Source organism: Cheilinus undulatus, linkage group 16 (assembly GCF_018320785.1).
Source record: "Cheilinus undulatus linkage group 16, ASM1832078v1, whole genome shotgun sequence".
NCBI lineage: Eukaryota > Metazoa > Chordata > Actinopteri > Labriformes > Labridae > Cheilinus > Cheilinus undulatus.
Window position 1 is genome coordinate 29040922 of NC_054880.1, and position 144179 is coordinate 29185100.

The 144179-nt window shown below is 39.3% G+C and overlaps 3 protein-coding genes across 3 annotated transcripts; 2 read left to right on the forward strand and 1 right to left on the reverse strand.

Moving 5' to 3' along the window:
* Positions 1-1296: 1296 nt before the first annotated feature.
* On the reverse strand, positions 1297-51198 carry pkib (protein kinase (cAMP-dependent, catalytic) inhibitor beta). The gene is made up of 3 exons (XM_041809681.1): positions 51100-51198; positions 6749-6902; positions 1297-1628 (listed from the first exon to the last, which is right to left on the reverse strand). The coding sequence occupies exons 2-3, from the start codon at positions 6888-6890 to the stop codon at positions 1546-1548; spliced, it is 225 nt and encodes a 74-aa protein (XP_041665615.1). The 5' UTR covers positions 6891-6902; positions 51100-51198; the 3' UTR covers positions 1297-1545.
* A 7830-nt stretch (positions 51199-59028) lies between these two features.
* On the forward strand, positions 59029-72513 carry serinc2 (serine incorporator 2). The gene is made up of 10 exons (XM_041809237.1): positions 59029-59138; positions 63221-63382; positions 66293-66471; positions 66623-66702; positions 67060-67197; positions 68402-68571; positions 68714-68804; positions 69275-69440; positions 70997-71212; positions 71294-72513. The coding sequence occupies exons 1-10, from the start codon at positions 59100-59102 to the stop codon at positions 71430-71432; spliced, it is 1380 nt and encodes a 459-aa protein (XP_041665171.1). The 5' UTR covers positions 59029-59099; the 3' UTR covers positions 71433-72513.
* A 49868-nt stretch (positions 72514-122381) lies between these two features.
* hivep3a (HIVEP zinc finger 3a) lies at positions 122382-143369 on the forward strand. The gene is made up of 5 exons (XM_041808233.1): positions 122382-126249; positions 127558-127733; positions 132713-132858; positions 135088-135695; positions 140679-143369. Exons 1-5 carry the CDS (start codon positions 122413-122415, stop codon positions 141207-141209), a joined length of 5298 nt encoding a protein of 1765 aa, XP_041664167.1. The 5' UTR covers positions 122382-122412; the 3' UTR covers positions 141210-143369.
* Positions 143370-144179: the final 810 nt, after the last annotated feature.

Sequence of the window (144179 nt, forward strand, 5' to 3'; positions counted from 1 at the left end):
TACACTGCCATAGAAAGCCCACAGAATTTCTTTTTAACCCATTGCCGTACTTCAACTTTACTGTCTTTACTGTTTACGGGCCACTGTAACTCCACAGAGGCGTATGAATGCCAGGCAGTGGCACAGAGTGCTGTGAATGTGCAAAAGCCACAAGTGTTAACAAACCAAAGAAAAGAAAGAAGAATAAAGGTGGCTCTGCAAAATGGAAATATACCACAACCATTCTCCCTTTATGACAAGACCTTGACCATGACAGACTGAAAAGAGGTAAATGTTTATGTACATCTGCAACCTGGTGAGTAACTGCAGCTAGCACTGAGCTAGTACTTATCCATCATAACTTGTTGGATAGATGATAAATACAGTACATTTGAAGCTTGGAATACAATGATTGATCAGCTATTGTTACTTATAAACACTGAGTTTTTGATCAGTTTCAACGTCATCAAACTCTACATGGAGTTACATTCTTCTGAAGCTCCACTAGAGTGGATATAAATGGTCTGGAGAATGCATAGATCATGGCTGCTTCCACTTTTGAGCAGAATTAATCTAATAACCGCTGTCAGAGTTACTGGATTTACGGTTACCAGAGTCCCATTTACAGTCTTCTCCCTAAGCACCATCAAGCCTCACCTCTCCTCCTTTCAGGAGGTTGGTTGTGATGACAGGTACCAGTATGCAGTCTTTCATTTCTGATGGTCAAGTCATGGCATTATTTTGGCTCTGCAATGGCCTAATCGAACAAAGTGACCATTGTGAAGTCTGACCTCGGCATGAAGGAATGTCTCAAGATCCTGTCAGCTCTCCCATGTCAGTCGAGGCCTATAAACTGAAATAAATCCCTGGTCATTGCTGTTAGGATCGAACAGCGTTAAAATGAGGGGTAAAAACTATTCATTTACACGGTATTTTAACTGTACATCAGCCTCAGATTTAAAACATACAGCAGATCGTACACAGTTAGTGTAAAAGCATATATGAGTTGATACAAAGACTTCCCAGTATTCGTAAATCTACTGTTTTTTTATGTTACATGAATCCAGCTGGATTAAAAAGCTTCAAACCGCTACAGACTGCTGTTAAACTCCTTTAAACATGTCTAATTTACATCACTAGTTAAAAAAAAACAGCAAAACTAAAGAAATGGTACCATTTGATTGAAAAGTTCATGTTTTCCTCAGTTTTTAAATAAATCATACAAAAATAGTAATGTACAGTTTACAATCTGACATTGTCCTTTAAATTCTCAGTGTCTTGCAGCGAGTGGATATCTCAAAAACACTCGCTGGCTCATAACTAAATGACGTCTGACTCGTTTCAGATAATGCTGAGTGCCAAACAGTCCTAAGCCCCTGGCTCCAGTCCTTGGGGAGTCGCTCTGTCACCCTCCCTCCTTGGCTCAGCTGCTTCGCAAACAGACTGACTCTCCACAGATAATCACTCTCCCTCTCTCTCCCACTGGGTGCCCTCTGTCTCCTCGCTCCTCATCCCGTCTCTCAGGTTATCTTTGCAGTTCTCCGGGGGAGGAAAATAAACGAGTCCCTACGATCCCTCGCTCCCCTCGGAGCTCTCCGCCGGGGCTGGAGGCTCCTCAGACGTGGGGGACTGTGCTCCTCCTGGACCATCTGTACAAAAATACAGAAAAAAGACACAGAAAACTGTAAGTTTAAAAATGTGGATACAATTAAATATTGCTATATTATGTTAATAAGTCTCCAAAACACTGTATTGACTGTTCAAATGATAGTTTAAGTGCAATGAATTATGGCAGGGAGCACAATTTCTGTTGTGTTTGGCTACCAACCACTAGAGGGCAGTGTTGTCGTCTGTCTTCAGACTCCTTCATGATAATGCAACACTGACAATAAAGATCACAATCAGTGACACATGTCCATGAAACAGGCAGTCATAAAGGAGGTCATGCTTTTAATATTTACACATCTTGAGCATTTAAATAATGACAAAAACCATTCCCATGATTTCTGTCATCACAAAGCCTTACATAATGTAATTTCATCCCTTGGTACTGGCATTTTTTTTGATTTGTCACTTTGTTCTCTGTGTTGTGTTACAAAAAAAGGTGAAACCATTCATTCTTTCAGTGTCTTGACTGCTTGTCCCACTAAGGGTCACAGGGGTGTTCTAGCAAATCCCAGCTGTCATTGGGCGAAAGATAAGAAGGAAAATCTGGATCTAATAAGATATGAGCGTCACGTGAAGAAACTACACAAACATGTCTAGAACAACAAATACAAGCAGACAGGCATTTTAAAATTCAAATAAAAAGTCCACACTGTCTACAGGCGATCCATTCCTCATTAACATGCATCAGAAAATACTAATTCAGTCAAGACCACTTTGTCAAGAAACACACATGATGTGGTTTACAAATTTTCTGTTTATTAGCAGTGATTTATTTGCTGTCATTGATATTATTAATAATGCTGTGCTGGGATCCCCCCTGCCCTTCCACAAGCCTGTGTGGAAATCATCAAGTAGGAACAGCACAGGGGGAGAAGTAGCAATAAACCCAGAGCAGAGCAGGTATCAGTGACAACAGAATGACATTGATTGAGTCATATAAAGCATAGAGGAGGAGCTGGGGTGGAGGAGGGTTGCACAAAGCAGCTTGCAGAGGGAGCAGCAAAGCATAGCCAGGCTAGAGCAGTTTAGATATGGCAGCATGAGTGCAATTAGCCAATGGCGTACTTAGAGTGAATCAGCTGGCTGTCATCTGATGGCTTGGTGGGATCACCTGATCTTAAATATATGGCAGTGCTCGACTCTGCAGCCTGCCTGAACAAAGGCTAAATGCTCAATATTAGGGGTGTAACAGTTTTTGTGATCCTTTAAAAGTGAAAAAAAAATACATAAGGGGCATCTCAGATTATAAACCTGGGACTTTTAATTGTTTTATTGATTGATTGAACCCATACACAACCATGACCACAAAACCAAGGTACAAACTGAACCGTGACTTCAGTGAAGTACACCCCCACTCAGTGCTGATATCTTTGAAATGCCACAAATTTCACAAATTATACTATCCTGGGAGCTAATGTCTTATTTAAGGATTCCTAACTCCTCCTGGCTCTGCCATCGTTCACACACTAACTGGCTTCTTTTGACCTGGAGGCTGGACCACACGCACTTGTCACAAAAAAACTTGCAGCCTGCTGCCAAAGTTACTCAATGCTGTAAGCAAGCAGGAAGTGCTCTGTGGTAAAGAGGTAGACAAGTGTATGTACTTTATGTACTACGAGACTGATTTGAAACTCTTATTTTAAGATGGAAAACTAATATATCTTTGCTTTAGCCTAACCTTGCTTTTAAGCTAACCAGAGTCAAATTCCTTGTTACATAGGCATCCTTGGCTAAAAAAGCTGATTCTGATTCTTTAAGCAAGGATAATTAAACACTCTACTTTAAAATCTCAGTTTTAAACCAAGTTCCTGGAATCAAATTCAACATGGGCATAACTTTCCAAGAAAATAAGACTTTTCTTAGATTCAGCATAACACTTTAAGGAGTTGATGTTGTATATATACGCAAAATGTACAAAGACACTATATAGTATAATAGTTTGTTAGAAGGCAAGAAAAAAACAGATGAGATGAGAGTTTCAGAGCAAGTACCGCCAGAATTAGATTTAAATGTCATCGATATGATCTCTTTGATGAAGCATCATGCTCATTATCACGTTTCCATGCAGCCAAAAGCACACATCCTAACTATGGTTTATATTTGGTGAGCCTAATTGGCTTTCTCATGCCAGAGTCGTGACGAATGACTCAGTCTTACTCTGGCATGAATTAGCCAGTTAAACCCAATCCCCAAGTGGCAACCCAGGACTAAATCTGGCTCTGATGCTTCTAACTAGAGCTAACACTAAACCCAAAATCTGCCATATTCAACAGCTGTGGAGTGAATGTCACAGTCCTGTTTGTTCAGCTGCTTTGCATGTAGGGTGGTGTAATAAGCTAAGATTTCAACTTGAATTTTTGGGTCCTGTTTTGTTTCTTTTCTAATTTGAAATCTAAAATAGCAGTAGATCTATGTTTATTTATTGTTAGTCTAATGGTGTGCTTGAGTTTCATGTTGAAAATACCTGAAGTAAAATAAAATAAACCCAATGATTAAGAGAATATTACATTTCCAAAGCCATTGCCAATTATCCATCCATTATCTGCACCACTTGTACTGTTTGGGGTCTGGAGGGGGCTTGAGCAGGTCCCAGGTGTCATTGTGCAAGAGGCAGGAAATACTCTGGACTGGTGGCCAGTCAATCACAGGGCTGACATTCACACCTAGGGACAGTTTAGAGTCACCAATCATCCTAATGAGCATGTCTTTGGTCTGTGGGAGGAAGCCGGAGTAACCGAAGAGAACCCACGCATGCACAGGGAGAGCATAAAAGAAAACCAGGAACTCTCCTTGCTGTGAGGCAACATTTAAACCACTCCACCACTGTGCAGACCCACTGCCAATTATTTGAAGAAAATACTACTTTTTTGCCGATGAACCTGAGCAGACCAGAGTTTGCTAGCTTAATGGTAACACATGAGTGAAACTGCCATTAATCAGCAAACATATTTAGCAAATCATCCTGGTAATGTCAAATAAAGAACTATCAACTTCACTTGATGATATAAAACTCATTGTTTAAAAAATTATTACCTGAGCAGTTAAGGTGAAATTGTTTGTTTTCTACAGCCTGTAATGCTATATCACCTGACTCTGCCTCTTTTTTCTTCTTTTTGTGAGTTAATGGAGGTGGTGGGGAAACAGCTTTCAGAAGCACAGCTTCCACCTTCTGATGGAAGTGCCACATTACAAGTAGGAGCTGGTAAAAAAACAACGATTAAAAAAAAGTTTTTTAAAAGAAGACAATAGTGAGATAAGAACTGTTCCCATAAATTTATGAATACAAAAATCATGAGCCATCCCTGGTAGTGAGGAACCTTTCAAAGCTGATCGATTGTCCAGATTGGATTTCTAGAGGTTGTCATGGCAAGATGTTGATTACCAACTGGCTCCACTGATAGTGAAAGGCACGATCAGCTGCTTGTCAGGCCCAAATTATGTAGTTTACTCCTAAGGGGTGTTAACCAACTTTATAATATATTTTGTCGGCTGACTGGCCTGTAATAAACAGACAAAGTTTATCTAATCACCCCCACCCCAAAGGCTTGCTGCCCAGATGGGTATGAAATATATCACATGCCATGGATATGTGGCACATTTACCATGAAACCCAATTAGTAACATCTTTATGTATTTTAATTTCAAATTTTCATGACACTTGGAGTAGTCTAACTTTTTTGACTGAATGACTGAAAGGTGCACAGAGTCAGGAAGTGCTTTTCCGCTTTGTTCGACAGAAGCTGTACACAGGTGGGACTTCTCTAACTGAGTGGGTAACTTCACTCACGGTGCAAGAGTGTTTCATGCCCAAAGGCATTCTGGATAACTCTGCATGTTAAGAGATGAATGTCAACAAGTGCACTCTGAACCAGGATGAGCTCTTCCATAATCCCTCGCATATGGACATGGAGTACGATAGGCGGAACACATCTAACTGAGTCAGTAGCTTCATTCGTGGTGCAAAAGTTTTCAATGCCTGAAGGCATTCTTGGGAAACTCTGCAGATTAAGGGATACTCAGCTCGAGTATCTAGGCCTTACCTTTAATCTTAAAAACATCAATAGAGTTGCACAAAAGTCAAAATCACAGACATTTTGTGTTGTTCTCACTTTTGTTTACTGCACTAGCAACCTTGGCCCAAGCACATATTCAGACTGTTAAATTTCTTCTTCTTTTTCTACTTGTTTGAGTGTTGTTTTAACCTTCTGGACAAAGGTGTGAATCAGCAATCTGGCAGCTCAGCCCTTAAATCAGGGGTCATCAGCTACATTTGCACCAGCTCTTTCTTGGAAGATGCTGGAGGGGCCAGACTTCACAAAAACTAAAATTTGAAACATACTTTGGTCAAATCAATGTATTATTGTTCAATTCTTTTTTTCCTTTAGAAATGTAAATAATTAATTGCCTTTGGCAGTGATATAAGTCCAAATCACCTAAATTGCAACTGCTACTAGGGGGAAATTGCGTTATTTTGGCTGCATATCTCTGGGGCTAGCATGTTGTTACTGGGTTTGATGCTAAAATGCTGTGCTGTGATTGGTAGGAAAAATGGGCAGTGTGTTTATCATGCATCAAATTTACAACTAATGACTGACCGATGGATTTCTGTAAAATGGATTAAAAATTAAGCCAACGTTTCAAAGCCAATAAGGATTTTTAAAATAACTTACCCTAAATACCACACCATATCTTCCTCTGCACATTTTCTGATTTTGATCATCTTCTGGGGACCTGATGTGGCCCCTGGGTCGTGGTTGATCACTGCCTTAGATACTTGTTTACTTCAAGCTCATTTTACTTGTAAAAAGTTAAATGGCTTCCTTCACTCTGCAATTAAACATTACCAGATAAAACCTAATAATAAATACATTTACTTACTATCAAGTACAGTTAACTTGATTTACGCAAGTGTGGATAGATATCAGAGTGTGAGAGGTGTCGCATTAGAATTAGATGTGACGCTCCTTCACAAACAGTTTAACTGTTCCCTGCTGTGTCCCATCATCTGTTTAAATATTAGCATTTTAAATATCCTAACAACAACAATGACAGTTCAAATTAATCACAGCCTAACAGGAAAAGACAACATGGAATATTTTACCTTTAAGGGACAGCTCAGCCAGCTTCAGAGGCAGGTCCCCTGGGTTTACACCTGCTGGAGAGCCCAGGATGTCAGGGAGGGCGTTTCTCCTCCCCGAGCGTCCCGAGGAGGCAAAGTCCAACACTGGCTCTACTTCCGTCATCTCAAGACACCTCTGGAAAAAAGACAAAAAGAAGTAGGAATACAGTTGAGCAGCAGAGTTAGATCAGTGGTTTGAGGGTGCATCATTATAAAAAAAAGTGCTGCACCTGTCCACCTAAATTTTGTTGATTTTGATTTATACTTTTATTTAGATCCTCATTAGCCACTTCCAAATTAAAACTAGTCGTCCTAGGGTTTTAAACATGTCAAAAGTTCAAGGCAAATATTATATGCTATAAAGTAAATCACCTTCCAGGGCCATATTTCTGGAAACATCCAAAGTTAACCCAGGTTATTTTAATGACATCACTTTGTAAATGATTGATATAAAGCATTCGAGTCAAACAGAGGTCATCAGTGGCCGTTTATCCCGAAAAATCTGACAACGTGCCTAATCTGTGCAGTGATTTGAGCGCCAGCAGAAAAGATTTATCATTGGAGCGGAGGATGTGTCTGTCTGGTTTCATGGCAACCAGCAGCTGGGGAGCCAGCTCTGGGCTACACTGGTGACAGGCAGAATTACATCCCCTGTCACACATACACACACAACCAAATACAGCGGGTTGCTGTTGCTATGGCAACAATACAGAAAAGACACTACTGGCAGGTAAACATATGAGTCAAATCCATTCTCTCACTATCTCACTTTCCCTCCCTGGTCTTCCTCTTTTGTTGTGTTGTGCTTCGCTTTAAATAACTGTACCATTCTGTGCGGTAAAATCCTTCTCCCTATTGCTCGCTGGCTCCTCAAAGGAATGACATGTGAGGTAATGCTGCTAGAAACTCACACATGTACACACAAAGACACGCACAAGCTAGATCTGCAGAGAGCAGGGCCACAGGTTGGCCATCTGTTAGCCTCAAGTGCTGTTGAAGTGGAGCCATTGTACTTGTATAGCCACCACGGTGCATTGTGTGGCCTATTTTTGAGAGGAAATCAATGTGTGTGAACATGACGGTGCACAGAGTGGAGAAATGAGCAGGGAAAAGTCAACTCTATACTGTGGACTTCTGTGTGGCATGCACGTAGCTTGTTTTAAATCTAAATATAGTTTAAAAAATTAGAAAAATTACAAAAGTGATCGATAAAAGCAGAAAAATGCTATATGTTCAAAAATCTATGCCTAGAAAGCCCAGGGAGTTCATGTCCATTCTGCTCTGGAGCACTCTTGGCTTTACATCACATAATGAACATACAGTAGGACAGTAATAATTAATGCACTTATGGTTTATTGATGTCAAAATGCTGATAAACATTTAATGTTGTGAAATGTAAAACAACTCAGCCAGAGTCCCATCACGTGCATGAGCAAGGACTGTTGTACTGAGGTCAGTGTAACCCCACTGGACTCAATGAAACCGTACTATATACACCGTTAAAAGCTCAACACATTTAAACATGAAGACATGCAGTTCCCATAAAAAGTACCTCCTCTGATGTTTTAAACTTTTATTGATTTTATGAATCAATCATGTTCAATAAAATTTGGAATTTTCACCGAAAAAAATCACAAAAAAACTTTGTCAAAGAATAAACTGATTTACACAAAGTATTTTCAATTTAAAAAAAGGGTCAAATAAGTGATCACATAGAAACCCACCCCCTTTAGAGTGACTGACCTTGTTCAACAGAGGTCCACCCAATTGATGCTTGTTTTCTCACAGTGAGTGAAATGGGGAACACCTGAGTCTAGTGAATGTGTCTCAAGTCCCTGTAGTATAAAGACACCTATATCTGGAAGGTCACGTCCCTTGTTAGTCAATATTCCTGGCTACCATTACACCATAAAGATAAAAGGATACTCTGAGCAACTCACAGAAAAGGTTATTGAAAGGTTTAAGTCAGGGAATGGATACAAAAAAATTCCAAGGCACTGAACATCCCACGGAGTTCAGTTAAATCCATCATCAAGAAATGGAAGGTATATGGCACATGTGTAAATCTACCTAGATCAGGATGTTACACAGAAATGGTTCAAAGAAAACAAGGTGAATATTCTGGAGTAGTCGAGTCAAAGCCCAGACCTCAATTCAATGGAGAATTTGTGGCTGGACTTGAAAATGGTTGTGCACGCCTGATCCCTATGCAACCTGACAGAGCTTGAGCAGCTTTGCAAAGAAGAATGGAGTAAAATTGTGTGTCCAGACATGCAAGCCTGATTGAGACCTATCCACACAGACCCAGTGCTGTGATTGTAGCAAAAAGATGTATCTACTAAATACTGCCTTGAAGGGGGTGAATCTGTATTCATCTTGACATTAAAGAGTTTTTACCCCTTTTTTGTGAAAAAGGCCAAATTATATTGACCAGGATTTATTTATAAAATAGAACAAATTGGCAAAACATCCAAGGGGGTAAATACTTTTAAGTGCATATGCCCATAAAAAGATCACAAGAAGCAACTCCACAACATCATGCTGCCACCATCCACTATAATGCCACACATAATGCTAATTCTGAGATCAGAACTCACTTTATAGTAGCATCAGTGATCAACAGTAAGATCAGATTAGCTCAGACTGATGAGCAGTGGTCAGAACACACTGTCAACTTTTCCTCCATGTACAGATGTAATACTCTAGATGTATTGGTTTGATTAGTGACCATGTTAACTGGTGATTTTCAGCCAAGTTAGTTTGTAGATGTTACAGCAGCTGATGAAGACAGAAAGAGATCTTGCGAATGTCTCTTGATTTGAAACACTAATGTCTTTTTTATGTTTTTCTATTTTATAACACATCATACTCATGGGGAGGACTGTGGACTTGATTTAGTTGTCTTTGAAACTTTTTGTAGTGGGAAAAATAATAACTTAATAAAAAGCTTGGATTTAGAAGTCCTCTTCTTAAGCTTCTTATGAGAGAAACAAAAACAACAGATCCATATAGCTTGACCTGAAGACTGCACCATTTCTCAAATCACTGCATTAAAGAGACAAAAAATATGTACTTAAGTTATTTTCTGGCTGTTTTTCAACATTTGAAGCTTGATTGTAGTTTACATCATCTCTTTGCATCGTCTTCTTTGTAACGGCTAAAGAAATCAACTGTAAAATTTTTTTGCGTAACAGCAGTTGCATGATTAGGTCAGACTGATTTTGGGAATCTTCCACCTGTCAGAGTACCTGGCACAGTCTCTACTGCAAACATAAACAGTTTATTGTGGATCAGTTATATGATTTTACTCATATTAAATGTTTGTTTTGAACAGTGGCAATTCTTTAAACCCTTTCAAATGTAGTTTCGTTCGTGCAATAGAAAAATATGAGACCTCAGAGAGCTCTATGTTCTCTCTAATTCCAGGTCTTTGGATTGAAGTGCTCTCTAGTGAACCATTCAGTAGCTGCTGCAGTATTTAACTCTGATATTACTGCAGACATCCCGGGCAGCCAGACCAGTGTACCACATTTCTTTCATGACAAAGCCGCTCTTTGGGGCCCAGAGTTCAAGTTCAAGTCCAACAATAGGAGGGTAATCGGAGCTAAGCCGGGAAGAGTTTCCCCCTCTCCTTCCTGCCTCAGACTCTTTCTAACAGGCTTGTTAAGTTAAACAACTGATTATCAATGGAAACCCCAGATTCCCCTGCTAATCTGGATAATTAAAACTACTACTGGCTTGGGCTGGAATACATCCAGGTCTATTTTTAACTTTTATTGAGTAACAGAAATCCACCGTCTCTTGGCTGGGAACATCTTTAAGTACAATGGATGAGGATTTCAGTTTATGTTTTCAGCCATTAACAGGAAATAAATAGATATTATTTAAATCTAATACTATTGATGATAACTATAATTGTTTTTCTTGCCTACTTTAATGAACACAAATACAATATCAAATTGAAAAAAGTGAAAAGGGCCTGAATACTAAATGAATGCACTGTGTATTAAGGCATTGACACATGTGCCCACATTATTGACAAGCATCAGGACAAGGTGCTGCTGACAGTGGGAATGCTCTCACTTCAGATCTGCCTCCTGTGACTGACTGTCTTCGTCGAGTGTCAGTTGTACTTAAAAAATCAAACTGACAACATATTGTCACATGCTCTTTACCAATATGTGTTTTCATACAGATGCTAACGAATCAATATGGCTGTAAATGTTGTGATGGCCAAGAGGTGGCAGCAGGACAGCTGAACCACTTGATGCAGTGCTTGCTTTACATCACTACAAAATGCTCGTAACATGATGAGAAAGTCTATCAGCTGCTAGCGAGACAGAAAGAAAAGATACTGGATTATTTCAGCCTTCTTATGTTTTATTTTAAAAGACCTGAGTCGTACTATGTAGTAACAAGGAAGGCTTCAGTAAGCTACTTTATGAGTGTGAATAACACTGTTTAGTACCTGCTCATTAGTTCATTACAGGAAATGCAGTGCCTTTGTTTTACACATATGTAAAAACAAAAACACATTCATGCAAGATACAAAAGAGGGGGCTATTTCAAAGCTATTAAAAGTTAAAAAAACATGAATTGCATTTATTAATAGCTCAGTAATTATAAATGGGATAATTTAATTTACTCCTAGGATCTCTTAGGACTTAAATTGTAAGTATTTTAAAGAGTAGGGTCCTAAAAACTTTTCTTTTGCAGTTGTCCTGTACAATTAGGTAACATTTTTATTTTTTCGAACATCAACGTACAGTAATATATCATGAGGCTGTTAGAAATATCCAGCTCTAGAGTGGCAGCAGTGTCACCTGTAGACGGGATATATATGCAGGAGACAGACTCTGCATACAGAGTGCTCTGTTCTCATGATTATCATGACCTAGAATTTCTTGGTTATTAGTATTATCATGGTTTGTTATAATTTGCTGAAGATGTTCAAAACCAATGATACTTCATATAGATAATATTAGGTTTTAAAGAGAAAAAAATGTACAAATAAAATAAGCGGCTTAGCTCAATAAACACCTTTAGTTTGTATAAACATGAAAACCTTGCATTAAAAAATGTATTTTAATATGGTTGTCACAATTGGATACCAAATGCTTTAAATCACACATCTGCCTTTTTTGTTTTTGTTTGAAAGGGCAGTAAACCTATTTTACCTATTTTTCCAGCCCAAAGCTCATTATCAAACTTAGTCCATCCATCCATCCATTTTCCATATCGCCTATCCTGCTGGAGGTCGCAAAGCCTATCATAGCTGTCATTGGGTGAGAGGCGGGGTACGTCCTGGACTGGTTGCCAGTCAATCACAGGGTTGACATTTAGAGATAGACAACCATTTGGCTAATGATTCTTATTGTGGGACTAACTACAAAGTTAGGGAACACTTTCATGGATAATCTGAGCAAATGAGGAGCTGCTAAAGCCAGTGAGTGTATCCTACTTCATAAGTCACAGATTTTTAGAAGTTAGAAGAAGTTAAAGAGGGTGAATGATATTATAATGTGACAAAAAATATTGCTCATATTTGTTATACTTAAATGTGCAGTATCAATGGCAACAACAACAACAGCAAGCGTGTTTATGAGTCCGATCCCAAATAGAACATCTGTTTAGTAACTTTGATTAAGCTGTCCGGATTAAACTCAGAGCAGTCAGTGACCCTTCATCTGAACAGGTTTATTTTAGCTGATAATCCAACCACTGTTTAGATGGGATTAGCTTGTCAAGAAAATTGACCTAGATACTCTGATGTCCACTCGGGCTCGCTGCAGAGAGAGGAGCCGAGCCGCAGGTAGGTTACGCAACAAGGTATGGTTATGAAAGCCTTCTGATTAAAGAAATGTCAGGGGTCCGTTTACAGGCACAATGCTGGGAAAAGAAAGGCACTCTGTCTCAGGTTTTCATTAGAGCTACAACACTGATGGATCTGAGATGTAACAATGGCTCATTCATACTTAAAACTGCAACTAAGGCTGGGAAATAAAAAAGGTTTTTAAGACAGTAAAGGGTAGACACATATAGCTTATTTTCATATAGTTTATGTTGCATAAAAATAACAGTACATGTTTCTTCATCTGGACATCAGTGAGTTTACTGGGGAAACAGAGAATGGAAATGGGGGGAAATATTCAGGCTTACTGCTCTGTAAAATGACTGTTCACAATAAGGACCACTAACAGTATATATGCTGCTTGAGCACATCATTATATCCTTTTACAATTCTATTTAATCTAGAAGAATTTATTTTATAAGAACTACAGCCTGATGGTTTCATACCTCAGCTAGCTTACCAACCATTGTTCATATTCTGCAGTATTTCTATTAACATTAACATCAGTCTAGAGCAGTGGTTTCCAAATGGTTTGGCTTCAGGTGAGTCTAGATGTGCAGTGAGAATTTGTACAAAGCAAGGCAACTTTATTTATATAGTGCTTTTCATGCATCAAAGCAGTTAAATGTGCTTTATATAAGTAAAAGAAATCCCAAACATCCTTTAGAAGACAGTAGGAGATGGAAATATACAAATAAAATAAAAATACAGTGCAGGCTGAATAAAAAATCTAATCAGTTATCCTTGGGGCAGAGTGGACATTTGTACAAAGTTTGATAAAATCTCTCAAAGCATTCTTGGGATACTGTGTTCCCAAAAATTGGCCTGATAGATGAACAAATAAAAACCAAAAACCATAAAAAGCAAATCTAATACTGGGTCATTTAAAGTTTTTGATAATCAAAAAGAGCATGCAACCTCCTGTACATTGTCTAAATTGCACAAGTTCATTGGCAACATCTGGAAAAATGATTGGAACTGGTGATTTAAGATATGACTTGGTCCACATCACCCAGCCGTGACTGCTCACAACACATGGACCTCCGTAATCTGACAGTAAATTGTACTTGGACCCTGGTCTACCTTCAGACTATGTAAACAATCATGCAGCTAAAATTATTCTGTCATATGTTGTCATTTGGACATGAAGGAAAGGAAAAAAAAGGCCCTTTCACTCATGTCTCCTTCAAGTCTGTCATATCTCTGCACCCCAACAGCCCAGCACATTAGCTGTTGAAAGGTAATTTTGTGCACAGCAGCTCAGGGTCATCGTCTCTGATCAAACCTTACAGAGCTCTCAGCACGCTGAGTGCGACTCTATTCACAAGGAGTCTTGTGCCGTTTCAAAAGAGCGCCTGCTTTATAAATGGAAATACAAGTCCAAGGACTCTGAGTGAGAATGCTCGTCTGCACAGACACTTTGACTGAGAATGAATGGAAGCTTTCAGCACCACGGACAGCGACAAACACTCAGAGCTGCTCACAGCTCCATATCCTGGACTTTGTGCTGCTGTTGAACACAACAAAGACACACTGCCCTGTCTGTTGTGTGGAGAAAATGGCAAAAACAAGCTCTATTCATGAACTTGGTGGGTAAATATTTTTCCAGTATCCACAAAAATTACACAACCTGCAGACCTTTGTCCACACAATTTTCTCAGTTTGCCCATGTTAACTGGTGTTCAAATGTGTTTTCTCAATGTTTCATTTTCTAGATATACTTGGGACATATCTGATGCACTTGTTTTTATATCATAATGACAAAATAAAATAAGAGCCTTCATTATTTCTCTTGATCTTAAGTCAACAGCATCCTAAAACAAACCGCTGTCAGCAGAGGAGAGAATGTAGCAGAGGTTGGTCAATTCCTGTGGTTTTCTCTGCTGCAGCTGATAAACTTTAAATCTGCTCACCTATTGTTTTACCAAATAATTAAGAAGCCTCTCTACCTCTTTACACTCAGCATACCTGTCAATATAGCAGACTCACAATGAGAAAACTTTTAATATCAGAAGAGGGAGGCGGTGAAGTCAGCAAGGCCTGAACAACGCTCATTCTTAAACCTCGGGAGTCAAAAATCCTGTCGCATGAGGACTACTTTCATCACATAATTGCAAAAAACAAACTACATTTTGTGCTGCCTTCACTTCAAAGGTGCATTTTTTTGTAACTCTCTACCAGTCTTTGTTTGGTGTCAAGAGGCAGAGTAAAACAGGAAATATGGTCATCTGAATTTGATTTAAAAATAAATTTTACAAAAGGGTGCTGTTGTCCTTATTGTGCAGGACTGCTGCAGATAATTCCCTCATAAATTCTGCATTTTTGAATCTGCTGTTCATTTCTACATGCTGGTGCCAAAAGTGGAGACAAAGAGACAGAGGTTGAGAGAAGTTGTATCTTTTTCTGAATTTTTGGTTAGAGGCTGTGAGTTTTTACAGGATGGTGAACATCGAAGCAGTCATTTTCTCTTGCTGTAATATTTCACCACTCATAACTCAGCTAAATTTCATCATATCAGAACAAGGTTTCATGTGCTTGAGTACCAACCCAAACACACTGGCAGTTGTATTTTTTAAAGTATACACAGCGCCACCTTGTGGTAAGAGAAATTGCTTCTTGTTGATTGTTTCCTGATCCACTCTAGTTGATCAAATCTCACTCAAATTCACTTAGGCACATCCTAGGAGGTGTACCTTGCTTGATTTTGAATAACAAAACCAAACGTCTATGGCAATTTTTTTGTTTGCCATGAATCAGGAGGTAGAGGGCCCTGTGCTGGACAGTTGTGGAAAGGTAAAGCTCTCCATTTACCAGTCAATCTACCTCCCAACCCTCACTTACAGTCATTAACTCTTGGTAATGAGTGAAAGGATGAGATCGCAGATACAAGCAGCTGAAATATGTTTTCTCTGAAGTGTGGCTCGGCTCAGTCTTAGAGATAGGGTGAGGAGGGAACTACAAGTAGAGCCACTGCTCCTTCGAGTAGAGAGGAGCCAGTTGAGGGGGTTCAGGCATCTGATCAAGATGCCTCCTGGATGCCACACTGTGGAGGTCCCCCAGGCATGTCCAGCTGGGAGGAGACCTCAGGGAAGACCCTGAATGTGCTGGAGGAATGCTGTCTGGCCTGGAAACACCTTGGGATTCTCCAGAAGGAGTTGAAAAGTGCTATTGGGGAGAGGGATGTCTGGGTTGACTTGCTAAGCCTGCTACCACAGTGACCCTGGATAGGTGAAAGAAGATGGATGGATGAAACAGGAAGTAGTTTTTCATGAGCTTACTGTACTTGTAAAATAAGCAGAGCTCTTGAGGATAAAAAGTTATCAAAAAAGTTGAACTAAACTCAAAGGGCATGGTCATGGTGGCTCATGTAATTTAGATGTCTGACCATGTCATTAAAGTCACTGGTTGGTAAAATTCTGCTAAAATTAGCCTCCGCACATCCTAATGGGTTGGCTTTACCCAAATTTGGGTAATTTTTGGAGTTTCCAATTTTACAGTCCTTTTCAAGACTTTTAAGTTCAATCTTGAGATTGGCAGACGCTTGTTTGGTTTTGCTAGATTTTCATTGATCAATGAATGTCAGTTTTTTCAAAAATACAATTTACTATTAAATTCAATTGACTGTCCAGGCCTAGTTTCTAGATTTCAAAAAGAGAAATACATGCAGCTCTTTTCTCTCCAAACAGCTAACAGTGATGGATTTCAGTTCACTGAGCCAAGCAGGCTGTCCGGCCTGCTGCCTGAGGCTGACCTCTATTCTGCTCCTCGTTGGTCTAACACTCACAGCGTGACAGAGACACACAGACACAGTCTCACTGCACAGCTTCATTACAGCCCATTCATCACAATTCAGAGCATCAAATACCTAAACTGGCAATGATTAGACGGCACATTTTCAGATTTTCAGGCATCATTCAGAGAGACCTTTATGACGACATTGGCTCCTTTTTTAATTGCTTAATTTTTCAGCTACAAAGCAATCAGTTTTCTTAACCTTTCTTCATAAAATGCAGTCAAGTTTTCTCACTCCACTCAGAAGACTTCAGTGTCCACATTAGGGACCTGCTGATCCAGTCCTGCTGTCAGATATCATTCAGGTAAACACTCAGCTAGACTGCATCATGACAACAGGATAATCCATAGGCTGATCTATAAAGCAGTTCTATGCTTGCCCATACAAGTGCTATCTAACTGCCTTTAGTTCTGCTGTAGTTCTGTGCACAGCATGGAGGAAGCTAACATTCATTGTCTGAATGGAGAAAACCGGTAATCACAGATAACAGTACCAGTCAATTTAGGTGGTAAAAATGCTCACAAATGTTTGCTAACCACTTTTAAACAGCCATCTAAAAAGAGGAATAAGCAGGTATAACAAAACACACCAAGAAAAGTCAACTACGGGTGCAGTAGCAATGGAGTGACAAGACCCACTGACTTCTCACTCTCCTCAACTTCTCTGCTCAGTTTTTGAAAATCCTCCAGATGCAAAAGTAGAGAGGGTCCTGTATTTACCTGAGCTTTTCTGCAGTTCATCACTGACAAACACCAGTTGTGATTTTGCTGAAGTAATATACACTTAAGCCAGTGTTCTCTACCTATACATATCCACATATAGCCTTTAATCTGCTGTTTTACCAACAACTATTGAAGGTGTCACAGCACACTACATACATACATAAAAAGTATGATACCTTAAAAAGGCTCTACATATTTTATTCTCCTTATTACAGTGTATTAATCTTATCATAACCTGGAGATACAACTACTTGATTGTGTTTTGCTCTTTATTTTGCATCGTTTTAAATGTAATTTTCCTTTTTTTCATGTTGTCTTGTTTAAAGAGCTAAAGGGTAATTTCCCAACATCCTGTTCTTTCAGTTCACTCTACCACCATCAGGCCGCTGCTTTATAGTGCCCCCCTAGGATAACAAACTATTTTTCAAAATCTTTCATTCCCTCCCGTTTTAAACCTTGATAGTATTCACATGGAACGAAAAACTTTTAAAAGCTGTTTTACTCCTTGTTCAGTGTTTACCCACATCGTAATTTATACCAGTGATTCTCAACTGGTTGGACCCCAGAACCCACAACCTCCTACAGAGAAAGGGACCCCAATTTTGAAAAGGTTCATCCACTCAAAACCTTTTTGCAAGCTTACTCCATTTTCCCAAGACAGCATGGAAATTTGGTTATTTCCTGAAGATTTTCCTTGTTATCTTGGGAAACTGGCTGGTTTATCTAACAAAAAGGAGATACACAAATGGAAAACTTGAGATAAATACTGAAATCACAGGAAAACTGAAAAAATACAACTCTGGTTTAACTGTATGCCCAATGGGGCTTCTTTACGTAGAAAATTTGTTAACTTTTGTGACCCTCTGGAATTCGCTTCGTGACCCATTTTTGGGTCCTGACACACCAGTTGAGAACCACTGGCTCATTACAGTTTTCCTAGATTAGTGGCCAGTTCATTTAATCCATTCATACTATGAATGTAGATGTATGATACAATCTGCAATGCAGATGTTGTTGCTAAAACGTGAAATTTAATATCTGCCTGCCTCTGTAAGTCAGGGCTACATGAGGGGGTCAGTGTGCCAGTTAGCATATCTGCCAGTGCACTGACTATTTAGTTTTTATTGCACAAAAGGGAAAATATAAAATAAACATACGTAAACATCTTAACTTCAATTATCAAATGATTGTTTCTAAAGCATTCTTGTAAATTCACACAGTGTTTTGGCTGAGGCTCCTCTGCACCAGAGTAAGGATATGATAGCTCATTATAGCCCGTCTACCTTCTTCTTTTTTATTTTACAGCATGTGAGATGAGGGAAAAAAACTATTTAACTATATAGATTACGTGATCTGCTTTTTCTCTACTTAATGCAACAGTCCTGCTAAACTGTGTTGTATTTTGAAATTATGTGATGCTTGTTGAATTAGGGTCATGGAGCAACCTGTTGATTATGTTTCAATCCTTATGTTTATATTGAAGCCTGAGATTTGACTATGAGCTGTGACAATGTGACCCTTAAATGCTAAATACCTTTAACTACTACAGACCAAAAGATTATGTGAGCGGTGCTTATTACCACAAATAGTAATACTATTTCAATGATGACATCCACAACATGTACTTGTGTACCTGAGTGCTGGCATCTTTCCATACTTGTGACCACATTTTATAACACACAGACAATGTGATGGTGAACCACAAAAGCCTCTGCATTCTGAAGCAGACAATTACGTTTGTATTGCACATCTAGTCTTACATCAACATAAACAAGACAACCACAGTGAGCCACAGAAGGTTGGATTCAGGAAGGCTTAATAAAGAAGTAAAGAAGAGTAAAAGACCCCTTACAATAATCCAGGATAAGTCATTCTCTCAACACAGCCTGATCAGAACAAATCCATCCCCTATACATCATCCGGGGTGTGCTGTATTTGTGCAGACATCCCTGTGGTTGGAGTATAAGTCTCTGAGTGAGGCTGAAGGGGTTAAGGTCAGAGAAACGAATAGAAACTGCAGAAGAAGTGATGTTTACACAGCCGGCACAGACACGAGAAGTTTAAGATGAATAAATAATGCCTGGGATTAAGTCTCCTGCTATTTTTAGCGTCTTATAGCCTGTGATTATTCCCTGTCCTTTTCCCCACTTTTTCCACTCTTATCCTAAAGCTTAACACGCTCTAGCTGCCATGGAAACGGCACCATTGTTATAAAGGCAGCTATACAGTGGAGGAGGGGAGCAAAGGAAGAAGAAGCAGACTATCTTCGTAATGCACTGTTTTTCTGCTCAACAAGGTGGCCTTTGTTGTGTTAACTTCATATTTGACATCTATGTTTATTTTGGGGGAACTGCAGGTATAATGATAGTAATGCAGAGAAAATGTATGCTATGAAGAACACAGCATGAAGGCAGATCTTAGACATAATCATGGTGACTGTGGAAGCTGTTTGGGCCGAAAAGTGCAACATTTATGGCGGAAATTTGCTAAGATTAGGTGCATTTCTGGCTTTTCATTGATATTTCAAGATAAATTGATGTAAGTTCAAATGGGATGGACACAAGTTCTCAGTCACATAGATAGATTAAAAGATTCAGGTGTTTCAATGAGGCCTATTGCCACAGGTGTGTAAAATCAAGCAAAATTTGCGATAGAAAATGGGACTTTCTGAAGAGTTCAGGGACTTGGTACTGTGATGATGCCAATGTGCAATGAGATGCTTCATCCCTGCAGAATTTTACACAGTCAACTTAAGTGATATTATTGGAAAATAGAAACATTTTGGAACAACAGCAACTCAGCCACACAGTGAAAGACCGTGTAAAACCACAGAGCGGGGTCAACGACTGCTAAGGCGCCAGTGCTCTCCTGATTCCATAGCTGAAGGGTTCTGAAATTGTTTGATTTTTACTAGAATCATATCAAGGTTGTCATTTCTGGCATTCTGACAAGCATTGATTTCTCTACAGAAAAAATATCAAGATATACCATGCATCACCATTCAGCAAAATAAAGAAAAACATCAAGATGTGATTTGGGTCTTTATCATCCAACTGTAGAGTGAATGATCACGTAAAAAAAAAAAGTGACTGAGAAGAAAACTAAAGAAACAGAACCTGCATAATTCATTATCTTCCCATGTACAGGTGCAATGAGGTCAAATATGCACAGCAGCTGTAAGGTAAAGCAGGGTTCTCTTCAGAACAGTGTGTTTTTTTTCCTAAGCAGCAGCAGCAGCATTAGAGAGAGGAGCAGAGACATGAGACTGATCTAATGAGACAGCGTGATCACAGCCTCCCTTCAGATCTCACAAACATCCCAGGCACATCTTTCCGTCTTTTCTGCTGATCCACACAACCCTTTTTCTCACTATGACTGCCTGCTTTCATGTCTCAGAAGCCAAAAATGGATCAGCAGAGGCTTTTACTTTGTAGATAATATGCTTTAGGGAGGCAGGGTCTTAACACAAATCTCCAAGGCCTTGTGCTACAGGTCTGTGCAGGAATAACACAGGTGATCGTTTGATGGGTGAACTAACTCAAAATCAAAGATCCTCTACTTGAAATCAACCTCTCACTCTTTTCTGAGTTTTTATCCTTAGAAGCAGCACCATACCCTTCTATTTCTTTTCTTTGTTTTCCAGTGGTTGTATCTTCAATCAAAATATTGATATGTGGAAAACATTAAATTGCAGAATAAACACATTTTAGTAATTGCAATATAGGACTGACAGGTGAACCAAGCTTTGCATTTTCAACTAGCAAAATGAAACAGCAACTGTATGGTTTCAGTGATCTCTTCAAATGTGATTGGTGTATGGTCACTGAATTTTCATCTCTTAGCATGCAATGCACATTTTGTAAAACTATCTTAATTCTGGGGGTTTCATGTTATAAAAAGAAACAAAACAGTACAAAGATTTTGATTCCCACTTTCCTGGAGCCCATGTTGCTGCATGAGCTACTTTTACTTCTACTACCTATAAAAGTGCAACAATACAGTGTATCATTTATAGTCCGGTAAGATATGGCAGTGGTTTCAACCATTTTTCCCCAATGCACATTTACAATTAAGCCAAAATGTCAATACATACCATACTCATGCATACCATATCCATATCCATGCACAAATAGCCTCTTTAACACATGATACAGTGTGCACCATGGTAGACAATTAAGGAACCACTGGGGCATAGCATGGTACGGTATGGAACAGTATGGTATGGTGCAATACCATGGTCATATTGTGCTGTGAAGAAGTATTGCATAGTATTGGCATATTTGTCAAACTTAAATTTTCCAAATCATCAAAGAAATCGTAATATTAGATTCAAGAATGATGAGAAATAATGTCATTGACATATATCAGCTTGGAAAGGATTACAAAGCCATTTCCAAGGCTTTGGGACTCCAGAGAACCACAGTAAGAGCCATTACCCACAAAAGGAGAAAACTTCAGTGGCCAACAGTGGTGAACCTTCTCAGGAGTAAGAAAAAATTTCTCCAAGAGCACATCAGCGACTCATTCAGGAGGTCACCAAAGAACCCAGATCAACATCTAAAGACCTGCAGGCCTCACTTGACTCAGTTAATGTCAGTGTTTGTAATTCAACAATGAAGCCCTGTTCACAAGGGATTAGTATTACCTATGGATCCCTTGTAATTTGTGTGAATTGTCCATGTCTGTAATACTTGCAATACTTGCATGCAATTTGACATCTCTGTAATTTAGGGTGGTAACTATGTGTTTTTTATGGTCTGTGCAGGTTTTTCTGGTCGAGAAAAAAACTGCGTTGGAGACACATGTAGGCCATTAGAGTGCTATGTTGACAAAATACTTTATTTTTCTTGATTTAACATACACGTACACACTGCTGCTCTCTTAACACATACAGTGCTTCTTCTTCGCCTTCTACAGCTTCTCTTTTACTGTGCCTGATCTTAAATCAGTATTATGTACTTGTACATTTCATGTATAACGCAATTTACATTTTGAAATGTGTCACTAGACATTCAGTGATTAGGCTGCAACCGCTGATCTGCATGCAAAGGGTTATTTTTAACCCTCAACCCCAAATAAATAAGGTGCAGATTAACAGTGATCAATTCCAAAAATCTTATTACAGGTAACAAAAGGGGGTCATATTTAACATGAGACAGCTCACATTAATGTGCTCGACTTTCTTCTCCCTCTTCTTTTCTGTGTGATCACCCAGAGACACCCATCTGACAGGCACAACCTTTGTCAACAATTGTTTACTAGTTTATAAAATTATAAGATTATAAAAATGTTGTTACATTTTGGCCCATGTTCATTATTCCAACCTCTGGTTAACAGTATGTGTATGATGGCTACGTACATAAACACCACCTGAAAATTGAAATGCGCACAACATTGCATTTTTGTATAGAATTCAGAAATTGAAAAGTGTGTTTTCATCATTACTGTCAAGCAGCGCCACCATGATTTCCTTGAAAAATGTCAGAAAATTTGAATACACTATGGACTTTGTTTACCCTGTGAATGCACCACAGCAAACACCCGTTTCAATCCTGTGCAAATTTGCACTTAAGAAAGAGACTGGGCAAAAGTGGCATCCGGGGTGAAAACCACAAGGGCGCATCTCACACTTGACAAAAAATATCTTGATGATCCCAGAGACTTTTGGCAAAGTTTTCTGTGGACTGTAGAGATAAAAGTTAAACTTTTTCAAAGCCATGTGTGCCACTACATCTGGTGTGAAACTAAAGCATTTCATACAAAGAACATCATACCAGCAGTCACACATGGTGGTGGTAGTGCAATGGTGTGGGGCTGCTTTGCTGCTTCAGGAAGTATCTGCTCAAAAACCCTCCAATGTGATTTAATCAAATAAATTCTGCACAGACGGGTGGACCAAAATTCCTCCACAACAATGTGAAAGACATATCACGAGTTATTGCAAACACTTGCTTGTAGCTGTTGCTGCCAAGGGTGGAACAACCAGTTATTAGGTTTATGGGGCGATTACTTTTTCACATAGGGCCAGGTAGATTTGGATGGCTTTTTCTCTTAACAAATGAAACCATCATTTAAAATGGTATTTTGGAATTACTCAGGTTACCTTTGTCTAATATTAACATTTTCTTGATTATCTGAAACTTTAAGTGTAAAAATATGCAGGAAATTAAGAAATTAGGCGGGGGAATATACTTTTTTCGCAGCACTGTAACATGCATCCTGAAAGCTGCCATATAGCTGTCATGTAGCTGCCATGCACCCAGTGTGAAAAAGCTGTAGCAGCTGCTTCCGTATGACTCTGATGATATATGATTTCAAACTGTGAGTGGTATATTCAAAGCTGTTGTCAAAGCTAGAATGAAATGTAATGCTCATGAGCCCAATCATATAATTTGTCTGTCTTATTATCGATATCCAAATGATCAGTTCTTAGATTCAATCATGAAAACACTGATCATTTCAAACATATAACCAGCTTACACAATACTAAATTAGAAGTTACAGTCACTCACTGATTTTATTCTGCTGTAACATCCAACTGCCCTCTCTGTAATTGACCATGTTTAATGTGCAATAACAACAACAAGCCATTATATGAAATGAGGCTGACAAAGCGGCCTCCATGTTGCCAAATATGAGACAGATTGAACAGCTTTTCACAAGGGTCAATCACTGAGCAGAGCACCCATCTATTTACAGCAATTAGCACAATTAAAGTAAAGAACGGCTGGCAGACAGAGCTGGCAGCGGCCTCAGGAACATCTGAAGAACAGAGCGAGACAAGGAAGAACAGGCTGTTATGGTGAAAGTAAGACCTTTATGTATCGTTTCCAACCCTGATAATCAAGTAATCCTGAAACATGGTCAAATGGCTGGACCATTATAATGTACAAACATGAGAACACATCACACTAATATCCTTATTTTGTCTACAGATAGTACATTGGTTGTGCCTTTGACAAAGCTCTAGATTCAATCAGATAGAAAGGTGAGTTTAGATTGGGTTCTTGTTGACCACCTGTTTTGTTTCTCCATCTTTTTAAAATCATGTATGTTTACATCATCTGACAACTACTGAAAAACAGAGATATCAATTTAAACTAAATGTTTTGGTCACTTTAGATCCTTTTACAGCACCCAGGACATTATTTAAATCACTAAAACCAGACAATTCTGAGCCAAAACCTAGCTTTGGAGATGTTAACGTACCATGGTATGTCTAAAGAAGAGCAGAATCCCTTCTCTAAAGCAGCCACCAGGATGAAAATACAAAATTATGGGTGGCCAATAATCAGTCTAGATGATAATTGGCACCGGTATTTGGCATTTTGCCAATCATCAGTACCAGTGTTTCATTCTACCAATCAACAATATGATCAATTAATTAAAAAGTCTGCTACTTTGGCTCTTCTGCATTTGAGTCTTCTCCTCAGGCTCAACTGACACTCCTTCTCCCTTACCACATGTCCCGCCCACAACAGTACCTGATTGGCTAAGATGCTATATGAGCTGTAGCCAATCATCACTGTAGCCTAACAGAGTAAAATCAGAACAGGCAGAGAGAGAAGCGAGGTAGTCTGCTGCTTTGTGAAGGTAATACAGCAGTTATTCCTCAAGTTAAAAACATTATAAGCCTCCAATCTGAAGTTCCAAAAACATCACAATCCTGTATGCAGTTTCTGTAATGGCATCCCTGTCCAGTTTCAGTTACACCTCAGAAAATGCCTAAATAGTGAATTTTGTTTCAACGCTAACATTAGCCTCCAGTGTAAATAAAAAAAAAACATTACACCAGTGCCTTTTAAACAGGGACATATTACCGTTTCCTGACTACAAATGTAACTATTCATCTGTCTGAGATCGCTGTTTAACGTATTTATCATGTAACTGATCAACAATTATGTTTAATGGCAAGTGTCTCATAATGTGTTGACTGTGTTAGAAAACATCCTTCACTGGTTCATTATTTGACCAGATGACTGAAAATGAAAGACTGTGATGTTATTTCTTAAGATTACCTTAAAATTAGAGCTCCCTGGTAATAGCCAAAGTCAAAAATCCAAAGCCAAAGCCAAAATATCCTGAAGTTCTTTCTTCTAACACTATAGAGATGAGGAATAATTGCTGTAATAGACCCTAGATATAATGCCGGATCTAAGGGCCTCTATCACTTGAAGTGGTGGAATAATAAAGTTTATTAAGGATTCAAGTACTGTAAATCTGAGTTACTTAACTGGAATTTCATAAATACTTGCATATAATTATATATAATTAAATATATATATATATAATTATATATATATATATAATTATATATATATATATATAATTATTTTTATATATATATATATATATATATATATATATATATATATATATATATATAGCTTAATTAACTAACTGATTTAGATTATTGAATGTGCTATTATGATAAAGCTAGTCATCTTAATGAGCTCCAGATTAAGAGTCTGTAATATTTATGTGATTAAAATATTAACGCATTAGTAGTTCTAATCAAGTTTCAAATTACATTTAGATAAAATGCAGGTTTGGTTTTGCCACATTTAGTCTGTTTTGTCATAATTGCATTTACTTCCATGAGACTTTGAGACTTAAATTTGTATTAGAGCATTTTTAAACTGTGTTTTTGCTGCTTTTACTTAATTGGGGGCCCTTATATTATTTGTCACACATGAACTGTAAAAGGTATCCGTTTTCAGAGATAAAAAAACTCACCTTTATTGCTACTGTTCTTGTAAATCCATATCAATTTAACTTCAGAAGTTGAAAATCAGTAAACAAATTTTGGCCTTGACTATTGATTATCGGATTATATGAGCTACTAACAATCAGTATCAGTTCGAAAAATATAAATCAGTCAACAACTGCTATTAAAATTCAATCTTTATTTCTATAACTTATTTTAATTATCTAACAGCAGAATTTTAATTTTGTAGTAATGTTGAACTTTATGATTTATTTTTTACACTTTAACAAATGGTCAGTTTCTTAATTAGTTAATTAATCTGTGTACAATATTTGCTTAGAGAAAATGCTTACAGAAAAATTGTATTTATGAGAAAAGCGGTAAAATTAGTGGTAAAAAAAAAAACTGTTTTTACAGGTGACCCAGTTAAGGATGACTTTGAAGCTAAAATAATTTCTCGAATTTTTTTCTGTTTGCTTTATTTTGAAGGCCCATTTTGTTCTGTTTTGAGCCAACATCACATTACCTCCTGTTTGGATAAAAATTGACTTTTATTTTGAAAGAGGAAAAGTATTATTAAGAAAAGACAAGTTCCTACACACCCGCAACCCCAAATGGGATAAGCGGTGTAGAAATTGGATGGATGGATGGAAGTTTGCCACACATCATGGAGTGAACCTAAAGAGTTAAAAGGCACGGTGAGAAGTCACAGTGTTTAAAGCAATCCCTGAAGAGACTTAAGCTCTTTGGCTGACTACAGAGCTTTTGAGGGTTTTAATGCCTTGAAACAAACCAAAACATTGTCAGTTCAAGAGGCAGAAACTGCTTTGGGTTTTTTTTGTTTGTTTTTTTTTATGTTTTGTTTTAATAAGGAAAATGAATTCAGTCAATTTTAGGCAATTTACTCTGCCAGTTGGCAGCCAGATAAAAACTGGTACAGGACCCATTATGGATCCTGGCCCTAAGTTTGGGAACGGCTGCCTTGGAAAGACAGAAGGAAAGCAGGTTGGGTTTGGGGAGTTGTATAATGTCTCTCTGGTAAATAAAGATACAAAGATATGTTTGAACCAAACCCTTCCATTATATAACATGGTAATCAGGAACATCCCTCATTGCTAATAATAAATTAACCAAGCAGTGTGGGGACAGAGTGGTGTGGTCACAAATAAAGTTTCCATTAAATTTGTTGTGCCAGCCAAGATCTATACAAGAAAAGATTAACCACTTAAGTAGTGATGTAATCTCTTTAGCTCTTGGCAGTGAGTTACAATGTTAAAAAAAATATAACAGTGACAGAAATAAACTAGAAGAGTCTTTGAAGAGATTTGTAAGTGACCCATTCACATCAAGACCTTATAAAACCTCCTCAGGTCTTGATGATTCACACAAAACACTCAAACTGTTGTTAAAAACGTAAAACTGACTGAAAAGTGAGTTGTTGTCATCACTGAACCAGTCAGCCTGTAAAAAGTGTTATGTAATGTCCACCTGTGCTCTGCAGCAGCCTCTTTAGAGGATAACCTGAACCTCTGCCATGTTGACCTGTTTTATTGTCAGGTTCAATCCATGTTGGATTTGCTCCAGTAGATTAAATCAACTGGAGGCCATGACATGAGTAAATGTGTTGATCAAAGCACAGCCAATAAAAGGGTTTATATTTGACACTGACAGGTGTAGATTGAAACTCCAACCCCCAGTTTTCACATGGACAGTCCACGATGCACACACATGAGCAAATCACTCCTTCTCTTGTAAATCTCTGGGTGTCCATGATGTGTCTCAGGCACATGCAGGGAGTGCCGTTCCACTCTTCTTCACTGTGAGTCTATTTTCAGGATAGCATGCTGCCAACACACATCCCAAACAGGAAGACACACATGGGAACACACAGTGTCTCCTGTCAATTTTAAAATAAAACACAAGGACCACATTCCCCATCATTTATCTCATCACTGTATCAGCATCACATCAAAACAGGAAACAAATGAACATCAAATCAACCCTGCACAGCTAAAGAAACATGCTGTTTGAAATTTTTTCTTTATTCCCGTGACTTTGTGATTCAGCATGGGCTTAATACCCCTAGTAAGCGAGAGCACTAGCCTGTAAATGTCTGTCAGCTGACATTTGGCTGACAGGCCTGGACTGAGCAGAGCTGTAGTGGACTTCGATGAGTGGGTAAATCTACCCATGACCAATTCTCAGATGCAGTTGAACTGTATTCAACACAAAACCATGTCGTGCAGAATCACATGGACCGCCTGGGGCTGATGGTGAAAGCACCATCTCACTTCCTTGTTGGAGGCTGTTCATGCTTTGGGCGTCCTTGCTAATCGGCAGCAGCAGTGATAGAAGAGCCATCAATGAGAAGAAGTCTGTACCAAACTATCCACAGCAAAAGCTTTTGTCTTTCAGGACTACTCCAAATAAACCATGATGATTGGATTTACTGTTATAGCCGAGGTTACAGTTGAGATCATCAGTTTATGAGGACTAATGGGGTACAACTGACAATAAGACTCAATTTTCATTTCTAACAGGGAGTTTAAAGGTGGTATTTAGTAAATGGATAGCTGGTTAGTTGTTTGTTTGGATTACTTGTTGGACCTTACAGTGGAGGATAGCATTTGGCTGTTGAAAGCTGCTTAGTTACAGTAGCAGCTAATGTGCTAACTGGGAGCTAACACAGCAAATGCGAAGCTAAGTGTTGTTGTTAAACGTAGGCATATATTGTGTAACTGACTGCATGTGTGTAAGGAAAAGCTCCCATTTGTTTAAACAACTTACACAAAGCCAAATAAGAGAAAGTCATTGCGCTGTCATTTCCAAGGTCTGGTCATGTATACCATTTGTCTAACAGGCTGTAATAACAGGGTAACAATAACTCTCGTTTACTTATGACTTGGTTTCTACTGTCCCGGTCTTGGGACAGGTTCAGACAGAAAAATGTTTCCTCAGTCCCCTTTATGCAGATGTCTGGTAGTCGTTCTCAATAGTCAAAATTCTTGAGGACTAACTGTCATTCTGGCCAGAGACAAAAGGTCTAGCTAAAACTGTGGCACAAGCCACTGGTTAGTGCAAAACTGTATTGCAGACACAATGCTCTGTGGATGCAAAGGCTTTGAAAAATGCAGGCAAATGTCTGACAACATTTCAGCTAGAGCCCCAACAGAAACAGACCGCTTTGTTGCAGACCAATATTTTTTTCAGACGGATACAGCCGCAACAACACCTTCTTTGAATCCAGAAATGTCCACCATAAAGATGTTACTTAACCTTCAAGGATGCAAGAGCTGCTGCTCTAACACAGCCTCTTTCAGCTACTTTTATTTTGTTATTGCGTGACTCAGTCTTAATGGTTTCTTTAAATCCAAACAAAACGCTTGTGGTATAAGCACCTACACAAAACTGTCAGATTTGTATGACAAGAAACTCTGTTTTCTGTACAGTAAGATTCCTGTTTAACAATAGAACTGATGTCTTTGAGGGGAGCTATAAAACATTTTAAAAGCTGACATATTTATTTAATTTCTGTGCCTTATTCACAATTCTATAACTGATTTTCATCCTTGTATTTTCACTTGACTCTAAAGCACATTGATCTTCATTGGAAAGAAATGTGGCCTTTTAATAAAACTGCTGTTGGTAAAAGGACTTGACCTTGTACAGTATAGCTCTTCTAACTGCTCAAAGCACTCTTTTACACCGCAAGAGGCATAAACCCATTCACACCACATTCACTCACTGATGGAGGAGTCTGATATGTAATGTGTTCATCAGTATTAGCTAATCCTATTCACAGCAGCAGCAAGAGCAACTTGGAGTTCAGTGTCTTGCCAAAGGACACCTCATCACATCACTGCAGGAACTGGGGATCAAACCTCTGACTCTCCTTTTGTGAGACAACCAACTAAACCACAGCTGCCTAGTATTGTATTCATCAGCCTATAATAATTAGGGCTATCCATTTAACTCTGGACACATCATGTCTGATGCTTACAGTGAGTCCTGTGTGATATGAGCTAGCATCAACAAAAAATTAACCTTGATTATACTGATTCCTATTGCAGAATCATGACAGTCAGTGAGATATGCATTTTTCACCTGTCACCCCATTTTCGTTTTCCCTTCTGTTGGCAATGAACATAGAAAGAAGGAGGTGACAAAGATTTTCTCGCTTTCTGTTCACTTTCCAGAGCTCATTGGCTTGTTTTACCAAGTGGAGATAGCTGTGCATTGATTATATCCGTATCCATGTTTGAGAGGCTGATTTGTGTCAACATGGAGACAAATCTATGCAACTCACAGCTGTCAAAGGCTCATCAATACAAAATGCCCCATTTTGTTTCTCTGAATTCAAAATAAAAGTGCTAACACATCGTAATTTTTAAAAGGAGGAAACTGAACATTTTTAACAAATGCAGTTTGGACAGCAAGCTGTCTAGTATTGGATTTTGCATGTCTAAAAACCCCTCTGTCTCAGCCCTGCTCGGAACGAGCCATGTCTGTGTCTGTGGCTTTAAATGGTAATTAGCTGTCTGACTCCACCCCTGACCACACTCCTCTAAGGAAATAGATGTGGCACTCCTGATGTTACAATGTTACAGACACTTTTGTCCAAAGTTAAGGACCTGACTGGGATTTGAACCATCAATCTCGCAGACAAACATCAGCAGGGCACCCCACAGAGCTATCCAGGATCTCAGCTGTCAGCTGAGAGGAAGATCAGGAGAGGAGTGTGGAACTTTCTTCCAAGGGGGAGGGCCAACCAAACCTGGGGGCGGGTGCTTACTCCTCATGTGACATCATTAGAAAAACCTGAAAAAGTGATTTTTGTATATGTCCCCTTTAATGCTTCAGCATACCAAGACATTCTAGATAGTGCTATGCTTCCAACTAGGGCTGAAACAACTCCTCGAATTATCCGGGTAATTCACTTATAAAAAATTCCTTGAGGCAAATTATCTGCCTCCAGGCTTCGCTTAAATCAGTCCTGTATCCATATATGTCCAGCTGTAGCCTGGACATCGTGCCGTGTGTTGTGCGGCATGCTGTGTTTCGCACAGATGGCTATACGTGTGGCACAATGCCCTATAACATAACATGCATGATACAAGGCGTGAAAATTATGAGGGAAGAGAAAGAGATGCAATGATGTTTACAGGCACTCGTCCTGCAATTTTTACACATCGACTGGCTGCGGCTTCATGGCAGATAAGGCACTACGCCTGCACCTGTAAACCCATGCAGATCTCTGGGTTCACGCGTTGCCTGCATGACTCACAGCGCTCATTTTGTGTCTGCAGACTTCAGGGAATTTCATAAACTTCTCTGATTGACCCAACAGTTTTACAGAACACTATCAGGCTTCACGATCTAAGTCTTGTTTTGGTGCGTCCCCCCTCTCCCTCGCTTGCTCTCTCTTTCTTTTCCGTGTGCAGACGTTATACATTGATTTATAAATTATCTAAAATTCAGCGCACTGACATCTTGACTGCAGTGTAATTTTCAAAATGTTTAGCATCTGGAATGATTTGATACGACTTAGATTGATAATAACCTTGCAAAGCAGATGGATACACCCATTTCCTTGTTTTTCACTGGCAAATCCATCTTGTTAAGCTCCCATCTGAACCGTTTGGGCCCGGTTAGAAAGTGACAGGACCAATCAGCGATGACGGGCAGTACTTTCTGGCATGGCAGAGTCGTGACGTAAACAAGCAGCAGCAAGAGGCCAGTGCAAATATGGCGGAAGACATTAGCATGGATGCTGCTAAAGTGTACGTTTTATCAGAACTTGACAATTCTTTGTCAATAGAAGAACAACGAACAGCAATGAGTTGTTTTCTTTTCAAAAATGACTTAAGTCAAGTACTTACATGTCTATAGTCGCCATGTTTCGTGTTATTCCCCATAGCTTCATCCAATCACACTCCGAGTTTTTTCAAAGCCTCTTCCTTTTCTCAAACGTTTCCTATTGAAGCTTTCCCAGGTGGATGTGTGAAACACATCCATCTGGCATGTCAGGTTATATTGATAATGAACTGATGAAATACAAACACCTTATTGCCACAGACAGTGACAGAGACTAAGTAGGTCAAAGTTCATCATCATACAGTCAGGATTCAACAGGTCATAGAAGCAGCTTTATGGCTAAAATGTGTTCTCCATGTCAGTGGATGGTCTTAAAAGGTCAGATTTTTATCGAGGATTTTTATAGAGGATTTTAAAATGATTAGGTGCCCCTTTACTTTAATGACAACTTGAATAGATATGAACTACAATGAAAGAAATAAAGTGTTGGCACCAAACAATTCCTGGTAAGGATCCATAATACCCTAAATATGGCATAATCTAATGTCATTATTTAACTTCCTTTCCTTGTAACTTTAAGAAATGTAAACTGTCATCAGAACTTCATTGCACTTTGTAAAATATATTTTCTTTAGAGAACCTGTTAATACCAATTATTAATATAGAAATAGTTCATTTAAGGGACCCAGCTTCTTTTCTCATTTGTCTAGTACTACTTCAAAAAAATGCAAAAGTGACTGATTTAAAAAATGCAATATTTCTTATTAGAGTACTCGATTAACTGTCAGAAGAATCGATAGAATACTCGACTACAAAAAAAATCTATTACTGCTGCCCTACTTCCAACTATGTGACAACAGTCTGGGGAAGGCCCTTTTCTAATCCAACGTGACTGTGCCCCAGTGCAGAAAGCAAGAACTATAAAGACATGGTTTGATGAACTGGTGTGGAGAAACTTGACTGGCTTGCACAGAACCCTAACCTCCACCCCATCGAGCACCTTTGGGATGACCTGGAATGGAGATTTGGAGCCAGACTTTCTTGTCCAACATCAGCGCCTTCATAAATGCTCTACAGAACGAATAGACACAAATTCTCACCGCAAATTCTTATGGAATTGAACCAACATTAAGAGTTAAACACTGGGAAAAACATATTTTCCTACTTCCGCCATAGGACCGAAATCCACCCATAATAATGTTGACAACAGAGCTGGAACAACATGGATAAAATGATCAGGGCAGTTTATAAATATCAATCTAGGGCTAAAAGTGTGAATATCATTGATAATATTTAGCTTCTGACTCATAATTGATCCACTTTGGGAACCTCTGCTGTGAAAAATAACAATTTCCTGATTTTGAGTCTTTCAAAAACACAAACACATGTCCGTTTAAACCTACAACAGCATCATATCAGAGTCCACATACATCAGTGGTATCAAGAAGGAAGGCCAGGAGGATAAATCTACTTCATGTGTCACACATGTCTAATCCATGTGTGACACTGGGAGGACAATGTGCGTGCACTGCCGTCACATCAATATTTCAGCACAAAGCCTGTTGTTCTGAGTGTGACCGGGCCGTCCTCCACCCCGGGTGCTCGCCGAACTAGACCATCGTGTCACTGCGAAGCGGCCTGGGTGGCTGCGGCTGCACGTGCTGCTCCTGCACGCTGGCACCCACCCATCGGCCCCTGGCAGTCTCCGCCGGCTGAGACACACAAAACAAACGCTGTAAAGCCACCGCACACGCTGCCACCATGCATCAGCAGAAGTGTCAAGCTCTGGTGTTGTGTTTGTGATTAAAGCTGCACCCGGCAAGGGGGATAAAAGAAGAGCTGCAGCAGGAGAGGATTTCATCTCCACCAGGAGAATCCACTCATCTATTCATCCGTTCATTTTCAAACATTTATACTGAGCCAAAATTAACAGAGGAAGGCTGACATGTGTTTCATCCTCAGCTCCTCCAGGAGAATACCCAAAAAATCCCAAACTGGAGGGGACATGCAGCTAGATTTTCATTTTTAAAACAACACTTTAAATGAAAACAATATCCATCCTAGTGAGCAGCATTTTAAAGCTATGGATGTATGCATGAACCAATGTAATGTTTATCCAAGAATAAGGTTTAAAGGTATTCATGACCACTGTTATTTGACAAAATGAAGTAGGCTAAGAGAGCTCAAAAAAGCAACACAACACGTCACGGTCTAAAGAAATTCAAGAACAGATGATAGACAGAGTCATTGGCATCTATCAGTCTGGAAAGGCTTACAGAACCATTGCTCAAGCTTTGGGACTCCAGCAAACCACAGTGAGAGCCATTACGCACGAATGGAGAAAACCTTGGAATAGTGGTGAACCTTCCCAGGAGTGGCCGGCCTACCAAAAATTACTCCATGACCATACTGACAATTCATCCAGGAGGTCATAAAGAACCCAGAACATCTACAGACCTGCATGCCTCACTTTACTCAGTTAAGGCCAGTGTTCAAGATTTAATGATAAGAAAGACACTGGGCAAAAATGGCATCCATGGGAGAGTTCTGAGGCCAAAACTACTGCTGAATTAAAAGAACACAAGGGCCCATCTCACATTCGCCAGAAAAACATCTTGATGATCCCTAAGACGTTTGGAGAAATATTCTGTGGACTGAGGAGACAAAAATAGAACTTTTTGGCAGGTGTCGACCTCTGAATGGCTTTAAAAACAAAAAGTTTTTGGAGTGGCCGACCAAAGTCCGAACCAAAATCTGGATGAGATGCTGTAGCATGGCCTGAAGTGTGACAAAAAAGCAAAAATTTACATTGATTCCTACTGTACTGTCTGCCAGAATGGGAGTGATACAGCACAATGTTTCGTCTCTGTTGACTATGTTCAGCTGGGGTTGTTGTTCAGGTGAAGTCACACTTCTGTAATAATGTACAATGTACAGTAAAATTGGCACTGTTAATTAAACTCATACAGAATTAAATTTGACACTTGACACTACACATAGTTAAACTATGTACACTTTTGAAAGTATTAAATATTTTTACAGAATGACAAAGCTGCAATACTGCCTTGACAATAAGTAGCAAGGTGGGTCCCTTCAGGAAACAACAAAACAGAGAGTCAACCTCATAGCAAGGCAATGCATACTGATGAAGAATACGTACTATATGCATCCTTTGGGAGCACCTTAAGTCACAGACATGAACCCTAACTCAGTGGATGACTTCATTCATGGTGCAAATATGTCTCACAACAAAAACAACAACAATCCATCGGAAACATTTGCAAAAGCACCAAAATGGAGTAAAAATCAACTCTGAAATGAACCTGAGATATCAACACTCAAGTTTTTACTGTGTACAGCAGCTGTCCTGGGATGTGAAACAGCTGAGTATTGTACTTAAGTAAAAGTACAGTTACTCTGGTGACACTGACTGAAGTAGAAGTTAGAGTAATAATTTAAAAATGTAATTAAAAAAAGTACAAGTACCCCAAATGTAATTTGAGTAAATGTAATAGGTTACTTTCCACCTGTGGTTAACACAAAGGCAAAACTATTCCGCTCAAGGCTGTCAAAGGCTTGTCAATACAAAGCCACTGTGTTTCTTTTTATCATTTGAATTAGCTTTAAACAAAGCAAACTAGGTACAGGTGTGAAAGTAACCTCAGCTTCAAATTTATCATGATTTTGAAGGGACCACCTTTGGCAAAGAGGGGCGTGGGACCAGTTTATCAGAGTTTCTGGTAGTAATCCTAAAGAATGAAAAGAGTTTGGTTACTCAGACCTGATGTTCTCATCAACACAATTCCCTGAAAAAGTAAAGTCATCATCAGCCCCGTCTCCCTAGCAGAAGTGATGTAACCAGCCAAGTATGGCTTAAGACGTCACAGATTCCTGCTGATCTCTGTAGTCCCAGAATAAATGGTCTGCTAACACAACAAACCCCACAAGGAGATGGATTATTTCATATTTGCATGAAAAATAAACCTCCAGAAGGTATCAGGCCTACAAACAGCCAAGATGTCAAGTTATGTGACTGAAATAGTTGATTTGACACCCTGAGCAGACAGCTTGAAGCACCCACCTATGACTCATGATGGTCACACCCTTTACTATGCATAACTTTAAACCTAAATATAGATCAAATGATGGAGTTCATTAAAATTCATCCTCTGAACTAGGGCTGTCATGACACCAGTTATTTCAGTTTCAATGATACTAAAGTCAAAGCAAACAAGATACATGTATTAAAACCATAATAAAGCCAAGATAAAAAGGCATAGACACACTTTATCAGGTTATGTCTCATTTCATTCACGAAAATTGTCATTTTTATTGTGTGTGAAGATGGCGTGAATAAGCAGCAAGAACTGCAAATACTTAAGAGACAATTTTTGACGCGACAGTTTTTTTAAGGGATGTATCTAGGTTGTTTGCAGTCACATAATCCCATTCACACATGAAAGTCAAGGCACAATACATTAGTTGGTACATCAAAGCTCTAGATGGGCCTGCATGATATATTAAAAAATTTTTTTTGTTGTTGTTTTTTTGTTTTAGTTTTTACTGTGGCTTAAACAATTTGACTGGCATGGAGATGATTGATGCCACAAATTACCTAATCTAGCAGACCTCCTACAGCTGAAGGGAGACAGGAGTCTTGTACAGAGCTAAAAGGCTAGCTGTTCCCTTTTAACAGCTTTTCAACCTAAATGTCATAAACTAGGCCTGGGCGATATGGCCTAAATATCATCAGGTTTACACTACCACAGAGTCTACAGCTGCTTTTCCAACATTATATATCACCAAAGTCTGCTTCTTTGAATCATCATGGGCTTTAAACAAGCAAATCATCTGTTCTAACACAACTTTAAAGTAATTTAAGACATTGTAATACAAGTCGCTGCAGTGCCCAGATCATAATAAAGCCCCAGACAGAACGACAAGGAGACCCTGTGCAAAGGGAGCACTCGCTTCATGTTGCTGTTATTGTAGACAAACTCTGAGAGAAGAGAGCACACCTTTAACCTCACTACTGTGCTTCACATTAATCACATAGATACAAATGGGTGACATTTGGATAACAGGTTGTTTGGTTACCATCTGAGAGACAGTTTTTTTTTGTTTCATTTCTGTTGTTATCAAATACACGTACAGTATATTATTTATGCAGTGACACTGTCATGTAGTTGTCAGTAAATAGCCAGTGCTGTTATTTGTGCAAAAACACATCTTATGTAAATCGGTAAAGGACCCCAGGCAACTTACGTAAACACAGGATAGGGTTTTGTAATGGAGCCTGAGCAGAGCACCTAATACACACTTGTAGCTGGTGTCATCTGCTTCTATTGGTTCTATGCAGATGACAACACAGACTCAGTTTTTTTTTTTTTTTTTTCAAAAAAAAAAGAAAAAAAAACTCAAGGAGACATGACTCTTCTCTTCTTTGTTGGTTATTTAAAAGCAAATTAAAAACATTTACAAGCATTACTGCCACCTAGATTAGCAGGTCTTTTTTTTTTCATTCAGATGTATTTGTCATGTGACTATGTGCGTCAATACCTGACCCCTGAACGTGACGGTTCAGGATGAATAAAAATACAACCACACATCTAGTACCTAATGATAAGTCGTTCGGGGGTCAAAAGACCGGCTCTTATAACTGAGCACAGCATGATGATCCAGATCCCTGAAAAAGAGTCAGCGAGGCTGGCTGGGCATCTGCTATGGAAACAAGCAAGATTAGACTCTGCCATGCCAAACCGTGACAAACGATAACTATATACTGACTGCTTGGTTTGAAACAAACATATGAAAGCAACAATGTCCAGACTTTGGATGGAAGCTTTTAATCCATATCTGTTAACATTTCTCAGTGAGCTTTTTAAACCTTTTAGCCTGATTGTGTCCCAATTTCAAGCCCTTTAAGTAATTCAAGACTGCCTTTTTCACAATTTGCTCTTTGGCATGCTTATTGATAGCACTTCTCTGTAATCACTTCCTGACCCCCATCTGGAGTTCTTTGCTGTGACATAACGACATCTGCAAAGAACCCAGTCATAATTCCCAGACTATAAAAATGAAATCTAATCTAATTTTTGAGACATTGGAAACCAGCACTTTAAAATGGTGCCCATTGAGGCTGCTGCTTCGTTGCACTGTTTATCAGCTATTTGCTAACTTTGTGTAGCTGTTATTTATTGCTAAGCAGGAAGTGTACCAAATCTTTTAGGCTGTTGTAATGGGAGAAAGCTCATCTCTGCTGCTTGAAATCGGGTGTGAAAAGCAGAGCTGCAGGCCAGAGAACCTACACAATAAGCTACAAAGGCTAAAAATCTAAAGGATGCAAGATTTTGGTAACAACTGTTTGTGGATTTCACAAAAGGATGCGTACAGCTGACATGTCACTGTAATTTGATTCCTTGTTTCTACAGAAATACTGATTAAAGCAGCTTAAATCTGTGCTGTAGTATCCAAGCAGCAGTGTTTTGCCATCAAAGCTCTACTCTATTCCCTCCTGACTGAACAAATGAACAGAAAATCAGATTTTCATCATCACTAGAGACTGGAGTATTTTGATCAGTGGCTGATGACACTCACATATTCAAACATGTCCCTCTTGTTGCCATTTAAAGATGCTAATGTGCAAAGCAGCCAGGTGCAGCTCCCTGTAAAGAGCTTCTTCATTTAAAAAACATGTTTAATAGTCCCTTTGAAACACAATTTAAACAGCCATTGCACCTTACACCCTCTTACTGCCTCTCCATTTGCCAATCAAAAGGATGAGCTGTACAGACCGATGATGTCTGACAGCGTTTGGAGATGCCGTGCTGGTTTCTGGGGCAGACGGGATTCCACGCTGTAATTACTGAGAGGGAAGCAGAGCAGCTGATTCTATTGTTTGGTCCGATACAGTGAAAAGGTCACTGATCTGTGGAGAGCATGCCATGGGAATTACAATAAAGCCTTTGTTTGCATGAAGGAACCAGCCCACCTCACCTACTGTTCCATTTTTCATCTAATCAGTATGGAGAGGCTGACAGGAGAGGACAATGACGAGCCACAGGCCTTCCCTAAAGAGCCGAGCAGAGGCATGCTGGGGGATGGCTACTGAGCTAAGCTGACACCCCCGAGCCTCTGGTCGAGCCTGGCTGCTGGGAGAAAAATAGGCACAGAGGGGCTGAGGTCAGAGGGAACATGCCCCTTTGGTTCCCATCACTATGGTGGCCCTGAAGGTCAACTCTAAAAAAAAAAGTCCCTTAACATGAAAAAAACTACACATGAAATAACATTCAACAAAATATATTTAGGTATATTGAAAAATATTCACAAAAATATTTTAACATGCCAAAAAAAATTTTTTTTGAAAAAACGAAATGCTGAATTGCTAAAAATGTTTCATAATTTTTGTCTTTCACGAAACGTTTTTCATAGCAGCCCATTAGAGCCACTACAAAAAACAAACCAGTAAAGAGAATGTTTTTTTTTTTTTTTTGAAAAACAACCAAATTATTTTTGACTTTATAAAGTCTTAAATTTACAGGAAACCAACTCAGAATATTTGAGTTTATTGAGTCAGAAATTTAAAAGAAAAACATTTAAATTTTCTGATTAAAAAGTCTGAAAATTATGAGGGAAAAACTCATTATCTCCAAATTTGAAAAGTTGTAAATTTAAAGGGATATTGCTGCATTTTTTGAATTGGGTTGTATAAAGTACTGGGAGAGAGTAGCGGCACTGACCTCCATTGGTTTAAATGAGCATTGCTCCTTCAAACAGAAAGAGCTTGGTGCGGCTAGGCTATACAGATGGGTATGGTTTCTCCATGTAATATAACAAGTTTAAGGTAAAAATGGGCCAAAAAAAATGCCAGCTCACAATTTTAACCCTGTTGAGTGAAATATTTTTTGTTTTTTTACAAAAGTGATTTGCTGTAAAATATTTTTGTTTTATTAAAACAAACACCTTGTGAAATGTCTTTGGTTCCATGAAATATTTTTGGCCTTTTGTGAAATATTCTCGCTTATTGTGAAACATTTGGTTTAAAATTGTTGTGTTTATAAAAAAGATTTTTATGTTTATTAAAATGTTAAAACAGTTGACCCTCAGGGCCACCATACATTGTGATCCTCTACATTTCCACTGTTGTATATACATCCTCCAGTGACGGGCAGCCAGAGGACTGAGCAGCATGTTTTAATGGCAGAAAGATAAAAGCAGCTATAGGTCACTGTAAAGGGCAATGGGATTGACAGAGGCACCAGCTTGGGCTAAACTCTTTAGGTCACTGGTCAATACAGAGGAATAATGAATGACTGGAATTTGGCCCAGGAAATTACTGCTTCTATCTTCAAAGTGGCCAGGCCCAGCAATCAATGGGAATTGGATTTGGTCCTGGGTGGTGAAATTGTAAGTGACAGACATCAGTTGGCTGCCATTAATCTTACTACAAAAACAGACAATTCAAAAGTAAGGAGCATTTTTCTTTCTCTTTATAGAATTAACAAGGTAGACTGATGTAAAAAGGGCGTTGTGGTGATTCCGTTTTGGGCGTTTAGCCTTAAGTTGGATAGGACAGTGGATAGTGTTAGAAATCAGAAAGAGACGGAGGGGAAATGGAATGCAGGAATAGAGCAACAGGTGTCTTGAACCAGGGCCACCTGATTCAAGGACTACAGCCTCTGTACATGGGGTGTAACCTAATCACTAGGCCATCTGCCCTCCAAATAACTGTTTCCTACTTTTTTAATAACCGTTAAAAGTCTCCATGGAGACTAAGAGGGCCAGTACTATTTGACTTTTTCTGATACAATAAAACAATTCATGTGTACAGGATGCATTTTTAACACCTACTTTTTCCTCTAAGCATTATGTCTGGATGAAAACCAGGAACCATTCATTACCTCCCCAATACCATCCCAACAGTGAAGCATGAAGGTGGCAGCATCATGCTGTGGGGGTGTTTTTCAGCAGCAAGGACTGGGGGAGTGGGGGTCTGAATACTTTCAGAATGCACTGTATATTGCAACTAGCACATTTAAACAGTGGGAACATGCTGGAAGTAACACCACCAAGACCTACTCTAGAGAGGAAAACTATGATTTTAACAAGTCTAATGGGATGAGTATATTATGTCATGCCAATGCAAGTCTTGTGTTTTGTGTTGTTTAAATCAAGTTTTATTTGACTTTGGTAGATCAGATTGTTCACTTTCTGTGGTGTTGAAAGGAGCGGCGAGGAAAAATGAGGATCTGTGATCAAATGAAAGTCTCCCTTTGAGGCATTTTGGAAATAAGCCTGCTAGAGTCAAAAGTACAGCAAGGTGACTCTTAAAACACATTCTTTCTTACTTCTGCTTTGTTAAAGTTGTTCATTTTAAGCTGTGTGATGGGTCCCTGCATTGAGGTGTTTAAACATGCTGCATAACACATATACATTTTGGCCAGAGCCTGTTGAGGTTCTTTCATAGGAGAAAAGTGTTTAACAGAGAGCTACATTAAGCTGCTCAGTGTCCACTTCACTGCAGATTAAACAGATTTTTATAGGTCAGGAGATACCTGTTTACTGATCACAGACCCGGCCTTTGTTCCTCATAAAAGATAAAGATAAGACTCAGTGACGCACACTGGTCATAAAGAATCGAGCAGTAGGTCACGTCAGGCACCTCTGGGACCTCGGGATCAGAATGGTTGGGTAGAGGGCACCCGGTACCTTGTCATCATCTGTCTGCCAACGTCTGTGTTAACTCACAGTGACATGTAGCTCGATGTCAGAGACAGAGCAGGAGGACGAAGGAGAACAGATGACGGGAAATAAGATGATTCAGTTGGCTAACGGCTCCGAGTGTGAGCAAACTCCTTCACTTTCCATAAAGAAGATCAAATAAAACCTTTAATGTTTGACACAACTAAGCGGCAAGCTCCAGTCCTGAAAATGAAGCCAATGCAGAAGCACAAAAAAATACAATACGATTGTCCACTTGAAGCTGGCTGCAGGAACACCAGAAGTCCTGTCTGGACACCTGTTAAAAGCTGTTTTTTACACTAGAACTAAACTGGTTTACAGCCTGGTTCAAAAAACCAAACGTATCTCATTAGCTAATGTCTTCATGTGCTCTCATTGCACGGGGGTTGAATTTTTTTTGTTCCACGATCATTTACATTATATTTCGGAAAAACCTCTCTGTGCACTGATTGTTGTGTCTCATTTGATTGACAGATAGCTCGACAGGCAGAAGCTACGTTTCCGTCTACCAGACTAGCTAGCTAGCTGACAGGAAGTCGTGCTTAGTGGGCGGGCCATTAGGTTGACCCAAAGTTCGGTTGAGACCGAATATTGACGCCGCCACAGATTGGCTTCAAGAGCTTTTTGAAACCGCCTATTGTAACCAGACAGCTGATGTCAAAAAGGGTTTGTCCAATTCTTTCTACAGTCTATGAATACAACTCACTGACTGGTCTCATGATTATATATAGTCATGGGACCACTGGAACACTGAAACAGCATGATTGGAACTCCTATTTGTTATAATAACATACTGATGCATAGATCTAGATAAACGTGATCATAAGATAGTGCAGAAGCTGCACTGATCTTATTTTTTATCCATGGTTCCTTATCATGTTTGATGTTAAAGATGACACATGGAGGGCACTGAAACCATCTCATCAACTGATTACATTTTATGATGTTGTAAAAAAGAAAATTAATTCACAATCATGATAAAGACATTTACGCAAGATACCAGGATAAAAACTGAATTCCTTCAAAAGTCTGGATTGAGGCTGAGCGAACATCATATTACAACTGTAGTAGTGATGTGCACATACGCACAGGATGTGCAATATTTGCATGCAAGTTGAGGCTTAACAAGCCTCATAGATACAGTACACAGATACACCGGCATGATGCTCGACGCAGCACTTAGTCACACAAGGTACATCCGAAAGCTATAATATGGAGAAATTTAGCACTGAAGTGTCTATATTTCTTAAGAAATTACCCCCCTGTGTTATATATATTTTGAGGGCCATTTGCATGCAAGTTAAGGCTAAACAGGATGCTGCTGCTGTCACAGATACACCAGCATGATGCTCAAAGCAGCAGTGACGCAACGCACATCTGATAGCTACAATATGTAAAAATTTGGTACTGAAATATCTATATTTCTTAAACGATGACTCCTCATATGTTACATATATTTCAATAGAGTTCTTACAATATATCAGATTTTTCCAACAGCTTTCAAGCCAGGGAAATTCTTATAACTGTAACAGGACGTCAGGATGTGTCTGTCATCGTGTCCGTCATGCCAAAGCCACTGTAACAGACATGACTTGTATATCGCTGCCTAAACACTGGATGGTACATTAAAGACTGCTACAAAATAAAGAGTGACATGCTAATGGAAGCTGCACTTCTGTTCTTATCCATGTCTTGTGCCCCCATCTGTGTCGAGTTCAAGCTCAGTGCTCTGCATCAAACTCCGCCCACCTGGACTTTGCAGCGTGTAGCAGCATGGTTGAGGAGATACAACTGAGCTCATAAGCTTCCGCATAAAGATCAGGGCTATGTAGGCCTATGGCGTATGCTACGGTTGCCCCCACTGCTTCATTTTCCATGCTATATCCAGAGCTGGATTTATCTGATTCATTTTTAAGTTGTCTTATGAGTTTAGTTTCTTTTTTGCTGCATTTTTCTACTCTTTTCTCCTGCTCTTTATCATGCTGTCTTGCTGTCTTATGTGAAGCACTTCTAACTGAAATGTGCCATAAAATTCAACCATCTGCCTAACTAACAAAACAGATGAAAGTTAAATTACATCTACATATATCAGACACTGTTAAGTGACAGATGCATCACTCAGCAGAAACATCCCAGCAACCCGCAGATGAACTGAAGCCAAGAAATGAGAGAGTCTCCTAGAATGACCTCATGGATGTGTAATTAACATAGGGTGAAATCACTAAATTAAAGGGAGAGCCTTGAAGCTAAAATGAATATTATAAATAGAGAAGAGCTGCTGGTACTCCTGTGAAGCCAGGCTTCATTTCCCTATTTGACAATGTAAGGGTATTCATGAAAACCAGGATTATACCAACTCCACGCAGACAGACATCCTGATGGTGTTTTACATTTTCTGCTCCACATCCACTCAAAGCTGAAAGACTGAGGCATGATCAAGGGCCTCTGCACACGTGGATTTGGCACTCGTCTGAATGGGAATAGTTGCTCTCCAAAGGATAAGGACATGGAGGCCCCAAAAAAAAGAACACAGAGACACATACTGCGTGCCATTTTTACTTTAGAGACAGTTGTCTTTGAGAGGTTTTTCACTGTTGGAAATATAGTCTTTTCTTAAATCTGGGCTGTCAGTTGAGCAGAATTTTAAAAGTGGTACCACATAAGCAGAAGATGCAGAAAAATGGGCTCTGGTTTTCAGTCTAAGACAAAAAGTGGAAAACAGGAAACAATGCTCCTGCTGCCTAATGCCTTATTTACACATCTGCATTGAATCTATGCTGTAGCTTTGCCCCAGTGTAGCCCTGAACCCTGCACCTCCTTCAAAATGTAATGGGCAGCAAGCCTTGTGATTAGACCACTGGTAAGCACTGGTGAAGGCCAGTCTATGAGTAATGTCTTCAGGCATTATATACCTGCCAGCATCCAGATCCACTCCTAGTCACACCTACGGGCAATTTAGTGTCACCAATTAACATTCAAATCAGATTGGGATTTTAACCAGGACCCTTGTTGCTGTAACAGTGCTAACCACTACACTGCCATGCAGCCCCTTAAGACTATTGATCACACCATATGGTTCAAAAACAAATTTCTGATAAATACTGCTGAGCTAACAGCTCCAGCTCACACCATTAAGGCTTTTATACCAGGTGCGTACCCCTGTTGTTCCTGCGGTCACAGTCCTGCCTTTCTGCATGAGTTTTACCTCAATTAATCTCCCTACGAGAACCATGGTTCATCTTATAACTTAACTGGGAAAAATTAATTAAAGCATTTTGTACAAATTAGTTTTTTATACATAAGTGTCAAACTGGGCTTTAACTTTGAAAAGCATAAAAGCCAGAAGTGGAACAGTACTGTGTTTATCTTGGCTGTGACATACCAATGTGGACAAAAATGTCTGCAAAAAAAAGGTAAATATTAGGGCTGCTAGATCATGGCAAAAATCATAATTAATTATTTTGATTGACTGAAGTCATGAATATTAAATACAATTACACAATGATGTTTTACCTTTATCACATGCATTTAACAGACTTTAACTATAAACATTTTAGGAAAAGAGAAATAAATGAAGATAAATAAGTGAAAAGACTACCTTATATTTATGATAATGAAACTGAAACTTGATTAATTGCCCAGCACTAGTAAATATGGATCTTTTTTAACACTTTTCCTGTCTATTCTGGCTGAGAGATGTGAGGTGGTAAAATAGGCGAGCCCTCTATTCTCAGGTTTCTTGATATGTGAGCTGCACATACCAGACATGTGAGGCCCTGTCTGCACTTTTTAACATGCATCCATCCATTATCTACAACACTAATCCCATTCAGGGTCACAGGACTTGTAACCATGCATGCCATAATGAAAACCAAGGTGTGACGCAGCCTTTACGCAGCAGCTATGCAGCCATTGTTACACAGCCATTAGTTAACAAGCTTAAACCCACAAACTGTATCTTTACCCACGCCGATGAAATTGGCAGGGGGTTATGTAAAGGGTTCTGTATCTTTGTTTGTTTGTATGTGTACAAGATAACTCAAGAAAGGTTTTTCTCGGACTTCGAATTTTGAACAGCATAGTAATCAATGGGAGCGCAAGTTCCTAGGTGGCGCTGCTTAGGCGTCTGCCGCCTCAGACGGCCATTCTAGTTGTAAATGTCTTCTGCAAAGTTAAACATAAAAAATGTTGTTTTAAAGAAAATTTTAAAATAAGCTAGTAAAAATGTTACAAATTGCTGGCATCAGGCAAAAACCTTGTATCTCCATTTTTCATGATGTTTAGTGCTATTAGTCACATTTTGCATTGGTCACTGGGTTTTAACAAACATTAAAACAAAAAGTGCCACAAACATGCTGACAAGGACCATCCAGTGTTAAATTTGTAATCAAATACAGTGTTTTATCATTCACTGAAAAGCAGTGATTTTAAAGATAGGAGGTTTTGGCATGGCACCAAAATATCAAAGCTGTATCATTTCAAACACAAGATTTATGGAGCTTTTTGATGTTTAATCATAATTTGCAGATTCTTTTGCATAGCAAACTGGAGAAGATCCTAAAACAGGCACCTCCTTTTAAATAAAACAGTTTTTGTATTATGAGTCAGGATCATAGGATCAGGATCATGGCCCCAGAATTGAAATCAAATCAAATGATTAGACATTTCTAGGTTCCCTCCTCTGCATATTACCCGCTGGACTTAGACAGAAAACCAAAGGAGCTTTCAGCTACTCTTAGATTGATAGGAGGCAATCAAGGGGGGAAAAATTTTGCTTTTGGACATTTTTTGATTCAGGGGTGACATATCACAAAGACAGTTGTTGTGTAAAACATAAAGATCAGCCAATATTCACTCCCCAGTATCGTTTATCTTTCGTACTTTATGTTGTTGTCACAATATTAAACTGTATGTTACTGCATGCTGCATAATGTCCTCATATGGTGCAGGCCTATTCTCTCCTAACTGTCCACTCCTGTTCAGGGCTTGGATTCTTCTGCTGTTTCTAGGTGAGTTTCCTTTTTGTTTACAAGACCAAGAAGTTTTAAAATTGGGGCAGATTTACTATTTACTAAAGCAACAAGGTGTCATGATTCTCACCATATGAAAACTTCTGCTTATAAAAAGCAGAAGTATAACCCCTGTTATTAACAAGCAGACTTTGAACCAGAGGCTCTTAGTGTTGTCAACAAACAAGATAGTTAAAAGTTGTTTATTGGTTCATAATAGCTGTATCATCATCGTACAAAGCTGCTCAAAAGATGGAAAATGCTCATTTAGAAGGCAAAGATTTTAAAATTTTGTCAGTCTAATGTTGCATGTCAGCCAAATACATTTACATGATTTCATTTCATTGCACACTTTAGTGTTTCAGGGTCCTATAACGCAACTTTCGTCTTATTTTAGGACTCAAGTTAACAGGTTTAAAGAACTGACTAGGTCCTGAAAATACCAACCATCCGTTCCAGTCTTGGCTCTGAATTAGTGGTTCTTACTGGTTTGGATATGGACTAGAAAGTGGGTCACAGAGCTGTTTTCATATTTTTGCCAAATGTTGCAAAAGTCCAGGATGTATAGAAGCCTTAAGTGGACATCCAGACTTTTATTTACTCTGTTTTCCAAGTATAATGCCAATATTTCAATGTCTTGACCACTTTTCTAGTAGAGCAAAGCTGGTTTTCTTACGATAAAGACGTAAGTCCATTTAAGGTCCAAACTGCAGCATTTTTCATTGAATGTCAGTGGTTGTAAACTTTCAGAAATTTGGGTCACATTTTTCTTATGAAGGAAGTGGTGGAGAGCCTTAAGGCTAGACCAGAGAAAAACCACTACACTACATACTATTTCTAACAAAAGCAACTTTTAAAACTCTCATGCATGATCTCTGAAGTCAAACAGGCCTTTTAGATTGAAATAACAACTATCATTGGGTTTTTTTAATATTACAACGCAGATTTTCATCAAAGTTTTAACATTTGCATCAGTAATCTTCCCTGTGTCTGATGATTTGATGATACGGTTTCTCCCCAAGTCACAATCACCATCTGAAGGTCACTGTTTACGCACTTCTTAATAAACCAAAGCAGATAATCCAGCTGCCATCGAGCTCTCTGTAGGGAGTAGGTGACATTTTCATGCCAACAGCTGATGCACACAATGCTGTAAGCCCATATGGAGGTGACAGGTAGACGGCTGGAGCTGACTGCCAGCAGCCTGGTTTGAGCATCTTCTTTCTGGGGGTGGCATCACTGAAGCCAGGGGGGTTCAGTCGCTCCATAATAAGGACCTGTTTCTGCACTTTTTATAACCTGATAATCAATAACTTTGAGATTGTCGATACGGTTGTCAAGTCTGATATGTTACAATCAAGGGTGTCCAAACTACGGCCCAACTGTGGCCCAGGTTCCATTTTTAACTGGCCAACCACAAATTGTAAACAAAATGAAATATGGTCCTCATAGGACATTTAGCTGTGCTTGACTGTATTGCATTTCTTAGTTTCAACACAAAGTGGTGCAAATGTATTAATTCTGTAAACAAATATTTTGACAAGAACACTTCATTGACACGCCCTATTTCAATACTTAACTCAGCCAACAATATAAATCATGAACGTAGCAAAAAACAAAATAACAACAGTATTTCTGTTAATAAAGCCCTGATGAATAAAAACAAACAGTTTACATATAGCACGTAACTTGCTCATTTGCCCCGCCATTTGTTCAGTTTCAGGCTCTGATTAACAAAATACACTCTGATCATCTTCCAACACCAACACTCCTATCAAGTTTGCCAGCTTTGTGCAGTTTACTTTTGTTTTGTGGTCATGAGTTATCAGTAGGGGTGCACCGATAGCAATTTTCTGGCCGATCAACGATCAACGATCTTTAAGAAAGCCTGACCTGCCGATTCCGATTTTTGCCGATACCGATTTTTTTATAACTGAAAGCAGACACCTTCAATGTTCCAATCTTATTTTATTGAATAACATTGAACAATATCCGTGAAACAAATCAAACTTGTTGTTTTAACTGCACATGAGGTAGTTCTCTCAAATATAAATGAAAAGTTTAGAGCATTGCTGTCCAAACTACTAAATTATATCAGTTCCTTTAGTCTTTCAGTTTTCACCTTTCAGTAGGTAGAGGCATATGAAACCGATCTTATCCACCGATCTTATTTACAAGGATCGGCCAATTGCCGATCTCCTAAAATTAAGGAAATCGGCGCCAATACTGATCTTGGCCGATCGATCGGTGCACCCCTAGTTATCAGTGTTTTCCCCTCTGCTACATGGAGTGTTGTTCTCATCCTGACCAGAAGGGGACCCAGTGGACCGCATTTACAGTTGAGAGGTGTAACCAACATAAAAAACAGAGAGTTGTCTATGGGTGAAAAACAAGCAACTGTGAATCTGAGAGAAGATGAAAAATCAATCAGAGCCATTGGTCAAGCACTGGCAATACAACCATGAGGAATGACCTGAAGAAGAAAGAAACCACTGGTGTACTCAGTAACAGACATTTAATGGCAGCAGTTGACAACAGAAACATTGTGAGAGCTGTAAAGAAAGACCCTAAAACAACTGTTTGTGACATCAGCAACAACCTCCAGCGGGCAGGAGTGAAGGTATCACCATCTACTGTTCACAAAAGACTTCATGAACAAAAGTACAGAGGCTACACCAGAAGATGCTAACTGCTCATTGGCAAGAAGATCAGGAAGGACAGGCTGAAATTAACCAAAAAGTACAACCAAGACTCAAACATTCTGGGACAAAGTTTTATGGACTGATGAGACAAAAATGAACCTTTACCCAAGTGATGGAAAGGCTAAAGTCTGGAGAAAGGATCTGCACATGATCCCAAACATACAAGCTCATCTGTGAAACACAGTGGAGGTAATGTCATGGCGTGGGCTTGCATGTCTTCTTCTGGGACGGGCTCATTATTCTTAATTGATGATGTAACACATGATGGTAGCAGATAAACGAACTCAGAAGTCTACAGAAACATTTTGTCCGTCAGTTTAAAGAAAAAACTGATTGGGCGATCCTTCATCAAGCAGCAAGATAATGACCCAAAACACACTGCCCAAACCACAAAGGAGTTCATCAGGGGCAAGAAGTGGAAGGTTTCAGACTTGCCAAGTCAGTCTCCAGACTTAAACACCATAGAGCATGCATTTTACCTGCTAAAGAGGAGACTGAAGGGAGTAACCCCCCAAAACAAACAATTTCTTGAAAGAGACTATGGTGAAAGCCTGGAAAAGCATCACAAAAGAATAATGTTAAAGTTTGGTGATGTCAGTGGGTCAGAGGCCTGATGCAGTAAATGTAAGTAAATTATTTACAACTAAATATTAAGTCTAATTCTCTTTAATCTATTTGAAGTCCATCTGTTCCAATGCTTTTGCTCACCTAAAAATTTGGTGTTCTGTTACAAATAAAGCGAACTCCTTAGTTGTGTATCAGATCCAGATGTAAATACCTGGAAATAAAAGCTGAAATGTTGATCTCTTGTTTCATATTCATCTTTTGGTGTCAATCCTAAATGTTTTCAGTCTACAGCAAAAAAGGAATTGGCCTCACTGGTCCAATACTTTTAAAGGGTGTAAATCTAATCACCAGAGCAGAGACAACTGTCTAATCGAGTATTGTAATACAAATGAATTCTTACAAATATAGAACTCCTCTAACTCAAAGTGCTTCAAACAGACAGCAATAACAGAACATACAAGCATAAGGAAAGGGGGAATTAGGAAAACAGCACATAAGATAGACATAAAATTAATTTCGAAGAACTCTAAAGGACAAAAAATTATTTCAGATGAATCATTAATGGCAAAAAGTGAAATTCAAGTACAACCAGGATAGGCTCACACGTAAAAGTATTTCGTAAGAAGAGCTTTAAACAAGATTACTGACTCAGTTGAAACACCAGCCAACGATAATTGAGCACACCAGTGTTGTGAAACAAATTAATACGTAAGTACCTTTGACTGTTGGCTAGAAAAAACCTCTGTCACCCTGTCTGCTGCTGCTGTGGGTCAATCATCCTCCACTAAAATCAGCCATGGTAAAGAAAAAAAACTTTATAAGTCCCATTAGTTAAAAATATAAAACCAGTGTTAAAATCCATAAAGAAACTGGCAGCTTGAAAGATAATCATGAGCTTATCAAATAAGGCCTCATAAGTTTCTTAGGGTATGTTTGTGGCATTCAGTAACACAGCCATTAGTGAAGGTAAATACAATGTTATTTGTTCGATTGTAACATCAAGAAAATAAAATATACATAGGTTTTGGTGAAAATATTGAATAAATATAGCTGATTAGATGTGTAATTTGTTTCTTTTCTTACCAAAATAAAGATATGAAGGCTACCAACATAAGAAAATAATTAGTGGTTGTACTGATAAGGAGCAGCCTATCAATATAATCAATATAAAAATAATGATGCCCATTCCTACATACTACTGCTGGCTGGTTGAAAACAAAAGCGTTTGTTATTTATATTCTTGCAGCAGTCAAGCATGCCTGAGTGAATTTTTCCCCTAATGTATTACGGTCTTCTTCTTCTTCTGCAGTAATTCCTGTTTCTTTCAAAGAGGGTAGTCGATGCACAGAGGAGCACGCGCCAGTCTGTCGTCCTACCTGTGGAGCAGTACAGGTGACAGCTGTATGTGCGCAACGACGGACACTTACCAACTGATGTCTGTGCGCTTCACCGAGGAAAAAAAACCACACAGCAGGTAGTCCGAAGTTAAAACTAGCCGCCTGCCACCATCTTCAGCAGGGACGAAGAAGAAGGAGAAGAAGAAGAAGAAGAGGAGAAAGAGCGGAGTGTCAGCAGGTCTGACACATCACACTGCCTCATCACAGTTCACAGACCTCTTCACCCGAGAGACACAGCACTACTCACACCGAGAGGACAGCACAGCGCTTCACTGTGAGCGCACCGCCAGCAGACACAGGGAGGAGCGTCAAGACGCACATGCGCAGCACGGAGGATAGAGCAGAGAAGAGATTACGCCTTCAAAATAAAAGCTGCTGCAAATAGAAGGGAAAAAGTAGGCTATGGAGGTTCACTACCGCCAGATAGAAAAAGAAAACACATGGAAAGTGAGCAGAGATGATACGAAATATATAATAAAAATTAAAATAATGTAATGTCAACATTAGACATTAAAGTATCTATAAAACAAAAAGTGGAACAGGGTGAAAACAAGTCACAATCATTAAAAAGCAAGTCACTGTACTTAGAAAGTCTAAATATGGTGTGAAAAGTCAAAATCGTTATACGACAAATTTAAATTATAAGATGATTATTATTTTTAGAGATGAAATTAGTGGATAGAACATCAATAATATTACATAAGAGTCAAAATTCTGAAATGAAGAGTTTATATCAAAAGACAAAAAGTAGAAAGTCATTTTAAAAAGTCACAATTTTGAGAAAGTAATGCATAATTTTTAATTAAAACAGCTGAATCATGACATGAAAATTGAAAATTTAGCAACAGGAAATCAGAATTATGATAATAAAACAGAAAATCTGAGATAGTCAAAATTATGACTTTAAGAGCTCAATAATATTACATTTAAGTCCAAAACATGAGATAAATATTCTGGTACTGATATAAAAACCACTATCATGAGATAAGAAATTCTGAGATAGTTGTAATTCTGACTCAGAGATGAAACTATGACATTAAAAGACAATATAATGACATTTAAGTCAAAATTGTAAAAAAAAAAAAAAAAAAGCTGATACTGTTATAAAAACTCAAAATAAGATGAAAAAGCCAAATTTGGTCAAAGGAAGTCAGTAGTTTGACTTAACTGCCAAAATTTTGAGATAGCAAGCCTATTAATGACTTTAATTATTCAAATTATGAGACAGGGATTCAAAATGTTGTAACAGAATTTTTTAATTATGGCATATAAATCCAAATCATGGGATATAAACTCATCATTTTGACTTAAAAGATGGCATCATTAGCTGAAAAGTCTCTTATAAAAAGGCCAAATTTGAGGGACAAACTCATAAACCATCGCTCTGAAACCCACATTTGAAAATATTATGAATAAAAAATCAATTTCACTTTAAAAAGTTAAATTTTTTGATGAAAATTCCAAACACGTATAAAGTGAGTCATAAACGAGATTTAAAAGCAGGTTCAATGGGCTATATTTTATTTTCAAATCACATTGATTCTGTTTCCTGTGTACCAGTTTTAACTTGCTGTAGTCTCTTAAAGGTTTGTACCACTAACTCCTCGGTAAGGGGAGCTCTGTGAGACTACCTAAACATTCACTTATCATGAAATGGTATCGTCTTTTCACCTGACATTTAATGGAATCTCATCATCTGGCATTAATTAGTTCTTAGTCCTAATTTATATGGATGATTTACTTTATCTCCTTTCATTACAGGGACAGTTAAACCAAGGCATGAGTCTGCCATAGATTCTAACACCTTAAGATAGAAACAGAAAAGCACTGATGAAGCAAATTTAACTGTGTTTTCAGCAAAGCCAAGATGGCTTTTTAGTATTTTCAGCATTTTTCTGTGTTGGTTTAGCTCTCTTTATTCACTCAAATGATGAAATTAGTCATTTTTACCTGCCATCAAACATGAACACACCACTTCAGTGTGTCAAAGGTAGTTCAGTGATGTGCTGTTTCAATCACCAACATAAAGGGAGGCTGTTGTTGTTCTCAATGCCTTATATGTAAAATCTAAATAAAGTTGAGAGGGAATCTTTATTAGCATTTGTCTGACATTTTTAATCCAACTATACATGTTGCTGCAGACAGCAGCTGATGCTCAGGCTCTACTGTAATTTTAATGGCTAGCATATGAAGACAGCACCCACAAACCAGCTCTGATTCATCAATTTCCCTTATTTCTGGGGCTTCTACTGTACTTGTGATTCTGGTTAGAACTTCTGGTGATATGGTGGGAGTAGAAAAATATGTTTCTCCTAGTGGCTATGTTTTTTTTTTCTTTTTTAAAGGAACTCACCATCAGCCAGTCATACCCAGAGTTGGCTGGGCCCCTGAAAACCCCAGTGAATGAGCCCTTCCCAGTTGTGATTACTGATGATGTCAGATGCATGTGTGCTGGATAGCATTGGTGCTAGCATCCTGGCTAACAGTTAGTTCCTTTCTGAGATGTAAAGTGTGTCAAGCTATTATTGGGTTCTGATGTACAAGTTATTTGTGCCTCTGTAAAGCACTTTTCATCAGTTTCTGCACATTTTTTCCATTTATTTTTATTTGTCTGCCCATTTTGTCTATTTTAACCAATTTTGCCACTTTTTAACAACTTTTCATCATTTTCCCTCTAATTTCTGCCACTTTGCCATTTTTCTCCATTTTTCCTTTTTGTAATTATGTCTTTGTTATTTCAGTTTCCTCTACTTTACTTTCTGGTGTCCTGATGTTTGTGTAGATCATGGCTTAGCTGTGATGTCTGACATTACTTTCCAAATGGTTTATATCGGTGTGCCCATCCACAACGGTAACGTGAGCCTGGCACTTCCTCCTCATGCTGGTCACCAGCCTGGTCACACACTGCCGTGAGATGGCATCCCATTCTTCAACCAGCATTTGTCGCAAGTCAGCCAATGTGGTTGTTGGTCACTCTGGTATGCCTAAGCTCATCCCAAAGGGGGGTCAGGACTGCAGGCAGGCCATTCCTTAATCTCCACTCCTTAATCCTGGAGGTCGCCTCTGATAAACCTTGCTCTGCATTGGCAGAGATTTGACATATTTTTTGCTTTGGTCTGTTGTTGGTCATGTGTGAAACTTACCAGGCTTTTGTCAACCCAGGACTTGAGATTTTTGCATCTTAATGAGAATACCCCTGATTAGACTAAATAAAGGGTAAATAAAATAAAAATAGTAAATGCCCCATCTCCTTAAAAACACAATTGACAATATTAATTTGACCTCTCAACAGAAGGCATAGAATTAATGACATTTCTCTCCCTGACTTGCTCTAATAATCAGGATTAGTGTCTTACTCTTGTAGAAAACAGAAGGAACAAGAAGCCTATTCAAGAATTCATGCAAAGCATCATGAAGGCAAGGACTAATGTTGATACTGTCTATGATTCCCACTCATAGTCCTACTTTCAAAGTGATAATGAGTCTGCCCTGGTTTGAAGGGAAATAAGGGTCTTTAGAAGTAGTATCTCTTCTCTTTGCTCTGATTATTCACTGGTTTTCTTCTCTGTATTTCAGAAGGTCAGACCCAAACAGATGGAGGTTTGGCCCCCGTGGCTCTAAACTCACCGCTGACCTTCACTGTCACACCTGTTTACTCTCTGCGTGCCTCCTCTGGTCAAACTTCATCAGTTTTATCCCTCCGTATGTCTTTATTGGATGAACTTTCCTCATACCTGCAGAAACAGACTCTTTTTGTTACCATGGTTACATATCTAGCCACTCGAGTCATTAAAATCCTTTCATGGCAGGAAGAAAACAATTACAGCTTAGAGAACATCTTCACGTTTTCACTCTGATGTTAAAAGACTTGCTTTAGTTGTTCTAGATGTACAACACTTTATGATCACATGACCAGGAAGGTGAGATAATAGATTTGATATAAAGTTTAAGATGTTTAAATCTGTAAGATAATATCAAATATTTATCTTTGTTTAAAAATGTTTGCTTCATAAAGGTACTCATTTTTCAATTACCAACAAAGAGGTGCACATGCTCAGTAAGCAGGGGTGGTTTTAGGTTTTGCATCATCCGCAAACGTCAGCGTGACAGACTGGTGACTGGAGAGGCAGCTGTTGGTGTACAGGGAGAAGAGCGGAGGAGAAAGAATGCTGTCTTGGAAGGAGCGGACGCTGATTGTTCTGCTGTCAGAGACATGTTTCACCAGCTTCACATACTGCTTCCTGTCTGACAGGAAGTCTGTGATCCACCTGCAGGTGAAGTCAGGCACATTCAGCTGGGAGAGCTTGTCCCTGAACATACAGTTGAAACCAGAAGTTTTCATACACTATATAAAAAGGCACATTAACTTTTTTTTCTCACCGTCTAACATTAAATCAGATTAAACTTTTCCTGTTTTTGGTCAATTAGGATTACCAAAATTATTTCTATTTGATAAATGCCAGAATAATGAGAGAGATAATTTTTTAGACATTTTTTAAATGATTTTCATGAGAGTCAGAAGTTTACATATACTAAGATTACTATGCCTTTAAACAATTTGGGAAAGCCCAGATGATGATGTCATGTCTTTGGAAGCCTCTGATAGGTTTATTGACAACATTTGAGTTAATTAGAGGCACACCTGTGGATGTATTTTAAGGCACACCTGAAACACACTGCTTCTTTGTGTAACATCATGGGAAAATCAAAAGAAATCAGCCAAGATATCAGGAAGAGAATTGTGGACTTGCACAAGTCTGGTTCATCCTTGGGTGCAATTTCCAGATGCCTGAAGGTGCCACGTTCATCTGTTCAAACAATTATACACAAGTATAAACACCATGGGAATGTCCAGCCAACATACCGCTCAGGAAGGAGACGGGTTCTGTGTCCCAGAGATGAACGTGCTTTGGTCCGAAAAGTGCATCTCAACCCAAGAACAAAAGCAAAAGACCTTGTGAAGATGCTGGCTGAAGCTGGTGAGAGTGTGGCATTATCAACAGTCAAACGAGTCCTGTACCCACATGGGCTGAAAGGCCACTCTCCCAGAAAGAAGCCATTAGTCCAAAAGAAACATAAAAAAGCCAGATTACAGTTTGCAAATGCACACAGGGACAAAGACCTTAATTTTTGGAGACATGTTCTGTGGTCTGACGAAACTAAAATTGAACTTTTTGACCATAATGACCATTGTTACATTTGGAGAAAAAAGGGGGAAGCTTGCAAGCCTGAGAACACCATCCCAACTGTGAAACATGGGGGTGGCAGCATCATGTTGTGGGGTTGTTTTGCTGCAGGAGGGACTGGTGCACTTCACAAAATAGATGGCATCATGAGGAAAGAACATTATGTGGAAATACTGAAGCAACATCTCAAGACATCAGCCAGGAAGTTAAAGCTTGGGCGCAAATGGGTTTTCCAAATGGACAATGACCCTAAGCATACTGCCAAACTGGTTACAAAGTGGCTTAAGGATAACAAAGTCAATGTTTTGGAGTGGCCATCACAAAGCCCTGATCTCAATCCCACTGAAAATTTATGGGCAGAGCTGAAAAGGCATGTGCGAGCAAGGCGGCCTACAAACTTGGCTCACTTACACCAGTTCTGCCAGGAGGAATGGGCTAAAATTCCTGCAAACTATTGTGAGAAGCCATACAGTTTAAAGGCAATGCTACCAAATACTAATGAAATGTATGTAAACTTCTGACTCTCAAGAAAATAATTTTAAAAAATGTCTAAAAAATTATCTCTCTCGTTAATCTGGCATTTAGCAAATAGAAAAAATTTTGGTAATCCCAATTGACCAAAAACAGGAAAAGTTTAATCTGATTTAATGTTAGACGGTGAGAAAAAAAAGTTAATGTGCCTTTTTATATAGTGTATGTAAACTTCTGGTTTCAACTGTAGACAATATTTTTTTGGAACTTTGGATATACTGTTAAAGCTGTAGTGAACAAATTTGATCATCTGCATTATGGGAACAGGGGTTATAAAGTCTTAAAAGCACCATCTGAAGATCCAAATCCAAATGTATTTATAAAGGACATTTAGAAACAACAAAACACCAGTTGTTGTGTTAACAGAGCTCCACCTGGAGAAACAGAAGGCAGCTTTTTACGCTCAAACATTGTGTTATATAAAAAACAGACTGAGTTATAGTGACAACAGAGCATGAAACAGCTGCCAACCTGAAGGTCAAACCTGTGAATGGATTCTTCCTGCTGTAGTGCTGTTCAGCATCCCTCATTGTTTTTCTTTGGTGGCATTTCCTTGACTGTCGTTTTGCTGTCGTGGCACTGCACCTGTGTTTTTCACATGTATCTGTGAAGCACAGAAAATGTATTCATTACACATGCAAAGATCTCGATGGAAACATTAATGCTTTCAGTTGTGCAGAGGCTGCAGAAGAACACACAAATCTCATAGTGGGGGTTTTATATGATATAAAGATTCAATTATTGACAAAGAAGAACAAATTGTCTCAGGAGGGAGCAGGTTGGAGCACACTGTATGATCTGCACACATTAATACAAACAAATGACAAAATTAGAACAATATTTGAGGCTACCAAGGACTAAAATAGGCAAAGGAATTTATCAGCATTCCAGCAAGTTTTGTTATACGCTGGAGTTAGCACAATAGCTAAATTTAATCTGCAGAAAACCTACTTAAAAAAAAGTAGTAGATTTTACGATACCTCATGACAGTCCAACAGGCAGCACAAACAGAAGCTCATAAAGAGTTTAACAGATCAAACTGAAGCTTTTATTACATTACAATAAAACAGGCCCATGTGAAAAAGCTGGTTTAAGCACTGCAAGGAGCCTCCAGAAAGGGGCTTAACAGGAGGAAACAGACTAATGCATGCACATTTGAGTTTTGTTTTAAAGGTTATCAGCCACAGATGTGTAACTTCTCTTAATAATCAAAAAGGGTTACAGCCGCAATTCTAGATCAGCCATTGTGATTGGCAGTCAAATTTTAAAGAGCTATGCTCACCTTTTCTTGCCCATTTTAGCTGACTTCACCCTGAGGGAAATAGCCTCATCTGAGAAAGAAGTGGTTCTAATTTTGGATATGTTTAGCCAAACAGTGATTGAGAGCTTACACCTTTTACACAAACTGAATGGGAGGATGTAGAATAAATAAGAAAGTGGTTCCCCGCCTTTTTCCTCAGGGCACCCCTACTTGTCTAAGAAAAGCTAAGCCCCGCATTTTGATTTTCTGTTGTCAGAATGTAAGACTTTTTTTAAACCAGAAATTCAGAGTTTAAAAAATTCTGAGTATTCTTGTGATTAAAAAAAATCTTGATAGTCTCTACAACTGTGTGGGGGGTTCCTCCTAAAAATGTAAACTTTTGTAGTCAAAAATAAACAGATTCTCTTCTCTCTCTCTCTCGAGGTTTGCCCTTCTACATAACGTTTTTAATCAGGATTTTTTTTTTAAAAATATATCTAATTATGCCCCCTCCCAACAGATTTTTGGCGCCACCCAAGGGGGGGCAGGTTCGGAACCAATGGTTTAAGGTGTGTCAAGTAGGAGCTAAATGAGACTAGAAAAACCAGCTTAATCCAGCTGCCTTTAAATAGTTATTAGAAACTTTTAAACAAAAATTTCACCAAAATGGCCTCGCCCTAGGTGTTGAACTACATTTAAGATTTATTATTTCAACGCCCTATGAAAAAATGTTGTTAAAGTTTATTCACTATATCGGAAGTAAGATGTTTTGACCAGAAAAATAAAACTGCCATTGTCATTATGGACAATATTTAAAGGACAAACACCATCAATAAATAAACATGGATTGTGCATGGATCTTTCATCCACAAATGCATATACCAAACGTAAATGTATGGTACGGCATTATTATAAATTTATGTCCGCTGGTAATGACACTTTTATTTTGAAAAGAGAAAGAGGTTTTCCGTTGCTGACATTTAAGTGACTTGACGTCGCCATTTTGGCTCAGTGTCTTCCTGAACTTTTCAAGCTTTGGTAACTTTCTCAGTGGATTTTTAAACAAAACAAAGATGGGGGCTTGTTTGGCGCTGGGTTCCCTCGCGAGTTGTGTGAGTATATATTCACTGGTTTTATCTATTTATGTGTGATAAACGCCGATTAGTGTTTTCCCCAGATTTTTTAACGAATTTCGCTTCAGCTTTGAGTAAAGAAAACATTACCCAAGTAACGTCACCGACTGTTTACAGCTTTCCTACATAGAGCCATACACGAATCACAGGAAAAGGTTTACTTTATCCACGATCTTGTGGATTATATTATGCTAAACTATGAAATAGTGAAGCTAGATTATCTTTATTGGTGTTTTTTGGTGTGTGAACCGCCCTTCCTCTCTGAGAAGCTGTTTAAATGAGCGAACAGGTTGAACAAACAAAAGAATTTGTGTCGCTTTTCATAGTTTGACATTGTTCCCAACTAACTAACTACTAACAGTTTTTGGACAAAACTGTCCTCTACATTGCTACTTTACATTTTCTGTTATTTGAATTGCCAGATTTTTGACCGTGTGACAGCAAATGACGTATTTTTGCCGCTCCTTGTATTTCTTACACACTGGAAGGGTCTCTTCTTTAAAATAACAGTATTACTCAGGTCGACAATTTATATGAGCAAGGTGAAGGGATACGTCTTAAACCCCTGTTTCCTCAAGTTGTCCAAAACGGCGCATTTCCGGGTGTAGTCGGGAATCTGCGCCATGTCTTTGGAGGGGGTTGGACTGTACTGTTCCTCTATTTGGCATTATAAACCATCTTGCACAGATTCATGTTTGATCGCATTCCTGGGTATGTTTTCGTTCTGAAGCATGTTTAGTTTTTTTCCAATACAGAGTCGTATTGTACTTGTTGAGGTGTTGACTGCTCCAATCTGCTCCAAACCGAAAACAAGAAAACGATAGTGGATCTCCCCATTATAACTAGAGTCACACTCTTTAACGTGGGCCACTTAAATCTTCACCATTTAGCCCAGTTAATATTTAGTTTTGTAATAGTTGGGATATAGATTATCTCAATGTTTGACAGATGAATTTAGGTCAAACACCAATATCTTTAAGATCAGCATGCAGGTTTGTCAACTTCTGATCCAAAGCTTCTAGATAGAGATAAAGGAAATTCCACGTTTCAAAATCTAGGTTAAAGACATATGCATTATGTAACACAGACTGAAAAAATAAAACCCTCATCACATTAGGATAATTAAACCCTACAGTGCAAGGCACGTTTTTCAGAAACAGCAAGGTTATTTTTCTATGGGGATAAATGTGGTTGCTCAGGTTGCTGGTAGAGACAAATAACTTTAGGATATATTGGAATATAAATGTAAACAAAGTGATAGATATAAATCTGAAACAAAGCAATAATTAAGACAGAGGTTCTGCCAATCCAGAATTTTGCAGTTTTTGTATAAATGCAGATTTTTTGAAAACCATTTTAACTGATAACTTCTACTAATATATGCACACTATTGATGCACCAGTATGCAGTGTAGCGGCTGATTTTGGCCTTTTTGATTGGTCAGCAGTTGACAAATAATCTGTCAGATGTCATTAGTGAGGATTTATCTGTAATCTCCAATCAATTTAATGCTGTTATCTAGTACACCTAACTGCAGATTCAAAGAAGTTTTTTTTTTTAAACTGTACACTAGAAGTCCCCTGTTGAACACACTCAGATCTGTTGTTATGGTCAAATGAGAGAAAATGTTGGCACAGTGGGAGTCTTACACCAAAAGAAGTCATAAAAAAACATCTACATCAATATAAGCTGAATTTTTATTTCAAAATCGGTACCTGCCAAAATTTTCACAGTGCATCTCTAATGCAGACATTTTTAGGGCTGACAGCTTCCGTTTGATTGGTTGGTTGTTTAGTTGAAAAGCTTTGGTCTGATAGAGGGAGAAGTGCGCGGCTGACTGATATAGAGAGACGCGTTGCTGGGGATGGAGGGTGGGAAATACGGGTAGAGGGAAGCAGACAAAGCGACAATGAATGGGCTATTTTCTGAAAATTTCGCAGCAGTAACGCTCAAAAAAACTCAATGCGTCTTCAACTCATCACAAAGATGCTGTTTGTATTGAAGTGGCGCTGCTTGTTTCTGCCTCACTGACAGCATCAACTCACGCGCCAGTTTAATTCACCAATCTGCAAATGGGCCACGTTGAATCATCTCCCTTTATAATCTCCCTTAATGTCACAGTCAGGTGTAGAAACTGTGGAGCACACACAGAACATCCATACAATCTGGGCCAAACTGAGGCTAATACATGCAAGAGTAAATTGATCTCAAACTGCATTATCTAAGGGGTACAGTCAGACTTTGAAATGTTCCATTTTGTGTGATTTAAGTTGGACAAAAATAGGGCTGAAACTATTCCTCGAATTATCTGGGTAATTCAATTCAAAAAATTCCTTGAGGCAAATTATCTGCCTCCAGGCTTCGCTTAAATCAGCCCTGTATCCATATATGCCCAAGCTGTAGCCTGGACATCGCACCGTGTGTTGGGCGGCGTGCTGTGTTTCGCATGGACAGCTGTTTGTGTGGCACACTGCCCTTGATTTCGCTGTTACTACAATGTAACATACATGGTACGAGGCGTGAAAATAACGAGGGAAGAGAAAGAGATGCAGTGGTGTTTACAGGCACTTGTCCTGCGCTTTTACGCATCCACTGGCTGCAGCTTAATGGCAGAAACGGCACTACGCCTGCACCTGTGAACCTACGCACATCTCTGGGTTCACGCGCTGCCTGCATGACTCGCAGTGCTTATTTTGTGTCTGCAGACTTCAGGGAATTTCATAAACTTCTCTGATTGACCCGACAGCTTTACAGAACACCATCAGGCTTCAGATTCAAGTCCTGTTTTGGTGCTTCCCCTCTCTCTTTCTTTCTCTCTCTCTCAACAGGTCACAGAAGCAGCTTTATCCCTTAAAATGTGTTCTCCATGTCTGTGGATTGTTTTAAAAGGTCATATTTTTTATCTTATGGTGGATGAACTCACAAAAAAATGTGCAAAAATTGAAAGTGAACACCCTTTTGAAAAATAGACCATATTCCTGTAATCTAAAGGTTCACCGTTCAGACATCATCAGACCACTGTGTGAATGATGGAGATTTATTCTTGCTATAATGTGAAATAATAAATTCATACATAAACTAGAGGATGTTAAAATGATTAAGTGTCCCTTTACTTTAATGACAACTTGGAGAATAGAAAGAAACTACAATGAAAGAAATAAAATGTTGGCACCAAACAATTCCTGGTGAAAGATCCCTAAAACCCTAAATATGGCATAATCCAATGTCATTAGTTAACTAGCTTTCCTTGTAACTTTAAGAAATGTAAACTGTCATCAGAACTTCATTGCACTTTGTAAAATATATTTTCTTTAGAGAACCTGTTAATACCAATTTTTAATGAAGTAGAAGTAGTTCATTTAAGGGACCCAGCTTCTTTTCTCATTTGTTTAGTACTACTTCTCTCTAGTACAAACATACTGAGTGATGATAACAAGCATTAAGAAACACTGTTTTGTCAGGATTGTCTGGTCTGCTTTTGTAGGTGAAATGTGTTGTAACTTTGTATCTTGATGCTCTGTTTTTTTGTGTGTATTTTTTTCTCTTGACTCTTCAGGATTGTGTTTATTTGTAGGAGTTGTTTGTTGCTCAGGTAGTGTGGCCGGTCTGACCCGTGGAAACCGGATTCATCTTGTCACAGCAGCTGAGCTGTTTACACCCTAGGCTTGTGTACTCTGGTGCATACTTAGTGAAGGGTGGCTGATCTCAACTCTGCCTCAACGCTTCACACACACACACCTCTCAGCAGTGTGCATCTAAATTATGTGGGAATCCTCTGTGATCGTGTTCACAGCACAGGATCGGTAACAGACAGGGACAGATTTGTGATGATGGCTGCTCTAATCGTAGACGTGATTACTGCTGCTGTAAAACCTCCTGAAGAAGAGGAGGGAGGATGATTGGTTTCCCTGACAACAGACACAGTGTTATTTTTGTTTTGTCATTGCAGGCCATGCATGCATCACCCTTATTATTGCACGCCGCAGAGGTCTGCCCCTGACTTTTATAAAATATAAATGTGATGATGGCCTCACTAATTCTCTCCTTCATCTCCTCTCCAGGCGTCCTGTCTGTGCGGCTCGGCCTCCTGCTTGCTGTCATCATGCTGCCCGTCAACGTACAACTCCACCATGAGTAAGCTGTCTTTCTCCTTCCTGCTGCTGCTGGGGACCTTGGTGTCTATCATTATGATCCTGCCCGGCATGGAAGAACATCTTAAAAAGGTACATTAGATAAAATGAGATAAGATTACATTTAATGAGCCACACAAGGCTGCTGCATAAGGATCTGTAATAGTTTCATAAGGCTCAAGTATTATTACGTGTTCTCAAAACACCTAGCATTTCAAATCAAGAAAAAGTAATTCAAACTGGTTTCATAAGGCTGTAACCCAGCAACAGATAGACTTAGATGTTTGAATTATGTGTTTTTTAAGAGGTCAGAATTACAGTCCTATACTGAAATGAGAAACCGGTCAGGTAGGACTTCCAGTTTGACCAAGAACACCCAATTAACTACACTATGAACTCACTGCTACAGTTCCAATAATAATAAAAGCATTTAGATTATTTTGAAAGTACTTTAAAAACTTGTTTACAACAGACTTAAATATAAAGAGATGCATCAGTAAAATTAAACTATTTCCTATCCTCTTTAAGTACATTATTATTTAAAACATTTAAAAGACATATTTCTGACAAAAACACGTTTGGTTCTTTTTTTTTACAGTAATTTAGCAAAATAGATTATGTGATCGTCTTTTCCCATATGATCTTTGACAGTGTTGGACATGACGCACAGATGAGCGTGTGTGTTAATATGTGTATGTTGGTGAGCGAGTGTGTCTCTGCTCTCTCTGCTATCAGACAACAAACTGGGCGTGTTTAACTGGGGCTATAACTCCACTCTTTGGAGCTAACAGTGGACTCAATGGCACTCAGAGTTTTTTTGCTAAGTTTACCGCTGCAGTATACAATGGCCTGTTGCACTAGGCATGTTAAGCTTCTGATTAATGATACACACAGCAAACAGCTGATTGATGTGTGACTGACAGACGGTGAGACAAGAGGGAGACATGACAAAGAAGGGACTGAATGACACTATGAGTGAGTCTGCAAACAAATACAAACTAAATAAGCACTGTTTCTCCTTGTGAAGACTGCACAGGTTTCCAATAGCATCGTTTCATCATTTCGCACCATTACGATGAACTTATTATACATTGGTGGGTCATGTGTCGCCTCAACTAGCTCACATGGAGGAGGGATGGGGGTTAAAGCGGTGATGTGAATGGAGAATGGATCAGCTCTTTTTCTTCATTAGCTCTATCACCAACACTTTCAAAGTGTCCAGGGCATCTTAATGATCTTTATAATTTCCATTTTGGTATTGTTTTCTGTCATGAGAGCTGCTGCTCTTGGTGTCTAAGCAATATTGATCTTGCGAGATGATTTTCACCTTGACAAGAAATCTTGTGACCTTTTGATATCGCAAGATCTTGTGGCACAAGATCTTGTCACACCCCCTTTATAATAGCTCTGGTTTACATGTGTAAATACTCAAAATACAATAAACTCCCATCCCAAGTAGCTAAAGATTGAATATATGAGAAATCACAACTGTTGTATTTTCTATAATCATTTATAAATGCTGAAAATATTTAAATTTATGCTTCTCTTTCATTGTCCTTTGTGAATGCAGTGCATGGTGGGAAATTCATCATACCCCTCAGTTTCAAATGTGGTCCTGAAAAATCTTCGTCTCAAGAGCTATGTAGCCCTTGGCTCTTAGCCCTAGCCCTCGATTCAAAAGAGAACTGGGATACCACTTCCCCTGACGTTAATGTGCAGAACCAAGGGGAAGGGCTAAGATAAGGGCTAAGGGGTGGAAATGGGATTGACACTAAGTTTACAACTATGACTTCCCACAATCATAAAAGCAATGTAATTTTGATAAACCAACAGATTAAAGCTTATGAGCTAACTTCCATTAGCTGTTTTGACTTTACCTGACATAATGTAAAACTATGAAGCATGCAAGGTCCAGTTGGTAAAATGAAGTTAGGTAAAGGCAAGGCCAGACATAAGGGTGGATAAAAGGGAGCACTTTCTAGGGCCCACCCAAATGGGAGGTCCATGGAGGCTGGTAAAATTATGGTCAGTTGTTAAGTTCATCTTTGATTACCATATTTGATATTTAACCTGAATAATAATCACTCTTATTAATAATAATAATTATTATTATTATATTTACCTATGCTGTAGTAAGATATAGTCTTTTTCAAAAAGTTAACATCTTCTCTTAAAACAGAATTACCTTTATTTTGGTAGTATTAACTATGTGGATGGGTATATTGACTTGAAGACTTGGAACTTAACGTCGGACTTCATAGCTAAGCAAGGATTTGCACAAATATTCGCATGTCAGAGAATAAACTAGAAGGAACTAAAATATTTTTAAGGGAAAAAAATTAAATAATTGTGAAAAGAGGCGAAAATAATTGGCAGAAAAATGGTAAAAATTGGTTAAATGTGTTGGGGAGGGCCCATTCACCAGGTTTTTCAGTGGCTTGGCCAATTCTGTGGGCGATGTTTTCAAATCTAATTTTGAGAAAGGAAATTTACATGTTCTTGAGAAACTTAAATGACTACAGCTCTTTGGAGGTGAAATTTGTTTGTTTAGTGATTTGAAATAATTGCATCAGTTGCATAAGACAACTTAGTTAATGTGAGATTTGTTGCCTTCTAGTTGTTAGACTATTTCACTGCTACGCCTGTTAAATAGACTTGATATTTTTGTCCATCCATTGGTAATTGTGCAAAATAATTCCTATAAACAAACACAAGTGTAATGAATGAATAATTACATTGTATAATTCAATTCTCATTACTGTAGGATACTTGTTGCATTCAGATCAGATTACTCTTCAACCTTTTGGAAGTCTCAGTCTGTACACTCTAAAGCAAAATAGACTGAAAGACCAGAAACACAAAATATGATTGGTATCAGTGATCAGCTGATAATGATTGGTGATCAGTGATTGGCTGTAACAAACCTTATCTTGTACAGATGACTAAGTTCTTTCCTCATTTTTGCTTTTAAATGGTTTAATTTGTGTATTTTCACACTTTCAGATTCCACATTTCTGTACGGACGGTTCCTTTATATCTGGTTCTGTGAACTGTGATGTCATTGTGGGCTACAAATCGGTCTACCGTATGTGCTTTGCCATGGCCTGCTTCTTCTTCCTCTTCTCCATCATCATGATCCGAGTGCGCAGCAGCAAGGACCCCCGGGCCGCTATCCAAAATGGGTTCGTACAGTAACACAGCAGCTTCTGTGCCACAGTCCTGTATGATGACAGTAGGATGCACTCTGGTGGCTAAACAGTAGAACTACACCTTTGTACTATTTTTATACTTGGATAAAAACATATTTATACTGTTTTTTTTTTGTCTTTTCAGTTTCTGGTTTTTCAAATTCCTGGTGCTGGTTGGGATAACTGTGGGAGCCTTCTTCATTCCAGATGGCATATTTACTACAGGTAAAATAAATATTGTAGTACAGACTCAATTTGTTCTGAATGCATGGTTTATCTCATTTCCTTTTTTGATAACAAGCATTTTTATTTAAAAAGGGCACAGTTACTTCTGATTGATCTCAAAGTCACAGGAGTAAATGCAAACTAAAAGAAAAGAGCAATCAGATGAAAAAAAAAGTTTGATTATCATCACCCTCTGAAGAGACAGATCTATACTGAGGTTTATTTTCAGAATCAGAATCATTTATTGTCATTGTGCAAGGTACAATGAAATTGTTTGCAGTTTCTTGTTCAATTTAGTCATTGCATATTTTGTGACCCTTCCCTTACAAACTTTGTCAATCCTCTGTGTGCCCGCAGTGTGGTATTACTTTGGTGTGGTGGGCTCTTTCATCTTCATCCTCATCCAGCTCATCCTGCTGGTGGACTTTGCCCACTCCTGGAACCAGTCATGGCTGGAGAAAGCAGAGGAAGGAAACAGCAAGTGCTGGTTTGGAGGTATTCAATTTTTTTTTTTTTTTTTTTTTTGTTTTTTTTTCCCCCGCTGTTGTATTACACAAGAAGTGGTACGTGAACAGCTGTATAGCAGGCTTTTGGCTTCAAAACAGAGGCGTAGTGTTCATCTGTAATCAGGCTATTTGGGAAAATTGATCCACACTGAGATCCTTAAAGAGTAACTAAAACATCAGACCATTTTGTTGAGCTAAAAACCTATGCTAATGTGTATTTAGTGGTATTATTTATTGGGTTAGAAATATGCATCGCAACTTCCTTCTAAATGTAGAAACCATTTACTGCATCTGAGTCCTAGAGCTCCCAGAAGCTCAATTCTCCTTTGTTTGCTTGAGATATGTACCGCATCCAACATTCATTAACTCAGTGGACTAGCCCAAACAGGAAGTCGGATGCTGGAACGCAGTGTATTTTTTTGTATGTTTGCTTCACTTGAGAAAGGACTCAGTAGGCAAGGGCATGTGCTGTTGGGACGCAGCAAAATATCTATGCAAACAGGTTGCAACACAGCTGCTGTGGATTTTTTTGGGTGACACTTCTTAGTTGTGATGCACTGATTGTAAAAATCAGGGACGAGATAATTATTTTATCACTCCTTTTGGTCTAATGTTGTGTTCACACTAGATGTGAATGATCGCCTATTTGCGGGTATCTGAATGTGTGAATATATGCAGTTTACTCGCAAATTTTTTCCTTCCTCTCAGAAACATTGGACCTTGTATATAAAACATATAAAAACAATGAATAAAGCAGTGTCACGTGAAATTCAACAACAGTGGTGTGACTTAAAACAGTAAGATTGTTGAAGAGAAAATGTCTCTGTGACAAGCAGCCCTAAAGGGAACAGTGAAAACATGCTCCTTGTAGGTAAAAGATGAGACTAATGTAGGCAAATATAGGAATTTTAACCCAAAAGAGACACAAAAACTGAATGTACAGCTGTTTCTAATGTGATTAAATAATTTGAGTCAAGCACAGCCTTGAGGAAAACCCCAAATTGTATAATGTTGATTAGAATAAAACAGACCTAACTAATATATGAATGCAGAATTTTTGACTGGCTCTAACTTGTATATACCAATGCGTATAGTAGTGATGAATCAAAGAACATCAGCATCATGGTGTCAGAGCTATAAAAAACTGACTCAACCATGGTGTGCATTGATGATTTCTCTTTTCCCCCTCTCAGCTCTGCTGTTCGTCACCATCATCAACTTTGCCATGGCGTTCACGGCTGTTGTTCTCTTCTACATATTTTACACCAAACCTGATGACTGCACGGAGCACAAGGTCTTCATCAGCCTCAACTTCCTGTTCTGCATCGCTGTGTCCATCGTGGCTGTTCTGCCTAAAGTTCAGGTAACATGGAGATTGTAGAAGACATTTTTGTGTGAATTCATCAACTGAATTAAAAATTAATGACATATTTTACAACGTTTATGTGTAGTATTCTAAGAATGAAGGGTTTTATGTATATCTGACTCCTCTGATGTGTTCACAGGAAGCTCAGCCCAGCTCAGGTCTGCTGCAGGCCTCCATCATCTCTCTCTACACCATGTATGTCACCTGGTCAGCCATGACCAACAACCCAAGTGAGTACAGTAATCAGAGTCACATCTCTACTGCTTTTTTTAATCAATCACTTTCTTTATCAAAATGTATAAAACTTTGATATATCTTCAAAACCACATGCTTCAAATGATATTAGATCTGTTATTTTCTTTTTTTTTTTTTAACCTTTGATAATACCCAAAAGTTATTTGAAAAATAACATTAGTGACGCAATGAGAGGGAGTGTTGATAGAGACAAACAAAGCAATGATGCAGTGAAATCAGATGTAATTGTCTTAATGTTCCACAGCAGGTAGGCTCTATAAAACACTAAGGAACACTTCCACACCTGCACACAAACATGCAGGAAGGCACAGGATTGTTTCAAAGCTGCCTTCTGCCTTCGCTAGTCCATACTGCATCATAGAAACAACACCTCTAACTGTTTCAGTCACAAGTTAAGGAGTCTGTTTGTCAGCCTTAAAATGCTTTACTTTGTTTCGGACCTCAGACAAGCAGTGTAACCCCAGCCTGCTGAGTCTGGTCCAGCCAAACAGCGGCAGTACAACCCCCCCTCCAGGACCAGGTCCTACCCCAGCCCCTGGAAGCGTCCAGTGGTGGGACGCACAGGGCATTGTGGGATTGATCATCTTCTTGTTCTGCACTCTTTACGCTAGGTATGTCACTGTTATTCTTTTTAAAAAAAATTTTTTTTAGTCTTTTTAAGGAAAAACACTTCCCTTTGGTAAAGTTTGTATTATTGCTAGTTAAATTCAGTGCAGCAGTCAGCGAGGAAGACAACCAGGTAATTAGAGAACAGCCGCCATGGAAAGGATTAACATAGACGAGAGTTTAATTAAACTCCTTGTTTTATGTATTGTACCTTGGCGCACTCCTATTCTCATACATTGGGAAACAGATTGTTAAATAGTATTAATATTAATATTCTTATTTATAATCCTTAATGATGCAAATCTTAATCCATACCACTATTGATACTTTTCTATTGTTTGGTGTAAAAACAGACATTATGTTTTCAATAGAACTTTTATAAGCTAAGCAAATCTTATGTTAAGTTACACATTTTGTAATAGGATCTTTTATGTCTCTGAAAAAAAACAGATTATAAATGAATGTACAATTTTCTTGCTTCACTTTCATCTTACATTTGAACAAATCATGATGATGCACTGGGTCATGTGACCATCTTTATTTTAACTCTGATCTCTACCAGAATGTTTAGTTTCACACCTTTGTTCCCAGTGTCTTTGTTTACTTTATTCATGATTTATAGTGGACATGCTGCTATATTTAAGTAAAACAAAATCTATTAGAATAATTGATTAAAATAATTAAATTAATTTTTTTGTTTGAATTCACATTCCAGAAAGTCTTAAATAGCCACTGTTTGTGCCAAGCTGTTTAATGTAGTTCATTAATAAATCAAACTGTAGAAACAGAAGTTTACTTCTTTACTAATTCTCTCTCCTCATTAGGAAGAATTAGAAATTTTCCCCCAAATAGCTACAATCAGTGACTGTTTTTTATTTAGCTATCACTAAAAATCTTTTACACAATGCCTCTGTCCTCAATGCTTTATTAAAAAATGTTCACTGTTTAAAAAAAGGGTTTTATAATGTTTTATCTCCATTAATAATCCATATAAATCTGTAATATTTCCTGCAAAGTGACACAACAGCAGGGGTGCACATGAATATAAAGCAGTCGACAGGTGCTTTAAGTGAAGAGGAACAAATTCAAGGAAGCATCCGAGGTTATCCTGAAATATTTTCAAAGATTTCTCAGTTCTGTTGAAGACCGCCTAGTTTGTGTGTGGTTGTCGCAGGATTCAGGTGCAATCCTGTTTGCTGCCTGCATCTAGGATTGCCGAAAAATTGTTAATACAGGAGAGGACCAACTGGTAGTCAGTCAGGCCTAACCACTCGGTCTATCAATATCCCTATATTTGATTGCAGAATTGAAAAGCTCAAACATTATCGACTTTGGGTTTCAAAAGAACTGTCCCTCCTCTTTGAATTATCTTTCTAGCTAAGATATGACATATTTACTTTTTCTGACATATTTTGAGAGGTAAATATTGACAGAATATTCAGTTCACTCTGCAGTCATACTCTGCTAGTAACTAGCTTCATGCAGATATTTCGGGGCCTTTCATCTACTTTACTTTAAAACTGCACGTCAAGTTGATTTCTCGTGCTCTCGTCTGCCACAGTATCCGCTCCTCCAACAACTCCCAGGTAAACAAGCTGATGCAGACAGAGGAGGGTCAGGGTCTGACTGCCAACATTGAACCTGAGACAGGGGAGGACGGGGTCAGACGAGCTGTGGACAACGAAGAGGATGGAGTAACCTACAGCTACTCCTTCTTCCACTTCAGCCTGTGTTTGGCCTCGCTCTACATCATGATGACTCTCACCAACTGGTACAAGTAGGTATCCATCTTCTCCTTTATGCTCCTGTCTGGTCATTTTTTTCCATCTTCTCTCTGACCTTCTTTTCTGTTCATCAGGCCTAACACTGACTACAAAGCCATGCAGAGCACTATGCCAGCCGTGTGGGTGAAGATATGCTCCAGCTGGCTCGGCCTGGGGCTCTACCTGTGGACACTGGTGGCCCCACTGGTGCTCCCTGACAGAGACTTCAGCTAGAAATCTGACATCTGATCACTAACCTCTTGCTATTTGCACCTTGAGAAAATATAGCTTACGCTTCAAATGGATGGTTAGTTTAGTTTGCGTCCAGTTCCACTTTTTAAAAATTGAAATATTGATACTGTTAAACTTCAAATAAAAGCCCATTTTTATTTGACAGCCAGTCCTGTTGGTAGCCTGGTGTTGCTGTTTGAGTCAAGTCACTACACTTCTGCGTATGGTTCAAGGAAATATAAAAGTCTAGTCAAAGGCAAGTCTAAAAATAAAGAGTAGAAAAAGAAGCAAGACTCCTGTATCGATACCTGCCCCAATTAAAAGCGGGGTCATTTCATACGTTGACAAATCCTGGGCTATTAATTGAGGTTTTACAGTATCGTGTGTTTTTGACCTGAAGCCATTGAAAATATTGTATACACTTGATTTTGTGATTGGAGCTGAATTTTTTAGATTTGAATGAAGATAGATTTATTGATTTGAGCTTTAACTACATTCTATAGCTTTGCAAACTCAGGTTACTTCATTGATACTTTGCATTAACATCCATTTTGGCATTCAGATACCAAGCTGCGTGCGCCCATCCTATGCATTGACTATATATCTTTAATGACAGAACATCCATCCATCCATCCATCCATCCATACTTTGCATTAAGGAGTACTACTTGGTATATGAATGCCCAAAACAAATGTTAGTTCATGTCTTTCATGGTATAAACTTGTGTTTTTGTTTTTGTCTTTCTTCTCTGTTCTGTTACAAATAAGCACTTCACACCAGGACCAAATTATTTTAAACAAATAATTCCTTTGTGGGATTATTTCACATGCTTTTGTTATCTTTTTTTCATTTCCTTCACACTAGTTGAAGCATTTAAGTGTTTGAAATTTACTTTTTTATGCACCACTTTTTTGTAGTCCCAAGTTTTTATTTCAAAAGTGCCTTTTTAATCATATTTTGCTGTTCCAAGGGATCCTGGATATCTTTAAACATTTATATGAGTCGCTGTTGTTTGAAGTTTTTTTCTCAATACACTCAGTTTGTATATTTTCATTACAATCAATAAAGATGATATTCAGATTCATGTCTGTGCAGGAAACATTTATGTCCTGTAGGTGGGGCTGTTGTCCCTCTTCATTTTGGGAGAAAGGCTGGGTGTCATCACACTGACCTGATTTGGACTGTTGTGATTTTTTTTTTTTTATGAAAAGTATATTCAAACTGTTTTAATTGCAGTTTCTACTTTGTGAATCAGACCATGTTTTACTCACACTCAGGCAACACAATGTCATCACGCATAGTCAGCAGGGACTCCCAAATGCTTCACAACCCTCCCTCCATTCATCACATGATCCTGCTGAAATGTGATTTATTGTGTTCCTTGGATGTAGGATTCCCCAGTGAACACACACTTACGCTCACACACATTTGGCAAGTAATGTAGAGGGAATGTGTTTTCCCCAATCACAAGATCAGCATGAGTAAGGCGGCTGAACACAGCGTGGTTTTGTACCTCAGTATTCACTCAGTCATTTAGGGAAGAATGAAAAAAATCAGCTTGTGAAGTCGAGTCTAGACTTTTGGTGCTTTATCCTCCAGGGATAGGAAACTTCAGTTGCCAAGAGAGACACATTAGATTAATTATGTAAATGATGGGAAAATTCCAATTTACCACCCTATAATTTAATGAAAGTAACAAATAAATAGCATGATCACAACCCAGACTCGCCAATCTGACTGCCAAACAGATAAGTGTGATTCGTCACTCCACAGAACATGTTTACACTGCTCCATACTTGGCATTGGGCTTGGTGATGTGAGGCTTGTGTGCAATGGAAACCCATTTAATGGAGCTCTCACTGCACTTTTATGCGAACATCAATGTCTGTGGAAGTTCGTAACTATTCAGCTATGGCATCAACAGAGCACTGGCCACTTTTATCCACAATACACCTCAGGAGTGACCCCACTCTGGTTTTACAGTGTCTCCCACTTTGTGGCTGAGTCGCTGTTGTTCCTAAATGCTTCCACTTTCTAATATCCCGTACAGTTGATTGTGGAATATTCAACAGGGATGAAGATTCACAAATCATCTTATTGCAAAGCTGCCACCCATGACCGTATGACACTAAGTCACTGAGCTCTTCAGAATCCATTTTGTACCACAAATATATAAATATGTGGCAACAGGTCTGATATAAACACCTGAATTCAACAATTAACAGGTGTGGCCAAATATGTTTGTCCATTCAATGTGTGTCTATTTTTCATGTTCTAGCAAATTCTGTGAATGGTGCATTTGCAACCATTTGAAATCCTCCATGGCATTCAAGCTTTCTTTACTGTTTAATATTTATTTATGATTAAATTTGACTCAAGTGAGCTGTACGGTGATTCTGTGGTTAGCGTTGTTGCATCACAGCAACAAATTTCCTGGTTCAAATCCCCATAGGACAGGACCTTTCTGTGTTTAGTTTGCATGTTCTTCACATGCATGCATGGGTTCTCTCTGGGTAGTCTGGCCTCCACGGTCTTACCTAACCATGCTCATTAGGTTAATAGGTGACTCTAAGGGGGGTTTCAAATTAGTTTTGTACCATGCCCAAGCATGAATGCAGTACTGCTGTTCTGCTTTCACATTTCCATGCCAGAGGAGTTTTGGAGTTTTCAACAAACTCCACATGAAAGCCAAGTGGGCTTTCAAATGTTTCGCACTGAGGAGAGGCTCCTGTCTCGCCCCTCTGCCATAAAGGATGTCTTGAACCAAAGCACAAACTTGACTCAGTTTGGCAAACTTTAGAAAAGGTAAAGAGAAGAGACAATGTTTTTTGTTTGTTTGTTTGTTTAAAAACTGCTTCACTAGAATACTCTTTGTAGGCCAGGCACATCACAAGCATGGCTTAAAAGAAAACAGACCTAAAAGGGAAGATTGATTATCATACAGATTATGTCCTTAGGCTGAGCAGAGACAATGGTTTCATTTTTTAGTCAATTTCTCGCTATTTGTTTTGGAATTTTAAACCATTTTCCACAAAATGAAGATACTTTCAGTTGTTTAATAAGAATGATTCAGTTCTCTGGTGGGTTGGGCTCAGTACTAAAATAAGTGCTGTTATTCAGTGGTGTGCACTGGGGGGTGGGGGGTGGCAATTGTTGAAAAACCTGCGCTAAAGTGCCCTCTTGGGAGCCAAAATGCATGTTAAAGTGTCCCCAAGGGAGCCAAAACCCGTTAAAGTGCCCTCTTGGGAGCCAAAACACATGCTAAAGTGCCCTCTAGGGAGCCCAAACGCGTGCTAAAGTGCCCTTCTGGATGGCAAAACACACTAAACTGCCCTCTTGGGTGGAAAAAACACACTAAATTGCCCCCTTGGCTGGTTAAAACATGAGAAACTGCCCCCTTGGATGGCAAAAAGGCATGTTTAAGTACCCTTCTCATTGGCAAAACACACTAAACTGCCTTTTTTGGTGAAAAAAACACCTAATTGGCCTCTGCTGGTTCAAACATGATAAACTGCCCACTTGGGTGGTAAAAACGCGTGCTTAAGTGCCCTACCGGTTGTCAAAACACAACTGCTCTCTTGGGTGGAAAAACACACCAAACTCCAAAAGACCATAAGGACCAAGAAATACTATGAAACATTACTGTTGCAATGACTTTTATGTTGGGCCCTTTTTTGATCTATATTGAGCCAGAACTATATCTCACAAAACCAGTTTGGATTATCTGGTGCTAATATGGTGTTAAAATGCACTAGAATACAGGAAATGGCATCTACTTAATTGAAAATGTTCTAAACCCCTAGGGATTTATTTATTTATTTCTGTGTGTTCTTCATAGTCAACGTTGAATCTACACAGTTCTTGTGGATGCTGATCCTAACTACAAGCTAACTTGAGTAGTCTGTCTGTAGTTAGTCTGTTTTAAGGCTATATAATGTGCCATTTGTATAACATATAAACATGTCTAAAGTGTCCTCGAAAACATGCGAAACTTAGTGCCCTCTTCAGTGGTGAGAACACGCTGTATGTGCCCTTTTTTTTCTTTTCGCCCCTGCCCTTGAAAAGTCTGTGCACGCCACTGATGCTCATGTTCATCCCTAGCTAGTGAACCTGACATCACAAGAATGCTTTGAGTGATTTTTGTCAAACTCTTTCACTTTAACTCAAGAATGGAATTATTAGATTATGAGGGTTGTAGGTCAAAGGTCAAGGGAATTGGTATGGTGGCCTGGAAGTGTAATACAAAATGAAACGGCCAAATTTACATAAACCAAAACATTTCTACATTTCATAAATCAAATTTACACTAGCAAAACAGTTGTATAAATAATTAAACTATTTTACATTTTTTAAAACAAATTTACAAAAAAAGTACATTACAAAAACACAAAGTCAAAAAAATAATGAAAAATACCTTTCATAAAACAAATTTAAACATTCAAAAAAACTATATTTACATTTTTCATTTACAGTTTACAAACAATTTCACAAATCATGTCACACCTTTACATGAGCTGAGACAAATTTACAAATAATAGAAAACTTTTACAACTTCTATAACAAATTTACAAACAACATTCAGAAAGGGAATAAAGGCCAGAAGTGACCCAAGTTTCAAGTTTTGTAAAATTGTTTCAGACTTTGTATTTTTGAATTTGACTTTGTTTAAAGTTTTGTAATTTTATAAAACTTTGTCAATTCTTTTCAAGTTTTGTAAAAGTTTCAGATTTTGTAAATTTTGTGTCAGACTAGTTACATTTTGTTTTAAGTTTTGTAAAGGTGTTTCAGACTTTGTAATGTTTCAGTCTTTGTTCAGTTGTTTCAAGTTTTTAAAAGTGTTCTAGACTTTGTCACTTTGTATCAGACTTTGTTCTTTTGTTTAAAGTTTTGTAAAAGTGTTTCAGACCTTGTGATCTTGAATTGGATATTGTTATTTGTTCCAGTTTGCTGAAGTTTTTCAGACTTTGTGATTTTGAACCAAACTTTGTACATTTCTTTTGTAAAAATGTACATTTGTTTTGTCCTTTGAAAAAGTGTTTACCAATGTAAAACTGTATTATGAAATGTAAAAAATGTAATTAAATATATATTTGTTTCGTGCTTTGTTAAAATGTTTCAGACTTTGTAATATATATATATATATATATATATATATTTTTTATCACACTTCCAGGCTACCATACCTTAGGCCTCATGTTCATCCCCTGCTTGTGAACTCACCATTTCAAGAATACTTTCAGGGATTTTCTTCAAACTTTGCACAAGAGGTTGCTTTTACTTGAGAATTAAATGAAAAAGTTTAAAAGGCTGCAGGTCAAAGGTCAGTGTCATGAGGCCTCATGTTCATACCTTGCTTGTAAACGTAATATCAGCCACTTACAGCCACTAGGGCATTTTCTTCAAACTTTGCACGAATGTTCTCTCCAACTCAAGGATGAATTTATTAGATTTTGCAGGTCAAAGTCTTGAGGTCAAACTCATTGGTCTTTATATTCTATCCTTTACCTAAATACAATAAATTTAAGTTTTTAAATGTTTTCTTCTAGCTCTGCACAGATTTCCACTATGACTTGAGGATATTCTGGTTAGATTTTAGAAGGTATAAGGTCAAGGTCAAAAACCATCCCAACTTGTTTTTGACCCACCTCTGTACCTCCAGGCTGATATGTATGTAAACTGCAGAGGGCAGTTTTAGTTTAGTCCGGTTTTAACCTATGTAGTGATAAGCATGCTGTGAATTGTTCATAAAAAAATAGCTTACAACATAAATACCTTGCATGAGAGGGATGACAGCGTTTCACTCTGTGTTTTCTCTAAGCTGATTGTTGACATAAACAACATAAAGCAGGCTAATTTGGCACGGTGACCAAATGGTTATGTCAGTAATCTGTCATTGGTCCAATTTCTCTCAGGAGGCTCATCCTGCTCATGCATGTTTCACTTCACATTTAAATACCAACAGCCTGAGATGCACGGACATTTAATCCCTTGTTTCACCTTGGCAGCCTCTTCACACACTCAGACCATCTCGAAACAGAAGCTGCATGCCTGAAGTGGAGATCTGACCCACATTGTTATGGCTGACAGTGACAGTGGTAGTCCCCGGCCCAGCTGTGAGCAGCAGGCTGATCTAATGCTGTTATATAATGCTGAATGAGGCTCTGATCAGTTGCATAAGACAGTTTTAGGACCAATCTCATGGGGGCTCATAACACGCCTCTGCCTGTTGTGGTTTGGTAATTCTGGCTCTACTCCGGGGGACCTTTATGATCATCATCATCATCATAGTCATTAACACGGATTGCACACCTCATCCGTAGGGGCTTCAGGCACCCAGCAACCAGGTAAAAACAAGCTCAAATGAGCTCTGAAGGTTTGTAACCGGCAGCCCCAGTAGATCTCATTAGACGACAGCTTAATGATAATATCACACTTTTTTATGACACATATATGAGCTGGGGCTGCAAAACATATCAGTTTTAATGATATTTAGATGGATTTTTGAAAAAAGATAAAAGGGACAGAGTTGTTTATATCAATACGGTCTATGTTAAAAAGTCAGAGTCCTAGGGAAAATTTAACTACGGGACACAGCCATTATTTTTCACTGGTAGCACCTATAACCTTCGTTTAAGAGCACTTCTCACCAGTGTTTATTGTTGCTAGATTACAAATGTTAACTTCTGCTTTTCTCTATGTCATCAGAAACATCATTCTGATATTTGTGTGCTTATATTTTGCTATATTTAAGGATGAGGAAGAAAACATGAGAACACTGTCATGGAAAGAAAGTGACTTTCAAAGAATGGACTCTTATTTTGAAATCCCCTTTACCACGGAAAGTGTAAGAAACTTATTTTGGCATGACTGAGGCTTTCATTTTGAAAATGCAGTTTACTATAAAGAGATTCAATGTATTATCTTTCAAATGAAAGTCAAAAACTCAATGCAGGAACTTTTTTTGGAGTGATTGAGGGTTTTATGTTGAAAAAAAATTAAGCTTAGCGTTAGTTCATGTAGGACATGGTAGTCATACGCCCAGCTGTGATCAGCTGTTGGCCAACTGATTCCAATTATCACTTCCTAGCTCCCACAGCCAATCAAAGCTCTTTCGCTTGACACAGCAGTGTAATTAAAAATGACGCACTTCTCACTAATCCCTGCTTGCATTAATGCTGATGCACCATGCTGCTGCTGCTTGCAAAACTTAACCTCCCCCACCCCAGCCTCCTCCTTTATAGCATAAAGCTTGCTGCATCCTAATATTCTGATTCATGCTTCTTTGGATTAATTGCTTTTAACAAATTTTATTGTATTCAGTATGCATTGTCATAAATGTATCCATATGGGGGTTTCTAGCAATGTGCTCCCTGAAAAGTCAAAGCATGCTGCTTGACTAACCAAGGGAGCATCTTTTGGGCAGAGCTTTCTCGGCCAAGTAACACTGTATCCATTTTTCAATAAGATGGTTAAATGTATAACAAGTGTTCCTGAATGACATCCATGTTATTTAAGAGATTCAAGAGAACTCGTAATGACTGAAGATTTTATTTTAAAATTATATGTTGATGTTGATACTGCAGAGGGAAAGCTGCCAGGCATGACGCTCAGTAAAATGTTTGATTACAGGGAAATAATGGCAAATGATTGCAGATGGAATCAGTGATTTTGCTTCAGATATAATATTTGTGTGTTATTTGACCCTATGTATATCTGAAAACACTTCCTTCACTTAAGTCATATCACATTTCAGCTTTACTACATCATATTTTTCAAATGCAACACTTGATACATACAAATCGTGTCCTATGTTAGTTTAAAACAAAAATCTCTCAAAAGGCAAGTCCGCTTGGTTAAGTGCATTAGGAGGTCACAGATGATTTAAAGTTAGTTTCTTTTTAAACTACAGCTTACTTTAATAGAGGGAACGTTGGCACTGTGGAGCATCTGGAGCTACCGGACCACTTATTAACGACTAAACTACTTAAATTCATGCATTTACAGCAACCACAATAAACCACAGAATACATAAATAGTAATTCATTGGTGATAGTTTGTGTAACAAGATGCAGCTTGCGGAGTCAAGACAAATAAGGATAATAGCCGATTTCGGTTGCTGTATGCGGTGTTACTGAAGATACCAGTATCAAACTAGTTAAGCAATACGTTACTTCCGGTCTAAAATGTAACCGTTAGCCACGAAATCATCATTTACAGTTTGGGGCCTTGGCTTGAATTGTTAAATACGGTTTAAGTCATAAGAAATCATAACTTTAAAAACAGGCTAAATGAAGGGATATCTGGTTCTTGGTTCGAGTTTTAGCTCTACGTTTTGTCGACGCCCTAACGCTCGAACTTTCCACTTTTATTCTGAAGGGCACGAGCGTAAATTTCTCCTGTCGTCATGACGCACGTCGGTTAGCTTGACGCAGCTTGTGGAGCCGTGGCCGCACCGCAGAGAAGTGAAGTTGAGCATCCTGCAGGTAATGTACGCTCATATGTGGTGTCACCGTGGCTTTCTTGTTATTATTACAGTGTTTTTATCTGCTCTGTCTTACTGTTTGAATATAACATACATGGCGGTACGAAAATTCTTATTCAGCATGTTTTTCTTGGCGCTGTATGAGCGGAATGGCAAAATAAAGGTAGCTAACGTCAGAATGGTGAGCGTTACAAGAACTAAAAGGTGTATTCTTTGGTTTCTGTGATGTTTTGGCTACATGTAAGAGGGATGTTAAGCTACCTGAACTGGTCCTGGGCTAATGTTAGTCTATTACCCGTGCTGGCTTCATTCATTGTCTGTGAGAGGGAGGAGGTGGCGAGCTGCGCCAAGCTAGCTAGAGTAAGCTATGAGGAGAAAGGATGTAAAAGAGCCTGACTTCAGAATAAACCTATTGACGTTATTTGACAGGGTAAATTAGTTAAATTGAGCCTTCTTCGTATTTGTTGGGGATCTCAATTGTGCTCATTTTTTAAAAAGAAACTGGCAGCAGCGACAATTGTTTAAAACTCTGGTGTGAGTAAAATTGCAAGTTTCGTGATGCAGCTTTATTCTGAAGGCGTTTCCGTTTCAAGGCTTTGCCAATGCTTCTAGCTTGACGTTGATTGTAGTAGAGAAACTGCATGATTTAACATAGAAAAACTGGAGTACTCTTGCCTGTATGTTACCAAAGTGCTTTTCTAAATCGATATCGTTTGGCAGCACTACTGATGTAGCCTGGAAATTCAAGGTTATGTGACTTATTTTGTGTTCAAATAATGGCGAATTTCGCCTGAAACCGATGTAGACCGTTAATATACTTGAACAAGACTGTTTTATACATGTGGGTGGAATCGTGAATGTGAGTTATTGGCGTGTTACTCTGGGCTACATGCTCTCTGCTTGATAGAAACCAAACTCCATTCAAGAAATCGGCATTTTAATAGGTTTTCGTCAGTTGCAAGCGCGCATGTCCGTTGAGATGTAGTAAATTGACATTATTTGTATATATATTTTTGCAACTGTATGACCCACAAACTAGATTTTCAACCTTGTTTTTAATATTTTAATCCTACCCCAACTTTATTCTTTTGTGAAAAGATTACTGTGGAAATCAATGCAAAACCGCCTCAGCAACTGCCGACAGTATCAAGATTATTTCTGCCATTCTGGCTCCTTGAAGTGTAACTTTCTTAAAGCAGCATAATTTAGACAAAAACTTGTGATTTGTGTTACGGATGTTGGTGTTGCCGTCCTCCACATGCAACAGAAAACGAAACCGATGTCTGCGTAACGCCTTCTGCTGCTCGGACATTTCAACCTGCTTCCAAGGAATCTAACAACATGACATCATGCGTGAGAAAAACAGAATCATCCAGGGCGGATTTTTTTTTTGTTGTTTTTGTTTTGTGTGTATGTGGCTGCAGGATCAAATCGCCGATAATATTACATAATCACGCTGAGCTTAAATTGGAGGGGTGATTTGGTCGTTAGTATAGTGCCCATGTGGATAAGCTCTTACTTCCCATGCTACGGTGGATTTCCGCAACAAATGCGCTTTTTCTACTCTTTCTATCCTAAACAAATATGCAGCAGGATGATCTCGTATAGAGGAAAGAAAATGAGCTACTGGGCGGATCAGCTCGAAAAACACTCCTCATTGCAATGATGCTTGCAGGATTAGAGGGCATCTGAGGACAGCTTGCAACATCGCTCTGCTGCAAAACACTCGATACAACAACAGCGTCGTTTTCATCTGTTCCACGTGAATGTGATTTGTTTATCATATGGGACTTAGAATTAGCCTTCAAAGGTACATATCACATCTGGGCAGAGCAACAGTATTTCTGTCTGGATGTACAGTGTCTGATCAATATGATAAAGTGTCTACTCCTAAATAGGGCTGCAAATGATTCATTTCACTGTCTGTTAATCTATTGATCCCTTTTCCCAATATGTCAATTACATTGAAACACGTTTTTTCCCTTTTTGCTAACAATTTAAACCCAACTGTATTCACATTTTATTGCCAGCATCAAATTTTGTTATATAGGAACCACTTACATGTTTTACATTTTAAATGGTTAACTATGATGATACAATCACATCCAATATTTAAGGCATTGTACAAGATAAATCCTTCATTTTTCTAGTTGGCCATGTCTTGTCATGGCGACTGCGTCATTTCCAGTAAACTAATGCTGTCCAGACTCATCAAAACTCCACAAAGTGAAGACATGTAGACTGACAGATTGTAGCACAAGTTCAGGCAGGGAGCATGTCCCTTCACTCTACAGGCCAAGCTTTCCTACTAAGGCTGGGCAGTTCACTGAAATGTAGATAAAATTGCAGTATGGCCTACTGCAGTTTTCACATCACAAAAGGTGAAATATTTCTTTAACCGGAAATTTGTGTCACAATACCAATTTAATAAATTTTTTGGCGGAGCTGTAATGCTCTACATGTAAGTGTTTTTTCTGTAAGTTTACAAAAAATACCACTTCCCTTGTTTTTGTATAAATTTTTTTTTTTTGGGGGGGGGGGGTGAGAGAAAAAAGTCGATACAGCCTATATTGTGATATTTTGCGTGGCGATACTGTATCGCTTCATGTCTGCCACAAATAGATTTGTTCAAATTAAATTGCTAATATGAACTGAAGTCTATGATATTTGGAAAATAAAATAATTTGCTTTTTTTTGTCCACTTGATGATGCTGTGGCACTCTTTGTCCAGTGAGGTTGGCAGAGGTGACGGTGATAGAGCAGGAGAACGTTAGTACAACAAATATGGCAGCACCAGGAAAAGGTCAGTAGGAGTGCAAGCAGGGCATGAACGAGAGGGCTGTGACACATGGGGTTTGCAAGAAGTACCACATGAAAATAAAATACAACAAACATAAGGACAATGATAATGCTAAATCAGCGAAACAGTTGAAAAAATGTTATCGATAGCAATATATGATATCGCAATACTCAGTATATTGCAAAATGTATAGTATGAATAGTATCAAATCTTGACCTCATTCCAACAATCCAACACATCGAAAAATCCCAGTTAGATAGTTTTTTCAAAATTCTTCAGCCCTATTTGTCATTAGGGATGAGTATCAATTCCAGTACCTACACATCAGGTACTGTCCCAAATTACAAGACAGATTTTGGTGCTTTCTTTTGGTACCTCACTACCCCAACCCACCACCCGCCACTCCCGCTGTGATGGACTGTTGTTGAGTATGCTAGTATGTTTTTTTTTAATTATTTGTATTATACATTCTTTTACATCTTCCTGCCAAGGGACCACAGATGAAAATGAGCTTCATAGCTAACTCTGGCTTGACAGTTTTGTTTTGCATGGCACCTGTCAAATAAACTAATAAATAAAAAAATACCTTTAAAAAGTGTCGGTTTAGCATCGGTAGTGGAAAAAACCCAAATGATACCCAACACCAGTTATGATGATGATTACCTACAAGGCTGTAAGTTAAACAAATCAGTCAATTCACTGCTGGGACCGAAGCAGATAAAGAACAAATATTTCATTCATATTGATTTATGCATCTAATTTCATCCTTTCAGCCTGGCTTAAAGGAAAGGACAGTTTATGTTTAATCTATCTGATAATGTGTTGGTTAGACTATAGAATGGTTTACTGCTTGTGTTTGATGAAAAATACACAAGATGAGGAATTTATAAAATAATCACATGACCAGGGATAGATTTGAGGTTAACACAAGATACTTGTGCTTGATAGTATCATTTGCATAATACTGGCAGATGTTGGCTTAAAAGTTAATAGTTGGTATTGGCAGACATAAAAATGTCTGCTGATATATTGATATACAGATTGTACAAATACATTTGTGGAGTTTTAGCAGAACCAACAGACCTACTTTGGCTGATGTTTATTTCTTTTTTCTGTCCATGTTCCTTAAAGTTTAGTCTTCAGTCTAAGGACTGAAGTTTTAAGTCAGGAATACCGCTAGTTTAATGTTTTGCACCTTAGAAGAATCTGATTTTGTGTTAAGTCAAGCATTTTGTCAGGATTTTCTTGATGTATACAAAAGACGTATTTATGTCAGTAGTGATACTGGTATCGGCTTTGAAATATAGGAAATATTGGCTTATTACATATTGGCAAAATCAAATTTGTGACCCCTATTTATAATGGGAATTGATTTGCAAAAATAATTGTCTTAATGTACCAGCAAATAAAAAAGAAAAATACAACAGTAATTAGTGACAGAAACCAACATGAGTTGAATCCTAGCCTTTAACTTGTCCCATTCAGACTTTATAAGCATAAAACCATAACCATGACTCTTCTCAAATAAGGACATATACTCTAAAATAGAAAAGAGATCATCTTGGCTCTTAGCTGAGGTTAAGAAATTATTAAATGGGCCTTTGAGGACATAAATGCTATGCAGACTCTAAACACCCTCAAACCAAGAAAATACTGTACATCTTTCTCTTTATGAGAAGTTCTCAGTGCACCACAGTATCTTCTTTATCTGTTTCAGCATTTCCCTTCTAAAAGTAACCCATCACTTCAGTATTAAAAGCCTTGATTATAATAGGATACATCATTACTTTATGCTGCCAGTTAAAATAAAGTTACCAGTTGAAATAGAAAAAGGTGTGACTAGCTACAGTTACAGGTAGGCAGATTTCTTATCGTGATAACACATTTCAAAACAAAACAATCTCTGCCATTTTAACCATGAAAAGTATCAAGAAGTACCAAAACGTAAGGGGGAAATGGGATCTGTATCACAAGACACTTTTTTATGAGAAGGATAAATTCACATACAAGTGCAGCCACACTTATGCAAGCTTTCTACACAATACAAATGTGTTGACATTGTTTTAGTCTTGAAATACTGACAATTTTTATGTGCAATTTGAACAGCGTGCATGAGTTTGCCTGCAATTTCTGATAACTGAGAACAATAGTTGATCTGATATTGGGTGCACAGGAAGTGTCTGGAGGTTTGACTCATACCTGAAATATTCATTGCTGTCACATGAGGTCCAAATGCAACAGAAATAATAATTTACTACACTCCGATTTATAAAATAAGTCTTTAACATGACTTGGCAATGCATTTACATTAAACAGAATGATTAATAGCTGGTTCTAATGTAACTGTAGAAGGGTTCCATTATCAGAAATTAATGGAAATTATACGGCCAATCTTAATCAACCTGGTAGAACCAGATACTACAGTATATTTAAAATGAGTAATGTTTTGTTGTGAAAAGAAGCTTGTAAAGATGAGAGAAATCACTTTCCAAGGAGAATTCTCCTTGGTTCTATTTGCACACGATGACTCAGGGCAGAGTCATGTTTGCATATTTACAGTAAAGTCTTGGTGTTTTCGTGAACACTCTCATCCTTTTAACTGGAACCTGAGGCTCCTCTCTCTGTGTAGTTTTGTCGTGCTGTCTCAGTCTGCAGCGAAGAGGTCAGATTTTTAACATTCTTGTGTCAGACTGAGTCCACAGCAGGGAGTTTCTCTCCTTAAAGGCTCAGTGGAAAAGTCCAGTGGCTGTGACAGTGGATGTTTATTATCATTTTTCTTCCCCTGAAGTTGACCTTCACCTCAGCGTGGGGACACAACAATCCACTGAGGATTACAGCAGCCATGTTTGGTGCTGTGGACCTCCATCAATCACTCACTCAGTACATTTATATGCACAGATCATTTGAAATACAGTTATGGCTCAAAAGGATGAAAAAACTGTACCGTCCTCGCCCCTGTATACAAGTACAAGGGAAGAATTGGTTCATTGGTGATATAAAGACAACGCATGCTATGTCTTTGCTAACGGTAATATCCGAAAGCGGACAGCCATGCAGCTTCTGCCAGGTCAAAGCCCAGTGTGAAGACTGGAGCAGGCATGGAACATGTTGGTCCAGCTCAGAAAAATTCAACTTAGTACCAGGGATGCACAGATGCATCAGTTTAACATAGTGTGGCCATGAGCTGATGTCAATAACAGACTAAGACTAAGAGGGTGATTTGGAGAAGCATGTCATTATTAGGCAGAAGCTGTGACCTGTTGGATAAACATTGACCTTCTTCATGGTCAAACTTGAGGGAAACATCGCCATTTTGAGAATGTTACACCAAAAGACCCAGGCGACATTTCTTCATTTCATAAGTGAGTCTGTTGTATCTGAGAGGTACAAAGACAACCCCACCTTGTGTTGTAAATATCAGTTTTAACTAAATAGGAATTGTGGTGTCTCTCACTACAGAGGATAGCAGATATACCAGTTGTTGACATTAGGCTACCATGCAGTTGATAATTTCAGTATATTTGAGGGGATTTCACCTTTCGAGCTTTTTTAAACTTTCCTTGCATAAAATGTGCTCTACACTGTTAGGTCTACTGTGATGATTTCTTCAGATACATGGCTTTGATCCACTTCTGCCTTCTTCCCATGCCTGTAGGCACATGAAACAAGGCTTGCTTGGCCTTGAACAGCAAGGCTGAACAACAGGAGATAATCCTGGTTGAAGGACCCACTGGGACAGACATTGTGACGTCAGTTCAAAAAGGTCAACACTGTCTTTGCCTCCAAAAGTTCTTTTGTAAGTCTGAAATAATAATTCTGCAGATGTCATCACTAAGTTGCTTTTTTGTGGCACATTTCTGTGCCACTGGGATCAGAAGTTTGGATGACAAAGAAAACCACCATTCAGGGAGAGCATGAAGAATGATGCGATTGCTTTTTGTGTCACTATAAAACCCAGCATGTTGGGGTTTAAAGTGCTCAAGGGACTAGATAGTTGTAGGTAAGTAAGCTTTTAATGGCACTTTTCATATTCTGATGAACTTTTGTGCCTTTTTTATGATGGTTTTTTGATTCCCAAAGATAATCAAAGGATTATCATGGGGCACTGGTGGCCTAGTGGTTCAAGTTTGCACGTCAAATGTACAGAAGCTGTTTTCCTCCAAGCAGGCACCCTACTTTAGTCAGATTTAGGACTCCTTTCCTACATATCCTTCTCTAATCTCTCCTCTAGTGTATGACTTTGCCCAATGTCTTATCTCTGTGAAGGCATAAAGAACCTAAAATAAGTCTTAAAAATGACTCTTTTTTCTGAGCATCTACCAATCCAATAGACCAATTTGGAGCAGACGTCACAATTATGTCACAGCTGTTGCACGCAATGTGGTGGTAAAAAACAAATGGTGGGTTTAAGTGAAGAGAGACAGGGAGAATTAAGCTAGAGACAGTGTGTATAGAGTAATCACCCCCTTGGATGTTTTACCCTTTATCGATTTTATAAATGAATCATGGTCACTATAAATTGGATTTTTTTGTAAAAAAAAAATAAAAGAAAATCTCTTTAATGTCATGGTGAAAACAGATTTCTACAAAGTAATGTCAAGTGAAGAAAAGAAAGTGATGTGAAATAAGTGATTGCATAAATATTCACTCCCTTTAAAGTGACTGGCCTGATTCAACAAAGGCCCAGCCAACTGGTGCTAGTAGTCTCACAGTTAGTGAATGGAGATCACCTGAGCGCTGTGAATGTGTCTCAGTTGATTGTAGTATAATGATTCATGTGTCTGGAAGCTTGAGTCACTAGTTAATGAGTACTCCTCATTACCATTACACCATGAGGACAAAAGAACACCCCAAGCAACTCAGAGAAAAGGTTATTGAAAGGTTTAAGTCAGTGGATGGACACAAAAACAATCCATGGTGCTGAACATCCCAGTTCAGTTAAATCCATCATCAAGAAATGGAAGGAATATGGCACTTGTGTAAATCTACCTAGATCGGACTGTCCTTCACAAACTGAGTGACCTTGCAAGACAGAGGCTTGAGAGAGACGCCACCAAGACATCTATGACTACTCTTTATGAGTTACAAGCTTCAGCTTTACCATTCATTTCTTATGGCTGTCCCCCACTTCCTGACCCCCAAGGCGTCATCAGAATCACGTGACTGCAGGCAATCTGTAAGTGTCATCAAATTAGACCTGGGTCCAGGACTGAATAGCAATTGGGATCATGGTCTGCCATTTGATGATGCCTGATTTTAAAGCAGTGCACTAGTGACTGTGAAAACCTCGGAGGTATGTTAATACTTTAGCACTTCTTGTTTCATTGCTACAAAGTCTATCGGATTTTTTAATGTGTTTTTAGGTAAATGCCCAAAATAATGTTGTTGCTAAACACTAGCTTAAAAGATTCTAATAGTTATTTTTACAACATAAATAATCTTTTTCATATCTTAGAAAAGGCTGTTGCCAGTTACTCAGACTCAAACTTTTCAATTTGTTAATTGCCCTAAGAAGAAAGTCGTTAATAAAGAGAGCTTTTTACTTATGTCTTATATGGTTAGGCTTAAAAATGATTTAATTTGATGAGATTATCTTGATGAACAGAATTTGTGAATGCTCCGTTTTAGCTACAGAGCAAAACCCATAGGTTTTTGTCAATGTACCCACGCGATACAAACTTCTGGGTCAGCCTTAAAAACAAAAAAATCATCCTTGAAGCACCATATTGGCCCAGAATTTCCAAACCAATTCTCCTGAAGAACTTACCAAGCTGTCAGCGTCTCTTCTGCTCTATATGAAGCTTAAATCCAACCAACCATCATCAGAGCCATTATCAGCACTGTAAAACCTGTTTGTTTGTTATGGATCCCTGTAGGTTCCAGTTGTTTCTATCTGATGTTTTATTGGTGTAAAAGTGGGATCATAATGGTCTCACTGTGGCATTGATAGACCTTAAGCCCAAATGGCTTTCCCTGTTTACCACCGGAGATAGAGAATGACATGTATGTGGAGTTTTTTAACTCTGGCCATGAAAGGCATGGCTCTGAAGGCGACCAGTCTGAGAGTTAACCCTGCCTAGCCCAAAACACGTACAGTGGTGGTACGGTAAACATGGATGCGGTGTGCGGAGTCTCAGAGTGTGTCCTGAGGTCCCACGGCGTGCTGATGCATTATGAAATGGCACACACTCGGGGTTTTTTCTACGGCCCTGTCAAAGGTCTCTCTGTTCAGCCAAGGGCAGCAGAGCCGGAGAGGACAACATTGATATTCATGCTGCCTGTTCTGATGGAGTCACCCGTGGGCGCCTCATCCCTCACACGTCAGTCATTACAGTGTCCTTGGTAGCAGGTGAAATGTGAGGGCACTAGTGTCTCTAGAGCTTCACTTATGTTGTCCATATCACTCTTCCAGGCACTTAGAGAGAGAGAAATGCCAAGCAGATGTAAAAACAGAACAGCGAAACGGAGTAAACTAACTTCAGTGTGATGGAATGAATCAGCAAGTGTGGAACTTCAGAGCGCTCCAAGTCTAAGGAAAAGGTCATATTTATTGATAGATGACTTAAATGCAATATTAACTGTATAGATATTAGTGCCATGGGTTTTTTTAGATTGTTCCAGTAGATAACTTCAGCTGGCATCCATAGCTGTAATAATTTCTATGAAATCGATGTACGGTGAGCTTCAATCCAGAACCACATTAACAATCAATTTAGGCAGTGATGTTGACTTTGGGCATTTAAAACTTTTTAAAAAGACAGAAGAAAGAGTTGGAAACCATCAAAAAAATAGATAAATAAAAATAAAAAACAACTGTATTTATGTGGGGTTTATCTTGTGAGGAGACCTCATAAAGAAAATAATTACGATCACCAATACATTAAAGGTACAACCCAACCCAATAAAGTTAGGGTGCTGTGCAGAATATAAACAAAAACACAATACAATGATTTGCAAATCTCATAAACCCATATTTTATTGACAATCGAACATAAACAACATATCAGATGTTGAAACTGAGACATTTAACATTTCCTGAAACATATTAGCTCATTTTGAATTTGATGGCAGCAACACATCTAAAAAAGTAGGGATAGGGCCATATTTTACTATTGTGTAGCATCCCCTCATATTTCAACAACAGTCTGTAAACATCTGGGAAGTGAGGAGACTAGTTGTCTGAGTCTTTGGAGAGGAATTTTGTCACATTTTTGTTTGTTGTATGATTCTAGCTGCTCAACAGTCCTGGGTCTTCTTTGCTGGATTTTTGTTTCTATGATGCACCAAATGTTTTCTATTTTCAAAGGTCTGAACTGCAGGCAGGTCAGTTCAGCAGGTGGATTCCTCTAATGTGAAGCCATGCTGTTATGGCTACAGTATGTGGTTTAGCATTGTCTCGCTGAAATATGCAAGGCCTTTTCCGAAAGAGACGTTGTCTGGATGGGAGCATATGTTGCTTAAAAACCTCTATATACTTCTCAGCATTGACAGTGCCATTCCAGGTATGTAGCTGCCCCCACCATAGGCACTAATTCAACTCCATACCATCAGAGTTTCAGGCTTTTGAAATGTGCACTGATAACAAGCTGGATGGTTCCTCTCCTCTTTAGTTGGCAGGACATAGTTTCCAAAATGAATTTCAAAGTTTGATCCATCTGACAACAGAACAGTTTGCCATCTAGTCCCAGTCCATTTTAAATTAATTTTGGCCGGAGTATTATATTGACCTTCAGCCTTGTCCCTTGCACTCAGAGGTTTCTCCAGATTCTCTCAACAGTTTAATGATATTATGTACTGTAGATGATGGGATATTAAAGGTATAAGGTATACATTTTAGAGGCATTTCTTGGCAGATTGCCAAACCACTGCGATCTTTTCTTTGGAAAGAATGCTTCTTTAAAAAGATCCTTTTATATCCATTCATGTTACTGACCTGTTGCCAATTAAAATTATTAATTGCAAAATGGTCCTGCAGATTTTTTTCATTAATACCACTTTTCCAGCTTTTAGTTGACCCATCCCTACTTTTTGCCATGAGCAGTATTCTCTGTTCAGCAAGGAAGTCAGAGTGTCTGTTACAGCTTCCTCCAGCTCAGGACATCACTACATTAATCCTGAACATTACTACAGTTTCGATAGGAAGCAGGAAATGACCATTCACCACTTCCCACAGTGCTTACTGTACATAATGCTGAACTTGCATTACTCTCATTGGAACAAATCTCTTCCCAATGCAATACATCATCAAACTTCATGTTCTCTCCTTCCAACCTGCAAAAACACAATTTTTTAAATGCAAGCGACTACAGCAGTAATAAATCATCGACTCCTCGTGCAAAAGCTTGTGTTTATGATTTAAGATGTGTCTTGTAACCAGCACTCACATGTGAAATAGGATGTGTAGCGCACATACACAGACACAGATAAGGGTGACAGCATCCCAGCTAGTCATGCAGCAGGGGACCCTACGGCGGCCCCGGTCATCAATCTTTAGGAGTTCCCCCAGCCACCGAGACACAAGCTTAAATGTCACAACTGCCGTAGGCGAACAGATTTCCTCTCTGCCGGCACCTGGCCGAAGACGACGGGAGCGGAAATTGACTCCAGTCCTTGTTAATGAAAGGATATGCTCGCCCTTGTGTGTTTACGTCCTCACCTATGCGTCATGCAGAGGAAAACGTGTTGGCAACACTATCTTGCACGTGCGCTTCTTGAACACCTTATGTTTGGGTGTTAAGTGTCGTGTTTACATGCAGTGTGAGCGTGATGCATGGGAATGGAGCATGTGTGCGCTCGCTGTGAGTGGTTAGGCCTTTGGCTAAGCTGCAGCTTTCTGGAAGGGGATGGATGCCGTCAGTGACCCTGGAGGCGAGCGTATGGACCCAGCTTGGGTCACTTCGTGAGGTGGAAGGGCCTCTGCTTTGTGTGACCCCCGCTGAGGGAGCAGCCTGTCAGGCAGAAGGCCGATCAGCTGCACTTCTCATTCACAAATACAGGACGGGCAAACACATGAAGATACGCACTTAGACACGTAAGCAACAAAATGCACCCCTCACAGTCCCCCAATCCCTTCAAACATAATTCAAACTGTGCTAAAATTGCATTTGATTGTTTTTATTATGTCATCACTTCAAAGAACAGATTATATTCAATCTCTTCTACTCAGATTGAACATAATCTCTATAAACAGATACTTCTAGGCAAGAGGCAAGATTTTGGCTTCCTGAAAATGTCCCCATTTCTGTTTATAGTCCCAGTTTTATTGACCAGTGACGTGTGAGCTTTGTTTGCATGCAGGGAAAACCGTCTGTATGGAATGAAATCCCTGAACCCATCCACTCAAGACAATCAAGCTTTTATTGTTCCCTATAATATCTGCTTATGATGTCAGATAATAATCCAGTGGATGACGTTATTGATGAACTACAGCTCAAATTTCACGTCTCATGATGATACTTGGACTGTAAACAACTACCCGTACAGAAGTTATCCAGACATCTGCTGGCTAATGGTCAATACTGATCGATAGTCCATTTTTTCATTGAGTATAACTCTTTTCTTATTTCAACTCACAAATGATCTGAGCATCTGTTTGGTGGCTCCACAGAAATGAGTGCAACATGGATGTGAATTAAACTATGCTCAAGACTGGTAGGAAAATATTGGAGTAAACACGGCAGCAGGAACAATGCAAACATCTTTTGAACACAGAAAGACAAAACTATCTGCATGTTATTGCTATTGAAGTTCTTTGCAGTCATGTGATTGTGATGATGCGTTGGGGTTCAGGAAGTGGGGGACAGCCTTAAGGGACAAATGGAAATGAAGGTTGTTCTCTGTGTTCTTAAGCTGATGAGTACCATGTCTTCATTAGCTGGAAGCATGTAAAGCATGTACACATCTCTTCTAATTAGCATAGAGATATGGCCCTTTTATGCCCTTGTAAGAACACAAAACTCTTGGGCTGTCCAAATTAATTTAAATCATTAAAAACAAGTTTCTTCTTAAAGACGTGATTGAATGAGGCTCATTGTTGCTGTCTGCAGGTGAGCTGCTTTACCCCCACAGTAATGGACACACTTCTGGTGACATGGTGTGCTCTTTACATCTTTCAGCAGCATCTTTTTTAGTTTTCATGTTGATGATGTTGAGAGTGTTCCTGTGGTTTTCAAAAATACCCACCTACTAGCCCTAGGACACCTGGATCAAAGCCTGGCACTAGAAATGTGGACCATGCCTACAATCAAAGGACAGTTTGGGGTCAACTGAGGTGCAAAATCAAAACATATCATCTCTAGCGTGTCCTTCCTGAAGAGAAACTGTGTTAGGGGCAGCTGGAGTGGATCACCCTGGAGTCCGCACTACAATGTGTGTCTTCTCCTTTCCTGTGCTGCTTGCTCCTGTTGACATTGCCATCGTTGATCAAGGTTGTGTTCCTCCAAGCACACTGGCTATATGGTACTCCACCGCAGGCTTTTCTGTTATGTAACAGCAGTCATGTGTATTTTTCTCCATTTGTCCCACAATAGGCTCTTTGCCTGCGATCCTCCTGTGATGGAGACTGCAGCGCTGCAAGCTCCGAAAGGCAGAGGAAACTGCTGACTAAGCAGGTGGCCTACAGGTAGACCCCAGTATCACTGGCAGTGGCGTCCTGATTATTGCTTTGCATCGTAAGTGTGTGTCAAAATATTACAGCTGCCCACAGTAACATGAGCTTCTCCCGTGTCTCTGTTAGGATGATATAGATTCTTGGACGGGATGACTCTTTGGCAGCCGGCCTCAACTCTGTCTGTTGATTCACTGTTGGTGAAATAAGAGAGCATATGGCTGCTCTCTCCCTGCATTACATCACCTTGCAATACAAGCAGATTGGTTAGCATTTAAAGGCACAATATGTAGAGTTTTTGCACTAAAATATCTACATTATTTAGAAAAATGACTACTTTGATGTTGTATTTACTTTTAGTTCATTACTCCATTACTTCAAATATTTACAAGCATTTTCAAAGCCTGAGAAATTCTTAAATTTTCTAGAAGGAATATGACACATGTAAATCTGCCTAGATCAGGCCGTCCTCACAAAATGAGTGACCGTGCAAAAAAGAACTAGTGAGAGAGGCCACCATGACACCTATGACTACTCTGAAGGAGTTACAAGCTTCAGCAGCTGAGATGGGAGAGACTCTGCATACAACTGTTGGCTAGGTTCTTTAACAGTCAAAGCTTTTTGGGAGAGTGTCAAAGAGGAAGTCGCCATTGAAGAAAACTCAGATAAGACATAGCCTAGTTTGTCAAAAGGCATGTGGGAGACTCCACGATCAAGTGGAAGAAAGTTCTTTGGTCTGATGAGACCAAAATGATGCTTTGTGGCCATCAGACAAGAAGCTATGTTTTGCAGACACCAAATTCTGCACATCACCACAAACGCACCATCATCACTGTAAAGCATGGTGGCAGCATCATGCTGTGGGAATGCTTCTTGGTAGCCAGCCCTGGAGAGCTTGTAAAGGTAGAGGGTAAAATGAATGTGGCAAAATATCGGAAAATCCTGGAGTCTGCAAGAGAACTACGGTTTAGGACAAGATTTATTTTCCAGCAAGAAAATGGCCTGAAGCACAAGGTGCAAGCAACACAGAAATGGTTTATAGACAACAAGGTGAATGTTCTGGAGTGGCTGAGTTAAAGCCCAGACCTCAGTCCAATAGAGAATGTGTGGCTGAACTTGAAAAGGGCTGTTCTAGCATGATTGCAGTGCAACCTGACAGAGCTTGAGCAATTTTGCATAGTAAAATGGAGTAAAATTGCAATGTCCAGATGTGCAAGCCTGATGGAGACCTATCCACACACTCAGTGCTGTGATTACAGCCAAGGTGCATCTACTAAATACTGACTTTAAGAGGGGGAATATTTATGCAGTCCCTTTTTTACACTACAAATTTTCATTTAATTGACATTATTTTGTAGAAATGTGTTCCCACTTTGACATTAAAAAGGTTAAAAAGCCGTTTTCTTTGTCAAAAAGCCAAATTATATTGACCATGATTTATCTAAAAAATCCATCAAAGAGTAAAACATCCGAGTGGGTGCAAAGTTTTAATAGGCACTGTATTTATTAACACAGACTGCCAGTTAAAGGTCCATAATAAGAGCATGACAATTTTTTAATCGTATTACATGCTTTGTTATCCCTTTAAGCACACTTTTTTCAAGTCACTGCAATGCCACTGCAATCTATGCCAGCAGGTATGTACCCAAATAGGAAGTCAGTGATTTTTAAAAATACTCTGATACAAGTGCATTTTTTGCTTTTAAAATTGTACACATGTATTCTTTACAAACAAAACATACTCGAGCGAAAGTCAAATTGCATTTCAGAATGATATCGTACTGGATTATACCTACTTTTTTATTTATGGTTTCATCACTGTAAAATTCAGAATATCAGTTACCTGGTATTTAACCCTCAGTCTGTTTTTCAAATCTCCCAAAGAGGAAAAAGGTTTCGACTGTCATGCTACATGACATTTTTCTATTTTGTTTGACTAAGTCTACAACATACAGTTTCTGTGCAACCTTCCTGCCATTTATCCCAAAATGCTTTGCGAGTAGATGGCAGTGTGAGGCAGGAACAGTATTAATAGCTTTCTGCTTCACTAAGGGAAATTCGTCCATGAAACAAAAATGGCGGTTCATTTTTTATTTAATGCCCCTTATGGATTGGAGTTTCTATTGAATAGAGCCCTCTTTTTAAAACAGCAAGTAAGTAGTTGAGGTGGGCGGAGCTTAGCAGCATATCTGCACTAGTCATCTTTTGTTATTGTTTTGATTGAAAGCCCCTTGGCAGCAAAGTTCAATGACGTGTGTCACAAAAGCTATGGAAAGTAGTTTTAAAAAACGTTCATCCTGGCTTCTAAAATAAAGGGTTTTTTGATTACTTTTTTGTTACTTTTACTACAAATAAAGCTGACATTTGTCAGTTAATGCTCGACATAACCCAACACACCAGATGCCGTACTCTACTATATTAGTATTGATCCATTTCAGTTATATCACATCAGACAGAGTTACACTCACGTTCCGGCTCCTGTGAAGACTTTGCATGTGGTTCTTATCGGCTCTTCACTGGTTTCCATTAGGCTCATGATTTGGCTGTCCTCCCTGGCTGCACTCTCACTGCTCTCACAACAGTGATGATTTGGTTTGTAGCATCTTTATGGCACCTAAGCCTCTGCTACTTTCTCCTCCTAAGGCTGAAATCTGTGCATACTAAGGCAATATATCTGATCTTTTTTTATTATTAGCAGGTAAGGGTGTCAGCAGATGACTAAACGATTTAACGTTGTTTCAGAAACATTTCTCTTTTTAGAAATACAGCCTTATTCTCACCGTAGAAGTTGACAAAATATCTTTCTGTTTCCAGCTTCTGTGGAGGCTTTCAGCTGTATGATATTATACAGTGTTTTCATGAGCAGATGGAGTTTGTTGACTTCTTGTAGAGGTGGATTTGGTGATGTAAAGCTGTCTCATCAGTGTGAAACGTCATCATGAGCTCAGCATTTGTCCGAGAAAACATTCAAAACTGAATGCTCACGTCGCAAGTGTAAGTAGCATGAGTTATGTCTTTATTTACACTAAACTGCTATATTAAATGTTGTAACATCATATTGGTTGTGGAGAGGAGGGAACTTTAAAGAGAATTTTTGATTAGAAGATTTTAAACAATAAATAAAAAACATCCATAAAAACACATATAATAAAAGAAAAGCTGCTGCCCCTTCCATGCCCCGTGTCTGCTTAAGAAGAGCATTAGATAAACTCTAAGTTTTGAAATAACCACATGAAGAGTTTCTCTAATGCTATTTATTGAAGTTTCAGTCACTTTGGGTATAAAGAGACACTGTAGACCAAATTTGAAAGATGATTAAACACACATTTAAAATAAGGCAAGTCAACTTAAGCCTATAGCTTAGAAAACCCCTCCATGCTACAAGAGGCCATCCATCCTTTTTTCCTTTTCTTTGCTTACTGTTCAGTACACTACAGACCATACCATCTATCACAGGTGGTTTTGAAAAACACAAGATGGAACAAACTTTAACGTAGAAATACATTTCTGGGACGCCTTGTTGCATTCTTGTACAAAACCTATACTGAACCATTACCCCTAAACCCAGGTAGGAACCAAACTGACCTCTATGAATACACCCCCCATCATTTATCATTGTAATTAATTTAACTTGCTAGAAATTTGTTGCTGACTAGCAATGTTGGCAGTGCTTAATCTAGCAGCGTTGGTCGTCTCGCAGTCAGAAGGTCGTGGGGTCGATCCCCAGTTCCTGCATTCATATGCTGATGTGTCCTTGGACAAGACTCCAATTTGCTCCCACTGCATCAGTGGCATGTAAAGGTGTATGGATGCATACGAATGAGATTAGCAAATACTGATGGCCAATTCTCCAGTGCAGTGTTCCTGATATCTGAACATGAGGACGAAAGGAAGTCTTTTGGTCCTTCCAGTCTTACTATACCCTTGTGAGGCCTGGTGGCTAACTGATGGCTAAAGGCCCCGACTGGATTCTTTTGTGACAAATTCTCTTTGGTGCATCTTTGTGTATTGTTGGTAAGACCGTGTGTCAAATGCTTACTTGCTCAGAAGAGTGTGGATCGGAAAGGTCAGCTGCCTAATACAGGAATGGCAGCCACGCTTTTACAGGCACCTGGTGTGCTTTCCCAGGCTTGATCTAGCTCATCACATACTGGGTGCCCAGGACCCGGTGGGCTGGTCCAGATGCCGTGGGTGACCACTTGAGTCCTGGAGGGGTCAACTGGGAGGATATGTGGAGAGATGGAGCGTGGACGTGGCACAGGCCTGGCGGCTGGTCATCAGGACGCCAGAGAAGTACAGGACCAAGGTTGACATGGCGACCTGACCTGAATTCTCCATAGCAACATCTGCCATCAGTGTGTGAATGTGAGATGAACGGGTATGAAAGGGTAGGTGTGAACTGAGGTATATAAAGGGCTTTGAGTAATGAGATGACTAGAAAAGTGCTACACAAGCTAAGTTTACTCATGTCTTGTGAAGACCCCTGAAAATAACTTGTTACCTAGTGATTATGAGTTTAGAGTTATAATTACAGAGAAAATAGAGCCTCATGCAATTTTTTTACACCTATGTGCTAAAACAAATGATAAGTAAATCAACAAATGCTGATTTTTTGCTGACAAACTTCAAGTCAGTGTAAAAACTTCTCTTCTGATCATTAAAATCATCCAAATGTCTCCACATTATCAGAGGATTATTGGATTGTTTTTGCCCTTTTTGTTCCCCAAAAGACAATAAAATCCACATTATATTATTCTATGATTAAGTAGGAAGAAGTGGTTCAAGATTAAGCTTTATATAACAAAATCATGGCTCTGATGTCACAGTGTTTTGACCTGCTGAGTGTAATGCTTCAATGAGATTTCCTACTTCAGAACTGATGTCAGGTATTTTTATGAATTGAATTCATGTGGGACCTAAAACCACATACGTACACTGTTTCTAAAACTGAGAAGCTTAAATTTGTTCCACTATTTACAATAACTTGCGTCACCAGGAGTGATGTAGAAGTCCAGAAATATTGATTCCCACAGCCTTATGGGATGTTTGCTATTGATTTAGCAGGAGGTGTAGCCTTTTTATAGTATTTCTTTGTCATCATTGTGATGACTGAATACAAACAGTGTCAGTTTCAGGCAGTGGCCTTACAGACTCACCCTGAAACCACAAACACTCAGAGAAATGGCTTTACTTAGCTGCGGGGACAAATATAGCAGGTGGCGGCTCTTTTTTTTTCTATATTTAGCTTTTCTCTATTTTCAGTGCGTCTTACACAATGCTCCCTACTCTATGGCTCTTTGTGCCATTTCTCTTGTTCCTAATTTAGTTCCTGACTGCATCAACCAAATGATTTCTTCACTTTATTCTAAATGAATCTGTCAGAGAGCATCTGTCTGTAAACAGAACTTTATTTTCAGAGTGATTACTCTTAGGGCGTACTCAAACTAGGCCGTCCATATCCTGCCTATGCACGGTTGACCCCCAAAGTCAAGTTTGTTTAAGTAGTGAGAGTTTTCCATTCACTTAACCTGGCCTGGACACAGATGGAACAGGTAGACTTCAGCGTGGTAGGGATGCTCATTCATGATCTGAAGACATGAATGCGCTGTCTTATATAATAGACAAATCCACGATTGTTAGAGGGCTATATGTGACCAAAACTAGGGATGTGCACAGCCAGCTGAACTATTGAATGCTGGGTCCCAAAAAAGTCAGTGCCAGAATCACTAGTCAATAAACTTTAAGGATGTAGTCAATACATCAACTGTAAATCTATCAGCTGCAAATGGCAGCCATATACAAGTCAATTTGTGGAGTTTTAGGCAGGATCGGCAGACCGAGTCTGTGATTCCCATTGTCCAAAAGTCCAACAATAACATTTTCAATGTGACTTACTTAAGTCTCCCTCACAAAAACTAAACTTGGTCAGACTTATGATCAAAGATGTCTTTTTGGCTTGCCTTAGTCTTGTCTTCCTTAGGGAAACAAGATTGCCAACACAAATTTTTAGTCATAGTTAAGTGGACATATAAACACTTCAACCTATACATTTTTTCAAGCATGCCAGGCCCAAAATCTGTACTTGAGACAAGTCACCTTAACAAAATTATGACTTTTGTTTAACCCAACTTAAAATGGTTTGCCTAGGATCGTCACTAACTAAGCTGACTCAAAATAGGCTACAAAATCAGTAAAATTGCAGTCATGCTTTCTGTTTGTTTTTCTCTATTTTTCAGACACTAAGTGTGTGTTGTATCAAAATGCGACGACTATAGGAGTGCAGCCCTGCAAGGGATAAGGGATTTGCAAACAGTGCTTTTCAGGACAGGTTGGGGTAACTGGGCCTGGTGAGTGTGCTCTCAGTTCACCTTTATGACACTTCGGATTTAAATAAGTTTATGGAGCAGATGATAATTCTCCAGTTTCCTTTGCTTCGAATACTTTGACCCTCTAATAATCCCATTGCTTGTTGTAAACTGTCATACTTTTTATTTCTAAACTACCGTATTTACATAGTCTAGTTCTTATCCTTGCTGCTTTCAAAGTATGGACTCCTCTCCTCACTGCTGACCAAGAAGATGCAGAAACGTCAGCTGGTGTTTGGCAGAGCGTCCAGCGTAGTGTAAGCAGGGCTTTTCCTGGCTCAGTGTAGCCTTGTGGTTTTAGGCCACCCATGAAGATCAGTACGTAGAGCATGATTGACTGAAGATGTTCAAAGAAGTGTTAATGCTTTGGTGGTCCATGCTAAACATCTGTCTAATTTTTTGTTTTCACAGTCAGGATTAAGTACTGCTCCTGCTGTTTCTTTATATGTTGAGCGTCTTCACTGCTAGAACAAGGTAAAATCACTGACGGAGACACCAATATAATCTAAGGTAGAAAGACATAATTGCTGTATGGCAGAGCTTCTTTATGATGTTGCTTTTCAGTGACACTATGAAAAAGGATGTACGTATATAATCCATTGTTTTTAGCACCTTTTTATTTCTTTTTGCCAAGGCACACTGAAGATGGAGACAAAATCTTAAGACACACCAAATTCATATGTAGAATACCCTCTTTGTAAACCACATAGTACAGTATCTTCAGTTGTTGTATAGTTGCAGCCACAGAAATTAGCGGGTCCCTCATAGACTCAATGAAAAAACCTTCCTTGGATCTGATTTAATAATGTCAGCACATTGATAAACACTAACCTCCTGGCATACATTCAGCTCAAAAGCTCGGCTCAGATCAACTCTGTAGCTGACTTAAGAAAAAAAGCGAAGTATACAGTAATTATTGGGGACATGTGCACCTCTTTTTCTATCCTTTCTTTACAATATGCCAACTTTTCCTGGCATGACTGTACAAAGTCCAAAACAAAACTACTAGGGCTGTCAGAGTTAATGCATTAATTGCAATTACAAGTGGCTTCATTAAAAAGTGCTAATAGGGATGATTAAGTATGCAATTAATTGCGATTAATGTATTAATGCTGGTAATCTTTTCAGGAACTAAAAATAAACTCCCAGTTCAACAACAACAACAACAACAACAACAAAAAAACGTTATGTTTAGCTACTTCTATGATGTACTAATAAAAGTGTTTAACAGAGCATGGGCCGTAGATTTGGGGGTGTCATGTGAAGGCAGTGGGCCATGTGGTCACAGTGCAGTGGTCTAAAAAAAAAAAATCATAATTATCACACCTTGAGTACACACACAGGCCTCTTTGGTTCATAAAGGTACATTTGTACATACATGGTGTAAGTATGTTATTGGAACATTTGGTAGCAGGGTTTGAACCAGCACCACCCACCACAGCTGGGCTCTGCACAACATCTGTCAACATGGTGTAGTGTTGGGAGGGCAGCTCGTCCAGCCAGTGGAGCCTTTGTGTATGCAGACACTTTTTGGGACTCAGAAGGTTATTTCTCCCTGCTCGGCAGCGTGGCCTTCCATGTGTCGGTCAAACTGCTGTTTCTGTGGCCATTGGGGCAGGTTGGGGTAGAGGGGGGCATCTGTTTGCTGGTTGTATGGATGAAGGGTCTCTGGTCTGTTTGTGTCTGGCTGTCTGGAGGGAGGCAAGGGGACCCATGGATATGATTATTAGTCAGAGTTACACCGATATATATACACATGTGACAAACTATTTTTACAGCCAAGTACGCACACCTTCGGAAGTGGGTTGATGCTTTTGTCCTGATTTTTAAGTGCCTATTTGATTTACAATTCTGAAGTATAGTGATTCTGTAAGTACTGCGATTGATTATTGTGATTTTATTTACCTGTTTAATCCCAAACAGTCATAAAATGATACAATAGGTGAGAGAATATAATGAGTAATATTTTTTAAACTAGCTGTCACGTGTTAGGTAGCATGTTTTTTCTTTTTCATCATCCAGTTGTTTTTCCTCCTATTTTTCAAATACACAGCTATAACAAAAAATATCCCTAACCTGTTAATATAAACCTGGTTCACTGGATTCAGTTACCGCTACCGTTACCCACTTTCTGTGAATTGAGGCCTGTTGCACCAGCTATGTGAGCGTTATGTCTTAAGTTATGACCACATTAAACCCACACTTGGTTGCAACAGGGAGACGTAAGGTTCATCTTAACTAGTAGAGCTCAATATCTAAACTAACCAGGACATTGTCACAGGTTTTCACTTACTTTGACCAATTATTGGGAAGCATTTTTAACCTGATGTTTATTACAGTGCTGCCTCTTGTGTCGGAAACTGAACTTATGCCAACTGCTGTTAATCCACAAACATTTCTGAAAGTGTACTAAAAATATGAGAGAGCATCTTGCTTTGGTGATTTCCTACACCCTAAACCTAGAGCCAGTTTGAAATCACAACACTGAGTGTTGTAATTGTTAATAAAACACAACGTTTCAAAGCAGATGGCTGAAATGATCTCCACTTGTTTGAGTTATCGCACCTTTTAAAACTATCACCATGACAACCATATTCTACGAAGGGCTTTACACCTTGTAGGAGGAAGGTGAAATATTTAAGTTACATGGAGTAAAGGCCTATTTATGTGACATCTGACCACAAGTTATTGTCTTTTAAAGTGAGGGTATTATGCCTTTTTTCAAAGCTTTACACCATCTCTCTGATACCCATTAGGGGTGTAAAGGTACGTGTATTTGTACCGTCAATTTGGTTGGCCTCTCGGTACGGTACAGACATGTACCAAACGAATACATGTGGAGCCAAGCTCACATACAGACAGAAAACCAGAGAACAACTCACTGTCACACTGTCCTGGCAACAACACAACCACAGCAAATGACAGCAACAGCCTGAATATTCCCAGATAACAGTGTCCTGTTGTCTATGGCAAGCCGCTTTAACATTAAAAAGTTAAGTTTGACTATCCGGAATTCAAATTGTAGATGTCTGTAATTCAATTTCGCCTAGTCAAAAAGAACATTTCGGATATCCGAAAATACATTCTGCCTATCCAAAATTGTCATTTATGATATCTACAATGTCATTTTGACTAGGCAAAATGATGTCACTTTTGCCATTCATGTGAATGGGGTATGTCATTTCGGATATCCACAATGTCATTTCGGATATCCAAAATATGAAGTACGGATATCTGAAAATGAATTGTAGATATCTGTAATTCTAATTCAAGATATCTATAATTACATTTTGACTAGGCAGAATTAGAATTACAGATATCTTGAATTGTATAGAATTGATGCGAATTAAAGATATCTGTTATATCTTGCCATAGTTGTCTTAAAATACAACAGTGGACAAAGACAACAACATTAGCTCTGACATTATTCTGCAGCTGTGTCGCTGACAGCACATCATCCAGCGGACCAATCAAAGTGTTTGAAAAGGCCCAAACAAGAACCTCTATGTAAAGGGGAAGAACCAGCCACTTATGAATATCCTACTCTTTAAGATAGTTTTTATTATAACAATGGTGCTCTGGCTCTGTGAATCAAAGCAATTTTGCTGTCAGCCTCGGAGGAGTGAGATTCTGTGAGAGTGAGACTGCAGCTGCATCATAGATAAAGTTATCCTCAGATTTCACACGGCTCTAACCTCTTTATCCACCAAGATGGGCTATGAAAAGTTCTCCCAAGGTCCCAGTGGTTAAAAAAGTAATCCCGTGCTGAAGCCCGTGTTGAAATTGGCAGGATAGATGCTAATTATCATACTTTACAAGCTAACTCATGGTTGTGTGATGATGCGTTCAAGTTGACTGGGAAATTTTTTATGTTTAAAGAATGGGTATAAATACGTCAAAATATCGATGAAAATAACCTAGTAATTCAAAAAGGTATTTATTTAGTAATGTTTTCAATCACTGAAGAACTTTTGGAAGGAGGTCGCAGCATTATTTAAAATTTAAATGTAATTTATTCAGTCTGTTTATTTTAATACAATTTAAAATATTTTAATTAAAATTAATCTTCATTTATTTGCTTCTATCACCGTACCGAAAACGTACCGAACCGTGGCTTCAAAACCGAGGTATGTACCGAACCGAAATTTTTCTGTACTTGTTACACCCTAATACCCACATAGCTTCACGTGGTTTACAGCTCAAAAAACTCCTCATGTTTCTCACAGTGGCATCCTGAAAAACCCTTATTTTAACCTCCGTCTGAAACGCTTCGTTTTCGCTGCTGTCTCTTCATCACCCCCCCTCCACAGACCTGCTTTTCTCTGACTGGCCGATTTTCCGGAGGCTGGTCAGCAGCAGGACTCAATGTTTGTGCCCACTCCCTCCAATGTGGCTGTATTGCTATGCTAGTACTTTTAAACTTTGAATGAACCGATCCGACTGAGTAAAATATGGCGAATTTTGATACACATACGTACGTGTTAGACCCGGAGTCTGACCCTGATAGTTTGGAGAGAGAGGGGGGAAGAAAACCAACAGCAGCAAAGTATAGAGAAGGAGGTATCTGTTTATTGTTTAATTACTGTGCTACTAAATGGCTAAATGGCTAAAAGGCCTTGTGGGGGTGGTCTGTTCCACTTTGCCGGCAGCACGGATGAACCAGTCAGGAGATCCTATTGTAATGACCTCATCGGTTCGCTCCATCGAAATCTCGTCTTGGGAAGATCTCGGAGAGATTCCAAACAAACCATTTTCATCAGTTTACACTCTTAATTCCAAGAATACTGCTGCATACGTTTATCTTGCGGTTTGAAAATGTGCATACGTGAAGTAGGAACACTCAACATTGTGACTTTATATTTATGTTTTAAAAATCTGAAAACTATAATACCCCCTCTTTAAAGATGATAGAACAATTTCTCATTTACTTGCAGTTTCAGTAAGAGAGATTAGTGGGGGATGTGACAGTCCTAGCTTTACTTGTAACCTTAAATGCTCAGGGCTTTAACTAAAGAAGGTATGCATCATCTCCATCCGCAGATGTGTTATCATGATCAACAACTAGGGGTGCATGATATTGGATTTTTGCCGATACCTGAAATGCAGATATTTACAAATCAATATTTATCAATATCGATACTACTATTTAAATGCAGTTCAGACCTTAAACTTCAGTCCTTGAATCACATGATTTAAAGTTTGAGGAATAATAAATGACCACATTTAAGTCCTAAAACACAATTTAAAGTGTAAGGAATGATGATGAATAAAAAACAAGATTCCAGCTGACGTAGATCTGTTGGTCCAGCCTAAAAGTCTGCAGAGTTAGTTGTTTGCACTGCTTGTATTTACACCTGATAAAGGCAGATTCTTATAGCCAAATATTGGTTGTAAATATCAGCAGAAATGTTCATACTTGCCAATACCAATATTTCACTTTTTAAGCTGATATCTGCTGATATCGATATCATGGGTCCAAATTGTGACTCTGGAAAACAAAACAGCTATTTTTCATCCCATTTAAAAAATGTTGTTCTCTTGTGTAGCAATTTTATGTTTCATCACTATTTAGATGCAATTTTCCTCTCAGGTCTGCTAAGTATTAAAAACAGCTATATTTTTTCTATTTAATCAATAGTGAAAACAGGTTATATACCATTCTGTGCATGAATTTTGGAGGACTAATTTAAATAATTGTGTTTCCTTGAAGGGTAACCACAACTTTATAATACGTTCTGCAAGTTAGTTTGCATTCTTTCAGGTTTGATCCTTCAAAACCAGAGTGGTTTATTTAGACTGAGGTTCTCAACTGGTCAGGCCTCAGGACCCACCATCTCCTCCTTAAGAGAAATCACAACCCAAATTAAAAAAAAAAAAAAAAATCTTAATTGATTATACAAATGTTGGTTAATCTGTATTCCTGGCTACCATTACACCATGAAGACAAAAGAACACTTCAAACAATGGTGATATTTGGACCCTAAATAGGAAAACTCATTGAACAAAGGGCAAAAAAGCACATCATTACAGGATTTGCATGCTTACATCTTATTTCACTCCAATTTCCTGAGATAGAATGGAAGTTTGGTAATTTTTCTAAGAATTTCCTTGTTATCTTGGGTAAACCAGCTTAATTTCCCAACAAAAGGGAGATAAATAGTTAGAAATCTTGAGAAAAATATTAAATTTTACCCTGAATCATAGCAAAACCTAACAGGGAATAATGTATGAAGTTACTGTATGTACACTGAGGGCTTCTGTAGATGGAGTTTTTGTCACCTTTTTTTCCCTTGCACTCATTCGTGACCCACTAGAAAGAGCTTCACGACCCACTCTTGGGTCCCAACCCACCAGCTGAGAACCACTGTTTTAGACTGAGGTAGTTTACATCTTTCACCTTAGGGAACTTACTAGGAGGAAACAATTGGCAGGTTAGAGACTAATTCAGTTGTAGAAAACTAAGAACCCTTTTTGGATGATAAGGGGTTAAAGTTTCCACCAGGTCCTCTGGTGCCCAGCCCTTTAAAACCCTGTAAATCTTGATTAAAAATTTAAAATGGATTCTAAAAGTAACTGGTAACCAGTGCAGAGAGGCTGAAACTGGGGTGATGTGAGTCTGGCTGCAGAGTTTTGCAGTGTTCAGCAAGCTTTTAGAGAAATCAGGCCTTCTAATGTCTGATGACTTTTTCTGGATGTTGTAGGCTAAAAATGCCAAGTTTTGCAGCAGCACTTCAAAAGCATTTGTAGGGAGTTGTGCACCCAGATGTTTTGATAGATAAAGCTGTGCATCATCAGCGTAAAAGGAAAATGACATGCATTGATAGAGAATGATAGAATTTAATGGCAGCATTTGATAAGAAAAAGATGTGGGCCAAAAATTGAGCCTTGAAGGATGCCCCAAGTTGTTGGTGTTAAAGGGAAAATAAAGCAGCCAAGAGTGACATAACATTTCCTGTTTAAGTTTTGGATGGATAGAGGCATTTACAGTCTGATTTGCCATCAGGCTTTTCTTTAAACCCAGCAGCTGAAGTTTAACTGTCTGGCCTTTTTGTGGCCAAATATTTTTGAATGTAGATGTGTGATTACATGACTGATGAGATGGATGCTACAGAATGAAAACACAAAGCGACAGTTTGACCTGTTTTAAAGAAAAATATCTGCATGTTGATGTTGACGTTTACAGAGGCTTTTGTCATGTTTCAATTTTAGTTATTTACAAAATGGCCAGTAATCAGAGCTGCAGATGAAAGATGAAGCTGACCTGCAGGTGATTACTGCACACAGTAAATGTAATAACAGCATTAGAAACATAATAGCTTGTTCCCTCACCCTTTTTAAAATAGCCTGTCATTTCTGTTCTACTGCTAAATGTTAATGTATTTGTATAGCTGTAGGTACAAAGTAAATTCACAGCACTGAGTCTAGCCAAAGAGGATGGTATTGAGAGACCTTATCTCTTTGTTTCCAGCCCTTCCTCGTCCTACATTCCTAACAAAGAGAAATATTCGTGTTGAGAAAAAGTGTGTTTGGAAGCGTGATGTTCACACTGTGACAAGGCCATCCAGACAAATCCCAGCTGCACACAGGCACACCTCCCTTGTGAGGAGCTCAACACTGGCAGCTCTGTCACCTCCAAAAAGGCTGACAAGTGGAGTAAGACTGATTTACTAAGCCAATATTAGCCTACATGTCAAACTAAAATAATACTGCAACAAACTGAAATATGTTAAAAGTAAACAACCATCTTTATTTTCAGCAGTTTTATGCCTCAATAAACAGTAATTTGTCATAAATGTCAAAGAAGTTATTTTAAGAATCTTAAAATCATTCAAATATCTTTTCACTTGCCACATAAACACTAATATGAAATAGTTTCATCTGTTAAATGGATTTGCTTTTGATTCTTTTGAATCCAAACATGGTGATACTGCAGTTAGATACTGGAGTTCTGCAGTTTTAACAGATGACCAGTTCAGTGTACTGGAAAAAAAATCTGGCAGTACAAGTGGGATTTGATTCAAGTTTTTATTTTTTTATTATAATGGCGCAATATGTCACTACTCTATTGTATACAACATTTAAAAAATAATTGAATGATTTTTCCATAAAACAAAAAATTCAACAATTTTTTTATGAACTCTAATTTAAATATTACCATTGAATCTGATGAGTGCTTGAAGGCTGCTTGGTTTTTTAAATAATGTTACCTTTGTGCCACTAAAAGACGTAGCCATTCACTTATCATTCCTGTTGTTTTTCTGGGATCACCAATTTAAAATCTAATTAACTGTTTTCCTGGAGTAGCTAGGCTAACATAAGCTGCTAACTATTACTTGTTAGTATAAGGAGCAACAATACAGTGCCTGTAAAAAGTATTCACCCCCTTTGATGTTTTACCCTTTAATTAATTTTATAATTGTGACGAGACACTTAACTCACAAGACGAGATGAGACAAGATTTGGGCCCATGACACAAGACGAGATTTTACCCTTTTTTTTAATTTTGGAAAAAAATACATGGGTGGATAATATGATCATTCAGGTCTATTCAGAAATGTTTAAACTAACTCCTATTGTACTAAATAGACTATCAACACAGTTTGTCTTGTCTAACTCTGACTCAAACTGTACATTTGAATGCTCTTCACATCAAACCTTTCATTTTAACAGTCTACTACATCTTTATTTTACTACACAACACACTCATTGCTACAATTACAATAACTATCTTAAATATAATGTTCAAATATATACAATAAATGCATTTAGATTATTTTGAAAGTACTTTTAAAACTGTTTACAGTGGAGTGAAATATAAAGATCTGCATCAGTTAAATCAAACTAGCCTATTTCTCATCCCCTTTAAGTACATCCATATTTAAAACACTCAAAGAAATCTTTCTGTCAATAACATATTTGCTGCAATTTTGAGATATTGTTTTGTGGTCTTTTTTTCTCATATGAGCTTTGACAGTGTTTGACAGGATGCACAGATGAGCGTTATGTGTGTGCGTTGGTGAGCGAGTGTGTGTCTCTGCTCTGTCTGCTGTCAGACAACAAACAGAGAGCGTTTAACTGAGGCTAGAACTTCGCTTTTTGGAGCTAACAGTGGACTCTGTGGCGCTCAAACAGTGTTTATTTTGCTAAGTTTACTGCTGCAGTATACAACGGCCCATTGCGCTGCACACGTTAAACTTCTGACTGATGATAGCACAGCCAACAGCTGATGGATGTGTGACTGACAGTCGGTGAGACGAGAAGGAGACATGACGGAGCAGCGACTGAATCAAAGTTATAAAGTCACAGATACCGGCACTATGAGCGAGTCTGCACACATACACAAAATAAATAAATGTGGTATCCTCCCCACAGGGACTGCACAGGTTTCCAGGAGTAGCATTTCATCATTTGGGACCATTATGATGAACTTATTATGCATTGGTGGTGCATGTGCAGCCCCAAGAAGCACATGCGGAGGAGGGGTAGGGGGTTAGAGTGGTGATCTTAATGGATTATGGATCAGCTCGTTGATTCATTAGCTGACAAACCAACAACTATAAAGTGTCCAGGGCGTCTTTGTGAACTTTTACAAATTCCAGTTTGGTATTGTTTTCTGTCAGGAGAGCTGCTGCTCCAAGTGTCTGCACAGTATTAATCTCGCAAGATGGATTTTTCTGTGACAAGAAATCTTGTGGCATTTTGATCTAGTGAGAACTCGGGGCACGAGATCTCGTCACACCCCTGTAAATCAGTCATGGTCAAAATGTAATTTGGGCTCTTTTGACTCCCCCAAAAAATCTTCCGTGTGTGGACAGGTTTCAATCAAGCATGCACATATGGACACTGCAATATGACTCCATTCACATTTATTTTACCCTCCACCTTTACAAGCTTCTCAGGGCTTACTGCTGAGAAGCATCCCCACAGCATGATGCTGCCACCACGGTGCTTCACAGTGGGGATGTTGTGTTTGTGGTGATGTGCAGTGTTTGGTGTCCGCCAAACACAGCGTCTTCTCTGACGAATAAAAAGCACCATTTTGGTCTCATCAGACCAAAGAATTTTCTTCCACTTGACCTTGGGACGTCCCACATCTCTTTTGGCGAATTCTTGCTTTGATTTAATGTGAGTTTTCTTCAACAGTGGCTTTCTCTTTGCAACGCCCATAAAGCTTTGACTGGTAACAGACCTGGGCAACCATTGCTGGATGCAGAGTCTCTCCCATCTCCCAGCTGAAGCTTGTAGCTCCAGTCATAGGTGTCTTGGTGGCCTCTATTACTCATCTCCTTCTTTCAAGGTCACTCAGTTTGTGAGGATGGCCTGAGCTAGGCAGATTTACACATGTGCCATATTTCGTCCATTTCTTGATGAGGGATGAACTGAACTCTGGGGGATGTTCAGTGCCTTTGAATATTTTTGTGTCCAGTGCCTGACTTATACTTTTCAATGGTCTTTTCTCTGAGTTGCTTGGGATGTTCTTTTGTCACACAGGTGTCTTTATACTACAATTACTTGAGACACTTTCACTGCATTCAGGTGATCCCTGTTTCACTAATTGTGAGACTACTTGCACCAACTGGCTGAACCTCTGTTGAATTAGACCAGGTGAATATTTATGCAGTCACTTACTTCACATCACATGTTTTTTGTTTAATTGACATGACATTGTAGAAATCTGTTTTCACTTTGACATTAATTTTTCAGCAGCTGATCTCTGACAGTTTTGTCTTACTTTGTCTCCTTAATAAAAACCTGACATACTGTGGGTGAAAATGATTGCTTTTTTGACAATAGTAACACTGTATGAAACAGGGTACTTCCTTTTTTCCAAGTCAAATTCCCCATTCAGATCAAATTTTCCAGAATAGGTCTAGAAAGGTCACTGCTGCTGCTGCATTCAGAGAAAAGCCCTTGAAATTTTGGAAACATATAAGGCCCCATATGTGGAAAAAAGCACAGGGATCTAGTTTTTTTTGAGAGCAGCTCTGGAGAATGTCCACACACCACAGCGCTGCGTTCATGCTGCTGCCAGGGGTCCGGCTGAAACAAGTCCAGGCAGCTCTGACATCACTCTCACACGCTCTTTTTATGCCATGGGTTTTTCCCCCCTCAGCCAACTGGCTTTCCAGCAGCACGCAGACATGTGGAGCACTGAGGGAATACCAGCCGGTGGGCTGAAGGCAGGCGGTCAGCCGCTCATCTGGCTGGGCGTGAAAAGGGGAAGCTGAGTGGAGGAATGGAAGCGAGCCCAGGGTGTCCATCCTGCTTGGGCACAACAGAGTCCCCTTGTGATTAGGCTCTGATTTTTTTGTGAAGGCCAACTCTTTGACTTTCATTTCTGGATATCAGCTGCTGAATTTTCAGTTATTTGGCTGTAAGGCCACAAACCAAACGTCACCACATTAAAATGGGTTATTTTCATTGCAGTGCTAAAATCCCGCATTAAAGCCAGGATAGCAGTAATCTAAGATTATTTTCCTGCAAAATTTTTGCTGCTATCCATTTCAAAAATCCAACATCAAATGATGCAAAGGTCACCTTTAGAGCTGCGCCTTTCAGACACAGATGCCACATATCATTTCAGAACAGGCTTCCTGTTTTAATACTTCCAGTACTTCCCATATACATGATGTAAAGCACCTTTTCAATACACATTTCAGCTCCCAAGGTGAATCTTGAGAATGCTAAATACTAAAGGAATCCTGACCTAAAACCACCTTGTCTGTTTTGAATAAATACTGTAGTCATGAGAAAATCCCTGCAAGTAATCCAGAGATCCATGAGCCTTTTTTCCCACGTCTCTGACACGTAAAATCTCAAAAGGATGCAGTCAACCTACAATCCACACAGGGATGCAGGGACTATGTATCGTTCTCTACTCTCAGTCCCAAACTCAGGGTATGACAGTAGATCCTCACTTTAATTTAAGAACTGAATTGTATTTATTCCACTATTTGGCCTGAAGTTGGTTTATTGAGAGATAATTTTTTTCACTAAAATAATAAATATGCAAGTACTTTATATAGATGAAAGCTGGACTAAATCCCCCAAAAAGGGTTCAAAATAAATAAGAATGCCACTAAAAGTGATTTGCATTTTCATCTTAAGATGAGACTGACATGCAGAAGCAGCATCCTTCTCCACCTTTACTGGAAAATGAGATCTGAATGGAGAAATTGTCTCCAAAAAATATGAAGTAACCCCCCACCCCCCTCTCTTTCCTTTCAAATTAAAACACCAATGGCCCCCCTGCCCCTCTACCTCTCACCGCTTTGCCAGCTGTGCAGCCCGCGACCGCTGCCAAAAGAAACACAGGCTTACGTCAACTTCCAAATAAGGAGCTGCTACTTCACTTTGACCTGAGAGAAAGACACAAAAACAGGGTGGAGGGGTGGGATGGTGGTGGTGGTGGGGGGTTAACAGAGGAGGAGATAGACAGCGAGAAAGTGTCCCCTCCTCCTCATTCATACGCATAATATACTCAGCTACCTGTTTGTCAGCCCAGTGCACGTAGAGCGGAGACTCGATTACCCCTCTCTCTTCACCGTCACTCTCATTCATCCTTTCGCTCTCTCTCTCTCTCTCCTACCCTCCACCTCTCACTCTCTCTCTCTCTGCCTCTCTCCTACCGCTCTCCCTCGTTTCCAGTCATTCACAATCGGAGGACAGCTCCACCTGCTACCAGGTAAAGCAGCCATTGATGTTTCTCTTTTTGTCGTGCAGTGATTTTGACATGTACTGGGTGGTGTGAATGACGTGATGTTGTATGAGGACGGGGGGAGATTTTCTTCATTCAGCTCTTTGTTATTGAAATAGGCTGCTACATGAATGAGGCAAGTGTTGGAAAATCAGAGTCATTTGTGGAGACCGGTTAGTCAGGAGAGAATATTTGAGCTGTTTTAAACATTTGCAGACAGTGCAGCCTCTGCAGTGAGGTTGTTTGTGTGAATGAAGGAGTGCATATAGTAAGTGGTTCGTGGGCTGTGTATGTATTAAAGCTCAGAGCTCTGACTGGGAGTGAATGAGCTCCCTGTGTTGTGCATCCAGCCTCCTATGCTTGGCATGTCCTCCTGTGGACTGACTGGGGAACACTCCCGAGGAGCACGCTCACACAGATAGAGGACTGGCTGTGTATGCGCTCACTCCCACTGGGCTCTCCTCTCCATCTCCCTGGAGAGCGCCGCTCTCAGGCTGCTGATGAAGCTGCGCTGTCTGTCTTGACAGCACTGCTAACCCTCAGCTGACATTGTGCTGGAGACACAACAACACATCAGAGCATTTGTTGCTTAGTTCACGAGTCTGCAAGATGACGCTTCAGGCAAAATCAGTCCAAATTAGCACGCTGTTTCCATTGTGTTTCATCATCGGATGAAATTCCCACAGTTTTTCTCAACATCCAAGAGCCTGTGTTAATCTTGATTAAAAAGCACTGTAGCTAAAGACTAGGACTGTTGTGCTATCAGTTGATGGCATCACTGAATTCAGTCATGTAAGGTGTAAAATAAGGTGACAACTAGAGATGGAGTTTAAAAGCTGAAAATTAGCATTTGAGCTCACTGATGCTGCTATTGTGCAGAAATGGGCAATGATTTTCAAATATTCAAAAAGAATGTTTGCATGCAACTATTATCTCAGCTTAAAATATTTGTTTCAATTGATTTTAGGGATGGACAGATGTATCCGTGTGACATCAGTACCAGCCAGTATTGGCTTTGTTGGCAAACATTAGCCATCTGCAAATGATGCGGCATAAACAGATAGTAGTTGCCAATGTTTATCTAATGAATAAAACATTGCATTAGTATCAGAAATAGGTTAAACTGTTGGCCCTAACTTTCGAAATCTGTGCATCTGTAATCTCTCACATGTAAATGATGTTTGCTAACAGCCACTCAATGACAAAAGAAGAAGAATTCACGGGTGACATAACTGCTGTAATACAGGCAATAGAAATTTTAAGAATCTAACTTTTCCTAATATTGTTGAAGAGATGGTGAGTTAAATGGTCTGTTTTATCGTTATTATGAACAGTTCAATCTGGATCCTTTTGTTGTCTGCATCAGAATTATGAATCGGTTAAATTTGTCCAAACACAGCCCTCACTTGTAGCCTTTGTAGTTGCTCCTACTGCTGCCTTGCTACCAAAGTGTGACGTAAACTTTGGACTGAACCCACGAGCGACTCACAGACGAGGGTGGTAGGTGGAAGTGGGCTTTATTCATAACACAAAGGGCAGAATTGAGGCTGGCGAAGAGGAAGAAGTACTGGGAGTCTGGACAGAGGCACTGGGAATAAAAGAACAAAAGAGGTTGGTTTCTTTACAGAAAACTTTCAAAAAATTTTCAAAGATAGAGCTAGAGCTTGAGCCTCATACCACACTGGATATTGGCATACTCTGGCACCACAGTACCTTAATGCTACTCCCACCAGCCTACAAGAAAGGGAGAAAAAAGGGAACACGCAACCTCCCAAATACAACAAAACACATAACTTAACAAACCCAAAACAATCACTAGAAAAAAGAATTGCAAAAAAAGTCCAACCATGACGCACAGTGCCGCTAATTGCTTTAGCCATTCGTAGCAACAGCAGTGTGGCACTATTTTGATCTAGAAAACGGCGATAAAGTAACCATGAGGCTGCATCAGGTTTCACCTACACCAAAGCACTGAGTGATGATATTCAGCTCAGGAATGAGGACGTTCATCTGCAAAGAGGATCGTAGTTCAGCCGTGCTAGAACTGGTAACCTTGCCACATTCTGTAAACCAACTTTGCATGTTCACAGTGTGACGTTGTTTTACCATTGCAGAGTGAAGTTGGTTTGCAAAAGCGTTTTTCTTTTTTACTTGAGACTAGTCGACTAAATGCAATTATATTTTGCATTTAACTGCCAAGGAACATCACTAATTTAGACAGTTTCTTAAGTTGAAATTGTGCTGCAATATAATGTTGAACTTGTTTGCCATTTTATGTAGTTTCTATTACATGTTAGCATTAAGCTAACAAACTTTGATGAACATTCAATCAATCGATCAATCTTGCTTGTATATTGCCAATGCATAACCGAAGTTGTCTAAAGACAATTTATAAAGAGGGCAGAATGTACTCTTGATGTGGCGAACTACAATCCAGTCCCAAAAAAATAAACTTTCATTAAATAATCTCCTGTGACTTTCAAATAGAAATTTTCATTGATATAGGCATCTCCTCTATCAAGTCTAATGGATCCTGTAATGTGATGTCAAATCTAAAGTCGAGATGAGTAAGGCATTAACCTGGTATGACTGGGGCACAAGCAATCATCTCATCTCATCTCACCAAGGCTTTGGCTATAATTGAATTGCCAGCTGGTAGATGTGCTGTGGGTCAGTCCTCCTCCTCTACTTAAAGCAGCCATGGTTTAAACCTTAACTTCAGCAAACTGTTAGTTAAAGTTTAGTTAAGAATCAAATGTTTAAATCTGTGTTGAAGGAGGCAGAGTAAAAGCTAGTTAGCTAGCTAAATTGGGTGGCATATTGTTACATTATGACTGTTTATCAATAACCTGCGGAGGTAAATAGAACACCAACATGATATCTTCAATTAAATAACTTTTCTGTAATATCAAACATGTTTGATATTTATGATTCTAGGTCTGGGAGGATATGACGTGATTTGAAGAAGTAAAAAAAAACATGTTGACACCACACACTTTGAGATCATTCAGACAAATCATCATTTACAATGAGCCTCCACTTGGGATACACCCCCACGATCATCTTGGGAGGCAAATCTGGCCTCGAAGCAGGCTTAAAATCCTGTCACGTGTGGCCAGCCTTTCAGAATGACCCAACCAAGCAGCGTCATCTGAGGAGAAGGAGTCGGTAGCTACACCATGGATGAGTTGTACTGCAAGCCGGTAAACAGTGGAAGTTTTAAGCCGATGCAGCTATTTCATTCGTTTTATCAAAACTGGCTCCACTGATATTGACATGACAATGGCTGCTTGATAAGCTCATGTCATGTAGGTTATGGTTCAAGTCCAGCTGATCTCAGAAATACTGAGATGCTCCCTGAATTCCTTAAAAACTTGTAGAAACTTAGGTACCCAGAGTAAAAACTTGCAGTCACTGGTCACCTCGGATGTGATGTCATTTCCAGCCCACTCAAGTGTTGTCAATGTGTAGGAAACACTGCTGCATGCAGCTGAAAGATGACTATTCAGACACCTCAGGACTCTTCTCACAAAGATGATCATGCTTACGAACACCTAAAGATTGATCTGGGATCCAATATCAAATATTCTGTTTTTTTTTCAGCAAAATCTGATGAAAAAGCATGTCCATCTTTTGTTTTCTTTTGTAACACCATTTCAGTCCTTTTATCAATGGGTGGTTTATGACTTACATAACATTTAAGCTCAGGGTTTACTGATTGTAGGGATATGACGCATTCAACTGTGCTCCGAGAAATGACATCACAACAACCACAAATACCAATCAAGACCCATGGAGACCTCTCTGATGCACAGTTTAAGAGTATTATTTTTGCCTTTTTCTACAAAATAATCTCTATCTCTTTGAATTTAACAGAAAATGTTTCCGTTTTGTTGAATTGTTCTGAATTCTGTGGCTAAGTTTTACCATGTAGGCTGGTCTTGTGTCTTTTTTTGTCATCCCCACGTACAGTACGCATCTCCTCTTTCTCCTGAAAGTAATGGGGGAGTAAAAGTGTAGTACGAATTCAAGACTCCCAAAGTATTGATTTTCCTTTGAGATGTGTACCGATCTCTCCTCAAAAAAGCCCGAGCATCTAGGAGGGAGGCACCTTCGCCTGCCTCGCTCTCTCCCTCTCTCTTTAGTCAGTGAGGATGCTGGAAGATAAATTTAGCCCTCCAGCTCTCCTTCCATCTGCTACCACATGGTTTAGGGCCGTTACCATAGGAACCACCGCTGGGTGCCCATTAGTGTGAGAGGAGGAAATTGACAAGATTTTTAAAAAGCCATTTATACAATATTCTCCTTCTGTGTCGTGTTTGAATGGACGCAGCGTTCCTCGAATTTATATAAGTGAGGGTTTTTTTCGTTTACCTGAAGTGATGTGTTTCAGTACATTCAGAGTCGAGCATACTCTGCAGAGTGTGACTGTGAGCCCACACCACAAATATATAACCTGCTACGATTAGATAACATAAATATGAGCTGAGGTTCATGGCAGACAGAAACATAAAAAGCACAGGTATGGCTGTATTTCATGAATTTCATGATATACTCTTTGACTGCAGAAAGCATTAATGGAACAAATTCATGAATAGTATGATCTATAAGAGCATAAGTGATCCCCAGCTTTTGTCAGATATGGGACCATAACAATGTGTTAGTGTTCAGTGTTTTCCCACTGGACTATATCACTATAGTGGGGAATCCAAACTGTCTACATTTGTACATTTTAGAGTTAAATGCATCAATTGTGTGCACTCTGACAGAAAAATGAGGAGGCTCGATCTATAGAAACTTTGTTCTTCTCAAGTTCACAATACTAAACTACTACCTTCTTAGATGAAATAACTCTTATGTTATTAAACCTAGGCCTGTATTAATACTGATGTTGACAAAATGAAAAAATTACATTTTAGGTCACAGTTTCTAAAGAAAGTATTTAGCCCCTTTTCTTGATTTTGTAAATCAACTATCAATATAATTTGGCTTTTATGACAAAAAAATACAAAAAACTTCTTTAATGTTAAAGGGAAAACAGATTTTTAAAAAGTAATGTCAAATAGACAGAGTGACTGCATAAATATCTGCCCCCTTCAAGTCATTTTTCAGTAGATGCACCTTTGGCTGTAGTCACAGCACTGAGTCTGTGTGGATAGGTCTCACTCAGGCTTGCACATCTGGACTCTACAATTTTACTCCATTCATCTCTGCAAAACTGCTCAAGCTCTGTCGAGTGCACGAGTGAACAGGCATGAACAGCTCTTTCCTCCTCTGAGAAAAAATGTTTGGGAAACACTGGCCTAGATCTTTGCAGATTTACACATGCGCCGTATTCCTTCCATTTCTTGATGATTAATTTAACTGATGTTTCGTGCCTTGGAATTTTTTTGTACTCACTCTCTGACATATGGTTTTAATAACCTTTTCTCTGAGTTGCTTGGAGTGTTCCTTTGTTTTCTTGGTGTAATGGTAGCAATGACTACCGCTTAACCAGTGACTGGAGTTTCCACACACAAGTGTCTTTATACTACAATCACTTGAGACACGTTCACTGCACTCAGGTGATCTCCATTTCACTAATTGTGAGACTACTAGTACCAATTGGCTGGACCTCTGTTGATAGGTCAGTCACTGAAAATGGGGAGAATATTTATTTTTAAATTTATGTGTCTTTAATTTTCTAAAACATAAATTTCAGTAAAAATTATTTATGTCAAGAAAACAAACAAATGTATCATGGCATGTTTTAGTTTTTTAATGTTCTGAAATTGTTATTTTTTAATAAATCTGTCCCTCTTTTTATATGTTTTTAGTTTATTAATTTCTTAAACACCACTGTTAAAGACACAAATTAAGCTTGTCTGGTTATTAGCACAACTGAAAACAGCATAATAAGTAACAAACTTTTTTAGGACATTTTCTGAAAATATAACTTATGTAACGTAGTTGAATGTATGATTTGTAAAAAAAACGTTAGCAGCGTTTGCTAAATTTAGGGTGAATTCCTCCTAACACAACCAGTGTTATTGGTGTTTTTTGCACATACACAGTATTGCACTTTGACATTTGCAGAGTTTAATTGTGATGTATTGTTTTTTATATGTAGCTCTTACTGACAAGATATAAGAAGTCATTCAATATTTTACTCTGCTGCAGAGTTTTGTTGAACTGTTTACATTGACAACATCACTGAGATTGAAAGCAAAGAGCAGCTGGGGTGAACAAAATCTGTGTGGACCAAAAGCTTTAAGAAAAAAAACCTGAGCCTGCCAGGTTCATTTGCACCTCTCATGGTGCAAATTAACAGTTCTTAGTTAACTCTGCAGTAAGTGCAAGACTTGAAAGTGTAAATGAGCAGATGCCTTGCCTGATTTTAGAATTGTCTTTTGGTTTTGGGTGCCAGTTTTTGAACTACATGAGCTGTATCTGAAATCTATCTCACTCATCACCCTCATGAAGACTGTGCTGCTGTTTTGAAACCTCGCGGTCTCTGCTGTTAGGTTTCATTTTCTTTTAAATGATTGATTCTCTGGATCAGCTCCAGAAAATCTTATTCTACCTGTCTGAGCTGCATGGACTTCTAGTCTCACTGCAAGAGAAATTGGTCTATGAAATTTGGCTGCAAAGTACAATATATCATTTTTGTTATAAAGCAACTACAGATGGTTCCAGATTTTGTAAGTCTTGCTGCAGGTTTAACCAACGACGGTGATCATCAACCTGCTATCAGTAATTTGGATTCAATCCAGCAGCTCTGCCGTCTTCCACCAGTATGTGGGCGTAGAAACCAGCTGGTCAGTGCGTGGGCTGACTTGTTTACTGTTTCAGTATGCTGGCACAATAAAACCCTGGGAGTTTTCTTCAATATATCCATTGAATCACCTTGTGTATGTTCTCATTGCCAGCAGCTAGCCCTTGCATTCATTTGGCTAGGCATTTGAATGAAACAAATAGAGATATTCACATCAGCTCAGATGTGACAGTATTGCAATCATGCACTGTGCAATGATGATGACTCTGAGGAAGAAATGCTGCATCTTTTTATGCATTTGCAGTCATCTGCACCTCCAACAATGTGCTAGTTTTAGATAAAGAGTGTCATTTAATGCAGGGTTACTTATCAGAGTAATTGGCAATTTTTCAAATAAAGTTTAATACAAATCAGGGTCAATGTAATTCGGCTTTATTGACAAAAATACAAGAAATCCTAAAGGTCAGAGTTAAAAACAGATTTCTACAAAGTAATGTCAATTGCATAAAAATATGTGAGGTAAAATAAGTTATTGTATAAATTTTAACCCTAAAGTGACTGACCTAATTCAACAGAGATCCAGTCAACTGGTGTTAGTAGTCTCACAATTAGTAAAATGGGGATCACCTGAGTGCATTTCAGTGTGCCTCAAGTGATTGTATTATAAAGACACCTGTGTGCAGAAGTTCCTGTCACTGGTTAATCAGTGGTCATGGCTACCATTACACCATGAAGACAAAGGAACACTCCAAGCAACTCAGAGACAAGGTTACAGAAAAGTTTATGTCAGGGGGTTGATACAGAAAAAAAAAACAGATCCAAGGCACTGAACATCCCCCAGAGTTTAGTTAAATCCATCATCATGAAATCTAAGAAATATGGCACATGATGGGGGGCACAGATAGCCTAGTGGCCTGAAGCGTTGCCCGTGTACACGGGCAGCCTGGGGTTCGAATATGGCCCGTGGCTTGTTATTGCATGTCTCTCCCAACTCTCTCCCCACTTCTGACTCTGTCTAATGTCCTCCTCTATGGAATAAAGGCATGAAAAGCCCAAAAATAAATCTTAAAAAAAAAGAAAGAAAGAAATATGGCACGTGTTTATCTGTCAGATCAGACTTTCCACACAAACTGAGTGACGGTGCAAGAAAGAGACTAGTGAGAGAGTCCACCAAGACCCCTGTGACTACTCTGAAGGAGTTACAAGATTTAGCAGCTAAGATGGGAGAGACTCTGAATGCAGCAACTGTTGCCCAGGTTCCGCATCAGTCAAAGCTTGGGACAGTGGTAAAGAGCAAGCTACTGAAGTCAAATTAAATCTTGACTAGAGTTCTCCCAAAGAAATGGGAGATTCCATGGCCAAGTGAAATAAAGTTCTTTGGCCTGATTAGATAAAAATGATGCTTTTTCAGCATCAGACAGATCACCATGTTTTGAAGACACCAAACACTGCACATTACCACAAACACATCATCTTCGCTGTGAAGCATGTTGGTGGCAGCATCATGCTATGAGGATGCTTCTCTGCAGCTGACCCTGGAGGGCTTATAAACGTAGAGGTTAGAATGAATGTGACAAAATATAGGAAAATCCTGGAGGACCATCTTTTCAGTCTGCAAGAGAAACACAGCTTGGGAGATGATTTATTTTCCAGCAAGACTATTACCCAATGCCTACAGGAAAAGCTACACAGAAATGGTTCAAAGACAAAAAGGTGAATGTTCTGGAGTGGCTGAGTCAAAGCCCAGACCTCAATCCAAAAGAGAACTTGAAAAGGGCTTTTCACGCCTGATCCCTGTGCAACCAGACAGAGCTTGAGCAGTTTTGCATTGAAAATTGAAGTAAAATTGCAGTGTCCAGATGTGCAAGCCTGATTGAGACCTATCCACACAGACTCTGCGCTGTGATTGTAACCAAAGGTGCATATGCAGTCACTATTTTACATTATATATTTTTTCATTGAACTGGCATCACTTAGACTTGAAATCTGTTGACATTAAACAGGCTAAAGATGACGATGGTGCTCGGTCAGTAAGTGCAATGTTCACAAGACTAATAATTAAAATCAATATTTAGCCAAAATCACTGATGCCAGAGTTTATTTTGTCAATGCTTTTTTTGTTGGAAGACTCCCAAAATGAAGACATTTTCTTTCATGTTTGACCACGGAAATAGACTTGAGTTTGTTTAACGGATAACCTAAACGCCTGTATCTCTTAACAGGGCCAACTATTGACTGATACTGAAGGTGAACTGATGAATCCCTAGTACTTAATCATGCACACAAAAATTCAAGCTTTTTTGGATGAAACTAAAAACTAAAACACATTTATCATGGTGCAACACATTTTAATCAGTAACGCTCTCCTAAACTCACATTCTGTTGTGAATATGACAAACCTCTTTGAAACCTCTTTCGTGCAGAAGATGTAATCATTTTAACGGATGTGGGTGGGATTCTATGTAATGCTGTCCAACAGAAAGATACAGTGGTTCACAGATTTGTGTTAAGTAATGCACGGTTGATTAAAAGTGTTTGTAGAGCACACAAAATCAAGATTTGCTGTTATTGGAATTTTCCTGTCACAGTCGTCGGCCAAATTTCCTCTCTCTCTCTCTCTGTCTCTCTGTCTCTCTCTCTCTTTCTGGGACGGTTAACAGAATCATCATTTTCACCAACTGCCTGCTGATATATTTTTATACAAAAACATTACATAAACCATTCTACTTTCAAGCATTCTGCAGCCAGGGGGAAGAGAAAGCTGAATGTTATGACACATACAGCGCTTATGTAACACATGAGGCATAAATATCCATATTAAGCAAGCAGAGGGTCAGGAGGTTATCTGTGTCTAAAAGTTGAAATGTATGTTCTGTTCTATATAATGATTTGTTTGTCTTCACAGATCTCTATTTTTAGAAGACTGAAGAATTGTTTCAAACGGAGACAACAGAGCATCGGAGTGTGTGGCAGCAAGACTGGCTGAGTGCTTCATGATGGGATACATAAGGCTGGCAAGGCAGAGGACTTCCTCCACAGTGCACGACATATCACAGCTGCACTCTTTGATAACCCGATTCTACATCTGATGGCTGCATTCTGCTGTCAAGGAATGAATAAGTGGCAACCATGAGTCATGACAGTAAGCTAAGGAGGATACAGTTTGACAACTTTCACTCACATTAAACCCATTTTCCAGTTAATGATCTGGCTTGAACATTGTAGCCTGGCATAGGCAGACACATCCCACTTGTCTACCAGAGGCTGTTCTTCCATTTTATGGAGGCCTTGCATAGTTGCCTGACGACTGGGGAGCAGTCCGGAGGTCAAGAGCATCATCAGACAGAGCCTCCTCCCCGAGACTCTCAATGTAAGTCTCCCTCCAAATCCAGTGAGCAACAGCAAGCTGGCTCCCGAAAGCCCCATGGCACACTTCAGCAAACCAAACAATCCAGACGACAGCATCATGAACGTAAACGTCTCCGCCACCAGCGGCAGAGTGTCGACTCGGACACCGCACCGGAACCTAAACATGAGGCAACAAAAACCTCTGCAGTTTCTAGTTCGTCACCCTCTTCAACAGTGGGGCCCTCCCAGTCTAAATCGGAAACCCAGGAGGGAACCCCAAAACAGAAACGTGAGCGTAAGCCTCAGAGACCAGGCAAATATGTCTGCACTTACTGTGGTCGGGCATGTGCAAAGCCTAGTGTCCTGCAGAAACATATTCGCTCCCACACAGGTGAAAGACCGTATCCTTGCCCCCCATGTGGCTTCTCTTTTAAGACCAAGAGTAACCTGTATAAACACCGCAAATCACATACACACAGGGTTAAAGCGGGCTTGGCACTTGGGGAGCCGAGATCTTTAGAGGAGCAAGTTACAGAGTCGGAAGATGAAACCAGACAACTATCATCAGCATCTTCCCTTGCAGAAAGACAAGGCAGTGTAGCCTCAATCACGAGTCGTGATACAGACAGGGCCAAAGAGTGCACTGGAGGAAGCGATGACTCCTACGCAGTTAAAAAGAGACTAGCTCTGCGTCTTAGTAGAGGAAAACATGGTCCTTGTGACTCATCTATTGAAAAAACTTCGCCTCTAATTTTAGGGAGTAAAGGTAGTACAGAATCAGGCTATTTCTCTCGATCTGAGAGTATTGATCAGTCACAGGACAGCCCCCCAAACACAAGTGCCAAAAGCTACGCAGAGATCATCCTCGGCAAGTATGGACGTCTTGGACATCTACAAAGGATGTCTCGCCACCATAACCAGCAATCTTCTGGTCAAGAGGACAAAAGCATCCCTTTCACGGTTCCGAAGAAGCAGGTCATTGACCATATCACCAAACTCATCACTATCAATGAGGCAGTGGTGGACACAAGTAAAATTGACAGTGTGAAACCAAGAAGATTCTCACTCTCAAGAAAGAATAGTTCAGAGTCCCAGAAGAGTTCAACTATAAAAGAAGCTCTCATTAATAGCCCTAAAGCTGGAGATCTGGGCTATAAAAACAGTGGCTCCATCACCATGGGAGTTCCATGTGAAAAGTTTCACCATCCATCTGTTAATGTGGAGCCCCCAGCTGGCCAAACATCCAACTCCTCACTGGTGAGAAGTCATTCAATGCCGTCTGCAGCGACTACTTTTGACGCCTCCAGTGGTGCCACAAGTAAATTCGGCCCAAGTCACTCGTTTGATGAAAGACCGCATGCATCCCGTCGTTATGGGATGCTTCGACGGCAGCCAGCTATTGAAATCCCACTTGGTGCTGAGCTAACAAAAGAGGAACATGAGGCCTCTCTTTCATTTTACCCTGACAGCGTAACCACTGTGCCTGACCACAAGCAGAGTCATCCACAGCCGTACGAGTGCGAGGCCTGTGGGACTGGTTGCAAAGATTGGGAAGGTTACAAGAGACACAAGCAAAGCCTTTGCTTAGTGCATCATCCCAGAAATGAGGTTGTAATTAGTCAAATGGAGTGTTCTCAGTTAATGAACCACACGTTCAGAGCAGGAGCTTCAGCTCTACGAAAAAGAAGAAAAGAGGAGAGTTTTGAATTTGATGATCCATCATCTTCTTTACCCTTTCCTGCTGTCTCGTTAGGACAATGTAAAGATGAAGGCAAAGTAGGCTATGAAGGCCAAAGAAGGCCTACGTTGCAGACCTGCTCTGTAATTCAACACACAAGTTCATTTGAGAAACAAGAATCATGCAATGAGAGTCAAGGCATCGAGGCAGCAAAGAACTCTCCAGCTAGAGAGGAATATCAGCTGGTTCCTCAGGTGCAACCCCAACAACAGACAGCAAAACCTACAACCAGAAAGCTTGTTCGCCAACACAGTGTCCAGATTCCTGAAATACTGGTCACAGAAGATTCAAATATGAGCACAGAGACGGGAACAGATACAACCTCCCAGGCAAAAGTTTCAGAGAAACCTGATGAATTTCAGTGGCCACAGAGAAGTCCCTCACTTGCTCAGCTTCCTATTGAAAAGCTTCCTCCAAAGAAGAAGCGCTTACGCCTTGCTGAAGCCGCCCAGTCCTCTGGTGAATCCAGTTTTGAGTCCATATCCATGCCCCACAGCCCTGGTCAGGACAGTAGCGCATCCTACGCATCCAGTCGTTCCACTTCCTTTGAGGAGTCAAGTCGACCAGACGTAGAGGTAGCAACAGCCACACCACTGAGGAGATCAAGAGCTCCTCACATGCTGACAGTTCCTGGGGTACATCAGCACAGAGAAATGAGGCGCTCTGCATCTGAGCAGGCACCTCATGACCCACAACCAAGTGTCCTGATGGCAGAGACCCGCAGCAAGTCTTTCGACTACAGTTGTCTGTCTCCTGAGCGAACTGCCATTGGCTGGAGGGACAGGAGGAAATGTCTTCTTATGAGACACAATACGGTCCAAGATCCAGATGAAGAAGAGGAGGAAAAATGTACCAAAACAAGCCAGAGTCCTGATCACGGCAGCCCTAAAAAATGTTCCCAAACAAGCCCCACTCCTGTGTATTGTAGTAGGTCTCCTTCTTCACCTTTGTCAGGCGACACAGCTTTGCACAATCCAGTTAAACTGCAATGTAAAGAAATGTTCTCTCAATGGAAACTCAGTCAGAATATTCAGTTGACAGGCAGCACAGAACACTCTCTTGTCCAGTACCCATCTGTACATCCTTTAAAGGAAGAGGCCCCAAATATCCACGTAGGGGATCCCCCTCCCCATCTACCACAGCCCTACCCCACACATGGACCATCAGGGGCAGCTAGAGCTCGGTATCTCCCCTTGTCCACAGGGCTGAAGCTCGAGATTCCTTTACTACATGATGATTACTCAGATGTTCGAGTAAGTCACTCCCACCTCCACCACTCCAGTCCTCACATCACTTCCAGTCCAGAGATACTGAGGCCGATCGCATCTCCAACAGTAGCAGTGCGTCTCCAAACAGACACCCTCACCCTAGCATGTGCCATTTACACTGCATTGTCTCAGTCTAAGTCCGCTAGGTCACCAGAGAAGGTTGACTTTCCTCCACAGAATATGAGTATCCCAACAAATGAATACAGAGACAGTAGGACTTTAACTTCTGACCTTCAGTTGTGGTCTGACGATGGCTTAAGGTTATCAGGCACAGGAGGCAATAAGCGCATGCTTTCACCTTCAAACAGTATAGAGATTCCTCCTGAGTCACAGCAGCAGCAGAAAAGGGTCAAAGAAGAAGAGGAGAGGGAGGTGGGGTTTGTTGACAAGGCATCGGTGGAAACACACACCCAAGACCTCAAAGGGGATGTTCAGTCATGTCTAGCCAGTGTTTGTCCACCCAACACACATGTTGGACCCTCATTCCCCAGTCTGATGTCCAGCACCTGCAATAGCTGGTGTTATTTGAACTACATTAAACCAAACCCATCTACTCTGGATGAACAGAAGCCCTCAGTGTATTCATCATGGTCCACCAGCAGCTATGACCCCAACCCACCAGGCCTCTCCAGCAAGACAGCTCTCTCTCTGCTACACAGTAAACAGAGGCTCAGTCCAACCATCTACACCACATCATCTATGTCAACCAGGAGTATGGAGTCAGTGGAGCAAGTGGACAGCAAAAGACCATGCTCTACTGAGGTAACTGCAACACTAACATCAATCACAGTTGTTATCATGTAGACTGAACACAACAAAGTGAATTAGAAATTTCACTGATATTAAGCCTATCAGAATGTAGAAGGACAGGAGAGTCTGAAGCTGTTTTCAGACCAAAAGCAAAGATCATTTTTTTTGGATTAAGAAAGTCGAGGCCTTGTGATATGAATCAGTACAGAGCAATGAAAGATCAGATTTGTTTAGAAATTTGAACTACTGAAAAACCTTCAGTTTAGAAGAACACGGTGACCCTTTGTTGATACAGAGGCGGAAACCTCTAGTGTTGAGAAATGAAGCCATAGCAGATGCTTTAAAAATGGCAGATCCTCAACCGACTGCTTGAGACTGAGTGCAAAAGCACTGGGTGACATGAACACCCATGCCCATTTTTATAGTAGAAATAATCATGTTTACAGCCTGGTTCAAAAAACGGTATTTGTCTAGATAATGGGCCTTTATGGGCACAGATAATACAGGAGGAGAATTTTTTAATAACCTTTTTGGTTTAAAGTAGGACATGAGCTATGTATTGTTAGAGGTGTGGCATATATGACTGAGTAATTAGGTTTAGACAACTTGAGATTGATCTAAAGTTAGTTTGAGACAAAAGATGCACTGTATTAACAGCATGATATTGGTATTGGCAGACAGCTTGAAAAGTTAAATATCAGAAACAGCAGATAGAATTTCTGCTGGTATTTACATACTGTATATATCGGTAGTATTTATCATATATTAGCCTGATTGAGACCTTTCGACACAGCCTCAGTGCTGTGATTGCAGCCAAAGGTGTATCTCCTAAATACTGACTTGAAGGGGGTGAATATTTATGAAGTCACTGATTTTATGTTACATATTTTCATTTATTTGACATTACTTTGTAGAAATCTGTTTTCACTCTTACATTAAAGTTATTTTTGTGATATTTTTGGGAAAAAAGCCAAATCATATTTACCATGATTGATCAATAAAATCAGTGAATAGGTAAAACGTCCAAGGGGGTAAATACTTTTAATAGGCACAGTAAGTCCCTTTGTCTTTTCCTCTTGTGTCATGATTACAGAAAGTCCAGAGTAGTTTATTTCAGAATCAGAAGACTGGTGTTTTGCAATTCTAAATGAAGTTTTAAACTAGAGTTTTGTATTCTGTACCATGACACCCAATTCCAAAGGTCACTGTACTTTAACAATTTTAATTTCACAAAACGTTGAATGAGGATTCCCAATTTTTGTCTCCCTGGGCATGCTGGAGCAGAATTGGTGAATTTGCCCATGTCTTTTTCGAGTGTAGGTTTACAACAGCCAGTCATACTGCAGAGACCAGGAGGGATCGAGGAAAGGACAGAGATCAGTGGGTGACAACAGGTCAAATAGAAATGAGGAGAAGGACGAAGAGAAGACGGTGGAGGACGTACCCTCATGCTCCACAGATAGAAAACATCCTGATGTTTGGATCTGTAGCAGAGGGTGAGTATAAGCTCATGAATTCTTTGCAGGGTTGCATAACAACAAAATTACTGTCTGTACCCATCAGCTTGAAATCTGACAGACCTAACTGCTAAATTTATGTCTTGCGTCACACATTGTGCTAAGTTATGGTAACTGTTCTCTATCCACCTTGTTGGAGCGGCCAAGGGTTGGCTGCCTGCACCAACAGAGCCCTTCTGTTACGGGGCTGAAGCCAGGAAACTACCTAGCTTCCTTTGCGCCTGCAGAGATTCATTTACACCAACCAGCACAGCCATTCAAACGGAGAAGCAGCATGATTCCTTCCCTCACGCTGACGGCAAGAGAATGGGCAGAAAATATAAGTAATAATCATACAGAGTCTTCAAAGGAAGCTTTTTCCACCAAACTAAACAGTGAAAAAAACTCGCTGAGACAAGATAGTTTTTAAATTAGTAAGAAGTTTTTATATTATGTTTTGAGTCTGACAATAAAGAACTGCCATTCTGCTTTCCCTTTACCATGGGATGTATGACATCTTTCTTGTTTGTTCAAATAAATGTGATTTGAATTGTGAACTGTCAAGCAATAGAGATCAAGGAACCATAAACCATATAATCATCATTAAAGACATAACAGCAATCACAGACCCTCACATTCTACCCAATGCCAGTAAAATGCAGTCTGCAGACATGTTAGGTAAAAGTTTTTCTCTGATAAATTTACTGATAGGTTGATCCAGACACTGTGTACTTCTGATGACCATCAGAAATATACACCGCTGCGATGAAATGCAGGAGAGTGCAGAGAAGTGCCATCTGTGTGTCTCTTTTTGGTTAGGGAGTGTGTCTGTGAACAAATCCCTGTTGTGACTCATGTTGATGCTCATCGCAGTCTTCCTAAAGGAGTGAGTCATCCTCACGCCTGCTCGCTCTCTCCTCTCTGTCTGAACAGTCTGTCTGAGGGACAAAAGGACAGAGCTGATGCAGCAGTGTCGTTGAACATTGCCTTCTTTTCTTCTTGGCTTGAGGAAAGGCAAGGACACCTAGGCTTTAAGCATTACTCTGAATAAAAGCTTTTGAAAAGTTTAAGCTGCTTTAAAGTAGGGCTGGGCAAAAACAATGTGTTTTTTAAGCCGAAGGGTGATACAGCGTAAATACCCCAGAGAGAGCACCTTGCTCCTTGCCAGTTTCAGCCACTTTTCCAAACATTGCCAACAAAAAGGTGCATCTCAGAAAACAAGAACATCATGAAGAAGTTCTTTTTTGTGATTTTATTTAAAAATGAAACTTTCATATATTCTAGGTTCATCTCATACTAAGTGAAATATAAATAAGACCTTTTCTGTTTTAATGTTGATTATGGCTTACAGTATTGTCGGTTGTCTACCAGAAGATTTTAGAGCACTTCATGCTTCATCTTCTGAGAAACTTTATAAAGATAGCCAAAACTACCAGACTGGGTTACTGACCATCATTTTATTGTGTTTGATTGGCCAGCCAACTGGCCTGACCAGAACCCCATAGAGAATCTCTGGGGAAATGTTAAAAGGAATATAAGAGACACCAGACTCAACAATATAGACAAGCTGAAGGCTGCTATCAGAGGAACCTGGGCATCGTAACAACCCAGCAGTGCCATAGACTGTTTGCCTCAGTGCTATGATGCATGGTTGCAGTGACTTGTGCTAAAGGAGCATAGACCAATTACTGAGTGCACAAATGAGCATAATTTTCCAGATGGTAGACATTTCTGTATTCTAAATGTTTTTTTAAATGATGTTTTGTGATATTTTAATATTTTGAAATGGTGGATTTTTTTTTCTGAGCTGTAAGCCATAATTATCAATATGAAATTGATTTTTTGAGATGCAATGATGTGCAATTCAGACAATATGCAAGTGACCTTTTCATTAACTCCACACTCCTTTGTTACTGTTGCTAGATTAGACAAAATAATTTTGTCATCATGCTCTTCCTATTTGTAAAAATGAAAATGCCCTGTGGTTTTAGTAACTTTTATGTACATGTAATTGATTCAGTTCCTTTATAAACTTCGCCTCAGTAAACTAATAAAGACAAAGAAACAGTAGGGTGTATGAGGATGATTCAAAACCTTTAAGAACTTGTTAATACTGTGTAAAATATTATTTATGTCTGATGCTAGTGATGTTGGCTAATGTTAGCTGCCCTCCTGCTGCACATCAACAAAGTTCTTGTTTTGTAACAAGATATGTTATTCATCCTGATCTGTCTTACGAGAGCAGCATAATTGTAACTTTTAGGTGGATGTTAACACTAGTTAGCTAATGATACAGACTACCAACAACAACATTATTGCTTTATGAGTTACTAGCAATATTACACTGGAAACTTTGCTGCTAAAGGTGCTTTAGCAAGATTGGCTTTGCCCAGGACCTTTTGAGGAACTCTAAATTTAGTTCTGGGGTCTCCCCCTAGAAATGTCCCTGCTCGGGGAGTAGTGCTTTCCAAAGGCCCAGGAAGTATGGGGGTGGGGCAGCAATGCTGTACGTTTCTGACTGGTTACTGGGTCAACTACTCTGCCAACAACTCTCCAGTGACCACACAGATCATTAGCATTCAAATGGATGACAGAGGCTTGCATTTCTCTCTGAACTCCAGTCAGTTTTAGAGCTGAAGCCATTCAGAGGAGAGATGAAATGTCCTCAACAACCTTAACCAAGTCCCGTTAGCCTGTTTGGATCAAGTTTTGGATAACCATGACCTGGATGACTAAAAGCCTACACAAGCATTTGATAAGATTGCAGTTATACATTGTAGATCATAAAGAATGTGTCTGTGTCCGACCAAGACCCTTCATTATAGTGCACCCAAAGAATAAATGAATTAAGAAAAAAGTTGTAAATTAGTGACATTCCCAGGCTCCCATTTCCCTTTTCGGCTAAACGTACATTTAGATTGCGTTTAACCCATAAATGTGAAGAGCAAATAATGCTCAGAAAAAGGGTAAAATTTATCACATTGTGCTTCATGATGCTGCTGTGCCAAGTAAAGTATGGCTAAAATTAGCAGATAGCTCAGCCAGCCTTTGTACCTCTTTGCAGATCAATATCATGTTTAATGGGGTTACTTATCACTTTGGTTGTGTAATTATACATGATTATAACTTCTAACAGCTTACATACAACTTTATTTCCATTTTCTGTATCAGAATACCTATTATGGCCTCTTGCAGAAACAAATTTAATAAGGCTTGAACATAAAGTGACCAGTAACATATTAAGAACAGACCTAACCAAAAAGAAACTACAAAAAAACAGGACTACTGGCAAACTACAGCCCAACTAAAACAATGAAAGACAACAGTCTAAACATGTGTGGGGACATGAACAAAGGGGAAAGAAAACTGCTTGAAAATCGTAACTGAAAATCAACAAGCCTCCACGCATGTTGCCCAACAGTGTGTGCCAGCCACATACTCCCCCCCGCTCCTCTTAATACTCCCCTTCCCAGCTCTAGGTGTGCTACAGATAGAGAGAGGAGGTAGACTAGACAGCCAGAAAGAGAGAGGACAGACTATAACCCAGGCCACACGTACCAATATCGCCATACTGCTCTGTTCATACAACATGCTAATCACTAACCTGTCATGTTAACGTCCAGCAAAGAGCTAGGGGAAAACTTTGGCAGGAATGTGGCAGCCATTAACTGAAGCTACAGCAGCTACTAGTTTAAAAGAGCATTTCAGGATTTCGGGCCTGTGTTTATAAAAATGACAGATTATTAGTTTAAACGACTCATATATCTTGTGCCAGCTAACTTGATATTTGATATTAACTGTTTAGCCAGCTAACAGTTTGATTACAGGTGTAACTCACAATAAAACCTATCTGAAATCAAAACTACAAACAAATGTTTTTGCCATTAAAAAATCAGACAATATTTGGGCTGTTAAATGTTACATCTTTGGTATCGAAATCTTGATTGTTAAAACAATGCATTACCTGAATGATGTGTTTTAGGACTTCTATTTTTCTTTATCAAATACATATAATTCTATTTTTACTTCTGATAAAAATGCCTCTGAATTAAATGAAATAATAATTCTCCATTTAGACTAAACAGGTCAAAAAGATTATCTTGGATCAATAAGCATATTAATGTAAGAGGTTCCTACTGTAAACAGTGTTTTTACTTAGCACTTTACCTGGACTAATATGAACAAAATTATCGTACCTTATGTCTTTTTGAAAACGCATCGATGTATCTTAAAACCTAGTATGTGGCCAAGCCCTACTTAAAAGTGTAAATGCATAAGGGCATAGCTTTCTTTCATTAACTTGAGAGTTTTTAGAGACCATTAAAGCCAACATTTATGATACCTGCCCAGTTTATTCAGCCATAAAGCTTGCAGTGAAAATAGCAGAAAAAACAGCCGATTAAAATCAGAACGATTGTTTGTCATAGGAATGTGTTTTCATTTTGTGTTTTTTCATGCTTATTTGGAGCAGCAGCTGGTCAGGGCCAGGGTTTCCCTCCCTCTCTTGCCTGTTTTTATTGGCTGGCTGCAGCAAACCCCCGGACCTCGGGCTACACTGCAGGCTCCCCCTTGTATAGACTCGGAGGTGGTGTGAGCTGTGATGGGGTTATAAGGCAGTGGGGTGGGGTAGGAGGGCGGGTGGGTCTGGTTTTGGCTTATGAAAGCTGCTCTGTGTAAGCTGAAGTGGGCACCTCGCTGAGGGACCCTCAGTGTGCATGGAGGGGTGGACCCTCGGCCCAGCTGCCACAGTATGAGCTCCCTGTGTAGCAGAGGCCAAACAGATAGCACTCTCAGACTGGATAAATACAAACAGTGAAAGCTGCTTACAGGTGCTACAGAGCCTACGGCCCGTCTGTCAGCTCCAGTTACGCTCTTATTGATTGTGGCCATCATCCTGAGAGCAGCAGCATCAATAGACTAGTGACAGGCCAACGCTCTGAGGATGAAACTGAAACCTCTCGCTCTCTTCACACCCACAGATCAAATGAGAAGCACGCTACCAGCCAAGGTGAAGGTGTGGGGAAGAGCAAGTGTGATGATTGTGTTCTACAAAAGGGAACCCATGGCATCACAGAATCATCACCAAACCCCTGCAAACCCAGTCAGGAGTCTTTGAAAGCCAAAGGTAAGCAAAGACAACACCAAAACCAGTTTGATTTGTAAGTCAAGAAAGCAATTTTCCATTGAAGACTTTTAAAGCTGTCAAAAGTCAAAGTTTTTTCATCAGAGATGCACTGATTAGAACATTTTTGCCTTATTCCAATTGCAATTTTGTCCTTGTCTGACCTGCCAATACTAATTCACTTTATTTAAAAGTACAGGATGCAATTTTCTTGCCCTGGATTGTCTTAGAGCTCACATACTAGGCCCAAAAAATGACTAGACTTAGGATTTATATGCACTTTTAATGACAAGATGCATCATTGATACATACTTTGGCAGTCCAAACTTCTCAAAAGCCTACAAAGTGATGACATGCATACTCAAAGTGTAAAGAATGTTGCCATAGGTTGTATTACGAATTAACACAGTGGACATGCCCCTGCTTTCTATTTCCTGTTTTTGTTTGAACACATCCCTCAGACTGTATACGTGTGTCTGTATCTGACTGTGTATACATTTCCAAATCCATCAGATTCATAACAAAAGTCATACTGGACAAAATGATAGACTTAGGCCAGCCACACATTACAGGATTTTAAGCCCGATTTTAGGCAAGATTTGACCCCCCCGACGATTGTGGGGGCGTATACTGACTGGAGCCTCGTCGCAAACAATTATTTGTCTGAGTAGTCTGCATGTGTGTCAACACGAATAATTTACTGCTCCAATTCACATTGTAGCCTCCCAAACCCTGAATTGTTAATATCAAACATGTTTGATATTTAGGGCGTAGTGCCAATGACGGAGTACCCACAACAACCAATGAGAGCAAGCACACCAGGTAACGTCACCAAACGGATCATACGTACATTCACTGCTCACAACCATAAACACAACTGTACCTTAATTCCAGCCTGAATTTCGTCCTGAGTCATTCCCATTTTTTTATGATTTTTTGCTGCACCTGTAACGCATGCCAGGGCAGCCTGTTGTGGAGAGACAGCAAGACGGTATCAACAGTCATCTGAAGTCACGTGATCACGCAAGGTCGTAGGCAGGTCGGCAGGTGTGTGGTCTCCAGTGATCTGACAATCTAAGTCGTCTGGTGTGTGCGTTTAGAGGATTAAAGATGAAAAATCTTTGGAAATTGTCCTGAAGTCTGTGGTCTCCCATGGTTTTAAAATTGTTTTAGATTAAAAAATCGTCTAGTGTGTGGCCGGCCTTAAACCAAGTTTTTCTTAGTGTCATCACCATTTGCATTATTTTTGATACAGTCATCTGTACAGCTGTGTTTTCTTTCACAACATTTATGGCTTTAAACTTACTTTGAGAGTCTACAAACATTGTTCTAGTGATGTTAATGTGTGTTGTTGATGTTTTATACGATGTTCTTATGACGCATTACTGTAGCACTGCATGTTTAACGCTATTTGAAAGGGTTTTTCAAAAGCTGTGCCCCAAAAGCACAACGAGCTGACCCAGACAGTTTCATTTCCTGAAACAAGGTATTTATGAGCTCATTTTTATAGTGAGCCCTTTTTTAAAGGTTTGACACATTAGTCCTATATCATTGACAGGAGTTCTGACATAACTTTAAAGGCCGCATATTATGCAAAATACACCTTTTCAGGCTTTTCTAACAAAAATATGTGCCCCTGGCCCCTCCACAATCCCCTCAAGAATCAGACCCCCCCCCCATGATGCCATGTGGGGAGTTAGCCCAGACCCCAATTCTGTTGGCCCCCCCTGTTTGGAAGAAAGTTCTGTCACATCCATTTCCTGATAGAGGCGGAGTCAGAGAGCTTAGTAACATTTAAAGCCACAGACACAAATACTGCTCGTTCTGAGCAGGGCTGAAACAGAGAGGTTTTTAGACATGCAAAAATTGAGTGTTTTTTTCAGCAACAGACTTCACAGGTATGTCTTGGGGACCTCTGACACTAATATAAACTTGCCTTAAAAGGATAACATATGTGAACTTTAACAGCATCTTCAAACACAGACAGTGGGGCTGTAGCTGGAAATAGACACACTCTTAAAGACGTTTATTACACACTTGTGGACCTTACACTGCAGATTTTAACATGACTGTCATGAATATTTAAGGGATACTTGGCTATTTACCATGGATATTACTGTATGTCTGCCCACCCTAATCACAATAGATGTTTATCTCCTGTTAGATATTAACTTCAGAAATATAAGGAAGTTAAAGAACAGAGTTTTAAAATAAGACATTTTTCTCTTGTAGGAGTGTTAGAGGATCCTTTAGTCCAGCCACAAACACAGAAAGATCCAGATTCAGAGAAGAGTGGACACAGTGTGGATGACAATGCAAAGGACGTAGACTGCAGATGTAATGAAGATGGCAGAGCCAGGGTGTCTGAAAGTTCCCACACTGCTCCCTCTGTTGGAGAGAAGCTTTATTCAGGCCCCCACCAGACGGAGCCTGAACCCCGTCAGTCCACCCCGCCTACCCCCAAAGATTCCTCCCAGAAGACCTCTGCGAGCGCCAGGAGGGCGCTGTTTGCTCGCAGACGCCTTGATGCTTCAGCATCGACAACCTCCAGCGGGCCGCATTCTCCTAGCACTCAAACCCTGATCCCACCAAAGGAGCCATCTCCACCTCGCAGCCCGTCACCCAGGCCTCGCCAGCCCCTCCTTCCCTCCTCCTCCTCCCTCTCTTCATCCAGTTGTCATGTCTCTTCATCCACCCTGAGACCAGCCTCTCCTCTTAGAGGCCTTTCTCCTGTAATTGTTCAGTCTGATTCCTCTGGGCCTCCAGGTTCTCTGGCAAACACCTCTGCTCAATGTTACGCTTGTCTTCACCCAAGAGACCGACCGTCTACAACAAGACTGGTGAGTCACTTCAGCTTCTGCTGCAACAAAACAAGGTGACATAACATCTTTCCCAGCATTTTCGATCGTTTCCTGTATCTTACATAACTGTAACGGTTGTCCTATCTCAGTCTGAATCCGTCATGATGCTCCCTTTTTGTCATGTGTATAATTAATGCTGGTCAAAAAACATGGCTTTTATTCAAACCACAGTCTTCTCTCACCTGTGACTCCATCCACCTCTGTTAGTTTAGCCTACAGTTTTAAATAAATCAGCTTTTTGCCCACAGAGCTAATCTTGTGTGGCTCAGTTAAATCCCAGTAAGTCAACACGTAGAACAAATATAGATAGGCTGGTACATAGGAGGTTATTTTAAAGTCGTACATTCATTGGAAAAGGAAGGAAAGGCAACTCTCTTGTTGTATATCTCTAACCGAGCCTGGAGCTCTGAGACCTTAAAATAATGCAGGAGAGATCCCAAATAGACACAATATGTTTTCTCAGGGCAGCCGCTGATAAAATGAGAAGCTGGACGATAGTTAAATACCAAAGATCTGAACCACATGTCGGCATAAACTTTGTGGTTGAATATCTTTCTCCACACTAATAAAATACCAAAAAAAACCATGTCAACTTCAAACTGGTGGTTATGTTATGGTGTAACCTCACCACTTCCTCCTCACACTTTTATAGGTCTCAGAGGAGAACTTACTTTTTCACATTTCTTATGTTTTTCTCCACGTCTCAAATCTCTCGTTCTGTTTACATGCTCACTGCATCTGTACACTGTGTGTAATAGCCACATTTATACACCTAAATATCCTGATGTATATAAAAATAATGATCTGCAAATTTTACCTGTCTATAAACTGAATCTTGAGAAAAAACACTCACCAGCCACTGATATAAGTACACCTATTCATCTTCTGTGAAAGCATCTAATTAGCCAATCACAGGGCTGCAACCAATTCATTTAGGAATGCAGGCATGTGCTGAATTTCAAACAAATCACCAGAATGGGGAAGAAAGGTGATTCAAGTGACATTGAACATAACATGGTTAATGGTACCAGACAGGCTGGTCTGAGTAAATAATAATAATAGATTTTATTTATGAGTGTATTTCAGGACATTCAAGGTCACCTTTGAAATACAACAATGATAAAAACAACTCGGTATTAAGGCAAAGAAACAATGCACTGCAGAGAGAACAATAAACAAACCCCTTATAAAAAATTGGGATGCCAGATGTGAATAAAAACAGAATACAGTGATTTATAAATCTTTTTTGACCTATAATCAATTGATTACAGCACAAAGACAAGACACTGAATGTTCAACCTGATAAACTTTGTTACTTTTTAGAAATATACCCACATTCTAAATTTAAAGCCTAAAACAGGTTCCAAAAAAGCTAGGACACGAGCCTTTTTTCAACTGTGCTGCACTTTTCTTCTAATAACACTCTGTAAGCTTCTGGAGACTGAAGTCTAGTACCCACACTGTTTTACTGTGAAGCCATGCTGTTGTGACTCATGCAGAATGTGTCTTGGCATTGTCTTGCTATAATAAGCAGAGATACCCCTGAAAAAAACATCTGGATGGCAGCATGTGTCCTTCCAAAAACTGTATGCACTTCTCAGTATTAAGGATGCCCTCACAGATATGAAAGTGCTATTGACACTAACACACCCCCAGCATTACAGATGCTTTATAAGCCTGGAGGACTTGACCATTATTTCCAAAAGCAATTAGAAATGTGGATTCATCAGACCGCAGCACCCTTTTCCACTTTAGGTCAGTCCATCTCAGGGGAGCTCAGGTCCAGGCTTCTGGATGTTCTTGATATATAAGGATTTGGCTTTTTATGGCAGTCTTAACCAAAGCCCAAAATACACTTGCCCATTGCCATAGCTGTACTTAACGAACACCAACAGCAGCACATCAGTGGTTAAACTCATCATGGCCTGGTGCTTGATACCAGAGCTGAAAGCCCCCTTGGGGATCACCTCTGTGCCTCACCAGGAAAGTGAAAAAACAACACACACAGCCGAGGCATTCTGTTTATTTTATACCTGAAATAAAAGATAGCGCTAAATTTCTCTTTTTGTTCCAACACTCCACCAGTCTTGACCAGCGGTAGCCAGCAGCTAGTAAAGCAGTGGCCTAAAATGCTGCAGCACATAATGGGGGATATCATTTTGGTGCGCGTCACTGTGTTTTGGGCTTTACATTTGTAGAGTCAGCAACGTCCTGTGTTAGCTGACAGTGGTTTTCTGAATTGTTCCTGAGCCCATGTTTTAATATCCATCACAGAATGATTCCAGGTTGTAACATAGTGCTACCTGAGGGATCAAAGGTAACAGGGCATTCAGTGATTGTTTTTGGCCTTACCCTCCACATGCAGAGAGTTCTCCAGATTTCCAGAATGTTTTTATGATACTGCTGACTGTCTAAAGGTGGAGAATCTGGCACCATTATAAATTCTTAATGACTGAGCCTTTCAAGAGTGCTCCTTTCATATATAGTGCTATCACATGATTACCAATTTACTTACATTGGAATGTTCCAGGTGTTTTTGAGCATTCCACAACTTTCCCAGTCTTTTCCTGTTTGTGTCCCAACTTTTTAGAACATGCTGCTGGTATCAGATTCAGAATATGTATATATTTTGTAAAAAACAACAAAGCTGATCAGTTCAAATATTACATGTCTTTGTGCTGGATTGAATATGACATTGACATTTTGCACTGTCCCAACTTTTTTGGATTCGGAGTTTGTACAATTAAACGCAATGACAGAAATTTCAATAGGAGTCATAAAAGGACATGATAACCATGTATAGGCAATCTTAGAAAGCTAGGTTTTCAGGTTAGTTTAAAACTACAGAGTCTGTGTGTCTGTCTTGCGGGAAAAGTTGATCTGAAAGCTCAAGACTCCAGAGTCGGTAAGTGGACAGAGGGTAGAGTAAAGAGCATTTACCATGCTGTAATACTTCACTAACTGCTATCTACTGTGATTTTTATGTACAACTTCTTGGCTGGACAGTGAAATGGTAAAAAAAACAACTCTTCTCTAGGGCAAATGTTAGATAGAAAGGCAGCAATAACTCAAATAATTACTCTGAAAGTAGAGATCTGTAGACAAGCATTGTTGAGCACACAACACAACAAATCTTGAATCAGATGGGCTACAGCAGTGCAAGACCACACTGGATGCCGCTTCATCCAGCTAAGAACTGGGAACAAAGGCTACAGTTCACAGAGGCTTAACAACATTGGATAAGGGAAGATTGGAAATATTTTACCTGGTCTGATTTAGAGAAGAGTGGACTAAGTCTTTATTTCTGCTGTGACATTTCAATGGTTCAATTAGGTGTACTCACCGTGAAGACATGCGTATCTCAGCACGTTCTAAGTCAGTTAAACCACCTTGCCTTTCCTACTTTGATACTCAGTTTCAACTTCAGCAGATTATTATCTTTATTTTTTTAACCACTTTTTAACACATTTTACTATTTTTCTTATGTGCTTTCTAGGGCTGTCAAATAAAAATGTTAACTGCAGAAAAATAGTAACACTTTTAAACATCTGAGTGTAATTGCTCTGTCACTGTTTTTCAAACTCTATTCAAAGAATTGCCAGAGACTACTGACATTTCAGCTGTGCCTGAAAGGACCATCCTGAGTGTCAAACATGTTGAGTGTCTCTGTCAGCTTCAGATGCTTACATAATGTTAAATAATTTCACTCCCATTGGAGGAAAAAGAAACTTGTCATGAAGTATCACATCATAAATCCAGATATTCCTACTGTTTCTAATGCTTAATGTTTTCTCAGCAATGAATTGTCTGTTAAGAAACAACATCAACTGTTACAGTAGTTTAACATATCACTATGGTGGTCTTGTTCCTGTTACATCACATTAAGGCTGGAAAATTGAAGTTTTTGTCAGGCTGCACTGAAATGTGCACAAGCATGATATTGATTTTATTTTCTAACTGTTTTAGAGGCATTTTTCAATATTACAGTTGACTTTAGCTTTACATTAGCTAGCAAAAAAAAAAGTTGTTTGCTGTGATATATTACCATTACCACAAGGACAAGAAAAATCCTGTGAAATACATTTTAAGCCATTTTGGAAAAAAAAAACATCTGCAGGTTGAGTTTTAAAGAAAACTTTTAGGGACCAGGAGACAATGCTGTCTTTTTCCTCTGCTCTGTCTGTCTGTCACAGTCTATGTTGTTATGAGTTCATTTTAACCCTGTGAGACTGATGTTGTCATATACGACAAGAAGAAACACAGGTTAATAGAAGTTAAATAACTTTTAAACCATCAATTATAGCCACTTTTTTCCCCATTAAAGCCAGCCATTGTGCTGTCCCAGTGGCACTATTCATGCCTTTGAATCCCATACAAAAGTTTTCTAGCAATCCCTGGACTTGGGTGACTTTCTGAAGTATTTAACGATTAAATCCAAACCAGTATGTCCAGTATTGAATGTCTTTTTATCCTTTATTTAATCCATAAAAAAACAACTAATGGAGCAACTGACTGGATGGTTGGTGTAACCATTTAGGGGCTGAATGCTGTTTGCTTCAACCTGGTGGTACCTATTCAAACATTTTATTGTTGTGAAATGTAGTCAAATCTCTCTTTAGCTTTTTGGTATCCTTTGTCTTCGTTGCAGCTTTTAATTTGGGGAAAAGTAAAATGAACGCGGTAGCCAGATTCTCAATATTTACATGAGTCACAACCTGAAATTTCTGAGTACAGCATGATTATAACATTTGTTTCTCCCACCCTAAGCATGATGTCACAGGATCATTGCTGCCATGGAGATGTGACCTACTGGTTGTAACTGCACTTTAAAAGAAACATTTTTTTTTTTTTGCCTTTAAATCTGTCTTTTCTAACCTGAGTACTTGTCTTATTTTCTGGTGACTCACTTTCCATTCAACTCTCATTCTGTTCTGTTTTTTTTTTTTTTTTTTTTTTTTGTAGACTGTGGATGAGGTCGGTCTGACCCACATCACCCCGCATCCCACACGGCCCCGGGGGGCCCACAACCTCTTGAGTCATCTCCCTCTGCACTCCCAGCAGCCTAGCAGGGCCCCGAGCCTACTCATTCCCATCGGGGGGATTCACATGATTCAGCCCAGGTCCCCCCTCCCTATGTACAGCCTGGTGAGCAGCCCCCCAGCAGTAAGAACCAACCTGGGGACCTCCTGGAGACTCAACGACACTCCAAAGGGGAGGTTTTCTCTGCTGTGGCGACAGGATACTCTCAAAGAGATGTCACCCAGCAGTCTAGCTGGCTCGCTGGACCCCGAGGCATTAGAGGGGACGTCCAGGAGCGGCTTATCAGACATTTTACCGCCCAGAAAGAGTCACGGATGCTTCAGCGTCCAACAACCTAAAAGTGCCGGGACTGAGATGAGGCATCCAGAAGTTGACAAAGATGCACATTTTAAAGACGGGTGTGTTTACCCGACGACCACCCAAGGCCAAAAAAAGGCTTCTTCCTCCCAGTGATCGGAAGGAGAGTCTGAAGGGACAGTGCAAAAGATTAGAAGTCCAAAAACTAGTCTGTTGTTAAAACACAGCACTGGTTTGAAGACTGAGGATTAAAAAAAGGCAAGAGCACTTCAGCACCGCTTCTGAATGACGCTGTTATGTAATTATATGAATAATATATACAGACACTATGTTAGATATGCAGTATGTTTTGTAAGTCTTTTTTTACCCTCTTGTTTGATGTCATCATCGGTGTTAATTTATTTATGTGCTATTATGCAAGTTCTGTACAATATGCAAGAGCAGCTGGAATGAAAATAGACAAAGTTTTAATCAGTTTCCCTCTTATCCCTGTAATATCGGCCAACATAATAACAGCCCACGAATGTAAAAAACACAAACAATACAGATCTGCAGCTTTTAATTTTATAATCCCACAAACTTAATCCATTTAGCAAAAATTTAACAGCAGCTGCTGACTACAAGACACAAGTTCCTGCAATTGTAAACGCTACATTAGTAGATATTTGTTGGGGAAGGCAAGGTGAAAATCTTTAGCTCTTGTAATTTGGATTTATTTCTATTTCACTCACCCATTTTATGAACTGCACATGGCTTGTAACTAGTCCAGGGTAAACCCTGCCTCTAACCTTGTATCAGCTGGGATTGGCTCCACCCCCCATGACCCAGAATGAGACACGATGATCCTGAATGGGCATGCATTTTAAGGGGTGTGCAATATAGTAATTTGCACTTCAGATAGACTTCAGATAGACTTTTTCACATACCCATGGCATGGGAAATATTTCACATCCATGTGATGAGCATGCACAATCAGAACAGCAACATATATGACAAAGTAGGCATGTGCCCGACCCCCCAGAGCTCAACATGCATTCATTATTGTTCAATTTCAGTGCAGTCTGTTGGTGAAACTAGCTCTTACTGAAGTCACTCAGGAGATGAGCAATAAAGCTTTCAGTATTTTTTGGTTGTTTTTTTTTGCTGTTCTTTTAATAAAAAATGCTGCCCAAGTCTGATAAAACTGCTGCTAATGCTACAATCCCCAATTCCAAAAAAGTTGGGACACTGTATAAAAACAGAACACAATTATTCGCAAATCTCAAAAACACATACTGTTTCACAATAGAGAAGAAACAACATATCAGATGTTAAAACTGAGACATTTTACTATTTCATGAAAAATATTAGCTCAATTTGGCAGCTACACATCTCAAAGACATAGGGAGAGGGCCATGTTTACTATTGTGTAGCATCCCCTCTTCTTTTAACAACAGTCTGCAAACATCTGGGAAGGGAGAAGACCAGTAGCTGGAGTTTTGGGAGAGGAATGTTGTCCCATTCTTGTGTGATGTAGGATTCTAGTTGCTTGATTGGCCAAGATCTTCTTTGCCAGACTTTCCCTTTTTCTGATGCCCCAAATCTTTTATATTTGTGAAAGGTTTGAACTGTAGGCAGACCAGTTCAGCAACCGGACTCTACACCTGTGAAACTATGCTGTAGTGTTAGATGTGGTATGTGATTTAACATTGTCTTGCTGAAATATGCAAGGCCTTCCTTAAAAGAGACGTCTGGACGGGAGCACCAACCTCTGTGTACTTTTCAGCATTGATAGAGTCTTTCCAGATGTGTAAACTGCCAACACCATAGGCTCTAATGCAACCCCATGCCATCAGAGATGCAGGCTTTTGAACCATGCACTGATATTAAGTCCCTCTCCTCTTAAGTCCACAGGACATGGCATCCATGGTTTCCAAAATGAATGACAAATTCTGATTAATCTGACCACAGAACAGTTTTTCATCTTGCATTGATTTCTGGAATTTTTCCTGAGCCCATGCAGCGATTTAAAGTACAGAATCATGCCTGTTTTTTAATTGAGTGCCCTCTGAGATCCTGACCATCAGATATTGACTTTCAGCCTTGTCCCTGGTGCGCAGAGATTTCTCAAGATTCTCTGAATCTTTTGATGGTATTGCATACTGTAGATGATGGGTTATTCAAAGTCTTTTTAAGGCAGTTTTTCCTCCTTATAAACTTAGTCATGTCACTGATATGTTGACATTGACCTAATTAGCTGCAAAATGCTCCTCCAGCTCTTTTTCATTGGTATCACTTTTCCAGCCTTTTATTTTCACATCCCTACTTTTTTGAGATGTGTCTCTGCCATCAAATTCAAAATGAGCTAATATTTTTCATGAAATGTAAAATGTCTCAATTTCAACATGTGCTGAGCTGTTTTTGTCCTATTGTGAATAAAATATAGGCTTATGAGATTTGCAAAACATTGAATTCTGTTATTTACATTTGCATAGCTCCCCAACTTTGGGATCGGGGTTGTACTTTGTGACTTCAATGCTTTCCTAGTAATGTTAATTTGCCAAAACTAAGCTTATAAACTAAAACTTTTTATATTGAAATAAAAATATGGAGACCAGTCCTGGTAGTCTCATGTTTCAGTTGTAAGAGGATTTTGACAGGTCCTAGAAGTTTTCAGGTTTCAAATTGGGCTGAGTAGCACTTAGGTATGTAAAGGCTGTAATAGCTATAACATTTGCATTATGTTTGTAGCAGGCAGCTGTTTTTAGGTTTGTGTGTTTGATTATGTTTGTGTGATTCTTAATCTAACTGCTGAAGACCTGTAATGAGTTTGTGGGCCGTTATTATGCTGGTAGGTGTTACAATTCCCTTCTACAGCTCTAATATACTATTGCTGTGTAAATGTACTGTATTACCAAAATGAATATAGAAAGGTACTACAAATATTTATTCACCCCGACCAGTATTTTGAAGTGCAATTTTATGTGGAGATTGTGGTTTGAAATGTCATTTTTAAAGGCTGTGATGAATATGATTTGTCCGTTTTGTTTCCGTTGTTGTTGTCGTCTTTGTTTGTGTTCAAAGAAGCAGGGTTACGATCACCTCCTTTTCTAATGTCTTTAGGAAAAGAAGTTTCGGATCAAGAAG

Bases quoted from the DNA above. Each gene is read 5' to 3' on its own strand.
- pkib (XM_041809681.1), bottom strand. From the start codon at position 6,890: ATGACGGAAGTAGAGCCAGTGTTGGACTTTGCCTCCTCGGGACGCTCG. The intron at 1,629-6,748 runs GTAAAATATTCC...ATTTTTGTACAG, and splicing joins GGCTGAGCTGTCCCTTAAAG to ATGGTCCAGGAGGAGCACAG.
- serinc2 (XM_041809237.1), top strand. From the start codon at position 59,100: ATGGGGGCTTGTTTGGCGCTGGGTTCCCTCGCGAGTTGT. The intron at 66,472-66,622 runs GTTCGTACAGTA...TTGTCTTTTCAG, and splicing joins CGGGCCGCTATCCAAAATGG to TTTCTGGTTTTTCAAATTCC. The intron at 68,805-69,274 runs GTGAGTACAGTA...TTCGGACCTCAG, and splicing joins AGCCATGACCAACAACCCAA to ACAAGCAGTGTAACCCCAGC.
- hivep3a (XM_041808233.1), top strand. From the start codon at position 122,413: ATGGAGGCCTTGCATAGTTGCCTGACGACTGGGGAGCAGTCCGGAGGT. The intron at 127,734-132,712 runs GTGAGTATAAGC...TCACACCCACAG, and splicing joins GTTTGGATCTGTAGCAGAGG to ATCAAATGAGAAGCACGCTA. The intron at 135,696-140,678 runs GTGAGTCACTTC...TTTTTTTTGTAG, and splicing joins GACCGTCTACAACAAGACTG to ACTGTGGATGAGGTCGGTCT.